At 47.7% G+C, this 134,274-nt stretch overlaps 2 protein-coding genes and 1 long non-coding RNA gene across 7 annotated transcripts; 1 reads left to right on the top strand and 2 right to left on the bottom strand.

Moving 5' to 3' along the window:
• Window positions 1–21,552: 21,552 nt before the first annotated feature.
• On the bottom strand, window positions 21,553–26,415 carry LOC136384572 (uncharacterized). 2 transcript variants are annotated; one of them, XR_010747618.1, is made up of 4 exons: window positions 24,313–26,415; window positions 23,568–24,108; window positions 22,981–23,134; window positions 21,553–22,319 (listed from the first exon to the last, which is right to left on the bottom strand). It is a non-coding gene; the product is annotated as an uncharacterized lncRNA (long non-coding RNA). The 2 variants fall into 2 exon arrangements; XR_010747617.1 differs by having other exon boundaries at window positions 22,981–24,108.
• Window positions 26,416–62,889: 36,474 nt separating this feature from the next.
• Window positions 62,890–110,588, bottom strand: ASB7 (ankyrin repeat and SOCS box containing 7). The gene is made up of 6 exons (XM_066354892.1): window positions 110,068–110,588; window positions 109,804–109,904; window positions 102,613–102,734; window positions 100,246–100,507; window positions 79,809–80,414; window positions 62,890–64,956 (listed from the first exon to the last, which is right to left on the bottom strand). Exons 4-6 carry the CDS (start codon window positions 100,454–100,456, stop codon window positions 64,817–64,819), a joined length of 957 nt encoding a protein of 318 aa, XP_066210989.1. The 5' UTR covers window positions 100,457–100,507; window positions 102,613–102,734; window positions 109,804–109,904; window positions 110,068–110,588; the 3' UTR covers window positions 62,890–64,816.
• A 265-nt stretch (window positions 110,589–110,853) lies between these two features.
• Window positions 110,854–133,024, top strand: LINS1 (lines homolog 1). Of its 4 annotated transcripts, XM_066354824.1 has the most exons (9): window positions 110,854–110,973; window positions 111,428–111,697; window positions 120,237–120,305; window positions 123,424–123,911; window positions 124,028–124,117; window positions 125,356–125,497; window positions 125,961–126,533; window positions 128,176–128,347; window positions 131,168–133,024. In XM_066354824.1, exons 4-9 carry the CDS (start codon window positions 123,528–123,530, stop codon window positions 132,051–132,053), a joined length of 2,247 nt encoding a protein of 748 aa, XP_066210921.1. In that variant the 5' UTR covers window positions 110,854–110,973; window positions 111,428–111,697; window positions 120,237–120,305; window positions 123,424–123,527; the 3' UTR covers window positions 132,054–133,024. The 4 variants fall into 4 exon arrangements, with proteins under 4 accessions (XP_066210921.1, XP_066210923.1, XP_066210924.1 ...); XM_066354826.1 differs by lacking the exons at window positions 111,428–111,697; window positions 120,237–120,305 and having other exon boundaries at window positions 110,891–110,973; XM_066354827.1 differs by lacking the exon at window positions 125,356–125,497 and having other exon boundaries at window positions 110,905–111,697; window positions 126,032–126,533.
• The last annotated feature ends 1,250 nt before the right edge of the window (window positions 133,025–134,274 follow it).

Below are 134,274 nucleotides of genomic sequence, written 5' to 3'. Positions count from 1 at the left end.
ACATCACCGACCTGGGAGTTGGCAGGAAGTGGCCATAGCACGTCTGACGGGGTGGTCCTGCCCCCAAGCACCTTATAGACTAGAAGAAGATGTAAATACGGCCAATCGTGAAATAGATTAGGAAGTGATGGGTTTGCATATCACCTTGGTTACTTCGCTGTGAGTTTGTAATTCAACTTTTCATGCGCTGTGTTTTAACGGCCAGCTTGGGAACATTTTCTGAACCTTTCACAGCATTCTCTTAGGACCGGGAACGGGCCAGCCCCAGGACACTGCCGTCTAGGGGGCAGCTCAGGGATAGACTCACACGGATGGTGAGGCCGACCAGGCCTAGGAAGGTTAGGCTGCTTTCGCCACTGTCCTCTCCTATGTGCCTCTCATGGAAACACCGAATGACTCAGGGTGCCCAGAGAATGCAGCCTCCCTCTACCCCTGCAGGCTGGGGTCTGGCCGTCAACTGAGGGACTGATGGTGGCCCAGGACACTTCCTGGTGGCCGGGTCTGCTGAGCTTGGAGCCCATCTGTGAGCCTCAGACCTGCCTGGCTCCTTCCATCCTGAAAGCCCCGGTCTTCAGATGGTGTGTGTATGCTGGTTTGTAAGGACAGAGTTCTGGTTGGGTTTGCTGTGTTGATGTTTCTCTTTCACAGGATGCCATTGGCCCTTACCAGCTCCTGCCCCGGCTCTCCTCTGGGCACACTGTATCCAGGGCCACAGTGGGGGGCTCCTCTCCTCTGGGCCCTCGCTAGGTCCCAGCACCATGCCGGGGCCTCAGGAAACCTGGCCAGGGCACAGTCTTACCTGCTCTGTGCCTCGATTCCCTGTGCTGCTAACACGGAGATGTCAGGAGATGCACCTCACAGGGCTTTGGTGGGAAGTAACCAGTAAGAGTGACACGTGAGCCTGACCAGGCGGTGGCGCAGTGGATAGAGCGTTGGACTGGGATGTTGAAGGACCCAGGTTCGAGACCCCGAGGTCGCCAGCTTGAGCATGGGCTCATCTGGCTTGAGCAAAAACTCACCAGCTTGGACCCAGTGTCGCTGGCTCCAGCAAGGGGTTACTCAGTCTGCTGAAGGCCCGCAGTCAAGGCACATATGAGAAAGCAATCAATGAACAACTAAGAAGTCGCAACACGCAACGAAAAACTAATGATTGATGCTTCTCATGTGTCTCCCTTCCTGTCTGTCTGTCCCTGTCTATCCCTCTGACTCTCTGTCTCTGTAAAAAAAAAAAAAAAAAAGAGTGACACGTGAGCGATTGTTATTGCCATCAGCTCTCAGGGCCACCAGGCTCCCCACTCAGGGGATTGCCAACCATTACCCTGTCCCATCCCGGGGTCTGGATCACCCGTGAAGGCCCGGGTCCTTGGGGGCTCGCAGCAGGGGAGGCCTCTGCACCCTGGACTGGACTCTGGAGCGCTGGGCAGGTCTTCCTGGCAGCCCCTGGGAGGGTAGGGCTTGTGCAGGCAGCCAGGGGGCTGGGGAGCTGGTGGGCATCCCGGGAGGGCAGTGCTGTAATGGACTTGGCTGGGAGGCTCTGGCTGAAATGCTGATCTAATGCCTGCATGCTGGACGTGTCCGGCCAATGTAGCCGGAACCAACCATAAAGCGGAAGAGATAAGAGAGGCGGGGGATCCCCTTTACAGACCCGTGTTCCAGGTTTCGGGGCTCCCCTTCTTCCTCAGCCCCCAGACGTCCATCAGGAAACCCAAGCCACGCCCCTGAGACCCTACCGCCATCCGTAGGGAGACTCAGGAAGGGTGCCCCCTACTTCGGCTGCCCCTCCAGGGTCACTCGTCCTCGAGATGGCTGTCATTATCCCCGTTTTATAGAAAAGCGACGAGCAGAGAAGCCCCCACTCCAGCTGGTCCTCGTGTGCCCAGGGTTCAGATGCAGGTCACGTGGTGTGTAGGCCTATATCAGAAATGGCAGGGACCCCAACACCACGGGACCAATCCCTTTATGCGCCTCAGCTTTGGATAAGAGCGGGTGACTGGGACGGGGCTTCCCGCGGCTTCAGCCGGGGGCCTGTTGGGGGGGGGGGCGGGGGGGCGGGGGGCGGGGCTGCCAGGCAAGGAGGAGTCGTGGACACCTGGCGGCCACAGCCTGCCTCTGGGGTTCCTGGTCCTGGGCGCACTTAGAGCTCTCACTGGTCCGTCTCAGGCTCCTCATCAGTAAATTGGGGCAACAGGCCTCTGGCAAATAGGAGCAGGCACCCTGTTCCCTCTGTGATCCTTAGGGCGGGGTCGGATCAGACACTCCCCAGGCAGAGGCCTCAGTGATCTCTACTGTGATTTTTTTTAATTTTACATTTTAAAATTTTATTTTGACAAATAATTTTAACGGGGTGACCTTGGTCAACTAGAGTACATAGATTTAGAGAAAACATCTCCAGATCATTTTGTCATTCGATTATGTTGTCTACCCATCACCCCAAGCCAAATCGTCCTCCATCATCTTTCATTTGGTTTTCTTTATGCCCCTCCCCTCTCCCCACCCCCTCCCTCTTCTCCCTTCCCCTCCTCCCGGTAACCACTGCACACTTATCTATCTATGTCTGTGAGTCTCAATTTTGTGTCCCACCTATGTATGGAATCATACAGTTCTTAGCTTTTTCTGATTTACTTATTTCACTCAGTATAATGAAGGCCCATCCATGTTGTCGTAAATCAGGGGTAGTGAACCTTTTTATACCTGCCGCCCACTTCTGTATCTCTGTTAGTAGTAAAATTTTCTAACCGCCCACCGGTTCCACAGTAATGGTGATTTATAAAGTAGGGAAGTAACTTTACTCTATAAAATTTATAAAGCAGACTGACAGCAAGTTAAAGCATATAATAATAATTACTTACCAAGTACTTTATGTCGGATTTTTGCTAAGTTTGGCAGAATAAATCTTTATGAAACAACTTACTATAGTTAAATCTTTTTATTTATACTTTGGTTGCTCCACTACCACCCACCATGAAAGCTGGAATGCCCACTAGTGGGCAGTAGGGACCAGGCTGACTACCACTGTCGTAAATGATTCTATGTCATCATTTCTTATATATGTACCACATCTCTGGGCTTTTTGGCTCTTTCCATGTCTTGGCCTCTATGAACAATGCTGCAGTGAACATGAAACTACATGTGTCTTCATGTATTGATTTTTTAGAGAGAGAGAGGAGAGAGAGAGACAGAGAGAGAGAGAAGGGGGAGGAGCAGGAAGCATCAACTCCCATATGTGTCTTGACCAGGCAAGCCCAAGGTTTCGAACCGGCGACCTCAGTGCATGTGTCTTTATGTACCAATGTTTTTGAGTTTTGGGGGTATATACCCAGTAGAGGGATCATATGGTAGCTCTATTCTTAATTTTTTGAGGAACCACTATACTTTCTTCCATAATGGTTGTACTACTTTACATTCCCACCGACAGTGAATGAGGGTTCCTTTTTCTCCACTCTACTGTGCTTTTAAACGGGGGGTTCTCAGGTCTCCAGAAAGGGACGGCCTGGGTCTGGAGCCTGCGCCCTGGGAGGGTGGTGGCAGAGGCCGGCCAGCCCTCCCCTCTCCCGTCTCGTGCGGCTGGTCTGCAGCGGGGGCCGTGAGGGGGCCGCATGGGGAGGCCCTGCCCGGCACCCAGGCCCGTGCACACCTCAGAGAACACGCCCACGTGGCTGTGCGGAGGGGAAGAGGGCGGCCAGCCCTTCCCTCTCCCGTCTCGTGCGGCTGGTCTGCAGCGGGGGCCGTGAGGGGGCCGCATGGGGAGGCCCTGCCCGGCACCCAGGCCCGTGCACACCTCAGAGAACACGCCCACGTGGCTGTGCGGAGGGGAAGAGGGCGGCCAGACCAGACCAGGCCTGCGGCCTCCCTGCCTGGCACACGGGGCTGCAGGCTGGTGCCAGGCCGCAGTCTGTGTCCCAGAGGACAGGAACACCCAGATGTCGCTGGGTCCCTCCTCGTGTCTGCAGCCCCTTGATGTGCTCCTATCACGTGTCCCCCTAAGTCAGCTGGAGCCTCTGGGCTTCTCTGTGGCTGTCACACCCTGTGGGTCTCTCACGACCCCTGTGTTGCTTCTCCTTTCTCTGTTTGCCTCTGTGACTCTGTCACCATTCCTCTCCTCCTCTCTCCTCCCTCCCTCCTTCTGTCTGTCTGTCTGCCTCTCTCTCTCCTTCTTTCTCCCTCCCTCCCTACCTCCCTCCATCTCTCTCTGCCTCTCTCAAACCCCCACCTTCCTGCCTCACACTCTCGTCCCCTCCCCCACCCAGTCATCTCCCAGGGCCAGCTGTGAAGAATTAGGAGCCCGCCTGCCCGCCCGCCCGTGAGTGCCCCCAGTGGCACAGGATGATTTATGTCTCTGTGGAAGATCAGGCAGGTTTTCTTAATTATTTCACCAATAGCACATGTCCTGGGGCTCTCAGGGGCTTCCTCTCCTTTCAAAGTCTTGACTCTCACTCGACGTGGACAGTTTGTTTTTATTTTTAGGACAACTCGGGTCCCCACCCCCTCCTCGCAGAGGGCATTGGCAGTGTGCACAGCCAGTGGCCCTGGGGACTGGCCTCCTCCCCGCCACCTGTGCTCCCAGAGTCCCCTTGACGCATGCTGTCCCAGGCCCCCAGATGAAGGGCCGAGCTGGGAGGCTTGGAGATGACCTTTTCCAAACGGACCAGGCCCCACTGATGACTCTGGATCACCAATAACAGCTGTTCTCTGCCCGGCCTTTGGGGGGGGCACCTTCCCATTCAGACCTGACCTGGGTGTCACTATCACACAAGCCTGAGCTGCCGCTGTCACCGGGGGCAGCCGCCCGCCCTCCGAGGACCTCCGCTTCTTCTCTGCACAAGGGGAGCGACAGAGGCACCTGCATCAGAGGTCCCCTCCAACACAGTGTCACGCACAGAGCACCGAGCCCTGTGCTAAGCGCTCCACCAGGATCGCCCCCTCCTTCATCTCAAGGGGACGTGTTTGTGCGTCCACTGCACAGGCAGAAAGACAGAGGCTTGGAGATGCCAACTTATTTTCTAAGGGCCTCAGAGTCATGGAAGAAAGTGGTGCCAGGAACTTGCCCCCCTCCCTTCCTGCAAGGCTCTGTTTCCCTTATTCTGCACACAGGAAGCCCCTGACGCCCACCACCATCCCATGTGGCTCCCCAGCACCCTGGATGTGAGCCCGCGCAGGCTCCCACCGCACACAGGAGGAGGAAGCTCGGCCTGTCCTGGCAGCTCAGCTTGTGGTTCGAGTCGGGGAAGCTCACATGTCAGTTCTTTCTGGCTTGGAAAGGCCACTGGAAAAACCAACCCTCCCCCGCCCCCCCCCCACCTCCCCACTTCCAGCAACCTGTGTTTGCAGCTTGTCAGTCCTGGCCCTCGGGAGGGGAGGGACTTGTGGAGTCCATTCTCTCTCGGGCCAAGCCCCTTGTGCTGTGGGGGTCCGGAAGATGTGGGGTCTGAGGCTGGGCGAGAACACTGGTTCCTGAGGGTTGGCGATAGGTTCTTCATGCAGTGTGGAGCTGATAAAAGTAGGCAGACGTGCAGAACAGTGGGGCCAGGTGCCATGCAAAGTAGAAGAATAAGATTCTCTCGACCAACAACCAACCCTCGGATCAAAGGTCAGAGGCGCGTGGAACGGCAGCATGCTACGGAACAGACTTGGGGAAAAGCCTTATTCTTCTCACTGGCCAAGGGGAGGATGAGAGAAAGGAGGCTGATCCAGGGACGCTGAATTAGCCAGCGTGTGTGCAGTTCAAACAGTAGAAACACAAAGAAAAACAGTGTTAAGTTGAAAAGGAAACACATTGATGAATGTAATTAAAAAGTTCATGGCACGGCTTCAGGCATGGCTGGATCCAGGGGCTCTCATGATGCTGTTGAGGGAGCTGGCACTCCCTTGCTTAGCTTTCTTTGGCTTGGTTTCACTCCCCGGCAGTTCTTCTAAGGAGTAGGCTTCCAGAAGCTCCAGGGCTACACCAGGAGCGGGGTGGGATGGGGTGGGGGGGGGGGGATGCAAACAAGTCTGGAAGCTGCTTCTTCGTGGCCCGAATTGGTCCATGTGTTCACTGCTGAACCAATCACAATAGCCAGGGAGCACAGCACTGCCGCGAACCAGCGCAGTTAGTAATTCCAGGGCCTGAGTGGGAACAGTGCGGAATTAAGAAAATAGGTTTAAAGTGAAAGGATAGGCCTGGGAGGGCTCTGCACTGCTGGTGGAAGGAACAGAAATGAAATAAGTAAATCAGAAAAAACTAAGAACTGTATGATCCCATACATAGATGGGACATAAAAATGAGACTCAGAGACATGGACAAGACTGTGATGGTAATGGAGGGGGGGGGAGGGGACGGAAGGTGTTCTCTGAGGTGTGTTCTCTGAGGGTGGGGGAGGAGAGGGGCACAAAGAAAACCAGGTAGAAGGTGACGGAAGACAATTTGACCTTGGGTGAGGGGTATGCAACATAATCAAATGTCAAAATAATCTGGAGATGTTTTCTCTGAACATATGTACTCTGGTTTATCAATGTCACCCTATTAAAATTGATAAAAATAAATAAATAATAACAACAACAAATGAACAGAGAGTGTGCGCTCCACATCGGCTTCCTGCTTTATTTATAGGGCAAAGTGAGGCCATCAGCAAATCAAAGAGATCTCTGATCACATCTCCTCCAAGGCAACCCAAGAATTCTACCAAGTGCAGAAAACCCCCATCATACATAACATCTGAACTTCACACAAAAATAAAAGATAAAAAAAACTTGCCTCCAGTCTTTCTGGGGGACATGGGGAGGGGTAGGATGAGTATAAACAATCCAGGACCACAGCTTAACAGCCTTTAGCAACTTCACAGAACAAGTGAGGTGGGGGGGTTGGACAGACTCTCAGCTTACTGCCAGTTCCCCACACCTCTGTCCCTCAAAAATCTCAACTCCAAAGACCCTGTTGGTGTCTTGGTCCCCAACACAGCACTGTCAGTGGGGGAACACACCAACCGGCCCTGCGGCTCCTCGCCTCTCAGAACTCGCTCACCCAGATGGCTCCCCCTGAGAATGGTCTGTGGCAGTTCCCCCCTCAGATGAGACAGATCGGTCTCAGGTCCCTTTGTCTTGCATCGCCCCAAAACGCTGACTTCCCTCGACCCAGTCCCCCCAGGCTTCTGGGCCAAGGGCAGGGGGTCCTGAAAGGCAGCCCAGGGTAGACAAGGCACCTGTCTTCTTCTGGTGCTGCTGCCCAGGGACTTTTTAAAAATGTGGCTACTTGCCTGACCAGGCGGTGGCACAGTGGATAGAGCGTCAGACTGGGATGCTGAGGACCCAGGTTCGAGACCCCAAGGTCGCCAGCTTGAGCGCAGGCTCATCTGGTTTGAGCAAAAAGCTCACCGGCTTGGACCCAAGGTCTTGGCTCAAGCGAGGGGTTGCTCAGTCTGCTGAAGGCCCGTGGTCAAGGCACATGTGGGAAAGCAATCAATGAACAACTAAGATGTCGCAAGGCGCAATGAAAAACTAATGATTGATGCTTCTCATCTCTCTGTTCCTGTCTGTCTGTCCCTGTCTATCCCTCACTCTGACTCTCTCTCTGTCTCTATAAAAAACAAACAAACAAACAAAAATGTGGCTACTAGAACATTGGCGAGGAGACCTGCGGCTTGCCTTTGTGGCTCACCTTGCATGGGTGTCGGAATAGCATCTCTCTGGACAGTACGGCCAGTAGGACACAGCTTGCTTTGGGGACATGGTCCTGGGATCCAGAGCTCTTCTTTCTTCCTTGATCCTCGACATCTCACCCCCCCCCCTCTACCCCAGCACACAGACTACAAGTCCCAGAGTCGTGAGGAGGATTCTGTGGCCCAGGCCTCTTGGGGTTTCTGCTACCCAGACCCCTTTCCCCAGCACCTGAGTCACACAGGTAGCATGTGGATGTAACCTGGAGAACGGTGTCCCTCATTCAAGATGCTTCACCACTGGTGTCCTCCAACAGTCTGACATAAGAAACAAGCAGATCCGTGAAAGCCACGATGGGAGTGGTGCGCTTTTCTCTGCTGCAGGTGGCAACCCGGGCCGGCACCTGCCTGCTCGATGCAGATATTAGTTGGAGGAATTGATGAAGAAGAGAGAGTAGCTCACGCGCCCCTTACCTTGATGTTTCCAGGCTGAGAATGACATTGCTTCTCCAACAATGAACACTGGTCGTGTCTCAGAACCACGGCCTCAGACTCCTTGCTCTCCATGTGGAAACCACATTGGTGTAGGGCAGTGGTTCTCAAACTTTTTAAAGTCAGGGCGCATTTAAAATCCTACAAATAATTATAGGCACACTCTATACAAATTTCTGAGAGATAGGTTATAATAATTAAGTCATATATTAAAGAAGAAAATATAAAGTCTAAGCATGCTTTTCTGATAATTAAATGAAATAAATACAACAAAATTAAATTTATTCTGACATTAAAAAACATGTTTATGTTACATTTTTGAATTATGCTTTTTAGAATTCGTAAAAAAGAGGGATTAAAAAATTAAAAAAACAACAAAAAAGTTATCTTTTTATATATATAGACACGTTCTTAGTAAGATTTAGTAAATTCGGCAGGTCTGGACACGAATGTGTTAAGTGTTTTCATTCTTGTGTTTCTGAGAAACATGAGCCTGATGTGTCCTAGTGATTTCTTCAATGTTTGGGCATATATTTGAAAGGCACACTCTCATTTCCTCATCAATACATTGAAGAATTTCTCTCTTTTTACTCTTAATTGTGTTGAGTGCAGAAAACCCCCACCATACATATCATCTTAACTTGGCACCAAACAAAGGATCGAAGAAACTTGCCTCCAGTCTTTCCAGGGAACATGGCGGGTAGTGTAAACAATCCAGCACCACAGCTTAACAGCCCTTTGCAACCTAATCAGGCAAGTGAGGTGGGGGGGGGGGGGTTGGGCAGACTGTCAGCTTACAGCCAATTCCCCACACCTCTGTCCCCCCAAAATCTAAACTCCAAAAGCCCTGTTGGATTTTTGGCCCCCAACAGGCACATATTTCTCTGGAATACCACAGGGTGCACCTGGAAATCTTCTAGGGTGCGTCAGTGCGCCCTGGCGCACACTTTGAGAACCACTGGTGTAGAGCCTCACGGCCCGGTATGCATCCAGGAGGCTCACAGAGCCATGAGTGGAAGTTAAACCACCAATGCGTCAAAGCTCAACCTAAAGGTCTCCTCTGTGAAGAAGATTCTTCTTTGGAGCTGTGGATGTCCCCTAGGTCCCCAGGGAAGGGGCATCCGGTGAGTGGAACCCATGGTTACCACCCCCTTGGCTGGAGGACTGGTGTGCGGAGGGATGGGAGCTGGTGCAGACTGGTACTGGGTTCCAGCCTGCTTTTATCAGAGTGTCGACACACATCTGCTAAAAATCATTTAAGATTATCATCTCGGCTGACTCACCGGGCAGCGTACACAGAGACACGGGCGAGCGGGTAAGCAGGGCGAGTATCCCAGCAGCCTTAGCCTTCACCCCCACACGCCTTATCTGCTTCCAACGGGTCGCAGCGGTCAGTCATACAAGCATGTCGGCCTTTGTTTACTTCGGTCACGGTTGACTCTGACCCTATACCACCTAAGCGTCTCACAATTGTTATGTATAGATTTTTATTTATAATATGTTTTATGAACGTCTAGCATTTATGAATTTCCCCCCGTTTTGCACTTCCCTGTTACCTAGAAATGAGGCCACAACCCTTAGAAAAATGCCAAAGTGTGTTTTGTTTGTATATCTTTCTTTCCTTTTACTTGGAAAATAATGTTTGCCCCCTGCCCACCCCACCCCCACCCCCAGATCTGAGTTCGACCATTGCCGGGGAGCACTAGGAAGTGAGCTAGGAGCCAAGCCAATAGGACGCCAACAATTCGCAGTCCGTATTTCCCAGACCTCCTTGCGGTTCCTTTAACTTCACAGGGATATTTTGTGGACAGGGACTTTATTTTCGTATCATAAACATTCCCCCCCCCCTCTTTCTTTTTAGCCACTTTATGTGGTATCATGAAAGAACGATCAACTTCTTAATGAAAAAAAGCTGAGATGGCAGGGTGGGGGTGGGGGTGGGGGTGGGGTGAGAGGGAGGGAGGGAGGGAGGGAGGGAACACACTGGGAGCACGTCCAGGCTTACATAAGTCACATTCCTGCTGCATAAACATCTTGGCAAATCCAGGGACCAAGTCCCCATCCCACACTGCTGGCCTGAAGCAAACACTGGGATAATATATTTTAAAAAGAAAGAAAAAAAATCCTGTTGATGGTAACATTTTTCTGTCCAGAAACAAGTCATTAGTTTGGACAAAGGGATCCAAATATATCTGCTGCATTCCCCAAAGCTGTAGTGGAAAATATTATCTAGAGAAAAAATTAGGCATGAGAGCAGAGAATTGTGATTTCTTCAGAGTGGAAACAGATCAACGATCCTGAAAATCTCAGGGCAAGGTTGCAAACCCCAAACCAAATGAAACCATCCTAAGTGGGCAGATGTCAACCCAGGGAGTCCAAAAATATATATATATCATTTTTTAAAATGAATTGTTAATTGTATTGGAGGTTTTAACCACAATGAAGCCTTTACATTTTATCTGACTTCTGAATTGATATACACTGAAATGTACAATTAGTGGTTTGAAGACCCCAAGTTCTTCTGTGGTATTGTGCACACCAAAGTAGTCATACAAATTTTCGTTTCCGAGGAAAGAAAGGTGGTAAAGAACACTTCCTGTCTCGCAACATATGATATTATCAATGACATTCTAATTCCAAGGAGGTGTCACGCAAGTTCTTAGCCTTTACAACATAAAACAAAGTCATATACCCATAAAACCAGTCGCTATCGTTTCTGAGCTACAAACAATATTTGCATTTTTTCTGCAACTCCTGCAGGTCCTAATCCACTAGAAGAAGCCTCTTTTCCTCAAAACAGTCTGAACCAACCAATCCTTAAGAGGTCCCAGAGAAAAGTAGTGAAAGCCCCCCCCACACACCTCTAAAAGAGAAACGGGTCCTAATGGTTTCCCAGGGGAATTCTAGCAAACCTTTAAAAATCAAACAATCCCAGTGTTAGCTACTTAAGCAATTCTATAACATAGAGAGGGAAGGGTTCCAATTATTTGTGAAGCCAAGACTACCATGCTTTGACAATCTGACAAAGATTTTATTAAAAAAAGTTAAAACTAGGCCCTGGCTGGTTGGCTCAGTGGTAGAGTGTTGGTCCAGTATGTGGATGTCCTGGGTTTGATTCCTCCTCCTCCCCCTTCCCCTTCTCTCTCCCCCCCCCCCCCAGCCATGGCTTGATTGGAGCAAGTTGGCCCCAGGTGCTGAGGATACCTCCATGGCCTCTGCCTCAGGCACTAAGAAGAGCTCAGTTGCTGAGAAATGGAGCAATGCCCCAGATGGGCAGAGCATTACCCCCTAGTGGGCTTGCCGGGTGGATCCCATTTGGGGCACATGTGGAAGTCTGTCTCTGCCTCCCCTCCTCTCACTGAATAAAATAAAAAAAAAAAAAAGTTAAAACTCTAGGCCAAGGTTACTCATTACTATTGATAGGCAAAAGTTAAAGAACAATCCAGACAAATAGAATCGAACAACTAATTAAAGCTGATATGTTGTGAGTACATTCTGTTCCTTCCAGGCATGCCAGTGTGGTTCAATACAGAAAGTACAGTAGTATAATTCATCATGTTACTAGAGCTAAGGGTAAAAATTGTGTGCTTGTCTTCAGAGTTGCAGAAAGGACATTTGACAAATGCAGCTCTCATTTGGGCGAGAACTACTTTCCCACTGAAATTAGAACCAAGACAAAGATGGCCATGATCACCATTACTAAATAAAAGCTGCATCAGAAGTTATCAGGCAAAGCAACCAAACAAGGAAGTAACCAGAGCAGAAGAATTTGAAAAGAATCAATAAACAAAAAAATGTCACCTCTGTGCAGACAAGATATTAAGAAAACCCAAAAGAATTGCGGGGATAACTTACACTAGCCACAGTAGAAATTCAGTAGAGTGGCAGGTTATAAAATCAGTAAGCAAGAACAATAGCCTACAGTTCTATAAACCAAAGTCTTCTAGAAGAAACCATGTTAGGGAAGATCTCATTCACCACAGGGAGAAAAGAAAATATGTAGGTGTAAACTTAATGAGAAACGTCCAAATCTACACAAGGGAAAGAAAATGAAACCTTTGTGAAAAAAATAAATAAAACGTATACTTGGAGAAATGGAGAAGTATACCATGTTCATAGACAGGAAAGCTGGACATCAAAAAGATACCAACTGACCCTAAAATAATTTATGAATTTAGCATGATCTTGAAATTTTTCTCTTTTTTTCTGGAGCTAGACACATTTTGAAAAAAAGCAGAGCAAAGCAGAAGGAATCAGTTTACCTAAATTCAAGACCTCTGTACAGTAAGTAAGACAGTATGATATTTGTAGAAGAGAAGACATAGATCCATTAGACCAGGGGTCCCCAAACTTTTTACAAAGGGGGCCAGTTCACTGTCCCTCAGACCGTTGGAGGGCTGGACTATAAAAAACAACTATGAACAAATCCCTATGCATACTGCACATATCTTATTTTAAAGTAAAAAAACAAAATGGGAACAAATACAATATTTAAAATAAACAACAAGTAAATTTAAATCAACAAACTGACCAGTATTTCAATGGGAACTACGGGCCTGCTTTTGGCTAATGAGATAGTCAATGTCCGGTTCCATATTTGTCACTGCTAGCCGTAACAAGTGATATGACACGCTTCCGAAGCCATGACGCGTACATCCCCTATCACTGGCGCCGCCACATACAGTACTCCAGGAGCACAGGATGCAGATGCTCCTCTCACTGACCACCAATGAAAGAGGTTCCCCTTCCGGAAGTGCGGCGGGGGGCCAGATAAATGGCCTCAGGGAGCCGCATGTGGCCCGCGGGCCGTAGTTTGGGGACCCCTGCATTAGACAGACTAGAGAACCTCAAAATAGACTCACACATGTGAGATTTTTTGACAAAGTAGCAGAAGTAATTAGGTGGGGTAGAGGTAGCCTTTCCCACAAACCGTCCTGGAGCAATTGGACACACGCAAAAATAAATGAATTGAATGAATGAACCTTTCCCTATGTTATATAAAGATCAACTCACAATGGACCATGGGCTTAAATGGGAACTGTAACATTATAAAACTCCTATATAGAAATGGGGGAAAGTATTTGGGTATAGGCCCAGGCTAAAGGTTCTCAGACTTGACGCCTAAAAGCATGGTGCATAAAAAGAAAAGTTGCTCTCACCAACATTAAAAATCTTCACTTGGATAAGACCCTCTTAAGAGGGTGAAACAGCAAGCTATGGTGCAGGAGGAAATATTTGCGAACCACATATATAATAAAAGGCTCGTATCTAGGGTCTATTTTTTAAAAACTCTCAAAACAGAAAAAAAAAAAAAAAAAAGGCAAGCAAGCCTTAGAAATTAGACAAAAGACAGGAACAGACTATATTCCCCTCAGAGGATATAGGAACGGCAAGAAGCCCATGAAAATATATTTCACGTAATTAGCCATTAGGGACGTGTACATTCAGACTACAGTAAAGCTACCGCTACGCACCTGTGTGTATGGTTAAACTAGAACCGGGAGACAACAGGAACGCACAGCCCTGTGGTGCTGCTTCTCTGAAGCACACTCACACAGTACGCCCGGGCAGTACCCGCTGAAATGCGTGTGTGCAGTGACTGTCCTCCAAGTGTGTGTGCAGAGCGCACGGTGGTCACCAAGCCTCAAACTCCCCACGTGTGCAGGGAGCCCCCCCACCCCCCAGACACAGACATGGGGAGGGCCTCTGGTTACCATCTCCCATGGTCAGAGACGGCTTTTCTGTGTGCAAGACCGTGTTTGCCTGCTGCCCTAAAACAATCTTTTGCAGAGTTGAGGCAAGAGAGTGGGAAGCTAGGGGAATTCCTTGGCCAGTGGAAGAAAGGGAAACTGAGACAGCATATTTAAACAAGGCCCAAGGATCTGGGCAATTGACAGCCAGCCAATCAATGGCAAGGTCTGTATCTTCCACAACCAAGGACACTCAGGAGCGGGTGGTTACACATTTGAGCCTGTCCTAGGCAGGCCAGCCTTGGTCCCAGTTCCTCTTTGATAACATTCTTTTTTTTTTTTTGTATTTTTCTGAAGCTGGAAACGGGGAGAGACAGTCAGACAGACTCCCGCATGCGCCCGACCGGGATCCACCCGGCACGCCCACCAGGGGCAACGCTCTGCCCACCAGGGGGCGATGCTCTGCCCCTCTGGGGTGTCGCTCTTCCAAGACCAGAGCCACTCTAGCGCCTGGGGCAGAGGCCAAGGAGCCATCCCCAGCGCCCGGGACATCTTTGCTCCAATGGAGCCTCGCTGCAGGAGGGGAAGAGAGAGACAGAGAGGAAGGGGGGTGGGGTGGGGAAGCAAAAGGGCGCTTCTCCTATGTGCCCTGGCCGGGAATCGAACCCTGGTCCCCCGCACGCCAGGCCGACGCTCTACCGCTGAGCCAACCAGCCAGGGCGATAACATTCTTTAAAAAGAATAAAACTAACTGGACAATAACCCTGACACCTCTTTACACAGATTTTAATAAAGCAATGTATTGAAGGACACACCTCGACAGCCAATGAATATTCTGGTAAGACCCTCCCCCTGAGACCTCCCTTTAGGATTCCTGGAGGATAAAGAAAAATAAAAATCCTCAAGACAAGGACCCAGTGATGTGCTTTCTCTAGACAGAGCACACCCATACTTTTCTCTCTTATTCTAAGGGACCCCGGGGAGCGGGGAGCAGTGGCAGCTCGTCCTAGGCTCACCCCATAAACCTGTGCCCAGGGTCCCCCTTCTCTCTGACTTTCCAGGGACCCCAAGCAGCCCCGCCCAGGCTCTTTCCTGTTGCTTCTTCTTTTTTTTTATTTATTCATTTTAGAGAGGAGAGAGAAAGGGAGAGAGAGAGAGAGAAGGTGGGGAGGAGCTGGAAGCATCGACTCCCATATGTGCCTTGACCAGGCAAGCCCAGGGTTTCAAACCGGCGACCTCAGCATTTCCAGGTCAACGCTTTATCCACTGTGCCACCACAGGTCAGGCCTCCTGTTGCTTCTTCTACCCTAAGCCCTTCTTCCATTGCATTGCCCCCAGCTGTGATGAATATACCCTCAAAATCACCTGACCCTGTGGCATGAAATCTTTCCTGCACAAAGTGAAGGAACCCACACACAACCAGTGGACTCAAGGCAGACCCGCTGTGGGCCCAGTCCCCCTGCGGTCACAGTGTCAGGTTGAGACGGTGCCTAGAATACACCTGCTGGGAATTCCCTCCACCCGGTGGGGAAAGCAACTCTTCCATCAAACAAAGGCAGTGGAGCGGGCACCCTGGACCCCCCCCCCAAACACTGACCTGTGGGAGGATGGAAGCTTGCCTCTGTATCTTCCCCGTGAACACGAACCAGTATCCAACCTTTATCTCCAGGCAGAGGGACATGTTACATTGTATCACTATGATATTCCAAGAACGGCCGGGGGCCACTTCCTTCTGAACATGGAAGGACCCACCTCTGAAAAGAACAACCCAGAACGGAGGAGGAGTTTTTAATTGGCCGATGTAATGAGTGACTTCTTCACAGCTGATCCCACCAGTGAGTTTGCAGGATGATGGAGCCCAGGCAGCAAGCTGTCCCGGCTGGGTGCGTGTGTGGTGGGGAGGGGGAGGCCGCCTAAAATTTGCATCTTTTGTGTGTTTTCTTCTCTGGAGGTAAATGTCACTCAATAGAAAATAAAACCCGAAGACCTCAACAGAGCTAGATATGCTCAGATTGCCTTGTTCTGTTGTAAAAGTTGGTAAGGGTATATGGCTCAGGCAAGAGAACTAGCCTGCACGGCTTCCCTGGGATGTGTGGTTGGAAGGCGTGCCCTACTCCGCCATCCCACATCTGGGGAGGGACAGCCGTTGATGCTGACCTGCGTTTGTATCATCTCGGGTGCTCTGAGGCGGAAGGCTGAGCTGCCTACGTCTTTATGGGGGTTCTTGTTACTGCACGGGGCCTCGCGTCTCCTGGCTTCCCGCTAAGTGTAGCCCAGGGTTCCCCGAGGTGGCACGCTCTGTCATTTAATGCCCTGTGGACGGAGGAGTCTGGGGTGATCCTCTTAGGTGGGGGGGCTGTGTTGTTCCCGCTCACAGTGGACAGACCCACCAGTCTTCACTGTTTCTGTAAGCAGCGAGGACAAAGGTAGCACAGAGGTTCCCACAGGTTCTCAAGCTCCTGGGAAACACCTGGCAGTTGCCGGCTGTCAGTGGGCACGGGTAGCGTCAGGAATTCAGGGGTCCGCAACCCAGCATGTGTGCAAACCCACGGCTCGCAAAGTGGAGGGCCCCGAGTCGATTTCAACCTGTAGCTATAATTTAGTTAATCCCCATCAGAGATTCACTTTCTTTCTTTCTTTTTTTTTCTTTTTTTTTACATTTACTGGCACATTTTAAAAACTGGGCATTTTTACATTAAAATCTGCACTCTGCCTTTTTCTGAAAAAATTGGGAGATCTGGCAGCCGAAGGCTATATTCCCCAAGGCTGGCACCAAGGAATCAGTGCCCCCAGCAGGTAGGCAGTGATCCCCCAAGTAGGGTCCCCAACTGGGAGCTTCACGGTCACCTGGGCACCTGTTAGAAGTGCACTGTTGGTGGGAATGCAGACTGGTGCAGCCCCTGTGGAAAACAGTACGGAGGGTTCTCAAAAATATGGAAATGCCTTGTGGCCCAGTGATTCCACCTCTGGGTATATATGCGAAAAAACCCAAACACTAATTCCCAAAAGAATATAGGACCCCCTATGTCCATTGCAGTGTTATTTACAATAGCTAACGTATGGGAGCAACCCAAGTGCCCATTAATAGACAAGTGGATAAAAAAAGCTCTGGATTACCCTGGCCAGTTGGCTCAGTGGTCTACCATGAGCCTGCCGTGTGGATGTCTCAGGTTCGATTCCTGGTCAGGGCACACAGGAGAGGCACCCATCTGCTTCTCCACCCCGCCCCCTCTCTCTTCTCTCTCTCCCTATTGCAGCCATGACTCAGTTGGAGCGAGTTGGCCCCAGGCACTGAGGCTTGCTCCATGGCCTTGGCCTCAGGTGCTAATAAAGGCTCAGTTGCTGAGCAACAGAGCAATACCCCAGATGGGCAGAGCATTACCTCCTAGTGGTATTGCCGGGTGGATCTCAGGTGGGTGCATGCGGGAGTCTGTCTTTCTGCTTTCCCTCCTCTCACCGAATAAAAAATTTAAAAAAAGAACAAAAAAGCTGTGATACATTTACACAATGGAATACTACTCAGCCATAAAAAAAGAATGAACTCTTACCAGTTGCAATGATATGGATGGACCTAGAGGGTAGTATGCCAAGTGAAATAAATCAGTCAGAGAATGACGCATTCCATAAGATTTGACTTACTTGTGGGATCTAAAAAAAAAACCAATATTACACAAACAAAACACATTCATAGATACGGAGCATTGACTGATGGTTGGCAGAGGGGAGGAGGTTAGGAAGCTGGGTAGAAAAGGTGAAGAGATTCAGAGGTACAGATCAGTAGTGACCCGTCACAGGGATGTAAAGTAGCACATAGAGAATATAGTTAATAATATTATAATAACTATGTACGGTGCCAGGTGGGTACTAGGAACACGTCCTAAAGCAGGCTTCCCCAAACTACGGCCCGCGGGCCACATGCGGCCCCCTGAGGCCATTTATCCGGCCCCCCACCACACTTCCAGAAGGGGCACCTCTTTCATTGGTGGTCAGTGAGAGGAGCACTGTATGTGGCGGCCCTCCAATGGTCTGAGGGACAGTGAACTGGTCCCCTGTGTAAAAAGTTTGGGGACCCCTGTAAAGGGTATACTTGTCTAACCACTATGCTGTGCACCTGACACTTATACAAAATAATGTTAATTGTAAGCTGTAATTGCAAAAAAAAAAAAATTTTTTTGATGAAACAGGCAAATAAATAAAAAAGAAATGCATAGTTTAAAACTCAAACCTGCTGCATCAACAAAAGCAGGAGTACAGCCCAGCAGGAAACAGGCCCTGCAGGGGGCACTAATGCTGCCAGAGTTTGAGGGGAACCCCAGGCTGCCCATTTTCCACAGTCCCCACTGTGCCCTAATGCCTGTTTTCAGCTCACCTCACTCCTTTGCAATACGTGCTGATTCTATGCTTGCCTGTTTGGTGTTGGGGCATTCCCATTCCCGGGCAACTCAGAACCCCTTCAACTGGCTGTAAGGCGGGGTGTCCTGCTCTCTGCAAGTGTGGGGAATGGGAGCAGAGGAAGTGAGGGCCCCTGGGCCAGGTGACAAAGCCAAGAGTCTCATATAGCAGCACCTCAGACGCCAAACACGAGGGCCCCCGTGGAGCTGACATTAGTAGAAGAGGACCCTCCATCAACGCCGCCCGGATCTGGTCATTTTCGTCACCCCGGGGCTCCTTCCCGCCCCAGTGTCCGTGGCTCGGCACAGCTGCGAGGGTTTACGGGTGTGTTCACATGTCTCTGACGTCTGTCCTGGTTTGTGCACTTTTCTGTGTGCTCACCTGTCTGTGCTTCAGAAGACACCCTCTTACCACCCCCCACCCCCACCCCCCAGCTCTAGGGCCGCTGGGTCAGAAGGCCTCACAGCATCAGCCAACCTTAACCAGAGCAGGACGCGGGGGAGTTTCCTAGTCTCACTTGGGCCCTGGTGTGTGTTTTGCGTTGCATTTTCTCGAGCCCTGGGGAAGACTTGTGGAAGCAGCTGTGTGCATACAGGCAGCTGTGGACACAGTGTGCTTCTGGGGGTAGAGGGGGCCACTCGGTGACCGTCCTCATTGGCTCGGTCCTCTATGCTGCAGCAGAGAGGAGGCCAGTCTCTCCAGCTTTCCCTCCTCAGTCAGAACCACCAGGGCCACCGGCCCTAACCACAGTCCTCTGGGTCCCCTGTGAGACAGAGTGGCCTAGAGCCTCCCGCCTTGGTCCCGAGATCTGCCTGTTTAAAAGCACGCCGGAGTCTGGCGCGCCCCGAGGCTGTAGAATTGGGCACCAGTCTGCAGACAGATGTTGAGGACCCCACATCCTCCAAGTGAGCCAAAAGGCCCCCTCGTGGGAGCTCCCCAAGTGTTTGGCTTACATTCCTTCCCTTCATTAGCAGCTTTTGGTTTCCGGTGAAGCCCCTGTCCCACTCGGCCGGGAGGACCTGGGAAAACAGATGTGGACGCTGCTGTCCTGCTGTCGTCTGGGAAGGCGGGAGGTGTCCCGCGAGCTTCTGGGAAGCTTGCTGTCCTGCCGACTGAGAGAATGAATACCCTCCAGGAACAACGGGGTGATTCCCAGGGGCTGCAGAGCGCTCCCCCCACCCCTGCCGCCCCGGGGGGCCTGGAAGCAGCCAATCCTGGCTGGCAGCTGCAGAAATCCCCTGATCAGGGTGAGGCTGGGTGGCCCTCCGGTGGGGCAGAGGAGCTGTGAGGTTGGGATGGTCCCGCACTTCATGCCAGGTTGAGAAACCCTGAGTCGTCATCTCAGACACGGCAGGCAGGTGTGCAAATGGAGACAAGGGGGCCAAGGGGGTCTGCAACACGGGCCTGGTGGTGGGAGGCCAAGCCGCCACTCAGGTCCACCCCACTGAGCCACACGGGAGGGGAGGGCAGCCCCAGGGAGGTGGGGAGGGGGCGACAAGAACCTCTGATGTTCCCACAGAAACTGGAAATGCAAGTTTTACGAGAAATCACCCAATTTTTAACCAAGTGTCCGGTGGCTGATGTGATTTACAGACTATATTCTATGCCAACCCAACAAATATATCAGCTGACCAGATGTGGCCCGCCAGATGGCTCTCTGTTTGTGGCCTCTGCTGTCACTTTGTCTAAGAGGTTAGTGGCTTTTGGGGGAGCTGAGCACAGGTGGTGGACGGAAGCGGATTAAGGTCGGTTGCGGCCCCCTGGCGCAGAAGAAAATATTAGACCCCTTAAAAAAAAGAAAGAGAAATAGGGAAAATAAAAATACACGTTAACCACATTTTTAAATAAATAAAAAATATTATGTACTATTCATGTTAAAATTGCACATTTGAAACCCAACTTGGTGTCATTAGAAAGAAGTGTCAAGTCAAGTTGGGGCTTTGCGGGACCCTGCAGAAGTCGGGGCCCAGGGCAGGCACCTGGTGCGCCCGCCGTTATATCCACCTCTGGTGGTGGAGAAAAAGATGGATTCAGTCCCTGCCCTCATAGACCTTCCTTTCCAGTGGGGGTGGGGGGGGGGGAGGCAGGAAAAAGCCCACAAGCCAATAAATATATAAACGATGTTATGCTAGGCAAGTGAAGAACAACTAAACTGAGGTGTGGCCTCCTCAAACCTCAGGGCAGGAGGGGCGCTCTGCTTCCATCGGGCCCTCTGTGACCCCCCCCCCCCCCCCCCCGCCAGGCAGGAGAGCAGAGCCAGAGTGTCCCTGAGCCCCGTGATGTGTTTCTGAGCTCACACCTGTGGCAAGCGTTTGCCGGGGGGGCCCCTGAGACCCGGTGAATGGGAACAACATCTGGTGGGGAAGGAGAGCGTAATTGGAGCAGGGACCTTTCCGGATGCAGGGACAAGGTCACCCCGGCTGCCGCCAGGGAAGGGCGGGCTCTTACAGGGCTTACCTGAAAGTTTTGACAGATGGACAAGGGCGAGCTCCCTGGAGCTCACTGCCTCCTAAAGTTGCAAGCCCTGCGGCAGAGGGGGCTGTCTTGTCACACCCCTTGGTGAACCCTCGGCAGGTGAGTCCAGTGGGCAGAGGGAAAGGGAGGTTGGAAACTCCCTAAGCTTCTGGTTGTATTCTTTTTTATTTTTATTTTTTTACCAGGCATAGCCACCTGTGTGGGCATGTATTATTAGGATGACCTACCTAGATTTAGCTAATCTGGATAAATAAAAAAAATCTTGGTTTTCATAAGTACTTTTTAATTATGTTTTTTCCATTGATTTGAGAAAGGAGGGGAGATAAAAGAAGAGAGAGAAAGAGAAAGAGAGAAGCATCAGCTCGTTGTTCCGCTTAGTTGTGCACTTGTTAGTTGCTTCTCCTATGTGCCCTGACCAGGGATAGAACCCGCGACCTCGGCACACAGGGACGACACTCTATCCACTGAGCCGCCTGGCCAGGGGTCACAAGTACTTTTGAATTTTACAGTCAGGACTTGGTACTTCATCTGCAATCAAGACTCAAACACCGAAAACCAGTCGTTGGAGTGATCATTCATTTAAACAGCTCATTCACTGATTTTGAAATAGAGCAGTGGTAGTCAACCTGGTCCCTACCGCCCACTAGTGGGCGTTCCAGCTTTCATGGTGGGCGGTAGCGGAGCAACCAAAGTATAAATAAAAAGATAGATTCAACTAAAGTAAGTTGTTTTATAAAGATTTATTCTGCCAAACAGCAAAAATCCGACATAAAGTACTTGGTAAGTAATTATTATTATATGCTTTCACTTGCTGTCACTCTGCTTTATAAATTTTATAAAGTAAAGTGACTTCCCTACTTTATAAATCATCATTACTGTGGAACCGGTGGGCAGTTAGAAAATTTTACTACTACCAGAGATACAAAAGTGGGCGGTAGGTATAAAAAGGTTGACTACCCCTGAAATAGAGCGTAGACCTCTCGGTCCACAAACAACTCATTTTATTTCCCTTTCAGGATTCCGAGTCACCAGGCAATGGAGGCCTGAAGGTCGGCTTGTTCGGTCTGTGCCCCCAGTTTTGTTTATGTTGCTTTGACAGTGGGATGTAACCCCGACATTCCTACAGCGGGCTCATTCTCTGGGGCTCGACTCTCGACTACAAATGATTCTCCACGCTGAGGAGGGCCTTTCTTCTGCAGGGCTTATTAAGGGCCAATGAGCTACTCCGAGGGGTACTGCAAAGATAAAACAAAGTAAATTCAGGAGATGCCTCCATCAAATGGCCAACGTCCTTCCAACAAGCTATAATGCACCTAGAGCCTTCTCCTCTTCCCCCCCTCCCCCCCTTCTCCTTAGCTGCCTCTGGAAACATCCTTGTCACATAGACATGGGACAGACAAGCAGATGGGCTGGAATGTCGTCAGGCACCGTGCCACATGTGAAGGGGGTAACTGGCCTGGAATCACCTCCTTCTGGTGTCTAATCTAACCCAGATAATTGCAAGGCTATTTCCATATTGAAACTGCCTCAATAACGTATAGATACTCATCTCTCCTGGAACGTGCATGAGTAATGCGTCTCGGTATCTCTATGTAACAGAAACAGAAGGCTTGGCGCTCCCGGTGAAAGGATTAGTCACCTAGATAAATAAAGGATACACACGGCTTCAGGAAATAGATTCCGTGGGTCTCAAAACGAGAGCACAAGAACAGAAACGCACATCGCGGAAGCACGTCACGCCACACGGCACACACACCGCGGAGGCGTCGTTCCCCCCGCCCCCGCCAGTCAGAACGACAATGAACAATGGTGAAGGAGGCCCGCGGCGTGGTCCCCATCGACACGTCCTCTTCCCGGCTAACCAGGACCGCGTCACTCAAGGCTTCATTCATTTGAGAGTCACCCGTTCCTTAATCGGACCTGATTCTCCATTTCCTCCCCACCCCAAAACCCTTTTCCTGTCGCTCACTCTTCCCTTAGCTCCTTCCTTTAAGCTGGAACCTGGCTTCCTGTCCCCAGAGGTCATGTTGTTGCTTGTTCTGTGGTCCACTGATGGCTGTCGTCCACCATTCCTCATTCGTAGAGGACTTGCACCTGCTCATTGGCTCATCTCCTGTCACCCGTGTGGAGGGCCGGCTTACCCAGTGGCCACTTAGGTCCAGGCCTCCCCCACCACCTGTGACCTCTTCCTCCCCTCCACCTTGCCCACCTCTCTCACTCCTCACTCCCTTCTCTTTACACCCCATCTTGGCTTCCCGCCCACCCCAGGACTGCGGGGGAACTGCTGGCTGAACCCTTGCCTGGAGTGGGCCCAATACGCTGCCTTCTCCACAGATTTGTCATCATCCGAGGAAACCTCTCAACCAAGCTGCCCGGTGTCACCTCACACCATTAGGACAAGACTCGGGGACATTCGACACTGGTTCGTGATGGTTGTACAATTCTGCAAAAATGCTTAAAAAAAAAAAAAAAAGAATCCAGTAAGTGTTAGACATTAAATGGGTGAATTCTGTGGGTATGTAAATTATATCTCAGTAAAGCTATTAAAAAGGTTTGTCTGCTTCTCCAGGAAGAGGTATAGCATTTGTCCTCTAAGTTCAAGACCCCTCTGGCTTTACAAAGTGTTTGCTGATTAATAGCGATTTATCTATCTGATGATTCCTAATCTTCTAATTATACACTCAGTAATTTACCTTAGTACATCTGTGGGTCATGTTTGCCACTTAGAGTCCCCTTCAAAACCATATTTATTCCACTTTCAGCCTTTTCTCTACATGCCCCAGGTGACCTGTCTTCACGCCCCATCTCCCAGTCATGGGGCCTCCGGGGAGTCACCCGTATGACCGGCTCACACGGCATGGACCCTTCCGCAGCAGGTCCCAGGTACCTCCTCCCACTGGGGTCCAGCCTCCCTGGTCTGGTTTCCCAAAGAGGCACAGAGAAGCACAGCCTGGGTCGCAAGCTCCTTCTGGGCCCTTGAGTGCTGGGGACAAAACAGGACATGCTCATTAGTGACAAGAACTGACACTTGTACCGTGTTTAGTATTGGCCAGGATCAGCTCTCTGCTAATTCTTCTCATTCTCACAATAGCCGGCAGGTGAGAAATGGAGGCATTTGGGAACCCACCCAGCGTCACACGGTTGATAGGTGATGAGGCCGGAGGAGGACCTAGAACCCCCTTGGACACACCCGGATTTCATGGGCAGATTGACCATCTTCAGCTGGGCAGCGGCAGATGAGACTTCCAAGGAAAACGCATTTCTGAGGTCACCTCTTCCCACTCAGCGCCTCTCCCACCATCTTGGTGAAGGGCCAGTTTGAACCAATCTGCGTCCTAGGCCACGTCCAAACAACTGATCTGTGGACTCTCCTTGAACCCCTAGGACAGCGGTTCTCAACCTGTGGGTCGCGACCCCAGCGGGGTCGCCTAAAGCCATCGGAAAATACATCATGCATATCAGGTATTTACATTCTGAATCATAACTGTAGCAAAATTACAGTTATGAAGTAGCCACCAAAATCATTTTTTGGTTTGGGGTCACCGCAACATGAGGAACTGTATTGCGGGGTCACGGCATTAGAAAGGTTGAGAACCACTGCCCTAGGACATAGATTGGTTCTAAACTCTTACTGTCCACTTCTGTACTTGGAGACTTGCCCACCAGGACCCAACAGCAGACCGGGCTTTGTGTGGCCCATCTAGCCAGCTGCTTTTCTAGGGAGCATGGTGCCTCTCTCTCCAACCTGTCTTTCTCAAGCCCAGCCTTCACCGATTCGAGCCACATTGATCCCGGAGTCCATGCGGCTGGAGAAAGGAGCTGGGGAGCAGGGAGCCAGCCAGAGGAGGCACCAGACTGACCAGCCGCTGGGCAGGAGCGCTCTTGAGAGAGCAGATGGGAAGGCAACACCCGGGGCGGCTCGGCCCTCCTGCGTCTAGAGCCGGTGGCCGCCAGCCAGGTCAGCGCCCTCCCTGACCAGTGAGAAACCGCAGAGCTGGCATCGAGGCCAGTTGGGTCTCCTCAGAAGGACTGATCAGAACACTTGAAGACAGAGGTCAGACCGATGAACCTTGAACCAGGGGTGGACGGCCTCTGTCCAGTAAAAGGCTCCAAGTTTCATTCATTCTTTTCAACAAATGTTTATTGATGGCCGGGAGGCTCCGCGCCAGGATGCGAGATAAAGCCAGGCTATGTCTTCTGCTCATTGGGAGACAGACGCCTAAACAAGAGCTCTCATGGACAGCAGAGGGGGGGGGGCAGGGAAGAAGAGGGGAGACAAGAGCCTGGTGGCCTGTCTCCCATGCTGTGTGGTGGGAAGCCGGAGGGGGGCTGCCTTGGCCCCCCCCCCCCCCCATTTCTCCCAGCTCATGTCTTGACACTAGGAAAGTGGATCTGTCTTGGTGCCTCTGAGTCAGCAAGCGGAGAAAAACCTGGTGTGTCAGCACAGTGTCCTGCCCCTAGGGAACCGGGCCAGGGGGCAGCCCGGGCACAGGAGTGTCTCTCCCCACCAGATCCTCCTCCTGCTCTTCCCCCACTTCTGCCCTTCAATTCCTTCCTCTGGCGGGAACACGATGCTTTGAGCTGGGATCTGTCATTTCCTCAGCAGATGTCTGGACGCCATTAGAAGGAGGATGCTCCCTTCTTGCTCTGAGTGGCAGCGTGGCAGGATATAGAGAAGGTGGTCTGTGACCTCAGAAAGATCTGGGTTCAAACCCCAGCCTGGCTACTCAGTCAAGATGACTCGATAAAGTGGTGAGAGCTTAGATTCTGAGCCTGATGCCTGAAGCCTGCGGCCGAGTGCTAGACATGTCCCACCTTGTATCACCTGACGTTTCTGCAGCTCTGTTTCCTCCCCTATAAAGTGGGGTTTGCTGACGCAGGAGGGTTGTCAAGAAGACGGAGCGAGTGAATTGACTCACACAAAGTGCTTGGAACAGAGAGCTAAGCTGACAGGAAGCACTTAGCGATTGTTAGTGATGCTAGTTGTCATGCGTTCGTTATTGTTTGCTATGGTTGTTAGACAGACGTGCAGATACAGAAAGAATGAAACAAGCTAATCACTGAAAAATGCAGAGTAGGTGCCTGACAAATATTAGTGTTTTCTCTTCCACATTTTTCTGATAAGATAAAAATTGCGTGGAAGGCCAAATCTGCCGTCCTCATCATCCCTACGGGCGCAGGCACTGTAGAAGAGACGGTCCCAGGGGCTGTCTCCTCGGGCGGATGCCCCCAAGTCCTCTAAAGGGGTTGTAGCATTCCCAAGAAAATAGTTAAGTTCATCTTGATGTTTACACGTCATCTTTAAAAGGTAGTTAAAAGAAAAAGCAGAGAGGCAGAGAAGAGGAAGAGGTTGATGATGTCAGCAGCCACCGACCAGGTTTAGAATTGTGTATTCCTCTTAGAATGTGAGCTCTGTTGGCCGCCTTTTCCTGGGCCCATTTTTATGGAGAAAGGAGGAACATGGTCAAGGGCCCCCCTGGGCCAAAGACTTGAAGCTGGAGAGGACTGTGAGAAAATGAGAAGGGAAGATCGGGGGTCCCGGGCTCAGGCTCACACCCACTGCAAACTGCCGCCCCGCTGTTCAGAGGGAGGGGCTGGCTGAGGAGGGCTGGCTTTGCAGCTGCTGCCCACTAGTGGGAGGGGAAGCCCCCCTGGGGGCCCTTCTCCACGTGGTTTCCTGGAATCATCCCCCATCCACGCTCCCAGGATGGCTGGCAGGGCCCTGACCTTGAACTCTCTTCTTGAACCCAAACTGGAGCCCAGTTGTGCTGACAGGACTGTCCACTTGGGTCGATGACCTGAAAAGCAAATGCGAAGTCACTTGTTTGTGCTGGTCACCCCAAGCTGCCCTGCTGTGGCTTGGACCGATGTGTCCGTCTAAATGGTGACCCGGCCCTGACCCGGGCTTCCCACTCGGACTCAGTTTCCCCTCAGCTTCTGTCTCCGAGCCCTGGCGCCCATCTGCCTCTCTAGCGGACAGGGTCCCATCATGCCTGGGCCGAGGGCAGCAATGGGCACCTCTGGACTGGGCCAGCTGCGGTGAGAGCAGGCAAGAGCAGGCCAGACGCCAGCAGGTGAGGCAGGTAGCGTGTGATGAGGTCTCCCCGGTAGAGAGCCCCGGGGCAGGTGAGTCAGGCTGCAGGAATCTTCTGGGTTATAAATAGTCTGGGCTGGAAGGGACGGGAAGGGAACAAGAAAGGCCCATTGTCTGTCTTTCCTGATAGGTTGGTTACTAAACCGTGAATAATCCCTTTGAGGGAACGCGAATCTGCAGATGGCTCCCCAAACCCCTTCTGGCCGGGCGCGGGGTGCCCGGGAGTGTGCCAGCACTGCCCTGGTATGATGGCATTGCATGAATCAGACGCCAACCTGCGAGGTAAGTCCTTCTACTCAATCCCAGGCTTAGAGATGGACCGACAGGCCAGATACCTTCCCTGCCCAGGCCCATGGCTGTCCACGCAAAATCAGTGTTGGAACCCAGACCTGTCTATAACATGGCCTCTGCTCCGTAGCAGGTGGGGGCCGGGACCCCCAAAGTGACCGAGCCATGGACCCTGATGTCCATGGCTCACTAACGTCGTCCCACCAACCACAGAATCCACCGAAACTGGTGCACAAGGTTGACTGTGGGAAATGCCACCCACAGAGACGAGTGGTTGGAAACCGATCTCAGCAGGAAAGGTTCTATTAAACGTTTTTTTTTTCATCTTTATTTCCCTTAATGATGTTGAAATAAAGGCCAGAGCCAGGGAAGTCTTCCAAGAGGAACTGAGCAAAAGCCTGTTCTCAAATACAAGGGCATTCTGCTCCCGTCTGCCAGTGAGGGTCAGGACACTGCAGGGTTCTGCAGATCATACCGGCCATTCCTGGGCCCACGCCGCCATGCCCACGCGCCCCTGGGATGGAGCAAGACTGGGCCTGGCTGGGTGGGCATCAGAGTAGCCTTGGGGGATCAGGACATGGTTTGGCAGGGACCCCACCCAGTTCTTTGGGCTTCAGGCCCAACATACAGGACGGTGCACATTCCTGAGCTGCCTGCGAAGGGGACATCTGGGACAAGTGTCCTCGTCAGAACTTCAGGAGGGGCTCCTCCCAGCTGACCACGGGCTCCTGCGTCCGGCGGGGATGGAGTCTGAGTGACTGTGTCCCGCTCCCTGGACCAGGGGTTGCTCAGTGGGTTTTCTGGGAAGCTCCTTCCTACAGTGCAGGTTTGAGATGAAGCAGGCGACAACACTTGATGCTCTTGCCTTTTCCTCAACACTGGAGGGTGACGGAAGCCCTCGGCTGCTTCCGGCCAGGGATTTTCTCAAGACGTGTGGCTTCCTTGAACCCCTGGACATCTTACACACAAGTTAGAACCAGGTGCGGCTGCTCCCGGTTATAATGGACTTTGACCTCAACATGGAAAACCCGCAACAGAATCCAGTCTTTGTTCCTGGTGGCGGCTCAGATCAAATATCACATCACTCCAGAACCTTCCTGGGTCCCTTCCATATGTACACATTCTGAGGCACCAGGTGTCTCTTCTTCCTAGAAACTCATCACCACTGTGATTCAGTTCGTAACCACATTCAGCACCTGTTTCCTTTTCTGGTCACCGAAGGGCCAGGAGCACCAGCACCTTGTTCCCGCTGTGTCCCCAGGTCCCGGGAAGCGCCAGGTACCCAGGTGTGCTCAGTTGGTCGTTTTTGGTGAACACTCGGTGAGCTTGGCTTATTCGGAGGCAGCTTCAATAACCATGCGGAAAGCAAAGGTTTTGGAGTCAGACAAACACGGCTCCACCCCTCCCTAGCTCTGGGACTCGGTTTCCTCATTGGTAGAAGAGGGATAGCTGTGCACAGGGCTGGGCACGGAGTGTGAGCTCAGGGACTGTCAGCAGCTTTTGCTTGTCGGGCAAGGCAGCAGCTGGACCCCTTCTAGCAGAGCCACGGAAATCCCGATTCCTGACTTCTGAAGACTCAGTGCCCTGGGGCCGCGTGGGAGAGCCCGGCAGGACGAGCGCTGGGGAGCAAGTGTGCTGTGAACTTGAGGTTGGGGCCCGGCCACCCAGACCCAGACACCCAGTCCTTATCCTTGGCTTCCCAAGGTGGTCTTCCCCAAGCCTGCCCCAAGGTTCAGCGAGACACTTCCTCGGAAACCACCCACTGCCCGGTGAGGAATTAGAGAGGATGACTAAGCCAAGGAATTGAGTGAGCGAGGTTTTGTTTACACACAGAAGTGAATAGTCAGAGAGAACAAAGGCCGTGAATGAGAAATCCAGGAAACAGACCACGGACCAGGTGCTTGGTCCGGGTTCACCACACTTTCCCACACCCTGTCGGCAGCTGCGGGGCCAGTCTCCTGCGGCTGAAAAGCTTGTCAGTGAAGACACCAGACCACACACGTCTGTCTGTCGACCATGCACAACTGTGCTGATATCATGAAGAGTTGATGCTTAACCTGCCCACAGCCCATGAACTCTCCTACGCTTCCCAGCACCCCCCCCCCCCTTGCTGTTAGGTCAGGTCACATGACAAACTCTGCCCAGTGGACTGTGAGAACTAATGATGGGACGAGCAATAAGAGGCAGTGTGTCCTCTGTCCCTCTCTCCCTCTGCTAAAGTGGCCTTGGGACACAATGGAGGGAGCCTGGATCCCTGAGTCACTAGGTGGATCTTCAGAAGGCAAAGAACTGCTATGAGCTCTAATTGGACTTTACAGGAGCAGGAGACACATTTTCATTTATGACAGGGTTAATTTCCTGCCATGACATGGCAGCTTAGCCTTTTCTAATGAACACAACTGGCCAAGGACTTTGGAGCAGTTTACATTATAGCAAAAAATAAGTTCTTGCTTACCATCATTGGCTATTCACTTATTCCATGAGCTAGATAGTTTCTGTTTGAGCATTTTCAAATAGATCCCTAAGGCCAACTGAAAAAAAGGAATCTTAGAGAAATTGACAGCTTTCCTTTGGAGAAAACAAAATGGAAAACAAGACTTCCTTACCACACTTCCCAAAATAAACACATGCATGAGAACAAACTTACCAGGAAAAAAAAAAAGCAGAATCTGTTGAGAAAGTTATGAACTCTACTGAGAGAAATAAGATACAATTTTAACAAATGGAGAAAGATCCCAAAGCTCTTGAGTGAGAAGATTTAAAAATAAATAAATAAACTACTTTATAGAAGGTAGATTTCTAATAAACCACTATTTATAAAAATAGAATCCAAATGGATAAAAGAATCAAGTGCAGAAAAATAAAATTATGAAAATATTTTAAAACTACATATTTTTCAAACAGCTTCATACTTCACATACGAAAAGTCTTCCTAAGCATTAGCCATAAAAGAAAACATGAACAGAATTAACTACAATTTTTTAAACTTCTATACATTAATGACATAATTTGCAAAGTTTAATAATAAGGGAGACTTGGGGAGAAAATATTTGTAATGTGTATAAAAGGTAATGTTCAATTTACCCATTATAATAAACCTCTAAAACTTGATTTTTAAAAATAAACAACCTGATAGAATAAATAGGCAAAAATATTAAACAAACAATTCACAAAAGAAATATAGATGCTCAGTAAACCATGAAGTGTTTTGCATATGACATGTTAAAATTTATCCGATTGACAAAAATTTTAAAAGATAGTATCCCTTTTGGGTTAGAGTGCAGGAGCAAGGGACCCATCACACACCGATGGTGGAACGGGGACTGTTTGGTGAACGGCATGGAGTGGTGACCATCAATGGGCCACCCTCTGACCCAGCATTCTCATAGTCAAGAATGTAACTGACCAATTCTTCGAAACATGCTCTAGGCCAGTGGTCTCCAACCCCCAGGCTGCGGACTGGTACTGGTCTGTGGGCCCTTTGGTACTGGTCCGCAGAGAAAGAATAAATAACTTACATTATTTCCATTTTATTTATATTTAAGTCTGAACGATGTTTTATTTTTAAAAAATGACCAGATTCCCTCTGTTACATCCATCTAAGACTCACTCTTGATGCTTGTCTCGGTCACATGATACATTTATCCGTCCCACCCTAAAGGCCGGTCCGTGAAAATATTTTCTGACATTAAACCAGTCCGTGGCCCAAAAAAAGGTTGGGGACCACTGCTCTAGGCTACATGTTCTGGAACATTCCTAGCAGCATTGCTGGAATTGGCTGAAACTGGAGTAATTTTAATGTGGCTCAATGTGGGCCTAGAAAAGCAAATAATGGTGTATTCCTAGTATGAAATATCATGCAGCCCTTTGCAAGAATGAGATGGTTCCAGATGCACAGATGTGGGAAGACACCAAAGTTCTTTTTTCTTCTTCTTCTTTTCTAAGTGAGAAGAGGGGAGATAGAGAGACAGAGTCTTGCATGCACCCTGACCAGGATCTACCCAGCAACCCCCATCTGGGGCCAATGTTTGCAACTGAGCTATTTTTAGTTGCTGAGGCAGAGACACCACAGGGCCATCCTCAGCACCCAGGGCTGATGTGCTTGAACCAATTAAGCCATGGCTGTGGGAGGAGAAGAGAGAGAGAGAATGAAGATGGTCTCTTCTCCTGTGTGCCCTGACCAGGAATCAAATCTGGGACTTCCACACGCTGGGCCGACACTCTTACCACTGAGCCAACCAGCCAGGGCCCAAAATTCTATTCTTATTAAATGTAACAACTGGAGCCTCAAAACTATGTATTTATTATGAACCATTTCTGCAAGTGCCCCCAAACTGTATTCTAAACCAGAGAACTAAAACCATTGTTTTTCTAAAGAGGTACTAAAAAAACACATAAATAAAACTATGTTTTCCTAAAGAGATATTAAAAATACATAAACAAAGCAGTTTCACTCGATTGTAATTTGGTTACATTTATTAGATTTTTTAAATATTATGACGTAATGCACGTCCACACTAAGTGGAACAAGCCAAAGACGATAAAGAAAAATGTTAACATTTCTGGACTTCAGTGTGTTTCATTTGTTTCTGATTTAGGTGATTATTTGTATGTCAACGGGTTAAAGCAGTTTTAAAGTAAGTCATAATAACCTGGTGAGGTAAACCACTCTCCCATACCGTTCTTTTATAAAATGTTCTGGGGTGTTCTCAGATTTTATTCTTTTATATTACCTGTAATATATACTTGCTCAGTTTCAAACTATACCATTGGAATTCTATTTAAAACAAATAACATTTCATTTTATTTTGGTTTTATGCAATTTTGTGTTCATATCCAGGAACATGTCTTTCCACCATTGCTTAATTTCTTTAATAAAGTTGTATATTTTCTTCAATAGGTGCTAGCTATATCCTTTTTCTTAAATTTACTTCTATGCATATTGTTGAATCCTAACACAAATAGGATCTTTCTATTTTCATGTCTTACTACATTTTGTTAACACAGAGAAAGGCTATTGATTTTTATCTATTAACTTTGTATCCAGCAAACTCACTAAATTTTCTCACCAAAACAAATTTTTAAATTAGTCTCTTGGGTTTTCAAGATATCCAATCAATCACGATAATTTTACCCTTATTTCTAATATTTATATTTCACGTTAATTTTTATTTTATAGTAATAAAAGCATGGTTTTAAAAAGTCAATACAAGAAGACGTCATTAAAAACAGCAGCTTTCTGCCATACTCACTTTTCTTTGGAATCCTCAGATTCAGCCCCTTTTGTGTCTCTTTCAGCTTTCTTCTGACATTTTCACAATGCCGTGTTTCTATACCAGAGGCTTATATTTCCTATAATGAAAAACAAGCATTTAGCTCTCATACACAATCCCTCATCCACATGTATATTTCTTATTCTCCTGATACAGTTTTGTCACAATAAACCAATTTTCATATTAACATAATCATGGCTACATAAATGTTCTCCATAGCTGAGCCATATGCATAATGACTATGGCCATCTTTCCCTTTACTTACGGTTTTTTCTTTTCCTTGGAGGTTACAATGGCTTCAGGGTTTGTGTGTGTGTGTGTGTGTGTGTGTGTGTGTGTTTCTTCGTTTTGCTTGCGTCTGCACGTGTGTTGTTTATTTGGTTTTGCCGAGTTCTTCACTAGCCTCGTGTCTGATACATTCTCCCCTCTCAATACATTGAAATACATCCAGTGTTCTATCAGTTTTATTTCTTTTTGAGAAATCTCTTTTCCTGGGGTCCTCTATCTTATCCCTCAAAATGGAATGGATTGCTCGCTCATTTCACATCAGCCCTTTGTTGTTCAACTGTGTTTCCTGTTCGTTCACTTCTGGTTTTCCATGGACTTTTTCTTTCCTGCCTTACTCCCCACGGTAGATAGGAGGGAGATTGTGAGAGAGAAAAAGGTCGTTCCCACTTGCTGGAAAAGTTCTCCAGTGATGAGAGAAACATGAACTGTTAACCAAAAAAGGCAGAAGAGAAGGAGTTAGCTCAAAGAGAAATTGTGGTCACCCCAGATAAGGAGGTAATATGTGGGAGAAAGGTCGTCGAGATCACACAGAGATGAGCTGGCTTCGGAGAGCAAAACGTCTTCCCACAGCCCTCAGCCGGGAGAGAAGAAAGACAGACTCCACTTCTGGGAATTTGGCAGACTAGATTATTTGGGCCAACCCTCCTGCTGAAAACAATTAAAAATGCTGAGGAAAAAAAAAAAACAAAAAAAAACAAGAAACTTTTTTTTTTTCAAACATCCAAAATCTGGCTAAATATTAGATTTATTAGACTTTGACAGACAAGAAAGGTCAGCGAATAGTAATTGCATATGTTTCAACCTAACAGTAAAGAATTAACAGGACAACCATCTAAGAGAAAGAGGGATCCCCGGAGAAGTAAGAGCAATACTGGAGTTGCGTTTGCTCTGAGGACATTTGTTGATTCAGGCAAGTCTGAACTTTGATTGGTCTCCTGATGGCGAGGGGAGCAAAAGTCAAAAGTAAGGGGTTTAATAGGAGACTCTCCCCACATTAAGTGCAGAGCCTGGAAAGCTATCCTCTTAGCATAAGGATGAGTCACGGTGCTAAGTGAGATCTTGCGGAGGCACTGGCTACAGTGGGAGAGGGTATTCTGCTGAGAATTTGTAACCATAAGTGAGCCTTTATGGAAATTTGCACCCCGGATTCACGTTTCTAGGACAATCCCAAAGATATCTCAAATGCGAGTTTAGTTTAAAGTGGTCTCTGGGGCCCTGGCCGGTTGGCTCAGTGGTAGAGCGTCGGCCTGGCGTACAGAAGTCCCGGGTTCGATTCCCGGTCAGGGCACACAGGAGAAGCGCCCATCTGCTTCTCCACCCCTCCCCCTCTCTTTCCTCTCTGTCTCTCTCTTCCCCTCCCACAGCCAAGCCTCCATTGGAGCGAAGATGGCCCAGGCGCTGGGGATGGCTCCTTGGCCTCTGCCCCAGGCGCTAGAGTGGCTCTGGTCGCTACAGAGCGACGCCCCGAGGGGCAGAGCATCGCCCCCTGGTGGGCAGAGCGTTGCCCCCTGGTGGGTGTGCCGGATGGATCCCGGTCGGGCGCATGCAGGAGTCTGACTGTCTCTCCCTGTTGCCAGCTTCAGAAAAATACAAAAAAAATAATAAAAAAATAAAAAAATAAAGTGGTCTTTGGCCCAGTAGTGACCATAGGCAACTTGTGGAAACAAATATAGATCCTGAAGGATATCACTTCATCCCATAAATACTTTTGCAAGGACAATGAGCAGCATACAACAAAAAATAACCAAGCACCTAAGGAAAAAGCCACCATGTGTAACATTCCATAGAACCGATGCATAACAGAAACAGATTTGCAACAACAACAAAAAAAAAAGTCAGATATTAGAATCATGAAACACAGAGTACAATATAACTATACTTACGATGTTAAAAAACTATTTAAAACTTTCCAAATATCTGCAGAGAATCAGGATCTATTTTTAAAAAACAACAACAGAAAATTAAAAATTAAAAAACCAAAGAGAACTTTTAGAAATCATTCTTAAAAGAATAATCAAAATGTAAAACTCAGTTTTCTACTTGGTTTTTTTTTTTTATTGTAGTAAACTATACATAACATAAAGTTCACCATTTTAACCATTTTAAAGTATATACGTTTCAGCGGCACTATGCACGTTGATATCGCTGTGTGGCCATCACCATCATCTATTGCCACAGGCATCATCTATCTTCCCAAACCAAAACTCTACATTTAAATACCAACTCCCTATTTCTTCCTCCCCTTGGCGCCTGGTAGCTACCATACTACTTTCTGTCTCTGTCAGTATAACTACTCTAAGTACCTCCTATGGATGAAATCATGCGGTGTATGTCTTTGTTGTGACCAGCTATTTCACTTAGCCTAATGTCCTCAGGATGCATCCATGTTGTCACATATTTCCGACGTTCCTTTTTTTTTTTTTTTTTCTTTCAAGGCTGGATAATATTCCATTGTGTGCACAGACCACATTTTGCTTATCCTTTTGTCTGTCTATAGACACTTGGGCTGCTTCCATATTTTGTCTATTGTGAACAATGTAGCTAAGAGTTGCACAACGATGTCTTCAAGAGCCTGCTTTCAATTCTTTTGGGTAGATGCCCAGAAGCAGACTTGTTGGATCATATGACAATTGTATTTTTAATTGTATGAGGAACTGCCATACTACTTTCTACAGCGGGGTACCATTGTACCTTTTCACCCAAGCACTCCCATTTCTCCACATCTTTGCCATCACTGTGGTTTTCTGTTTTTTTTTGATAATAGCCTTCCTAATGGGTGCGAGGTTGTCTCGTTGTAGTTTTGATACACATTTCCCTAATGTTCAATGATGAGCATCTTTTCTTGCACATATTGGCCATTTGTATACCGTCTTTGGTGAATTTGGTATTCAAGCCCAGTTTTGAATCTAGTTGTTTGATTTTTTTGGTTTGGGTTTTAGGAGTTGTATATCTGCGACATCTAGTTGGGTTAATGGGTTGTTTCAGTTCTCTCCTTCCTTGCTTATCTTCTGTCTGGTTGTTCTATCCACTGCTGTGAGGGCAGTGTTGAATTCTCCAACTGGTATTTCTATCTTGTTCATGTATTGTTTTCTAGACATCCACAGCTTCTTTTAGCTATTTGAGCATCTTGATGGATAGTTCTTTGGTCTTTGTCTAATATATCTGCACAGGTCTTTCTTAGGGAGAGATTCTGTTGAATTTTCTTCCTCTTCGAATGGGCCAGACTGTCTTGTTTCTTTGTATGCCTTGTCATACATTGTTGAACTGGGAATTTGAAATCAAATTAAGTGGTAACTCCAGATAGAAGACTGCCCATTCCCTAGAGCAGGGGTTCCCAAACTTTTTATACAGGGGGCCAGTTCACTGTCCCTCAGACTCTTAGAGGGCTGGACTATAAAAAAAAAAACTATGAACAAATCCCTATGCACACTGCACATATCTTATTTTAAGGTAAAAAACCAAAACGGGAACAAATACAATATTTAAAATAAAGAACAAGTAAATTTAAATCAACAAACTGACCAGTATTTCCATGGGAACTAGGCTCCTCTCACTGACCACCAATGAAAGAGGTGCCCCTTCCGGAAGTGCGGCGGGGGCCAGATAAATGGCCTCAGGGGGCTGCATGTGGGGACCCCTGCCCTAGAGTTTGCTGTTCTTTTTAAAATTACTCTTTTTTGTTTACGGTGTGTTTTTTTTCGATTGTTGTAGGCTGCCTCTACATGTAGGATCAGTCCAAGTTGGACACTGAAGGTCTGTCTGGGTCTTTCTGAGCCTCTTCCTGGGCCTGTGTGGTCACTTTCTAATTTTCCCCATATCGGCTGTTGGTTTTGAATGTCTTAGTCTTTAACGTCTGCCTCCTGAAAGGAAAAAAGAAGTGAAAAGTTAAATGTGTGTGTGTGGGGGGAGAATAGGGTAGCAGCCTTTGAATTCCTGGAGGCCAGTTAAGCCAGTGGTAGGGGCTTCCAGCCACGGGGGAGATGCACCAGCTGTGGCCGTCCACCTCTTTGGACTGCATCACCGTGGCCAGAAGCAGCAATCGGGGATCATGGATGGTGCATAAATCCATGATGCTCGGAGGGCAGAGGGACAGCATCTCTCCTGCCCACCTCGGGTCCTGCAAGTGTTGCGGGACCACAGGCTCATCTGCCCGCCATGTGGCTGGGGGGTGGGGGGGGGGGTGAGGAGCCGCTACTGTGCTAAGGGCTGAAATCTACCACAATTAATGGCCCATCTTCCCCCTGGAAGCTGTAGGCCTTCAAACAGACTCCAAAATAGCTCCATCCGACAGATTCCGCCAGGACGGTTGTCGTCTTGGGTAAGAAGACGGATTCCTGGTGCCTCCTACTCGGTCGTCTTCCCAGAACCCTCCTCCACCCCTCTGGTCTTTCAACAGATGGCGAGGAAGAGCTGAAGAAAGAATTTGGGAACTGGAAGTTAAGGTAGCTGGATTATCCAGAATGAAACACGAAGACAAAAAAATAAAAAAAGAGGTTGAGCAACAGGGAAGATGGAGTTATCGTTTTTTTCAGAGTTGAAGCAATGAGGGAAGGAGGGAGAAATGGACAACATCAATGTTTGCCCAAATTTTTCAGAACTGATGAAAGTCTGGAATGTGTTCCTGGGTGGTGTCCCTCAATAAACACATAACAGAAAAGGCTCTGCTGTCATAATGGTGTGGGTGTTAGGAGGACTTGGGAAGACTGAACATTTGATTCCGCCAGGATCACATCACCCCTATTCCCCGAGCTAAAAACCCAGGATCGGGGTGATAACACCATGCGAAGTCAGCCCCAGAAGGGAAATGATTTAGAGTCCCAGCTGAGACGGAGCAGAGGACACTCCTTAGAACACGGGTCTCCAGTTAGGATTCCTCTGAATCCTCCCCAAAGAGCCATGAAGTTTCTTTCTTTCTTTTCTTTTCTTTTTTTTTTTAAAGATCAGTAAGCATGGTGAAAAAATAAAGAATAAAAAAAGCCTAACTTCCTCAGAGGATGGAAATGAACCCCCCCCCCCCCCCAAGGTTCTCCATCAACGACCTAGGTCTAGGCGCCAGAAAAATCCCACATGCTCTGTCTTGTCATGAGTTACAATCATTGTTCTGGGAATTTTCTCAGGGGTTTGGCGTTCTTCCTCATAAACAAAACTACATATCATTCTTAAAGTGGTCTGATAACTGGAATGCAAGTGGTCGCAGCATCTTTTCCAGATGAAGAAAAGAGGGATGCCCGGCGGTCCTAAAGCACAACCAGGCATCGGGAATTTCACATTTAACACCCCCCCCCTCCACCAAGCCACCGATGGAGCTGCCCCCCATCGGGACACACGGGGAAACAGCCACCCTTTCAAACCACTCCTGTTTGACCCCAGCCTTCCCGCACACCACACACAGACCTCAAAGGGTTTCCTCCGTTACCTTTTAGAGCCTGTGACATACCGGCCAAGGATCCTAAGGACCCTGTTAGTGTGCACATGAGTGCCTCCAGAGCCCTGGCTCAAGTACTCGTGGCCGGTACAGCCTGTCCCTTGTTTGTCAGTTAATTCTGGGATGAAGTTTACGAGATAAAGTTGGATGACCTCTGGGACAAAGGGATGTAGGCTCAGAGGTAGTTTAAATAAACTGGGCTAAACCAAAAAGGAAATGATCATCTGCCAGACTCCCATTCACCCTCTTTCTAGTTTCACTTACTTTGTCCTTTACTCTCTGTTAATCATCTCAGGGGGCCGTGCCTGGTTGGTTCAGTGGTAGAGCATAGGCCTGATGTGTAGATGTCCTGGGGTTCAATTCCCAGTCAGGGCACACAGGAGAAGCACCCATCTTCTCCACCCCTCCCCCTCTCGCTTCTCTCTCTCATCTCTCTATCTCTTCCCCTTATTGGAGTGAGTTGGCCCCCCACGCTAAGGATGGCTCCATGGCATCCACCTCTGATGCTAAGAAGAGCTTGGTTGCTGAACAATAATAGATCAACACCCAGATGGGCACAGCCTCGCCCCCTAGTGGGCTTACCGGGTGGATCCCAGCCGGGGCACATGCAGAAGTCTGTCTCTACCGCCCCTCCTCTCATTGAATAATAAAAAAGAATCTCAGGATAGGGTATCTCTTTATTATATAGTCTTGCTCCCCACAGACTCTGGGAACAGAGACCCTATTTCCTCCTGAGATGGATTAGGGAACAGTCGACATACTTCAGTTGGTTATGGAGCTGGTGGCAGGTGACTCACAGGTATTCTCAGCTACTGTGACCATCTTCCCTCGTTTAAGTCTGGGATCACTCCTTCCTCCAGTTTCTCCTCCATCTCAGTCCCTGCCCCTGCCTGCCCCCCCCCCAACACTTCCATGCTCATAACCTTCAGCGATTTCCAATCACGGTCATGGCCAAGGCCCAAACTGCTCCTCCGGCTTTCAAGGCCTTCCTCGGTCTGGCTCCCTGCACTCCACCCTGATTTCAAATTCTTGTTTGCTTTCAATCAGGGGTGTCCTCAAGGATGTTTGGAAATGGGTGGAAGCATTATGATTGTCACAAGGATGGGGGTGGCGACAGGCATTTGGCGGCAGCGTTCAGGCATGCAAATGGCCCTCCAATGGCCAGGACAGTCCCACACACTGAACAATGATCCTCTCCCGCTGCCGGCAGTGCCCCTGTTGAGAAACACTGCCTGGTTCTGGCCCAACTTGTTCACTCTCCATCCATCAAACCAGTTATGTGTGTTTCTCCCAGCCCAGCCATCCCCCTGGAATTTCCCTCTTTACCTCTGTGTGTGTGTGTGTGTGTGTGTGTGTGTGTGTGTGTGACTTCGACCCATTTTTAAAACCTGAGTGGAATGCCCTCCTGCACCTTCAAAGCCGTCATCATCTCTCACCGAGAGGCTGACAGGGTCACACGAAGGATGTGGCCCCTGGAGTCACACAGACTAGACCCAAGTTTGAGCCCTTGACCCAGGTGGCTGGGGGCAGAGCCACCTCCCCAGTCTAGTGTCCTCATGTCTGAGTTAGTGACAACCACACCCACTTAGAAGGTTCTATGAGGATTTAAGGCTGCATGGTAGGGCCAGGTGCCCAGTAGCTTCCAGCATATGCTGAGAACTCTGTGAATGTTATATAGTTTTGCATTCCTTTCCGCACCAGGTACACAATCAGTAAACACGTGCGGGAGTTGACATTCACCCCTGAGCCCGTCTGCGGAGTGGAAACACCGAGTCCCCCCATTCCCGGCAGAGATGGCCCAGGCAGACAGCCACTGTTATTCAGTCACGTGCAGGGACTCAGAATGTGAGCCGCTGAGAAGCGGATCCCTAGGAGACTTACACCCTCTGCATCCCAACTCTTCACTGAAGCTGAGTTCAGAGCCGAAGGCACAGGCTGAGCAAAGCCCACTGCCTGCGGTCTGGGCACACCCTGCAGGAGGGCTAAGCTCGTAAACCTCACTGAGGGCAGGGCACACGCGTACGCCGTGGTCAGCACGAAATGGGAGTGAGACACCGCAGCTGAGTCAGCCCTCTGGCTCCTCTCCACAGCTCTCTCCCCGCTCTGGTCCTGCCTGACGAAAATCCTCCATCACCCTGGAGCCTTCCCAGCTTGCTCTGTGCTATGGCCCCAGAAAACGTCTCTGTGTCCTGGTCAAGTAACGGCAGCTGTGGAGCCAGAGAACAGCTTCCCTTTGTTTACCCTACGATGTGTCACAGATACCCCGGGACATGTGCAAGGGCGGAGGCTCTCTGGCCTGAGCCCGAAGCCCCAGTCCCCACAAGCTGCGCGCTGCCTCTGACCAAGCACTCGGGGGCCAGCCGAGGAGCGTTGAGGACGTGACTCACTCGGTAACCCTTCAGAAATTAAAGTTGGTCTAATTCCTGGGAAGAGATGAGCAAGAACAACACTATTCCAAGTCAGGAAGCCCTATCCAGCCCTTCTGTTTCATTTTTCATTTTTAAATTTAGCAACACCCCCAAAGTCCAAGGAGTCCCATCGAGAGTATTTCAAACCCCCTAGAGAAACAGGCCAGGTACCAGGCACTGAATTCCCTGTGACTCTGCAGATAAGAAAGTGGTCCCCGCCAGACGTGGGACAGTGGACTGATGGAGTGGACATTTTGGTCCTGTGTTGGGGAAAGAGTAAAAAGGACTGGACCTGAGCCCCAGCTCTGCCACCAAGTGGCCGGAGGGATCTAGGGACCTCACATAGCTTCTCTGGGTATCTGTCTCCTTGTCCAATCCATGAGAATGTTGGTCTAAAAGACTACGCCTCTGATGGTCACAATTCACTTTAAACACTCAATGGACTTTTACCCAAATGACTGACAAGTAGTTGAACAATCATGTTGGTTGTTTATTTGGTGGCTGGCCCTTCCCACTGAAGACTTCCCAACCACCACCCACATAGGCACTTTGTGGACACCCAGCACCCTTTGGTCACCCAGACCCATCTGACAGGCCTCCATCTGACTAGGTTCTACAATCCTGGCCTGGGCCCTGACTCAAGCTCTGTTCCAGACTCTTTCTTTATATCTCCACTGATTCCACCCTGGGGAAGAGCCAGCTCTCTCGGGGCTCTGGGCTGGAGGGGTCATATGGCACCTGTTTGTGACCCAGAATCAAGACGCTGGAATGACTTCGGCTGACTATGCTCCACTGGGAAGAGGCTGGTGTCCAGTCAGAACACCCAGGTGAAAAATGACAAGTGCCAACTTGGCTTCCTGTTCTCGGAGGGGAGGTGGTGTGACCACCCACAGGGAAGCTGGGAACAGAAGAAGATTGTGCAGCCTTGCTCGTAGACACCCCTCTCAACACAGGGTTCCCTCAGAAGCGATGGCTTAAGACCCATAATCCCTTGCTCTCCAAAAAAGAAAGATGGAGGAATGTCCCTGGCTAAAGATATGCCCAGCCTCCCTCCCCAGGAACTGGAGAAGCCCTGGCTTCAATGTGAAGGAACACGAGTCCTACTAAAAAGCCATCTCCAGTGGTGCGGACAAGCATGGTCCTACCAGAGGTCAGCTGGATGCCTCCCACAGACCCTCAGGCTCTGGAATTTTCTCTCTTTCTTTTTTTAATATTTATTTTATTGATTTCAGAGAGAGAGGAAGGAGGATGGAGAGACAGGAATATCTATCTATTCATTCCTGTAAGTGCCCTGACCAGGGATCGAACCAGCAACCTCTGGTCCTCTGGACAATGCTCTAACCAACCAAGCTATGTGGCCAGGGCTGGCTCTGGCCTTTTCAACCCAGAGGTTTTATTACAGGGGGAAAAAATGCTTTAATGAACTGGAGCATAATTAACCCATTAAGGTCATCAGGTCATTTTTGTAAGACTCTCCTGAAATCACAGTAAAACAAGGTCACATCGAGGATATCCTTAGCGCAGGGCAGCACCAACCATCACGAACTCTAGCTCTTGTCACCAGTAAAGGAAGCAATTTTAGGATGGTGGCCCGAAGGCCATAAAATCCCAAAGGAGCCACCCTAACCATCCAAAGAGTCAGTTCTGGAGACCCTGGCTGGTTTCCATAACAGAGAGCAAACATGCATTTCGGACCATCAACAAAGAAGCAAATGGAAAATCCCTGCGGTTAAACCTTGGGGAAGTAGACGATTTTATTAACGGATCCTTAAGTATCTCTGCGCCCCTCCCCCTCTTGAATATTCTGCTGAAGTGATGTTTGCAAGAGACACAATGTACCCACACCCACCCTGCATCCTGACAAAACCTGATACTTCCAATCTTTTTTGGAAATGCAACAGAGAACAAAGTATAAAAATCCACAGAAATAATGTGGAATGGAAAAAGGAGACAATTGTGATAAAAAAAAAACAAAAAAACCCTTTCATGGCCTTTTGGAGGCCTGGGAAGGTTGTGTTCCCAGAGTTGTGGCATTGGCCACCCTCCAAAATTTGAGAGGCACCTCAAGGCATTTGGAAGGAAGCACCGCTTGGCTAGGAAGAGCGGTACCAAGGGAGGCTTTAGGTCCAGGAATTACAAGGAAAGTAACAATAATGCTAATCATGTGACTGGAATTGGCTTCGCACAGGCTGTGTATGCAACAGTTGGCAAGGAATATCTTTCTGTTTATTTAAACAGCGGACCAGAAATCCTTCTTCCTTAGAATACATTAACTTCTTAGTGTACATGTTCTTAGCATTCGGGAGGTCATAGATTCCTATGAGAAGCCAAGAACCAAAATTTCCTGTTGGCACACAATTTACAACGAATTTGAAGGGTCCACAAAGCCGGTCGATAGACCCGACTTTGGGGTCCCTGTGCTAAGAGTGGGATCTGGTTGTGACCCGTGCCCTAAGATTGGGTACAGGTCTGTTTCCCGAGAGCTTGAATGTCAGGGGGCCAATCTTCTGTGGCAGTCAGTAGGAACAGTCTAATCCCAAGTGAAGGATGCTAGCAGCTCGCCAATTTTCTCTGGTGAGTTTACCATCCCCACTGACTACCGTGGGGGCACTGATCTTAACCCACCCAAAGCCATTTCTCCCAGGGGTTCTCAAACCTGTAAAAAGATACTGACTGACATGACCAGTGAGGCAGGTAGGAGCCAGGACGACTCAGCAGTACTCAAGTTAGGGACTTTCCTCATTGGGTTTCATTCTGTAACTAGTATGTATATGTGTGCAAGCGCGTGGATGGGTGTATGCACACCTGGCAATCTCGGGTAATGTCAACGGCCAGTTGAGTTCATCTAGGTTCAGGTCTGCATCTGAACCAAGTCTTCATTTTGGAGCATTTCCCCAAATTATGGAAAAATCCCAGAAGTAATTCATATCACCCTCCTCAGAGCCCTTTAGCTCCGAGGAGTCTCACGGTCCTGCCTACGGAGGCAGAAAAACAGAACCTACACATGGTCCAAGAACCAGACCAGCTCAGAACTCTTCCCCCACAACATCCAGGTAAATCGACAGGCCCCAGTCACCTGGGTACAGAGGGCTCTGTCTGGATTCTAGCCTGGCTCTGCTGGACTCAGTATGCCCCAAATCACAGTCAGAACAGAGTAGGGGTCTGAAAGCAAAAGAGGTAAACAAGACATTTCCCCACTCTACCTGAGTCTGTGGGACCCCCGGCATGGTCCACAGGCTGGGGCACCACCCACTCTGGGAGAGTCTGGGGTGCGTATCCCACTCTGGGGGCAGGCATGTTAACGACGTCCCTTTGCCCAACGTTCCCCAGGCCTGAGAATATTGGCCACAGGATGGGTGGGTTTTCATCTGTCATCCGACTCGGCAACGCCCCACGGAGACCACATGAGCCGTGGGTTCCCCCAGGGGGTTGAGATTCATGGTGCCATGTCTCAGTCAGCTGGGGCTGCTATCACAAAATGTCAGACTGGGTGGCCCAAACAACAGACATTTATTTCTGGAAGCTGGAAACCCAAGACCAAGGTGCTGGCGGATCCGGTTCCTGGTGAGAGCTCCCTTCCTGCTGGCAGAAGGCCACTATCTCCCTGTGTCCCACATGACAAAGAGAAAACAAGTGCTGTGGTTGTCTCTCCCTCACCTGCTAAGGGCACTAATACTATGTTGAGGGCCTCACCCTTATGACCTGATGTCAACCTGGTCACCTTCCTAAGTCCTCACCTCTTAATATCATCACTTTGCAGGGTAGGGCGTCAACACACAGATTTGAGAGGCACACCAAGATTTAGTCTACAACAAACATCTAGGTTTTAAGACACCAGTGTCACTGGGGCACGCAAAGCATGTCTTTCTGCTGCTTCAGAACTTCTCTGGCAATAGGCTCCCTCACTACAAGGGGTCCAGGGAAGCAAATGGTGCACCCCCCCCCCCTTTCCTGTGGTTTTTTTTTTTTTTTTTCTTTTTTTTTTGAGAGGAGTTATAAGGGCCAAGAGGCAGTGTAGGTTGGTGAAAGAGATTTCGTTTTGAGGTTTGGAGGTTTTAGACAGAGACCACGAGCTTCTGTCTCCCAACACCTTGCCCACAGCTGGGTGGTATCAGGGGGTTGGGAAGTCGGGGAGCAGGGCTGAGTGGCCGGCCCAGTTTTCATACTCTGGGCCAAAAAGCAGAACAGAAGCTGTTTCTGGGGCAGTGTCTCCGGCAGCACTTGAGGTGTAGGGCCCTGGGTTTCTGGGTGGGACCCCAGCCCCATCAGCTAAGAAGGGTTTGGAGTCCAGCCTCTGCCTCAGTGTCAGGGAGCTGGTCCCCCCCACACACACACACACCTGGTGGGGTTTTTGCTTGATTTATGCTTACCCTCCGGGACTCTCTCCCTCACTTGCCAGGTTTTCTCCGTGTTCCTGCCCTCACTGCAGCTGTGACATCTGCCCCCCTCCTCCCCCACCCCCACCCCAGGAAGCTGCCTGGCAGGGTAGAGCACCCTCACCAGCTGCGTTGGCTTGAAGAAGAAAGCCGGAAATCTCCATGGGTAACAGGGCTACCCCGTTTGCGTGCATCAGCATTAAAAGCCTGCACGACCCACTTTTCCTGTTATTGGCTCTTCCCGCTCTCATAATCCCGGGCTAAGTGACGTCACGCATGCCTCCACTTCCATCCGCTGCTTCCTGCGAGGGTTTCTTAGGCGGGGCGGGGCGGGGCGCGTCGCAGCCCGAGATGCACCCGGAGGTTTCCATCTCGTTCATTCCGCGTCCCCCTTCCTGTCAGCCCTTCCGTCGCTCCGGAGGTCTCAATAAAACCGGAGCGGTGCAGCCTTGTCTTCGGTTCCAACGGCTCTGATGGGAAACTCACCGCCTTTCCTTGCCAACCAAGAAGCTTCATGTAGAGCGAGCATCTCAGAGAAACTCTCCATCGGGCCATTACAACATTGCTGGCCTTTTGGCAAAATATGTGAATAACGATCCATTTAATGATCGTTATTCAGTGTCTCTCCCACTCACATTTTGGGCTTTACATATTATATCATTTTTGGCTGAGTGTGCGTGACTTAGGAGGGGGGGGGAGAGGCAGGCAATCATGTATGGAAGGGTAAAAAGATACAAATGACTCCTGTGGACTAGCATGTTGTGTATGCAAATGTTCATTTTTTTCTTCCAAAGGCAAACAGCAGAGAGTTATCCTCGGCCCTGAGCGAAAATATCCCTTTTTTTTTAAACCAATCTGCTCTTGTTTCCAGAAAAAGTCCTTCACTTTGTTTCTGCCTTCCCCGAGGGTTACTCATGCCGCCATCACTTCCTACTTGGGTTGTAGATGTCTTTGTGTCACGATGGGTCTGAAATGATGTCTTTTGAATATCCAGAGAGGCTGGCCAGCCAGACAGCAGAGAGATTAATTCTAAGCCTCTGGAAAATAAAATATTAGTCAGCTGCTTGAGTCACTCATGAAAAATTTGGAATTAAACTCCAAATGGCTCATCCAGATTTCCAGCGTTTTCATCGGCCCATCTCTTCCCATAATTCCAACCCAGAATCAACGTCACCTGTTACATAAGCCTCCCTTTCCTTGGTGCACAGGTGGGTGGCCATTTTCAAGCCCCTGGCCAGAGAGGACAATGGGGGAGCTATGGATGACCCCTTTGTGGGAGCCACAGATCACCCACATTCCCACTCAGGTCCAGGGCTCACTTGCCCATGAGCCTGGCTCTCTCCAGGGAGGGGCTGTGGGACTATTTCCAAGGGTCTTCTGACCCCTGGCTTCCCTGGCCCGAAAGGACCCCCATGTTTGGCTCTGCTGCAATTACTAGTCCCTAGCACACCCTAACACACACCATTCTTCACCACGGTTGCATGATCTAAGTCTGTTTCTTAGGATGTAGGCGCTAGCCCAGAAGGCTAGAGCCAGGAGATAGTTCACGATACCCAGGGGGCCATGCTTTCACTTAGCCTGGGTCCACCCAGTTGACCATCTCCCCATGAATAAAATCCTGATAGTCTCTCCCTTCTCTTTCTCTTTCAGTAAGTAGCCCTCAGAGAACAGCCTTCTTACTACCACCTGCTTCCCAGCAAGCCTCGTCCCTGCTGGGACTGAGATGTCTATGTGCACACCAAACACATGTGCTCCCCAGCCCAAGCATGGGGTGGTCCCTGGGAGAGAGCCCCATCAGGACTACATTTCCCATCCTCCTTTGTACCCAGGCAAGGCCATGTGATGACTTCCTGCCAATGGGATGTGAGGAGGCTTGCTGAGTGTCACTTCAAGGTGGGGTTCTTAAGAAGCCAATGTGATTTGCCCCTGCTGTCCAGTTGCCGGCTTCAGACAGAGCTTGTCAGGGGCCTGAAGGACACAACAATGGCAGGCTCCAGGCTCCTGATATAACATAGAGAATAAAATCTTCCACTGACCAAGGTCACCTGCCCTGGATTCTCACATGAGTGAGGCATGAGGGTCTACTGTGCTAAACCATGAGAAGTGGGGGAGAGTCACTTGTGACAGCTGCTGGGGTTACCTTCACTCCTCCAACGGCCACTTGTGGCCCCCTCCCCTCTGGAGCTGCTGACCACTCTCCCCAGGGGCTACCTTCCCCCCAACAGTTGAGACCAACACCCGAAGGCAGGGCAACATGGCGTCTCCTGTCCCTTCAGGGTTACCCACAGTGTTTCTCTCCCTGTCCCTGGCAAAGAGAGGGTGCAGCCAGGGGGCTGAAAGGAGGACTGGGGCTGGCTCCCCGGCAGGGGGGCGGGCGGTCAGGCTATGAGGAGCCAGCGCTCTGACCGCACAATCACCCAGCCAGTCACCTCCTCTGGTCCTGCACCTGCAACGTGGAATGATGACGTCCACCCCCCAGGGTCAGTAAGTGGCTTCCAAGGCGTCAGCTGTTTCAAGGACCGGGGCCACCGCGAGGGCTCAGGAAATGTTAGCTCCCCGGAAATGTTAGTTCCCCTCCGTCTCTTTCCTTTCGAGGAGGAAAGGCAGACACAGAACCTTAGCTTTCAGGAAAGCAAAGAGGGAAAACTCCCTGAAAACCCAGGACTTCCTACTGTGCCCTTCCTGGTCGGTGGTGAGCCAGGCTCACGGCATTCCAGGGAGGTGAGAGGCCGGGCAGTGGTCCAAGTGGCCTGCCCCCCCGATCAGGGAGGCTCATCACCTCCCCATTCACACCAGGAGCCCCAGAAGGGGCCCACGAGACACCTTCACACCACAGCTAGGCTCGAGCACCCCTGGGGGGCGGGGGCGGCTGCTTCTCTGCTCGGAGGCACCGTCAGCACCCATTGATTTCCTGTTGACTCGGATGCTGTCCAGGGCTTTGCTTTGGAAACCTGTCCAGCTGTCTGACAAGGAGGGGACACACTGGGTCTCTTTCTGGATGGGCGGCCATGCTCCTGGTCCCCAGGGGCCTGGACCTCTGCATCTCCGTGAGCCCCTGGGAAGGGCACCTCGCAACCCCAACTCTAGAGCTCGTGTGCCAGCAGCCAGGCGCCTGCTTCTCACCTGCCGTCTTTTCGAGGTTCCGGCCTTTGTTGACATCCCCCCGCCACCACATGGGGCCGACGCTGCTCCCCTCGAGTCCGCGGACTCCTCCAGGAGGTCAGCCCCCAGCAGAATGCAGCTGAGGAGTCGCTGCCCGCGAGGCGTTCCTTGCGACACTGCAGCGGGACACGGAACCTCTCATTTCCAGGGCAACCAGATACGGTGGCATTGGGCCTTCCCACCCACACGTCCATGAGGGTTTTTTTTTTGGGGGGGGAGGGGCGGAGGGGACGGGGTGTGTGTGCAAAGAACATAAACAAGTTCGAGTCGTGGAATTTAAAACCTAAAAAAAGGGGATTTTTCAAATGAGTCTCTTCAAGTCCAATTCTGTGGGACAAAGCAGTCAGGGACATCTGTTTACTTGGTCATTCAGTTGTCGGCCTAAAAGGATGAATATGGGATGGGAGGGGGGTGGCCACCGTGGTGTAAAGAAATGAGGGACAAAAATCCTCATTGAAACCAAAGAAACAGGCACGTTCAGGTATCCCAGCTGCCTCACGTCACGTCAGCTGAGTTAAACACACAGGTGAGGACAACGCAGCCCAGACGGACAGAGGGTTGGCGGTGGGCAGACTGGCTACTTTCTGGAAGGGACGTTTCCCAGCCTTCGCTAAGTGGCCGGATGTTTCCCTCATTACAGCCGTCCTCAGGTAAAAGGGACTCTTGCTTGTTTGGCGCTCGGGCAGCCTCTGTGCGAGGTGTGGGAACCATGGACTTGTGACCGCCTTCAGAGATGATGCTCTTCAAACATCTTCAGCACCCGGTGTCCTTGTCCTCGACGCGTCACGCTTACCGGAAGGTTTCCTCCGAGCCCGGCGCTGAGTGCCACCAGGAACAGACAGCCACACCCATCCAGAAGGTGGGACTTTCTCCACAGCAGCTCTTCGGGATCCTTTGGGCCATCTCAGGAGATGGAAAAATACATTTCAAAAGCAACAGAGAAAGAAGGTAGGGTGACTGTTCTAGACCAAGGGAGGCAGCAGAGACACAGCCAAGGGCCATGTGGAGACCCCAGGTTAGACCCTCATGAGACGTAATGTCAACACAGCTGGTAACAGGCATTCTCGCGACAAATGGGGGAATTTGAAAATGGACTGTATGTTTACTTTAGATTGTGGCATTACTGTGTTTTCCTTAGGAATGATGTTGGTGTCGCATTTATGTTGGGGAACATCTTTACTCTTGGATAGAGGGGGACATATATAAGGGTGATGTGTCATGATGTCTACAACTATTTTATTTTATTTTGAGAGAGAGAGAGAGAGAGAGAGAGAGAGAGACAGGAAGGGAGAGACAGACGTCTACAACTTTTAAATGGCACAAAAAAAGATACGTATGCTTGTGTGTACATGCAGAGGTAAAGCAACAATATTCAAGTCGTCACATCTGTGGGGTCTACACAGAGGTACTACTCCCCATAGACAGACAATGAACCAATCCACGTTCTGCAAACTTCGGCCTGAGAAAACGAAAGGTCTTGATGATTCTGTCCTTGGGAGGCAGGTTGGTACTTCAGATTCAAGAAGAAATCCGTAGGCAGCAGACAATAAAAACAACAACAACAATAAACACAGTTTCCTGCTGTATCCTCAGTCCCCACCTGGAGGAACACCTGGTACATGCAGGGTGTTTGACAGACGTTGGAAAAAATAACTGTGGAATATTATTTAGCCGCTGAGACAACTTGGCCAGCCTCCCCGCATGGTAACGTAAAATGGTCTCCGGCAGATTGAAATGAGCAGGAGAGAGATTATTCTGTCGGACTAAACGCACACCTGGAGGCACAGAAAAAGTCTGGGAAGGACCTGCCCCCCAACAGCTAACGCCAGGAGGAGAAGGAGCTTCTCTTTTTACTTAGTCATCTATCTGTCTACCTTAAAACTGTCTAATAGTACGCACATGATCGTTTTTGAAGTAACGAGGTTTCTTCAAAATGCCTGCACGGTGATTCTATGTGCGTCAGGAGGGGTGACCCGGGATGGGACATGAACAGGGGTGAATATTCGATCCACTGTGAAAGCGACACCAGGCCTGCTCACCTCACGGGTGACGATTCTTCCAGGCTTTGAGCAAAGCATGCTCGCTCACACTCAGTGCCGTGAGCCGGCCTCCCCGGTGCCCCCCACCCCGGAGGCCTCTCACGGGTCCAAGGAAATCCACGTGGCACCCACATTCCCATACCCAGAACGTGCGTGCGCGTTATCTCAGAAACAAGGGGTGCGAAGCGTAAAAACAAAATCAAGTTTTGCCCAGTTTCAAATCATGGTATCAGCCTGGTGGGAAGAAAACTTTCCCCTATGTGCTAGCATTGAAATCGCCAGAGCTTCCCCTCGGAGGGTGATTGGAGACGGGATCCGATGAGCTCTCAGTGCCGGTGGCTTCTGCCACCAGGTTACGGCAAGGAGGACAGGAAAGGAGAAGGCTGTCCCTCTGTCTCCCTCTGTCTAGAGTGGGCGTAAGAACTTGGTAGCTAAAGTATTCTTTTTGTGTGGAAGGATGCAAACATTAACAAGCATGTCCTCTCCCTAAATCCTAGGCAGCACCGGCCCAAGAGCACTGGACACTGCACACAAAAAGAATCGGTAGGTGGGGGGAGGGGAGGGGGCAGGCGAGGGTCCACGGGGTGAGGGCTCCCTGACTCCAGAGGCTGAGAGGGCGAATCACGTGTCCTAACCTCCCAAAAGGCCTTGTCATTTGCAGCTGGCTAACAGGGACTGGGAGGGGGGAGTGTGTGGAAAAAAAAAACAACACAGCTACCCAACGTGTGAATCACCTTTCAAGTATTTAATTTAATTAGACAAGGAAAATGGGGCTTGTTTCAAACCCTCCCTTGGCGCTAACGTCTGTCACAAAGCGGCCCGGTGTAAACCGGTCCAAGTGAAGAAGTGATTACTGGGACTTAAGCGCATTTATCACAGCGGCTGCACTCGGACAAAGTGCGTCTGATGGGGCTGAGCCCTCGGCCGGGGCCCTCCAGACCCCAAAGCATGGATTCCAGGCCTCTCCCAAACCCCCTTTTAATAAGCCTCGGTAACAGGGTTCGTTGGGGAGGGGGCGTTTGTTGGGATCTCGGGCTGTCGCACCCAGGTTGTAGGGGAGCAGTACTTCCGCCCTCTGTCTCCCCTGGAGCTTTAGATTCAGACAGCGTGGCAGGCCGGGGAGCCCTTCGCTCACCTCTAACCCTTGGCCAATGACCGGCTTAGAGTCACAGGGCGGCCCGTGACCGGCAGAGTCAGATTAAGTCCAGGCCAGGCGATGCCCACATCATAGGAGATCCTTTCTGTCTCACGCTAGGCAGAATGAACGGGGAGCTGATCTTGGCAGCCGAAATGAGGGGTGTTTGCTGGCACCTGCCCCGTTTTTGCGTCCCCTCGGTCACTTTTGTTCCTCTCCCGTTTCTCTCCGAGAGGTTTGTACGTGGGGAAGGCGGGTTCCCGGCGCCACTGCTCTGTGCTGACCAGGGGACCGAGGGCAGCACGTGGTAAGCACTGGACACAACTGTGAGCAAAGAGAGTAACCTCTCCACGCTCACAGCCAAGTGAACGCCTGAACTTGAAGAGTCAGTCCCCTCCCGCGCAGGAGCGGATGGATTCCTGCAATGCGCCGGCCCCTGCGCTGGAATCCAAAAACTGAGGGGAAAAAAGGAAACAAAGAAACGAGCCCCAACCCACAAGGAACTCGCAGCCCAGCAGGTGAGAACACAATTTTTCTTCTCGTGTTTGGCAAAAAAAAAATGAAATAGAGGCTCAGGGAGAGAGCATCATGGCCAAAACACCCCTGGACTCGTGACCTGGCCATCGACATGGGGTCCTGTTCACATGGTCTCTCCCAACCCCCAAAACAAAGGAAACAGGCTAGGACTTGTTTGTGATCCTGGACTGCTGGGCTGGACCTTTCCCTTTGGGAAAAAAAATACTCGATTAGGCAAGTTAGGAGAGACAGGGATCGGTGAGGGGCCTGGGCTGTTGGAATCCTTCCAAAGATTGAAAGACCCTAAATATTCTATTTAGCACTTGTCTCTGTGGAAGGACCTCTGCCCCCCCCCCACCCCTTACTTCTTGGCAGACCACACTGTGGTCAGGAGGTGGCTACCGACTGCCTGCTGCCACCATTCTGACACCCTCTGGGCCAGGCAGGCTTGGGAGCGAGGGGTGCGGCCGGACCTTCCGACAAGTCCCCTTAGGACCTTTGGGAACGCCGCGACTGTCCTCGCCGCAGGTGTCCCAACCTGCTGCCCTCCCCCCAGGGCGCTCTGCCCCTGAGAGCGTCACTCATCCGTGGTCCCCAGTCCTGGGCGATGTAGCAGCCTACGGCACCATGGGGAGCAACTGGACTTTCCCTTTTCTTCAGGTTATCTTTTCTTCCACTTTCCACTGGGAACACTCAAACCCATCACACTGTACGTTCTGAACGGGCAGCTTTTGGGGTAACAATGATACCTCCACAGACCTGTTTATATGAAGAGAGAAGCGATGCTTCCGGTTGGCAGACAGATTCCAGCCTGCGGTGACCCCCTGTTGGCTTTCAGAGGGGCTCCCAGACCAGCTGTGGCACCCGATGCCGAGCTGTGCTCAACCCTTAGCTGGCTTAGTGGTCTTCTTAAAGCAGCTCTCACAGGGTTAGTCACCAAGAAGGCCAGGCTGCATCCAGGGGTTGGGAGATTTGGGGGTGCTGTGGCTCCCCGGTAAGCCTGGGCTGCACCCAGCCTGATCCGGCAAGCCCCATGCCATCTGCCATCAGGACGTGGGGCAAAGTTTCTGGGAGTCCTTCCCACCTTCAGGACATGACATGGGGCGGCTTGTGTCTGGCCAGTGCCCAGGCACACACTGGCCAGGGCAGCAAGAATCATTCTCTACCCTCCCCCCCCCACTCACACACACATCAGCTGAGGAGGTCACCAGGAACGTGTGGCAGACATGTTATTGCCGAGCGGTTACACGAGGCTGAAGAACAAGGACAGCAGGCTGATGGGATGACAGGCTACGAGCTTTGCCCATGTCCAACTTAAATTCAGTCTGTGCAGAAGATAATTGGAGACATAGAAGCCCAGCCCTGAAGTCCACTTGTCATGGGGCAGGGAGGTTTGTATTCTTGAACACAACGCACATGGGATTCTTCTAGGCTGCCCTGAAAAACCAGGTGGCCGTTTTACACGTGGCTTCTGAGGATCGCCCTAACTACTTCCTTTATGCAGGACTTTGTGCCCAAGTGAGTGGGTGGTGTCTGTCACATATCATCGTAACTGTTGCATTCTCCCCCACCCCCTTCTTTGTCTTTTGCCATGGAAGAGCCTGCATACACCCGGACGTGATGGTAATTCAGTGTGGTCACTCCAGACCAGCGGCGTCCAGACATTGCCCGAGCACCTTGTTAGAAATGCAGGTTCCTGGGCTCCACCCCGGGCTTGCTGCATCAGAAACCCTGGGAGTGGGGCTCCACTATATATATATATTTTGTATTTTTCTGAAGCTGGAAACGGGGAGAGACAGTCATGTGACTCCCGCATGCGCCCGACCGGGATCCACCCGGCACGCCCACCAGGGTCGAAGCTCTGCCCACCAGGGGGCAACGCTCTGCCGCGACCAGAGCCACTCTAGCGCCTGGGGCAGAGGCCAAGGAGCCATCCCCAGTGCCTGGGCCATCTCTGCTTCAATGGAGCCTTGGCTGCGGGAGGGGAAGAGAGAGACAGAGAGGAAGGAGGGGGGGTGGAGAAGCAAATGGGCGCTTCTCCTATGTGCCCTGGCCGGGAATCGAACCCGGGTCCCCCGCACGCCAGGCCGACGCTCTACCACTGAGCCAACCGGCCAGGGCCTCCACAATATTTTAATAAGCCTTCTTGGGGATTCTGATGAGGTTGAGACCTGCTTGCACAAATGTATACAGTGGAGCTCTGTAATTCCACACTCTAGAAATTGCCTACATTGTGAATTCAGAACACGGAAGTTCTTGCCTGAGAGCAGCCCTACCTGATTTCCAGCCAGCTTGGCCTCTGCGCACCGGCCCTGCGTCCCTTCTGTTCCAGTTAACTTTTTTTCTGATCCATCCTCTGGGCTCCCCTCATGCTGCCTGGCTCCCGAGCACTGGCCCTGTTCTGGGCCCTCAGCACCAGGCACTCAGAGATATGGAATCAGGTTCATTTCTTCTCAACTTTCCCAGGCTTTTGTGAGCATGCTCAGTGAAGAACACAAGGGTAGAGCCCGTGAACGATATATAAAAATCCTCCCATGCAGAACAAAATTTGGGGTCTCCTGAGTTACCGAGACGAGGGTGGGGTGGGGTGGGGTGGGGTGGAGGACCCCTCTCAGATTTATTATAGTGCTAGCTTCCGGGGGTGCAGTGGGATAGGAGGACTATCTCAACTTTCATATCATGTGAGGATGAGCTTCTACCGAGCAGGCATTTAATAGTGTCCATTAAAACAGAAGGTGATTAAAGCACTTTTTAATTTAAGAAATTATTCACCGGAGCAGGAATGCTATCAGTTGATCTCAGGTCAGGTTTCTTCTTTTCTTTTCTTTTTTTTTTTTTTTTTAACTCCCTAATAACTTCCTAAACATCAAGCATTTCCATGAAGCCAGCCGGTTCCTTAATTAGAGGCTTTGTGACTAAATGCTCCTACAGATGTCTCAAAGGAATGGCCAGGATCCCCGTCTAATGTAGGGTTTGGATGGTCCGTGGAGCCTATATACATATATGAACCCTTTTATCTTAACGCTCAAAGGCGTCCAGGAGAGGTGGCAATGAGGGGTGACACACCTTGAGAGGCAGCCCGGCTCAAGGATGAGGCTGCCTACCAGAGGCTGGGAATGGAGGTGCTGGTACCGCAGGCCACTGTGGGACCCGCGCTGGTCACACAGCGACCCTTGGGGGTTCCTCACAGGTTGGTGAGCGTCCTCATGGGCAGGGCTCAACATCTGGGGCCCTCCACACTGCTATGGTTCCTCCCAGCGCTGAGGGTCTCTCTTCAAAGGGGACGTGGGAGCCCGCAGATGTTGGTGCAGAGGTCGGGCAAAGGAAAGCGGTCGCAGCCAGAGCCCCGAGCCTGGCCTGGCCTCCCCTCCTGCTGGGAGGCCAGTCCCAGCCCTCTGGCTTCCTCCAGTCTGGGTGTCCTCTCTGCTCCCTAACCTGTGACACGGGGCCTCCCTCAGGTCCCTTCCAGCTCCCAAACTCTCTCCGCTCCCTAAGACCTTCTCACGGAAGACGGATGTTCAGGACCCATGTGGAAACAGTTAAGTGAGGAGAGGAAAGGTGGGGGAGGAAGAGGGACTGAGGGAACTGACTCGGAACCCTAGCCCAGTTAAGGGCCAGACGGGGAGTGTGAGCCCAGGAGGCAGGACACAGGTGTCATCACATCCCTGTCACCTGGCTCGCTGGGGACTTAGGGCAAGGCCCCAGATCTGGGTAGGCGAGCTGCCTTCCGCGTTGGGGTGGCAGGGAGATGGATGTGGGGAAGTACCACAAGGATGAGTCAATGTGCTGCCGTCGGACATTTGTGGGTTACAGACAGTTGGACCGTGGCCCCGGGCCCTCTTCCCTGGAAACATCGCATGGGCACGCATGACATCTGTGCACCCCTTTAGGCCTCACTGTGTCCGCGAGGGGCACAAGTACCCAGCATACAGAGCAAGGCAGTGGTGACACAGAGCTGATCAAGGTGCCTGGGTTGGCCCCGGGAAGGCTGAGGGCCAGTCCGGAGGCTGGAAGCGTTCCTGGTGGGGAGGTAGGGAAGGGGTGGGGGGGCAGGCTGCGGAGGGCTCAGCCTCCGCCTCTTCCTCTGCAAAAAGAAAGCACTGACCTCGCAGGGCGGTGGCGTTGAGGATGAAAGAGGAATACGGGGGGTCTTCGGGTACGACAGCCTCAACACGAGATGTTTCGAGTTTACTACGCTCACTCCCATAAAAACTTTTTTAAAAATGGAGACGTGTTTTGGCTTACGCCATTAGCGTCGTACTTACAGAGGACGTGGGCGAACTAGTTTGGTTGCGCCCGGCGGAAGAAGACGCAGTAACACCAGTCCGAGTGCCGTAGTTGGCATCCCGCCCCACTCCCCTCCCCTACGCGCTTACCTACTCTGTTTTGGACTGTTTAAAGCGCAAGTGTTCCGTCTGTGTTACGGTGTGTTTTGACGTATACCGAGACTGGGGTTATGTCCCTCTAGTAGGAACTTAACTGTGTCATCACCCGAGGACTCCCTGCACAGATAGAGCGCGTCAGGGAGTGTGCACGTGAATGGACTGCACGTTGGCTCCCTTCCAGTTTTCTTACCCGGGACAGGGCTTTGGAGAGGCCATCGCGCCTGCTCCTTGCTCGCTGACCACCTGCCAGGCCACTGACAACACGCGCGGGTGCTGTTCTACTTGTTGGGCCAGAAAGCCTGAGGCCGGATCCCTGCCCTTCCAGAGACTTCCACCAGGGCCGGTGGAGACAAACATGTAGACCATTTTCTCACGTAGAGGGAGGGAGGGCAGGACCATCCCTCCAACGAGGGCTTCCCCAAGGACAATGGTGGGAAAGGCGTTGTCATGACGGCAACAGCCCAGCAGCCCGGGAGAAGCTGTCGGAAGAGGCAGCCCCGCGAAACCCGGGAAGGGAGGGTGGCCCGTCCCCCTCTTCGCTGCCTGTCACAACTAGAAGGGGCAGAAACGCTGAGTAGCAACACCGTTGGCATCTTTGTGCCAGCTCCGGCATCCGGTCCTCTAGCCCAGCGGTCCCCAACCCCCGGGCGGCGGACCGGCACCGGTCCGTGGGCCATTTGGTACCAGTCCACAGAGAAAGAATAACTTACATTATTTCCGTTTTATTTATATTTAAGTCTGAACTGTTTTATTTTTTAAAAATGACCAGATTCCCTCTGTTACATCCGCCTAAGACTCACTCTTGACGCTTGTCTTGGTCACGTGATACATTTATCTGTCCCACCCTAAAGGCCGGTCCATGGCCCAAAAAAGGTTGGGGACCACTGCTCTAGCCCCTTTCAGATACACCCCCCCCACACACACACACACACAGGGCGTTTATAAACAAAACCATGGCGTCACAGGAATTCCAAGTGCCTCGCTCGCAGGCCCCCCGCCCCGGGGGTACCCCCGGAATCTAAGCTGTTTCCTCTCAGTCAAGGTCCTCCAGAAAGGGGACGAGGCTCACACTCTCAGAAACGTTCTACAGGAAACTGAGGCCATCTGATGGACGTGCGCACTTGATGTCCAGGAGGCAGCCAGTCCCGAGCCTGGCCAGCTCTGGGCAGACACATCCCCATCCCATTATTGCTCTGTCCATAGTGGGTCGACCTCTGTTCAGCAAACAACCGACATGAGGCAGTGCCCCCCTAATCCTGGGACAGCTGAGGAGGTTCACAGGGGGGGCGAGTGCCCTGTCTGTGCTCACAGTCACAGCGACTGAAGCGCTTCAATGCTCCACTCCTTGGGCTTCCTCACCTGCAGACGGAAGGGCTTGGACTAGCTGCATTCATTTGACAAACACTGGCGGAGCTCCCACCACGTGAGAGGCACTGAGCAGGCGGGCACACCAAGGACAGGAGGAACGGGGAAGAAAGGAAGGACCAAGCCACGCCAGCGTGCTTAGACTAGGTGAGAAAATCATCCCACTGGTGCCGGACGTGGAAAAGTGGGGGAGACATGGGTGGTGATGGGGTGTGTGTGTGGGGGGGTCTGCTGCAGCGCCCACCTAGTGGCCCTAAGACCTCAGGAGAGCTCGGTCCAGGTGTAGCTGTGACCCACGTGGTCACACGGTCGAGGCGTGCTCTGGCGGGAGCTCTGAGCCGAACACGCCCGGGTGTCCCCAGCCTCAAGGGGCACCGCCACCCTTCAGAGCCTCCCTGTGCAGTGGGATCTCCAGGAGGGAGGCTCCTGGGAGGCAGAACTCCCTGCGACCAGCCCCAGGGGCAGATTAAGGTTGAGGCCCCTCGGGCACAGAAGAAAATGTTCGATCCCTTAAAAAAAAAAAAAAAGAGGGAAAATAAAAATACATGTTAACTGTATTTTTAAATAAATAAAAAATATTATGTACTATATTAATGTTCAAATTGCACATATGAAACCAAACTTGGTGTCATTAGAAAAAAGTGTCAAGTTGGGGTTTCATGGGCACCCCCCCCCTCTGGGCACGCACCTGGTGCACCGGCCACTAAATCCACCCCTGACCAGACTGGTAAGCTCTCTGGAAGTTGTCATTGGAGGGGACAGCAGGTGGGTGGGGCCGAGGGAAGAAGGTAGGGACTAGGAGAGCCACTCACCTGGGGTCTGGAGCTGGGAGATGCTGACTGTCACCCACATGGCCCTGGTCTCCTCAAGGGTAGGAGGGAACACAGGACTGCCACCTGTTCCTGAGGCTCTGGAGAAAGGCTTCTCTCAGCTAATACTGTTTGAGACTCAGGCAAGTAAGACCTGAGGTCTCGCTGTGCTCATAGCAGGTACTCTCTGGATGACACCGGTAACAAACCAGGAAGACGTGCCATTTGTCCCTGTCTGCCGCTGCCCAAAACGGGGTCATGTATGTAGCCCAGACTAATGCACTAAATGATGTTAGGCTACAGTCCTACCTGGCTAAGGCAGGCATTAGTAGTCCAGGAACTCAAAGCCCCACATGAAAAGCAACTTGGAAAGGCCAATGCCATGGCTATATACAAATAGTGATCGACTTACGACCTATGCAACTTACGACCACAATCGCCAGCCATGACTGCTCCGTGTCTGGCAGCTCAAGCGTTGCCCAGCTGGGTGTACGACAGTGCGAACCAGCTTCTGGCAGCACTACCATCTCCGCGTGCACCACTTCAACTGTTATCCCAGACTCGGTACAGCAACTTGTGTTTTGTGTCTTGGATAGTTTTCATCAAACCCCTCCCAAGATGTCTTTGCAAATATTAAACCAGTTGTACTGGTAATGCAGTGTTTTACTTAAGCCTGACGAATGTAAAAATAAGAAACAAAACGGTGTAGAGATGATACAAATGGCATAAAATGAACAAAGAAAATTATGATGTTACAATGAAAGAAAATTATGATAAAATAGGACTTAAAGATTTTTATAACATCATTTCACAGTACTGTACATATAGCTTACTCAACTCACGACCAAATCGTGTTATGACTGGTCTGTCGGAACCAATCGTGGTTGTTTTAAGTCGAGCACTAGCTGTACCTTGTGCATGTGTGTGTGCTTCCCTAAAGGGGTTCAGTAGCCAGGAGAGAGAGGGGGAAAAATCTAGAAACTTCTAGAAAATATCAAATAGTCATGGACAGTCTAAGCTCCACAATGTTTTGTGTTTTTTTTTTGTAAAGAAAAACTGAACAATGACCTGAACCGAAACTCTCAGAGGAAGAGAGGCAACATTAGCTCAAGATGGAACAGCAAGAAAACTGACTCTGTTTGCCAGATAAAATAGGAAGTCTCTGCAGCTGGGTCACCTCTGTGTCCGTCACGTTGCCAGGTTTCTCAATGTCCACAGAATCCAGTCGTCCAACGGAAGCCGTCTTTGAGAGAGACTTTCGCAGGGAAGTGAATCACTTCACGGCAGCTTACTGGGACGTCAGGTCAGTGCCCTTTCTACCCCATGTAAGACCATTTCCCAAACAGAAGGGACGCAGTAAGGTTACCGTGTGTGATGGTTTCAGGTACTGGGACAAACCAACATGCAACTTGAAATGTCTGTGGTAACTACAAAAGATTACGATTTTTTGTTTTTTTCCTTCAAGGGCCTATCTGCAACAGAATAGAAATAGTTTTGATGTGGGCCTTTTATTTACTCTCAATGGCTTAAAGATCTTCAGAATTGGTCGATCACTTGGCTTCTAGGTGCACTGGGAACCTTGTAGGTGCACACAGGACCCCCGGGGGCATCGCCAATGATTAACTTGGCAGAGAACATCTTCGTACTTGTGTTAAGACACTCCTTCAGGACCAGAGACCAGACAGGGTTTTATTCGTGCCCTGATGCTCCCTTACGGAACCTCTCAGGAACCAGTCCACTCTTACCAAACAGGACTCAATTCTCTCATGGTCACGCAGGAATCAGTGTTCCCTCGGAAAACCAGGAAGTAGCTATAAAAACACGCCATTGAACACGGGGGAGGTCCCGCCGGGCGCTATAATGGCGGACCGCTTGATTACCTAAGACTTAGGAGACCTTTAAACGACAGAATAACATTCAAGACAAGTCAGCTTGGTGTCTCAGGGGTCCTACATCAACTCAGGCCTCCTTATCAGTAACAGGCAGTGGCTATTTCAAATATTTATTGGTACATGTAAGCCACCATGAACTCGAACATCAAAATTTGTACAACACGTTGGTGATGGACGAGGACTTGACTTGGGGGAGGGACAGGGGTGATTGCACACTACGGTGTGCAGAGGTGCGTCGTGGAGTTGGGTGCCTGAAAGCGGTAGGATTGTGTCACACAGCGCCACCGCAATAAATTAAAAAATCTGTTAGAATGTGTTAAGAGAACATAGGGTTACTCTGTGTTATGTAAATCTGCAGGCAGAGGAGACAAATTCATTTCCACCTTTGAAGCCCAACTCCACAAGAGGTGGAAATATATAAATATATATATATATTTTTTTATCAAGTAGATCATCTGTTGTATCACTAACTTGTCGGCCATTTTTGCAAAACTGTCTCTCAGCTGAAAAAACAATACACGACTTACATCATATTGAAAAAGGAATGGCTTCAAGATTTCCAAGCAATAAGGTTATTTTTCACATCTGAACTCCCCTGCAGATCATTGGGAACCGTTTCAAATGTCCCAATTCTTGGCTCCCCCCTCAGCCGCCAAACCCTGGACAAGTCTGCAACAAGATTAAAAAGTTGCAAAACCTCGCATTTCTCCCCGCGAAGTGCTAAATCCTGTGCTCCCTTTTCCCCAGAATGCCATCCCTCACGTCAGCCAGGAGGTCTCTCCTGCAACACGCTCAACACTGATGGTCCACAGAGGACGGTGAAATCCAGAGTGATTTTGCTTTTACCTCCTGCAGCCTCGGGGAACTCCCTCAGGCTCACTGTGCCAGCGGCATGTGCCGTGTCCTGTGCTTGGAGACACTGAGGTCCACACTGTGTCCTCAGTTGAGGTGAGCCCAGCCCCAAAAGGCTCTGCATTGGGAGCACCAAGGTGGAGAATGTGACAGTCATTTGTTGGGCGGTATTTGCAGAATGCATTAAAAAAAAAGGGGAGAGGGTGGTAAGAACCACCGTCTCTGATCTAAAATAGTTCTATTTTCTGTATCAGAAGCTTAACACAATTCCCAACGATCTAAAATGCCGAGGAAGAAATCGCTCTTTGTGTCCTTTTACCAAAGAGCTCGGGAATATGGATGGGCAGACTCGAAAGAAAACACAATTCCAAGCAGTTTTAAACCAGATTTAAGTTTTTTTTTGTTTTTTGTTTTTTTTTAATTCAAACTGACCCAAAGCAAAACTTACATTACAAAGGAAGAACAAAATCCGTTAATGGTAGCAACACGCTGGGAGTTAACAGGAAAGTAAAACTGGTGGGCAGCTCGGCGGGAAGGTTAGCATCTCGATGTTCGTGTGGTCCACTCCGATCCCCAACGGCACGCGGCTGTCTCTTCGAGGTGCACGCCTAACAGAACCGCGCCAGCTCCCGCGGGGCTCCACGTGTGCGCCCCCCGCCAGGACGCTGACTTTTAAAAGATTAGTGGTATGCAGTTCCAAGCCTGGCTGCCTGATCATGACTTACAGAAACACAACGGTCAAGTCCTCCAAACCAATGAGCGCGGGCTATTCTGTAGTGAAACCGTTGAGAAGGGTGGGAATTAAATAACCTAAAGAACACTCTCTCTCGTGCTGCTGTACACGTACGAACAGAAATATTTACATGGGGCAGGGGAGGAGAAAGGGAGGGGGGAAATAATGTCGATTTCAAAAGGTGTGGTTCACAGTTCATGGGCGAGTGTCATCTTCTAGGAGCTGGTTTCTTTGGTGTACTGGCCAAATACATTTTTTATAAGGGTTTTTTAGTCAGAGGCTTAAATAATAAACTTCAAAGGAGGTGTGAAGGGGTGACAAATTTGATGCTATTCGGAACGTCAGTCAAGGTTCTGGAAAAACTGCCCATCAGTTGAGATTTTCTGAAAACACTCGTTTTTCTGTACTTGTTGCGTGACCACAGAATGCTCCTTGGACAGTCAAATTCAAACACGGACCTGCTCACCTAGCCCTACGTTCCACGGATTACCACCTCCGAGACAGTTCAGTGACAGGGAAGTATGACATGTGATTGGGATTTTATTAACCCCAAAAATAAGACAGGCTCTTTTTTAAGCTTCCAGGTAAATCAAACCTTGAACAATCAATAGTGCGATGGTGCACGTCTTCATTACATAGGAATTTCTAGGAATTTCAATGCCAGGAAATGCTCTCCTAATTTTTTTCCCCCTCATGCCGCAGCAAGAGCAAAGAAGGAAGAATTTACCTTGATATGATCTGTCCTGGGCACGCCCCCACTCAAACTTCGAATGTTTGCGGGAAGAGAATCATTTTGAATGAACTGATTACACACTTACACACCCCGGAGGAGCGCAGCCCTGTGGGAACAAGGCGCTGACCTGCTCAGGGCGCACAGCTCGGGTGTGCTCCCGGCTCCCCGGCTCCCCGGGCCCTGCGGGTTTAGGGGGAAGGGACGCTGACTTCATCTCTGAATGCTGCGTGTGTCCCGGGCGCTGCTAATGTGGTCGCCTCTGACCTGGGCTTTGGTTTCAGGAATTGGAACACAGATCAGTTCCCGATTTCAAGGTGGGGGAGGGTCTCTCTCTCTCTCTTTCAGAAGTTAACACTTTGGAGGTATTTTTATGGGGAAAAGAACAGACCACCTATTTCTAGCTACCAGGCTACAGCTCCAGTTTTGAGATGGTCACTAGCTTCTGGCAAAAGTCTATGTAGCCTATCAGTGACCCCCTCAAAGCATCCCTCCAGAAACAGGTGACCCCCTCCGACCACCCAGTCCGCTCTCCTGATGCCAACCCATGGCTACTCTGCATCCCAAGGGACACAGGTGGCGCTGGAGAGAATGTCACTGCGGGTTCTGGGGAACAGGAAAAGCCAGAGCTGGCACCTGGGGCTGCTGGCTTCTCCTTTACACCCCTCAGGGGAAACAATTCTATGCTTTTACACGGACTGACATAAAACCGGGAATTAAACATGAGAAGCCCTTCATCGTGTAAACTTCTGACGAAAAGTGTGATTACTGGAGTGGAACTACTTTGAAATTTCCCGAGGCACTGGGGACAATACTGGCAGGGGTACAGAGAAAGGTTTTTCAGAAATGAGCAGGATGACAAGTCAGGCCCAGAACCCATGGCCGAGGGCATTGTCCCAGACCCCCGCTGTTTCCGGAAGCTTCCCCAATCAATGGCAACACGACGTCACATCCCCCCTTTTTTTTTTTACACTGCGAGCGTGTGCCGCCCCGTCAGCTCGGAAGAGGACGGTCCCGAAGAGCTTCCCGCGCACCCCCTGGAAGCAGACAGGCTTTGCTTCCTTTGCACATTGGGGACGAACCGGGCTCACAGCGTGCACCCTGGAGAAATGTCACCCGTAGATATTTTTCTTCACTGGGAAGGGGAAGGGAATAAAAACAAAACGAAAAACAAAACACACCGGGAAACCACCCCGAGTTATTTAACCGATCAAGCCAAATGCTTTCAACGGTCTTTGGGACTATTTTTTTTAAGGGGATACTCGACCACCAGGGTGTGAAATGTTCTGCTCAAAGTGGAGGACAGGAAGCAGGTCAACACCAACACGGAAGGGGACATGCTATGGCTCTGCAATCTGACCTCAGGTGGCCGCTGCGGTCCTCCTGGGCGTGTTGGGGCGGGGCGGGGCATGGGGCGGGGCGTGGGGTGGGGCGTGGGGCGGGGAGGCCGGGCGGAGTCCCGGGTGGGACAGACGAGGAGGAGGACTGCACGGGCTGGGGGGCACTTTAAAGACAGAAAGCAGTGACTTTCGAGAGTTATTTTCTTTCTTGTTAATTTTTTTTTTAAAGCACTATTCAACTAGAGACAGAAGTTGAGGAGGCCCAATGTCTCTGGGTAGTGTACTACAGTTGTTAAGAAAAAAACCCAAAAGTTCAAAAAGCCAAGGGCGCACCAGCAGGGGAAAACGGAGGTAAAGGCGTTTCATCACCTGAAAGCTACAAGTGGTTAGGAAAGGAACAGTGTAAAACAGCCAACCTGTATTCGTTAAAAACGAGGGAGGTAACAGCAGTATTTAAAAGAAATCTCTGAGGGCAGTTTTCCAGTAGGATCCAGGACCTCCCCACCGCACCCCGGGCCCCGGGTGACACTATGACTCCCCAGCTAACACGTGCTCCGGGCGGTTTTATAAAAACGAGCACGGCAATGAAGCCTTCTGGAGAGGGTCAGCTCTCCGCTCCAAACCTGCTCGCCTCATGTTTGGAAAAACAACCCTTGTAAATGCAATATTGTAGAGAGAAAGCTTGGACCTCTTAAACCTGGACCAGGAAACCAAATTAAGACCTTCAAGCATGTGGTGTGTGTATTTATATATATGTGTGTATATACATATATATATATACACACACACACACACACACAAACACACACACGTATATATAGATTTTAAAAATACAAAACAAAAAAAAAAACCCTCCCCTACAATGAAAACCAACCAACCAACCAACCAAATGAAAATAACCCTATAAGTGTATACCTGCTTTCTGACTGCACCGCGAGTCAGAAGTTGCATAGGATATACTTTTGTGCAAGGCCAACAGCCTCTGAAGTAATGGAATAGAACTCATCCCGCTCAGTCCTGCGTCTGTCAGATATCATCGAACTTGTGTTTTAAGTAGTCCTTTATGACCTTGGCAATCGGCAGTTCATCAAGTAGCTTTAGGTTCTGAAGGCCTATACACTGTCGGATTTTGATTCGGCACAGGTCCTGCAAGTTTCTGGGCTGTCCTAGGAGAGAGAGAATAAAGAGAGCGTTACAAAGCTACCGAGCGGAGTGTGGCAGGCAGGCCACGAGGTTCTGGGAGCCGCTGTTCATTTTCCTGGCAAGTGTCTCTTGGGGAACGTACCGTGCAAACGATTCGAGGGGCTCCCGCTCAAGAGGAGCTACCCTGCGCCCCTTCCTGTGCTGTCTCATCGGAGCCCTTTCCTAACCCTGGGACCGTCAGTCAGTATTGTCACCTCCCCTTGACAAGCAAGGATGCCCCACATCAGGGATTTCAGTGAACTGCTCAATGTGACCAAGGTGAAAACCAGTTCCGATTCGGAACGCCAGCCCTCGTCCTGGCTGGGCCTCTCAGGTGCTGGGAGACCCTGAGTGTGCATATCACTCATTGGGCTTCAGTGGCTCCATCAGAAGAGCGAGGGACCAGAGGAGATGCTCTCAAACACAGCTCCTTCTTGGGACACGGAAGCCTGCCTGGACACGGAACACAATCTCCAGGGAGCTTTCCCAAGTGACCTCGGCCCACGGCAGGACGCTGGCTGTGGGGGTGAGGGAGCAGAAAAAGTGCTCTGAACCCATGTCTCCTCCAACCTCACGTCCTGACCAGCCACCAGTCAAGACCTCCCCTGTGACCCAACTCGAAAGAAAAAGGTTAAAATCCAACCTCTTCCACCGTCTTTTACTAAAACAGCACAGAGGACCACAGACGCGCGCCAACATTCTCAGTAGCTTCGGCAGCGCTCGGATTTACAGAAGTTCTGCTTTCAGAGTCAACGGCAACAGTAGCGAAGGCTACCGTGTGTGGAACGCCTCCTCTGTGCCTTGCAGTCTCACGACCTCTTCATGTACGCTCTCCTTTCATCCTCTTACGAGGGGGAGTGCTTTGATCATCGCCCCCACTCCACAGAGCCCTTGTGTCTCAGAGAATGAGTAACAGGCTCAAGGTCAAGTAGAAAGCCACACTTCAGTGGTTCTCAATGCTTCTCCGTCTCAAACCCTCTTGATACTGTTAAAAACGACCGGGGACCTGGACCTGCAAGAACTTCCATATTCTGTTGTTGTTTTTTTAATGTGGTTTATCTCTAGTGATAATTACAACTTGAGAAGCGAAAAGAGAGATTTAAGAAATGCTTATAGATTCACTTAGAAACAATCAAAGGAAACCCATTACATGTTAACATGGTTGTGAAAACAACAAACATTTCCAAAAACAAAGTGAGAAGAACGGCACCCCACACGTTTCTTTTCATAGCTTTTAGCAGCCTGCGTTCTCATCCGCAGCTCTGCGCCCCATCTGCTGTGATGAAACCGTGTCTGCCGGTCTCGGGAAAAGTCCACTTACATGCATGAAGGGAGGAATGCAAAAAAAGGCTGATAAAATAATGCCTTTAGTGCTGCTATGAAAATGCTGTTGACCTCAGATGTCCTGTTAGGGTCTCTGGGGCCCCCAGAGGCTCCCCAGGCCACACGCAGAGACCCATTGCTCTACTCGACACTTGAACCCTGACTTGAAGTGGACTTGTCCATAGTGATCGTCGTGATTTGAAAAAAGGTCCCTTGAAACTCAGGCCTATGGGAACAAGGGTTTCCCAAGAGCTGCTTCATCCATGGGCTCCACAAAGAGCCACACCAGAAGCAACGGGCTCCCTAGAAATGTCTGTAAACTGGGAGGAGGCGTGTCCACGAGAGTGTGCCTGGGAGGCCCACGCCCACGTGCCTCCCTCACCCTCCAGCAGGGCTGTCTTCTCCACTTCCCAGATCTCTGCTAAAAGTGCATTTTGTCAGAGATGAGGTCAAGTTCCTCAGCAGACACTCTCTGAGCTCCTTCAGAGCTTGACAAGGTTGAGATCTGACATTTGTTTGGAATGACTATACGACAGAGGGTGGGGCCACTCTGGTGGCCGAGGCAAAGTCCGACACCGCGCACAACCCTCCACAAATGCTAGCTAAGTGGAGGAGCGTTTCGTGGGCTCGTCCTCACAGCCAGCTTATTGCAAAACACGCCCGTGTCAACAGCAAATCATTTCCTCAGCTGCTTTGAATTAGTTTTCATCGCCATCCGTAGTCTACCATTAGATAGAGAATAAATTATCGCCGTCATCCTTCCATACATGCTTACAGAATTTGATCTGCACATGCAGACCAGAATGTGAATGAGATGCAGGTCTCCTTTTGTAAAAGCAAAGAATTTGGTTTTCTGAATAGATGGCCAGTTCTTTTCAAAGGACAATGTTAACAAGAGAAAGAACCACAATGTATCTGGGCAAGAAATAGATGAGGGTGAGGCTGACGTGTGGAAGTATACGCATCCTTCAGTGAAGTCTTTCCAACAAGATGGAAAGACTCAATTACTGGACCGGTAAATTATTGGTTAAAAAAAAGGGGACTAAGACAAAAGGTTCTATTATGGGGGGGGCATCTTAAGGTCGCCTCATTTTGTGGCACGCCACACTCTCCACCAATGACCACAACATCCTCCACGCCTCATACTCCTTTCACAATGTGACTCAACACTCCTGTTATTAAGAGATGGGATTAGGTCCCTCTCCTTGTGACAGGGTGGGCTTGTGACGCCATGTGACTGCTGTGGCAAAGACATAAGGGCTTTCACCTCGCCACTAAATTCTGCGGCATTCGATGACCCCACGAGACTCGGGGCCCTGAAAGTAGAGTGCTGTCATTAGACAAAGACTCAGGTATGTGGCTCTGTCATGGCTCTGATTTCCTGCCTGTGGTGGAAAGCTCAGTGACACTGTCACCTGCAGGGACATGGAAAATAGGAAATGACCTAACAAACCGGATGGGGAAGAGTCCCCCAGACAGAACACTGGACGTGTCACTGGCTCTTGTCTCGTCTCATCTGTCTCTCATCTCATCTGTCTGTGACACACGCGAAAGGACCAGGCGGAGCTGACAAGGCCAGGTCCCAGACAGCAGCAGGAACCACCGCCACCTCCAGAAGCTCTCCGCAGGGGCCTCCCAAGCGAGAAAGGGGCCTCCTGCACGTGTGTGTGGGCCCCTCTCACTCCATCCCCCACTCGTTTCTCTTCCTAAGCAGCGTGCTGTGGCCATCTCTTACGAGAGGATTGGCTTTATTTTATTGATTTTAATTTATTGTGTTTACATAGATTCTAGTGTTGCCCTGAATGCATCCCACCTCCCCCGAATTCCCCTCAACCACCCCCTTTGCCCCCCTCCCCACAATGCCCTCCCCCCTTCCCTTCAGCTTTTTTTTTTTTTGGCAGAGACAGAGAGAGTCAGAGAGAGGGACAGATAGGGACAGACAGATAGGGAGAGAGATGAGAAACATCAATTCTTCATTGCGGTTCCTTAGTTGTTCATTGCTTTCTCATATGTGCCTTGACCGTGGGCCTTCAGCAGACCGAGTGGCCCCTTGCTCAAGCCAGCGACCTTGGGCTCAAACTGGTGAGCTTTGCTCAAGCCAGACGAGCCCGTACTCAAGCTGTCGACCTCGGGGGTCTCGAACTTGGGTCTTCCACATCCCAGTCCCACACTCTATCCACTGCGCCACTGCCTGGTCAGGCACGAGGATTGGGTTTTTTAAAAGACTTCGTGACCATGTGCGACTCCTGTCTGCTGAATGACCTTTAACGACAGGAGCACTGCTTAGTGCTCCCGGGGTCAAGCCTGGAGCCAGACGAGCTGGGTGTGCCTCCTGGGCCACCTCTTACCACCTGTGTGTCCTGGGTGAGTCACCCAGCCTCCGGCCTCAGTGTCCTCCTCCGGGAAACTGAGGACAGACACCCCCTCTCCCCATCACGGGCTTTCTGGGCATGAAAAGAGTTCATGTTGGCCAAGTGCTCAGAATAGAGCTGGGCGCCCAGGACGAGCTATATACGTCGTGAGTAAATAAACGGCGCAGTCACATTTAAATGCTTGTAAAAACAACGTTGGCGTCTCCTTCCTGGAAAGGTAGAGGGCTCCTCCTTGGAAGCTGGTGTAAGGAAGAAAACTAGCTGACAGTTTCACAGGAGAGAGAAGACAGAAGTCACACTCTGGAAACCCTGGTGGGGCCTGACTGGGGGGGGGGGGGTGAGGACATTACGGACGGGCAGTGACGGAGCGAGGCGCGTCACTAACCCACCCCACCGCCCCCCCACACACACAGCGTTCATCTTGGTGGGGGGTGTGTGTGTGTGAGGACATTACGGACGGGCAGTGACGGAGCGAGGCGCGTCACTAACCCACCCCACCGCCCCACAAACACACAGCGTTCATCTTGGTGGGGGTGTGTGTGAAAAGTAGGCTAAAGAATAAAGTGTAATAAGGATGACTCATTGTAACACTGTATTTCTAAGTCCAAGGAGCAGGGGTTGTGTGTGTGTGTGTGTGTGTGTGTGTGTGTGTGTGTGTGTTTCCAGGAATATCATTTTGGGAATAGAAGATTACAACTGAAGAGTAAAACTACTTATTTTCCGGTCGACACACCCCTCAGAGGTGAGCCCTGGGCACCTGCTCTGCACTCAAGGGCGCACTGTCCCAAAGATGGGGTGGGGGGGAGGGCGAGGGAAGGAAAGCGGAGAGAGATGGAAGGAACCAAGGGAAAACCAGCACGCACGTGCACGATGTTTACGAGGTGTCTGAGAAAATTACCCCTGCCCTGTTCAGTAATGACATGGGATTGTAACTGGGATTGTTGGGGGGGGGGGTGGCGAGAGACTTCACACAAAAGCGTGTAATTTAAGGCATTGTAACACTTCAGGGGCGCAGGAGAGCTAGGAGCATTCTCGCTAACAAGCTAGGATGGAGTTACGTAACAGTTCAAAGGGCTGCTGGTCTTCCCATGTGGGGAAGAAGCCCGTCATTAGTGATAATTGGGCTGGTCCATAAAACAGGAAATGGAGCTTCTGAAGGGTCTGTGCTGGGGTAAGTGACAAAACCAGGGCAGCAGCAGCCGGATTTGGAAAATTAAATACCCTAAACCCCCCTCCTTTTGTCATTGCCGTCACAGTATTTAAGATGGACTAAACCTATTTATTTGGATAAAACATTTATAAAAGTAGAGAGAGAGGCCACACACACACACAACCCCAACGAGCATCAGAGGGTTTTCTTTGGGGAGGGGCAGGTAGGGACTGGAGGGGAGGGGAGGGTGTAAAACAGGAACAGAACGAAGATTCAGCTCCTCCGGGTGGCTCTGTCCAACCTGGCTTCCTTCAGAACCTCTCCTTCTTAGGGCAACAGCGGAACGGGCTCCCAGTATCTCTTTGTTTTTATCCCAACTTCCCGTTGTAAAATCCTTCCACAGTCACAGCCCTGGCCACTGACTTCCCCTTGCAGGGACTCAGAATGAGATTTAAGAAGCAAGTCTTACTTTAGGACACAAGGGCAGTTTCTGGCTCACCGTGAAATAAAGTCACACTATTTATAAGATAAAAGGCTGCTCGGACTGAACCCCCATGTTGCCTCCGCAGGCCCGTCAGCCTGGACGACACCTGTCCACTGGTCACATTTCGTCCCACGGGCAAATGAGCTTTGGCATCTCTCTCCCATGTGAACAAAGTCCAACAAAGGGCCTTGGCTGGTTGGCTCAGTGGTAGAGTGTCAGTCTGTGTGGAAGTCCTGGGTTCAATTCCCAGTCAGGGCACACAGGAGAAGCGACCATCTGCTTCTCTACCCCTCCCCTTCTCTCTTTCTCTCTTCCTCTCCTGCAGCCACGGCTTGTATAAGCAAGCTGGCCCTGGGCGCTGAGGATGGTTCCATGGCCTCCACTTCTGGTATTAAAATTGCTCGGTTTCTGAGCAATGGAGCTGCAGCCCCAGATAGGCAGAGCATCGGCCCCAGACAGGGCTTGCTGGGTGGATCCCAGCTGGGATGCATGTGGGAGTCTGTCTCTCGGCCTCCCTGCCTCTCACCTGATCAACAAGCAAACAATAAAACCATACACTGCTTCCTTACCGATGACAGGAAATTTCTAGAAGCCAACATTAAAAATAGAAAGTAATACAAAGACGATGATAAAAGTACAGAAAAGGTTAATACTTTCTCTGTCGGAGAAATTTAAAGTGTGGTATTAATCTGACTTAAAATGGTGGATCACTTATTTGTTCGTTTATTTCTAAAAGTGGTTTTAATCACAGAGACAGAAATGTAGATGGATGTCTGGCAAAATTCCGAATTAGAAAAAGAATTCAATAACCAAAAGTAACGTTTAGTTAAAATGTGCTATACAAATTGTTTCTTCAGAGAATTACATTACGGGACATTGTTTTGTTAAGTTGTCCTACAAAACAAGTTCAAAGGAACTGATGAAGGAATCGTCTGGAAGGAAGGTGGGGTAAGGGCGCCGGATGCAGCTGCGATGCCCCCGTGTCACCTGCTCTCACACTTGCAGCCCTACTGGGCTGAGCCGAGAAAGCCTCAGCATGAACGTCATTTTCTTAAAATTAAAAAAAAATAAAAATAAAAAGGAGTCATGATCTGTATTCTTACTTTCTTAAAGTCTGAAACTGTGTTTTTTAAATGAAGTTTAACTTCTGTGGCTAAAACATAGGACTATTACTGAAATTTAAACTGAAACACATTTCTGGTTATGGCAGTGTTTATTAAATAGCATACTCTTAAACACCTGTCGTCGATGTTCCAGAAAGCACCAAGCTTAAGTACTCGACAGGTTACATCTCTAGCAGAGCACTGTATCCAACTCCATTCCCAGCCATCTCCTCTTCTCGTCTTAGAAATATGAGCCATCTCATCCTTAAAACATTCAAATCAAAACGCAATCCAGTCCAACCTTTCACACACCACTAGGCTTCCAAACTGATCAGGATAATAAATCTGTGTTACCCTGTAGCATCTGACAGAACAACAGACACGCCTCAGAAACCATGGAGCCCTACAGGTCCAAAGCAGCCAACGTTCTACCCAGACATGTAACTGCAAACAGAGTACAGCAGAGAGCGACCAAATTCTAACTCACTCAGTTTGAACGCAGCAATTGTATATCGCTTGGTCTCAACTTCCGAGTTTCGGGACCTCTTTGCACTCTTAAAACTGGCGGACCTCAAAGGATTTTTGTTTTGGTGGGTTATAGCTATACTTACCATATATTTAGGAATTTAATTATTAGTTCATTGAAAAATAACAACAAGCTCCATAGCAGTCAAAATACATCTGTATGAAAATAAAGCTGCTTCCTAAGACATGAAAGGTTTCAGGAGAAGAGCAGCAACGTGATCCATCCATTTCTGCAAACATCTCGTAAGACGGGGGGTTCACAGACCCGCTTCTGCATCACCCCTGTTGTGTTGGCTCTCCTGACTGCAGCAGGTGAAGAAAACACAGCCTCCCATGTGTGTAGTTGGAAGAGAAAGGATTTTAAGTCTTTATAGACCACTGTGGGTCCTCTTTGACACACCACCACAACTCCACACGTAGTGCTTTCTCCAGGTTCGCTGCGCGATGGGACCAGAAACCAAGTCAGGGAACTTCCTACATTCTTTCGCGTTAAAATCCGCCGTCTGCCTTGCCTGCTGGATGAACCTTCTGCCCCTGCGTGATTCGGTGACATGCACGGGTTATCTGGAAAATGCTGGTTCAATGGGATAGCAGACCTTCCCAATGTCGAGCCATTTCTTTACAGTATCAGAAAGTTACTGGGTTCATCTCTCCACTGATCTCAAAATGGTCTTGCCGTACGGGAAAACTGTCCATGTCGCAGTGGCAAACACAAGCTGTTCAAAATTCTAATTTTCGCTTGAAAGCTCAGATTTTATGACTCATCATAAACACTGCCAGTTGTTTTTCTTACGGTGACAAGAGAATATTGCTAACTTTTTTGGGAAATGTCTGCCAAACACCCCGAAGGAAGACCGGCTTTGCCACGGGTCCGGCAGGGGGAAGCAGGGTCCGGCCAGAGGGGGCGGGGCGGGGCCCGCCGGCTGCAGAGGCCACCTCAGGCCCGGCACTGCCTTCAAATCCCATCCCTCGGAGTATGTAAAAAGGTGTCCATTCCAAGGGATGAGACTTAATAAAATGATTCTCCACTACTTCATCAAAGACACTCCCCACAGGAAATGGAGTGAAAGCGCTCGGAGACTGCTCCGGTGGAGAACAGGGCGACCACCAGTGCCCTCGGGGGCCCTGTGTCACCCACCAGTGCCCTCTGGGGCCCTGTGTCACCACCAGTGCAACGAGAAAGGCAATTCAATCTCTCTCTCTCTCTTTTTTTTTTTTTTTTAAGTGAGAGGAAGAAGATAAACAGATTCCCACATGCGCCCTGACCGGGATCCACCTGGTAACCCCAGCTGAGGCTGATGCTTGAGCACAGTGCTATCTTTAGTGCCTGAAGATGACATTCTCCAACTGAGCTATTGTCAGGGCCGTGAATCACGCTTGAAACAATCGAGCCATTGACTGCAGGAGCGGAAGAGAGAAAGAAGGGGAGAGGGATGGGAAGAGAAGCAGATGGTCGCTTCTCCTTTGTGCCCTGACTGGGAATCGAACCTGGGACAGCCAGATGCTGGGCCAAAGCTCTATCATTGAGACAGCTGGCCAGAGCCAGCAAATAATTTTGTACTGTTACGAGGTTACTTTTGACTTCACGGCCACCAAAAACCACTGTTCTACATGAATCCAAAACCATCAAATTGAATCAAATCAAATCACAAGAGCAGGAAACCATCCCCTTTACGAGTGGTTCTGGGTAGGAGGTTTGAACAGAGAGGGAGGCCAGAGACTAGGGTGTGATCGGCCCTGTCCGGAGCAGGAAGCTGAGACCCCAGGGCAGGGTGAGGGTAAGCACACGGCCCGAGTCCATCAGCCAGGTCAGACGCTGGGTCAGGGGACCCGTGGCCACGCCCCCTCCTCTGACCCAGGCGTGGCTGAGAGCCGAGCTCATCAGGACCCTACATGGGAGGTGTGCCTCTGAATCCCAGTCCCCTGAGCAAAAACGATGAAACTATAAAGAGACTTCGGTTTCAGCTCTGTTAGATTACGAGCTGGGAAGTCACCAGTCCTATCCTTACAAGAAGAAAAAGCTGAACAAACTCAAAGTCCCAGAGTGCGATTTAATAAGGTTATTACAGACCACTGGCCTCTCCCACACCAACAGGGCCCGAGGCACAACGGGGGGGGCTCACAGCGGACAGAGCTGCAGGCCCGACTCCCTCAGGAGGGAGGGGGCCCAAGGCCTCTGGCCCCCACAGCGCCAGCAACCTGACAAGCAGCCCAGGTGAACATAGAATCTGACATGGAAGGCCTATTCACCTCACTTCCTGTTACCTAATACGTCGTGTCTGGCTTCAATAAAAAGTGACAAGACATGCTTAAAAGGCCAGAAAAAAACATGGTAGACGAGATAAAGCATGAGTAAGACTTAGATATGACACAGATGGTGGGATTATCAGACCGGCAATTTAAAGTAACTAGGATTACTATGTTACAACTAAGTATGAGATGTAAACGGTAACATCTTGCCTAATCGGCCTGCACGACACAGTGGCTCCTCCACAGTGAGGACAGACGAGGGTGTCACTGGCAGAGGTGACAAGTGGACCCCTCCAACGGCCTGCCTCCCGCTCTCCTACAAGACTCCGAGTCCGCTTTGCCTTTGGGCCAGTCCCTCTTCCACACGAAGGGCAGAGCCTTACGATGAGAGGACTCCTCTCCGCAGACAACCGAGCCCGTCCGACACGGAAGCTGCCTCCTTCCGGGCATGCGGAGGGTTAAAACCCCATTTTTTTTACCCCCCATAAGATGACAAGTTCTTCGTAGTCACCGCCAGAGGTTTGGTCTTTTCTGGAATTTCTCTCTCTTTCTCAAAAGATTTCATATTCTGTATAACCCCTTCCTCCACCGTGGACCCGAAGAATTTCCATCGTGGAGCAGAAAGACGATAAAGGAAAAAGCACTAAATTATCATCGGAGTCCTCAGGGTGAGTTCTATTATTTTACCGTATCTTTGGGGTCAGCTTGACTTGTGCTGCTAGCAGTTTTCCGGGAATTGTTCGTGTTTTCTTGTGCAGAAATGTCGCTCTCTCGTTCAGACCAGGCAGACATTCCCCCAGTCTCCTGCTCTGTACCTCAGCCTGCGCCCCAGTCCTAATGCCAGGGCTCCTCGCCCTCTCAGCTCTGTGACGGGGCGTTTTCATGTGCAGCGTACAAACCCTGAGAATAGCCCTTCAATTCTGCGCCCTGGGCACTTCACCTGCCCACCAGGTCCCAGCCCGGGGAAAGGGGCTGCTCACCTCCTGACAGGGACCTTTGACCCTGAGAATAGCCCTTCAATTCTGCGCCCTGGGCACTTCACCTGCCCACCAGGTCCCAGCCCGGGGAAAGGGGCTGCTCACCTCCTGACAGGGACCTTGGCCCAGTGTGGGCCTCCATCAAGGGACCCCCATCCAAGCGTCCAGTGCTGCATCCTCACTACCACGTCCACCTGTCAGCGGTCAGGCCTTCAGTGCTCTCTCTGTTGCTGTCCCTTTATTTGTTACATCGTTTTGTTTTATTTTTCTGCCTTTCAAGTAAAAGCACTAAAAGAAAAGAAAGTGGTTTCTTATCAACGCTACCAACCAGACAGGACACATCTTCTGGCCTGCGAACAGCCCTCCTCCTCGGGCAGGACCTCCGGGCACACACAAGCCCCTCGGCTCCGCGGCAGGCTTCCGGCAGGAGCCCCAGCCGTGCCGGAGGGCGGAGGTTCCGGCAGCCTGGCTGAAGGCGGACAGACAGCAGGTCTCCGTGGCTTCTCCCTCCACGCGTGACCGGCCAGCCATCAGAAGACGCTGCTCTGTAACAAGGCTGCTCATCCTGCCCTGTTTTTATGGAACGTGCATCGGGGTGTTTGTGGCAAGTTCTCTAAAAACCTGCAGTAACCTTTAAATTCCAGGATGATGATTTCCTTGAGCTCTTCCAATTTAAACAACCTGCTTCCAGTGAGACGGTGCCAGAAACGACACTACGGCCCTGAACAAGGGCCACGTCTGCCGTGCCCCCAGCTCGGGAGGTGGGGTTCTCAGACCAGAAGCCAGCAGCGCGAGGCCTGAAGGCCCGGGCCTTGGTGTGTCAAGGCTGGAAGGGGCTCACAGGTCTGAGCGACCGGATGCTCTGACGGCCCTGCTTTCTGTGCCACTGGTTCGCAGCAGACAGCTCTCCAAAGAGAGTCAGCTGTGGCCGGTCCATCTAGCACGTAATTATTCACCAGGCAGAGAAGATCATAACAAACACGACACCGTAGGAGAATTACTTAACTTTCTTTTGGCAGGAGACACCACCGGGGAGTCAAGAAGTGACAAATTATGTTGAGGCAGCTGAAGGCGGTGAGTAACTGCAGCCTTCAAAAGACAGATGAGGTCCTGGCTGGGTAGCTCAGTCGGTTAGAATGTTGTCCCGAAACACCAAGGTTGCAGGTTTGATCCCTAGTCAGGGCCCAAATAAATGCTTTCTCTCTCCCCTCCTTCCTCTGTATGTCCCTTAAAATCAACCAATAAAAAAAATTGGGGGGGGGGGGAGACAGACGGGTCTTTCTTGTCTGAGGAGCACACCACACGCGCTCGGCCACCATCTCTCGGAGGGCCAGGCAGCAGGCCCACCCCCTCGCCCAGGACCAACTCTGTGCCGCCCTTTCTCGAGCCTTGGAGAACGCAGACACTAATGGACAGTCCCTGTTGATTTTTCCTTTTGCCTTGAATTTTAAAGGTTTATGTGACTCTTTTCTAAACTCCCACCCTTGCTCGCCAGCAGCACTGAGGGCAGAGGACAGAGAGGCAGCTCCTACTCTCCTCCTCCCCCCACCCAGCGGTCCCCATATGCAGACACACAACAGTCTACACAGCTGGAAATTGGAGGCTTGGGCTGAGGGAGGCTTGCAGGGATTCACTCTGTTGGTAGCCAGCCCTTGCTGTTCACTCGCCCTTGTTTAATTGTTTTATATAAAAAACACACATATGGCTCTGGCCGGTTGGCTCAGTGGTAGAGTGTTGGCCCAGTGTGTGGAAGTCCTGGGTTCGATTCCCGGCCAGGGCACACAGGAGATGCGCCCATCTGCTTCTCTACCATTCCCCCTCTTCTTTCTCTCCATCTCTCTCTTTCCCTCCCACAGCCAAGGCTCCACTGGAGCAAAGTTGGCCCGAGCTCTGAGGACAGCTCCATGGCCTCTGCCTCAGGTGCTAGAATGGCTCCAGCCGCAAGGGAGCGACGCCCCAGATGGGCAGAGCATCGCCCCCTCCAGTGGGCGTGCCGGGTGGATCCCGGTTGGGCGCATGAAGGAGTCTGTCTGTCTCCCAGCTTCTAACTTCAGAAAAATACAAATACAAAAACAAAACCACACACACACAGCACTTAAAATGTACCAGACACTGTTGTAAGTGCATTATAAATATTAACTCACTTAATCCTCACAGCAAGCCTACAGATAGATACAATGATCCTAATTTTAAGGTGAGGACACAGGCACAGCGCAGTGAGGTAACCTGCCCAAGGTCACAGTGAATGTGGTCAAGTTAGGGGCGTGAGCTCGCATGGTCTAGCTGGAGTCCGCGCTGTTCAGCACGGGGCATAATGTCTAACAAAAGGGGCTGAGGTATTGATGTACCTACCATGCCTTTCTGAACTAATACAGCCAAAAGTCTCCACTGTAGAGTAAAATAAAATAATTAAAAGGTGCCCAGAATTTATCAAGGAAAAGATACACTTCAGCCCTGGCTGGTTTGCTCAGTGGTAGAGCGTCAGCCTGGCGTGCGGAAGTCCCGGGTTTGATTCCTGGCCAGGGCACACAGGAGAAGTGCCCATCTGCTTCTCCACCCCTCCCCCTCTCCTTCCTCTCTGTCTCTCTCTTCCCCTCCCGCAGCCAAGGTTCCTTTGGAGCAAAGTTGGCCGGGGAGCTGAGGATGGCTCTATGCCTCTGCCTCAGGCGCTAGAATGGCTCTGGTTGCAACAGAGCGATGCCCCAGATGGGCAGAGCATCGCCCCCTGGTGGGCGTGCCGGGTGGATCCCGGTTGGGCGCATGCAGGAGTCTGTCTGACTGCCTCCCTGTTTCCAACTTCAGAAAAATACAAAAAAGAAAAGATACACTTCATAGGCTATTACTGTATGATGGAATCCTCATCTCAAGTTCAAGACCAAGCTCACCTTTCCCAACACCGACACCCCCACGGGGCTATGACGAAGAAGGGCTGGGAAATGTCCTGACCCAGCAGCACCTGGAACGTCACTACCCTCACCAGGCTCTTCTGTCCATTAAAATGGATACAATGAAAAGTCCGTCTCTCCAAAGCATTAGCCATATAACAAGTGGCTCAACTGCCTCCTGGGGCCAGCGGCTCCCATGCTGGACGGCTCAGAGACATCTCCAACAATACAAAGCTCTGCCACACATCCTGAGTGTGGCTCCTTCCGGTTCAGTCTGAATGCCCCTAGTGGAAACAGCTCATCCTTTCTTCCGTATGCATACACAACATTCAAATCACATTCCATGTCTTCAAAAAGGTTCACCCCCAAGTTCAGCTCCAAGGGAGAAAATGGATTATTTTATAAACAGGTCAAGTAAACTACCCCCAAGCACCTGATGCCCATAATGCATTTCTTCCTCCCTGATGTTAAAAATCAGGCGAGGAAATTTTAAAAGTACAGCAGGTAGCAAAATATCGCATTTTTTCAACAGATTTTAGCTCTATGTAGGATGCTATGAGACACATACTCAACTAGCTGCAAGGACGCCGGATAAAAGAGGGTGGCTGTGTCCCCACAAATGAATGCTCCAATCAGAAAAGTAACACCATCACGTGTGCCTTGACATGAGGTGGGTCAGATGCTTGTAGGCTTTTTTTTTTGAAAAACAAAAATGCACCCACACAAAAACAGGTCCGGTTCAATGGAAGCCGGCACCAAATTTTCCAGAGAGCAAATCTCTTCTTCCAACAATTTCTTTTTTTTTCCTTTTATTCAGTGAGAGGAAGGGGAGGCAGAGAGACAGACTCTCACACGTGCCCCAGGATCCACCCAGATAGCCCACTAGGGGCTCTGCCTATCTGGGGTGTTGCTCCATTGCTCAGCAACAGAGCTCTTCTTAGTGCCTGAGGTGGAGGCCATGAAGCCATCCTTAGCACCCAGGGCCAACTTGCTCCAATCAAGTCATGGCTGTGGGGGGGGAAGGGAGAGAAAAAGAGAGAGGGAGGGGGGGTAAAGAGGGGGGAGAGAGAGAGAGAGAGAGAGAGAGAAGCGAGAGGGGGAGGGGTAGAGAAGCAGATTAGCACTTCTTCTCTGTGCCCTAACTGAGAATCGAACCTGGGACATCCACATGCCAGGCCGATGCTTTACCACTGAGCCAAACGGCCAAGGTCACCACAATTTCTAACATCCGTAACCTGCTGTCCTGTGATACATAAATAAATAACCCCGCTGTTCCGTTTCACGTGGGGTTCACATCATCACGAAGCAGAATGGCCACAATCAAATGTGAACAACAGCTCAGCAATAAAAAAGAACAAACGCAGGGACCAGGAGACCTCCACAGGGACGGAGCCTAAAACGCAAACTTCTGACTCCTCAGCCCGACGTCCACGGCTGCCTGGAGAAACTGTGTGACCAGCAGGAACCGCCTTGTTCTAACTCAGCTCTTCGTTAACAAAAAAATTACTCTTTTTGTCCTGTTTCCCATTTCTCCTCTCATCCCAACTTTAGACCCCTCTTACATTTAGCGGCACGACTGAATTTTTGTGCCATCTTGGGGTACAGAGCTAACTTTTTATTTCGGGTGAATGAGGTACTACTTACCAAGCAGGGCTGATACGAATCATTAACGTCTGGTTACTTCTAGTTGTAAAAACACCTTTAAACCCCTCAGAAGATGCAAATATCTTTTTAAAAAGCAGTAATAGTAATAATTGCGTTACGTACTTGTGACTTCTTGTAAGAAATCCAAACACGGTCGACCGCTTCCAGAAATACTGAGAGAGACGGCCAGCGGGGTCTGTCCTTCATAGTTCCTCGTGTTCGTGTCTGCTCCGTAACTGTACAACATCCGTGCGCAGAGCACGTCGTCCCTGAGGGCGGACAGGTGTAAGGGCGTCTGTCCGTCCTCCAGGCGACCCAAGTTTGTGTCGGCCCCCCTCTGCAGGAACATCCGGCAGTAGGAGTGGTTGCTCTTGATCACGGCGTACCGCAGCAGGAACCCGTTCTGGATGTCGATGTTGGCGCTGTGGTCCAGCAGGATCTTCACGCAGCTCGACCGCTCCCGGATGATGGCCAGCTGCAGCGGCGTCGTGCCCTTGTCGCTGAGCGGGTCGACCTCCGCCTTGAACTCCAGCAGCAGCCGGACGAACGAGTCCCTGCCGTAGTGCGCAGCCACGTGGAGGGGCGTCCAGCCGTCATTGCTCTTGGCGTTGATGATGTCGCTCCTGTATTCGGACTCCAACATCAAGCGCGCAATCCGGGCGCGGCCGTGCATGGCCGCGTAGTGCAGAGCGGTGAACCCTCCGATTAGGTCCTTGACTGTGGGGTCGGCTGACGTTAAAAGCAAAATGAAAACGTTAGTGGACTCAGAGACAAAGCAACGAACCCCTTCCACAGCACAGCACATTGCAGCCAACTCTCACACAGAACGTGAAATGATTAGACGCTGCAACAAATACTAAGCACTTGAAGTTTTAGGCCCTGGCCAGTTGGCTCAGCGGTAGAGCATCGGTCCGGCATATGGAGGTCCCAGGTTTGATTCCAAGTTAGGGCACACAGGAGAAGCAACCATCTGCTTCTCCACCCTCCTCCTTCTCTCTCCCTCTCTCTGTCTCTCTTCCCCTCCTGCAGCCCTGGCTAGGTTGGAGCAAACTGGCCCTAGGTGCTGAAGATGGTTCCATGGCCTCCCATCAGGCACTAAAATAGCTCGGTTGCCAAGCAACAGAGCAGCGGCCCCAGATGGGCAGAACACCAACCAGCAGGGCACTTACTGGGTGGATCCCGGTTGGGGTGTATGCGGGAGTCTCTCTCTAACTCCCCGTCTCTCACTTAAAAAAAAAAAAAAAGTTTTAATGGAAAATAAAATTCAGTAGAAAGTTATCTACCCTAGTGAACAGAATGGGAGTTGAGATCACCATGTCCCTTCTTTAATAACCAAACCAATTAACCGACTGTTTTCGGCGGCTAACCCTGCCAACCCCAATCTCCATATTGCTTCTTGCTTGTCTTTTCTCCTGTGCTTCTTGGTCTTAAAGAGAAGCATGTGAGGCAGCATCTGCTGTTCTAAATTACGGATGTGCTGCGGTCTGGCAGACTGTGTTGTTTTAGGGTGTATTAGGTTAAAAAAAAAAGGTTTTCTGCGGTCTGTGAAAATTCCAAAGCATGTAAGATATATGGTAAGTGATTTGGATAAATCATGTTTTCAAGAGATAAAAGTCTACTCCGAATTCTTAGTTTTACAAGGACTTTGGAGTCTATAGGAATCAGACTGCACATTGTGTGTGAAAAACTGGAAGAAGACCGCAGCGCTGTGTAAATAATATTTTCTACAACAGTTCTAAAATCTTCACCTAACTCGGCTGATTTCTGGTAGGAGAAAAAGAGAGAAAAAAATAAATAAAAAGAAACTACGGTAACCTATCCGCCATGTGACTCCTCAGTCACAAACTTTGTCACCTGCACTGGCTCCTTCTGGATCCACAGGGTGAGGTCTATGTAGCCCTCAGCCCACAGGCATTCCCCGGGCACTGTCCCCTACTCTGTAGGTCACTTCCTGGAGGCCACCAATTCCTCGTGGAGATAAACTGGTCAGGCCTAACTACCTAGGATTAAAAGGCCTTCTTCTTAGAACTGTCACCCTTCATGTTTGGTTTGGTCACAAAAGAGAAAAATTCATGCGTTTTTCTTCAAACAGACAAACAAAAAGCCCCCAAAGTTGTGTGTTTAAACATTTGTGTACTGGTTAGTAAAATGTTATTTACTTCTGTAACGTGACAGCTGGGTCTCTTAGAAAAGCCTATGAGGTAGAAAGCTACAAGCAACATAGTAATATGCAGAAGAACAAAAATTTCAGTTAAAAAGTGGTGGCTAACAAAACCTGTAAAAAGTTAACATTTTTTTTTTTTAGGTAAGCTTTATCAGTTACATTTCTAAAAATCATTAGCTATAAACTATCAGGACACAATAGTAATACTACTTTTATCCGTTTCCACGGTATCCTATCTGCCTTGGTCTTCACTAAAAGAAAAACATACAGTAAACATTTATGATGTGACTTCGATAAACCAAGGCAAGAATATTTAACGCAGCGTTTTGCTGCCACCTGCTGGCCTGTCATGAATGTGAGCTACTGGTGCCTCCATCCTGACAGGTGATGTGAGCGCCCAATCCCTTCGACACCTTGAGTAGTACCTAAAGCAGACCGAGTGAAGACAAAATAAAAAATGTACCCCTTCAGTTCAGATGCAACAGCGGATCTTGCCAAGATGTCCGTTTCTACTCTATAACCCGAGCAATCAACTGCTTCCAGACATTCTCGCTCCGTCTGTTCAAGTGACACGTGAGAAGGCCTTCTTTCCTCTCTCCACCTTACATCCACCAGGGATGGCTTTCCTTTGCTGGCCCATAACTTGCTTTATTAAAGAGCAAAGCTATAATCACGTTAACACGGAACTGCATGCCCGTCTTTGCTTACTGGCGTTTGGGGGTTACGCGGAGCGAGGGAAAGGAGGACTGACACGTACAGCAAAGAGACGCAGGAGCTGAGCACACCCGGGAAACAGCACAGAATTACAAGCTTTGAGTAACACGCATGAAATCCACACAGTTATGGGCCTTGAGGAATTGACAAAGGCAAAATCTGAGACAAAGGAAAATGTACAAATTCATGGATTGTTGCTCCTTTGGCTCCTGCGATAAGGAAGAGATCTTACTTGTAATAGCAGCAGGAACTACAAAACACCCAGATAGATGTTCAGTAAGAAATGTGCAAGGGCCTGGGTGGCGCAGTGGATAGAGCATCCGACTGGGATATGGAGGACCCAGGTTCGAGACCCCGAGGTCGCCAGCTTGAGTGTGGGCTCATCTGGTTTGAGCAAAAGCTCACCAGCTAGGACCCAAAGTCGTTGGCTTGAGCAAGGGGTTACTTGGTCTGCTGAAGGCCCACGGTCAAGGCACATATGAGAAAGGAATCATGAACAACTAAGGTGTCGCAATGCGCAATGAAAAACTAATGATTGATGCTTTTCATCTCTCCGTTCCCGTCTGTCTGTCCCTGTCTATCTTGACTCTCTGTCTCTGTAAAAAAAAAAAAAAAACAGTGCAAGGCCCACAGGAAGAAAACTTGAAAGTGAATTCACTTCGTCAGCATCTGCTCACATGTGCCTCCACGGGAGAGGCTTTCCCTGAACACTGAGAGCAGCCCCACTGTTACGTTGTCCCCTTAGCAAGCTTTGCTTTTCCCCCAAGGGCAAACTATCATTTTGTAAGGCAAGTCTATCTTTATTTTACGTTTTTTTAAATTATTTATCTGAAAGAGAGAGACAGACATGAATTTGCTGTTCCACTTATTTATGCACTCACTGGTTGATTCTTCTATGTGCCCTGACCAGGGATCAAACCCACAACAGCCTTGGCATATTGGGGCAAAGCTCTAACCAACTGAGCTAACCTGGCAAGCTGTTTCAAACAAGGTGTAGGGTAGTCTCAATATGCCCACTGAAACCTACTGAAAGATTTGAAGATATATATAAATAAAAACAAATAAACATTCCCTAGCAATATGGGTTTCTCCTGACAGCTTTATTGAAATACAATATACCAGTTTTAAGTGCACAGGTTGATGAACTCTGATGAGTTGTATACAGTCGTGTAACCACCACAATCAAAATAGTTGTATCAACCCAAAAAAGTCCTTCCTGCCCCTTTACAGTCAGCTCTCTGCCCAGACTCAGGGCCCCAGGCAGCCACTGAAGTTTCTGTCTTTCTAGAATTTCATACAAATGAAACCACAGCGTACGTCGAGTCTGTGTCTGACTTACTGCCCTTAGCATGATGCTTCTGAAATTCACCCATGTTGACGTGTCTGTACAAGAAGTTTGTTCCTTTATATTGTGGAGTATTCCGTAATGTGGACCACCAATTATTTAGCTATTTATTCACCAGCAGACAGTGTTCGAGACTATTGTGAATAAGACTACTGTGAACATTTATGTCCAAGTTTACGTGCGGACAAGTTTCCATCTCAGTTGGGTAAATACCTGTAACTGCTGAGTCCTGTGTTAAATGTGCATTGAAGAAGTTGCCACATTTCTCTAGCGGTGATACAATATTACATCCCCACTAGCTGTACAGGGTGGGGCAAGAGTGAGTTTATGGTTGTTGAGTTCGCAAAAGCTGATTCTTGTTATTATTAATTACTGTATTCTTTTCCATACAAACGGTGTAACTTACTTTGGAGCCAACCTGTAGATGAGTTCCTGTCATCCTTCACTAATACTTGGTGTCATTAGTAATTTACATCTTACCCCTTCGCGAGAGCATAAAGTGGTAACTTATGGGAGCCCACAGTTTATGCTTCCGTGATGTCGTGGCACCGAACTTACTCCCTCAGTGTGTTTTGTGAAGTGTCTGTTGAAATCGTTAACCTCCTTTTACTGGGTTGTTTTTCTCACTGAGTTTACAACTCAGCTGTGTATATGTTCTGGACACAAGCCCTTTGTCAGATATGTTGTGTAAACACTTTCTCCTAGTTGAACACGCCTTTTCATTTTCTATACTGTGTCTTCTTGAAGAAGAAAAGATTTTAATTTTGATGCGGTCAAATGTTATTTATTTTGTTTCTTTTACGGTTCCTGCTTTTTGTGTCCTGTTTAAAGAAATCTTTGCCCCATATGACGTCACATAGATTTTTCTAGGTTTTCTTCTAGAAGTTTTATACTTTTAACTCTTTATGTTTAGGGCAACGAACTAAATGCCAGCTGATGGTTGTGTACAATGTCAGCTCAGATCAAGACCTTTCACTACTTCCCATAGAAAGAGTCAGTTGTTCCAGCAAAATTGGTTGAAAAGACTAGCCTTTTTCCCCAATGATTTATCCTGATGTCTTGGCCAAATACAAATTGACCATACATGTGTGGGTCTATTTCTGAACTTCATTCTGTTCCACTGACCTAATTCTATCCATATACCAAGATTAGATTGTTTTGAACCCAGCAACTCTCAGAGTAGGTTCTGACAGCCCTCAATCTTCTTTAAACTGGCCCACAAATCAACTTGTCAGATTTTTTTCCAACAAGCATGCTAGAATTTTGACTATAACTCCACCAACTCTAAAAATGGAAATCTCCCTAAAGTGATCTAAATAATACTGATTCTTCCAAACCATGAACATGGAATATTTGTTTAGGTCTTTAATTTCCCTCAGTTTTCAGTATACGGGTCCTACACACCTTTCATGAAATTGATTACTAATTCGTTTAAGTTTTGTTGTTATAAGGAATTGTTTTAAAATTTCCTTTTCTGATGTTAATTGCTGGTATAAAGAAATAATACTTATTTTCACATATTGATCTGTCTATTCTGTAATCTAGCTAAATTAAATTTAGTTCCGGTGTAATTTTGGAGATTTCTTACTATTTTTATGTATACAATATGCTCTCTGCCCATAAAGACAGTTTTACTTCTTCTTTTCCAATCCATGGGCTCTTATTATTTATTTACATTTTTTGACAGAGACAGAGAGAGGGCAGACAGGGCCAGACAGGAAGGGAGAGAGATGAGAAGCATCAGTTCTTTGTTGCAGCACCTTAATTGTTCATTGATTGCTTTCTCATATGTGCCTTGACCAGGGCGCTACAGCAGAGTGAGTGACCCCTTGCTCAAGCTAGCAACCTTGGGGGCTCAAGCCAGCAACCATGTCTATAATCCCATGCTCAAACTGGATGAGCCTGTGCTCAAACCGGTGACCTCGGGGTTTCGAACCTGGGTCCTCTGTGTCCTAGTCCGATGCTCTATCCACTGCGCCACCGCCTGGTCAGGCTCTTATATATTGTTCTTCCCTTATCCCAATGGCTGGAACCTACAACTGAATACTGAATAGAAGTGTTAATGGCACACATACACCCTTGCCTCATTCCTGATCTTAGAGGGAAAGTATTCAATAGCTTATCATTTACTGTTATGTAAGTTGTTTTTCTTTTTATCTTTTTTAAATTAAATGTATTGGGGTGACATGGTTAACAAAATTGCACATATCTCAGGTGCACAATTCTATAATAAATTATCTGTATGCTGTAATGTTCACCACCCCAAGTGAAGTCTCCTTTGGTCACCATTTATTCCCTCTTTATCCTCTTCTGCCTCCCCACATAGTCACCCTACTGTCATTATCAGACTGTCATTATCAGACTGTTGTATCTACAAACTTTTCTCTTTACTTAATCCCTTTACCTTTTTCACTCAGCCCCAACCCCTTTCCCCTCTGATAGCTGTCAGTCTGTTCTCTGTATCTATGTGTCTGTTTCGTTTTTGTTTGCTAGTTCACTCTGTTCATTAGATTCCACACAGAAGTGAAATCATAGGCACTTGTCTTTCTCTGGCTGGCTGGCTTCACTTAGCATAACGCTCGCCAGGTCCATCCATGCTGTCACAGAAGGAAAGGCTTCCTTCTTTTTTATGACCGCATAATATTCCACTGTGTATATGTACCACTGCTTTTTTATCCACTCGTCTACTGATGGGCACTCAGACTGCTTCCAAATCTTGCTATTGTAATATGTAATGCTGCAATGAACATGGGGGTGCGAATATTCTTTCGAAATAGTGTTTCTGGTTTCTTTGGATATATTCCCAGATGAGGAATTTCTGGGTCATAAGGCAGTTCCATTTTTAATTTTTGAGGTAACTCCACACTGCTTTCCACAGTGGCTGCAGCAATCTGCACGCCAACAGCGCATGGGGGTTCCGTTTTCTTCATATCCTAGCCAACACTTGTTTGTGGATTTACTGATGACAGCGACTCTGACAGGTGTGAGGTGATACCTCACTGTCGTTTTAATTTGCAGTTCTCTGATGATTAGTGACACTGAACATCTTTTCCTGTGTCTACTGGCCATCTGTGTGTCCCCTTTGGAGAAATGTCTATTCCGGTCCTTTATCCACTTCTTAATCTGATTTTTTGTTTTCTGTGTTGAGTTTTATAGGTTCCTTACAAATTTTGGATATTAAGCCCTAAAAAATGAAACTAAATCACCTTATTACACCATACACACAAGAATAAACTCAAAATGGATTAAGACTTAAAAATTAGACTCGAAACCATAAGTCTTAGAAGAAAACATTGGCAATAAATTCACAGGCATTTCTTGTAGCAACATTTTTTTCTGATATATCACCTTGGGTGAGGGGTACAACAAAATGATAAACAAATAGGTCTATGTCAAACTAAGGAGTTTTTGTACAGTAAAGGAAATCATCAACAAAATGAAAAGACAACCCACTGGATAGGAGAACATATTCCCGATACCATTGCAGTTATCCCTGTAACTCTTTTTAAGTTTTCAAAGTTATCTTTTGCCTCTGGTTTATGGAGGAGTCTTTTCTTTAGGATGACTGGGTATTTTATATTGTCATATGCATCTTCTGCAACAATCATTTGGTATTTACTTTTGTTCTAGTAATACGGTAAATTACTCACCATACTGATTTTCAGATGTTAAATCGTCCATTCCTGGGATAAATACTCTTTGGTTGTGGTGTAACATAAACTGATGGTTTACATTTGCTAATATTTTGTTAAGGATTTTTGTATCTGTTATCATGGAAGATACCGGTCTACAGTTTTCATTTCTGGCAATGCCTTTATTTGGTTTTCCACAAAGGCACTACAAACCTCATAAAATAAGTCAGGCAGTGTTCCCTCTTCTACCTTCTCAAGGAGTTTGGGTAGTGCTCTTATTGTTTATTCCTTTAATATTTGAAATAATTATTGAGAAGCCAGCTAGGTCTAAAGTTTCCTTGGTAGAAAGCTGTAATTATTAATTATGTCTCTTAGGTCGATATAGGGCTATTAAATTGTTCTACTTTTTCATGGATCAGTTTTAGCAATCTATGTCTGAAAAGTTTTCCATATTTGATATTGATTATGTGTCTTTTCCCTTGTTTTCCTTATCAGTCTAGCTACAGATTTATCAATTTTGTTGATCTCTTCCAAGAATCAGTTTTGTTTTTGTGGTTTCATGAATTTTCTCTGTCATCAGCCTGGTATCAATTCCACTGATTTATCTTATTTCATTTATATTTTTACTATGAGTTTAATTTTAGCAGTACACAGAAACTGTTTCAGGCTCTGGCCAGGTAGCTCAGTTGGTTAGACTAGAGCATCATCCCGATACACCCAGGTTGTGGGTTTGATCCTGGGTGAGGGCACATACAAGAAGCAACCAATGAAAGCATAAATAAATGGAACAACAAATCCATGTTTTTCTCCCTCTCTTTCCCTTCCTCTCTCTCTCTAAAGAAAATAAAAAAAATTGTTTCAATATAGCCTTCCTTCCTTTCCCTTCTGTGCTATTACTGCGTATATATTACACCTTCATATGTTATAAACCCAGCAGGTTTTATCACTATTATTTTATGTTGTTGTCTTTTAAGAGATGAAAGGCTGGGGGGGGGGGACACCTATATTTATACTGTCCATGGAGGAATGATTCTGAGGAAGTTCCTCCCATAACCCCTGTCTCTTGATGGTCAAGCCTTTGTGTAATCCTCTCCCCAAGTGTCAGCAGGACAGTGACGTCCTTACAACAGAATCAGACAAAGATGATGGAACGTCACTGTTGTGATTATGCTATGCTCTATCTGACTCCATTTTTCTCTGTGCTGCCCTGATGACATAAAGAGCCATGGTGAGAAAGCAGGACAGGAATCTACAGGTGATCTCTAGGAACCAACCTCCAACCAGCAAGAGAACGAGACTGTCAGTCCTACGAGTGCAAGCAAATTAATCTGCCAACAATCAGAGCAAGCTTGGAAACATAGTCTCCTCCAGTTAAGCCTGCGAAACAGCCTGGCCAGCACCTTAAAATGATGAGATGCTGCCTGATCAGGTGGCAGTACAGTGAATAGAGCATTGACTGGGATGTTGAGGACCCAGGTTTAAAACCCTGAGGTCACTGGCTTGAGCAAGGGTTCACTCACTCTGCTGTAGTCTCCCCACCCCTAGTCAAAGCACATATAAGAATGCAATCAATGAACAACTAAGGAGCTGCAACGAAGAATTGATGCTTCTCATCTCTCTCCCTTCCTGTCTGTCCCTCTTTCTCTCTCTCTCTCTGTCACACACACACACACACACACACACACCCACACACACAAAGATTAGGTGCTAAAGGTATGTTATATTAAGTCTTATTTTTGTGTAATTTGTTACACAGCAATAGAAAACAAATACATATTTTTATATGTACCTGCATAACTACCTTTACCAGTGATCTTTACTTGTTTTGTGAATTTGAACTGTCTTTATCTTTTAGCCAGAAGGACTCTTTACAATACTTTCTTGTAAGGCAGTTCTAAGAGCAACACATTCTCTTCATTTTCCTGGAACATCTGTGAAGGACAGTTTTGCTGGATATAAAATTTTGAGTTGACAGTCGTTTACTTTTAGCAATTAGACGACATCATCCCACTGCCATCTGGCCAATGATGTTTCTTATGAAAAAAAAAATCAGCCATTACTCTTACTGAGAGACCCTTGAATACAGTGAGTCATGTCTCTAGGGCCCTGGTCGGCAAACTGCAGCTCGCGAGCCACATGCGCCTCTTTGGCCCCCTGAGTGTGACTCTTCCACAAAATACCATGTGCAGGTGCTACCTCGATTAGTAATGTACCTACCTATAGTTTAAGTTTAAAAAATTTGGCTCTCAAAAGAAATTTCAATCGTTGTACTGTTGATATTTGACTCTGTTGACTAATGAGTTGTTCTAGGGGTTTGTAAAGATTTTTTTCCACAGTTTGACTATTATGTGTCCAGATGAGTTTAACCTACTTGGAGTTGGCTGAGCTTCTCAGACAGGCAGTTAAATGATTTTCATCAAATGTAGGAAGTTTTTGACTACTATTTCTTCAAATCTTCTTTCTGCCCCTTTCTCTCTGTCCCCTCTCTTTTCCGGCATTCCCATTATGCCTCATGCATATGTCATATGCTCAATAGTGTCCTCACTGGCCTATGGGAACTCTGTTCATTTCTTCCACACTGCTTTTTTTATATGCTCCTAAGACTAGATAATGTCTATGTATCAATTTTCAAGGTCACTGATTACACCTTCTGCCAGTTCAAATCTGATACTAACCACTCTAGTGAATTCTTCCTTGTACTTTTCAAGTCTAAATTCGTATTGGGATACATTATATGTGCGTGTGTGTGTGTGTGTGTGTGTGTGTGTATATATTACCAGATTTAGTATAGAGGTGCTATTATGTGCACTCCATTTGTGTTTAAAGCTCAAATGCTTTGGATGTTACAAATCCCGAAAGCGGACAAGTCAGATTTCACAAAATATCCATATAAGAACTTACGTAGTATAAGCACATGCACCTAGCATATAGTATATGTATGTACACATACACGCTGACAGAATACACATACAGTGAATTATACCCTAGTTCACTATTCACGTGATTATTCCTTCTGAAGTGCCATTAGCTAATTTACACAGGCACAGCTTGGAAGTCTAATACAAGTTATGTTTTGTCCTTTAAGTATTAACATAGAAGAGAGAAGCAACAGAGATATAAGAGGAAAAAGTCTAGACAAATACCTGCAGCTGATACTAATTCAGCACAGAATGAAAAGGTGGGAAGTCAGATGATAAAATGTTTCCAAACAGGATTTCCCTCAGATTTGCTTCTTTTTCATTAATGAAAAGTTGAACGCTTAGACAAGCAGCAAGGCAGAAAAGGGCGTTCCCCAGTACCTACTGTCAACATCGACAATACAGTGTGTCCGTAAAGTCATGGTGCACTTTTGACCAGTCACAGGAAAGCAACAAAAGACGACAGAAATGTGAAATCTGCACCAAATAAAAGGAAAACTCTCCCAGTTTCATACCTATTCAGTGCAGTTTGATGTGGGCTCACGCACAGATTTTATAGGGCTCCTTAGGTAGCTATCCCGTATAGCCTCTACAGACTCGTCACTGACTGATGGCCTACCAGAACGGGGTTTCTCCACCAAACTGCCGGTTTCCTTCAACTGCTTATCCCACCCAGTAATGTTATTCCTATGTGGTGGCGCTTCGTTATAAACGCGCCGATATTCACGTTGCACTTTGGTCACGGATTCGAATTTAGCGAGCCACAGAACACACCGAACTTTCCTTTGTACCGTCCACATCTCGACTGGCATGGCCGTGGGCTGCTCCACTGTATACGTGGTGTTACATCATCATCTGCGCATGCGCACATACTGCAATATCATCCTACAGAAACTGGAAGTGGACTGAGCGTGGGCACGCAGTCCCGCCCGGCCTGTGGAGCCAAGGCTTGCAGCCGTCCCACAAGTGGGCTCCTCCTGCAAGGGCAAGGCAGAAGCCCAGAAACAGGCGGAGACCCGCAGCTGAGCAAAGGTGCTCGCCACTGCCCTCAGGGCCCAGCATAACGCCACCCATGGGGGCAGGGCGAAGGCCAAGGCCACCAAAGCTTGTACACCCGAGCACGTGATCACAGCCACTCCGTGAAGGAAAAGCGGAAACCACAGCAACAGCCCCAGTGGGCAGGCACCAGCAACGCCCATACCCAAACGCCCTAGGCAGCAACAGCAGAGGGGGTGGCGGGCCTGCAGACAAACCATACTTAGGGAACAGAGGCCACACCCAGTGGACTCCAGTGGCCAAGACCTTCTTTTACACAGAGAAGATGAGAAGGCAGAGAAATGCAACACAAATGAATCAAGAGAAATCCCCAGAAAAGGACCTGAATGAGTCAGATATAACCAAATTACCAGATGCAGAGTTTAAAATAACGATTGTTAGGATGCTCAAAGATCTTAGAACAACAATAGATGGTCATTACAAACACCTAAATAAAGAGATAGCAAATATAAAAAAGGACACTGAAATAATAAAAAAGAATCAGTCAGAAATGACAAATACAATATCAGAAATGAAGAATACAATGGAAGGAATTAAAAGTAGGATGGATGAAGCTGAGAATTGAATCAGCGAGAGAGGACACGATAAATAAAAGCACGGAAGCAGAGCAGAAAAACGAAAAGAGACTCAAAAAGTCTGAGGAAACTCTAAGAGAGCTCTGTGACAACATGGAGAGAAATAACATCCGCATCATAGGGGATCCTAAAGAAGAAAGAAAGAACAAAGGATAGAGACTTTGTTCAAGCATATCCTTCCCTCAATTAAGGCAGGAAAACATCTCACATGTTCAGGAAGCACAGAGAACTCCATTAAAGAGAAACCCAAAGAAATCTACACCAAGACACATCATAATTAAAATACCAAAGCTAAGTGATAAAGAGAAAATATTAAAAGCTGCTAGAGAAAAAAAGGCTATCACCTACAAAGGAGCCCCCATAAAGATGACCTCTGACTTCTCAACAGAAACACTTGAGGCCAGAAGGGAATGGCAAGAAATATTCAAAGTAATGCAGAACAAGAGCCAACAACCAAGACTACTTTATCCAGCAAGGCTATCGTTTAAAATTGAAGGTGAAATAAAAAGCTTTCCAGACAAAAAAACCCCTCAAGGAATTCACTACAACCAAACCAATGCTGCAAGAAATGCTAAAGGGCCTGTTGTAAACAGATCAAAGGAGAAAAAGAATATAGCAAGAGAGAAATACAATTTTAAAGAATAAAATGGCAATAAACAATTACATTTCAATAATAACGTTAAATGTAAATAAATTAAATGATCCAATCAAAAGACATAAGATAGCTGCCTGGATAAGAAAACAGGACCCATACATATGCTGTCTACAAGAGACACACCTTAAAACAAAAGATGCATATAGATTGAAGATAAAAGGATGGAAAAAATATTTCATGCAAATGGAAATGAAAAAAAAGCTGGGGTAGCAATACTTATATCAGACAAAATGGACTTTAAAACAAAGACTATAGTAAGAGATAAAGAAGGTCACTACATAATGATAAAGGGAGCAATCCAACAGGAAGATATAACCATTATAAATATCTACACACCTAATATAGGAGCACCTAAATATATAAAGCAGATTTGATGAATTTAAAGGGTGAGATCAACAGCAATACTATAATAGTAGGGGATTTCAATACCCCACTAACATCACTAGATAGATCCTCAAGAAAGAAAATTAACAAAGAAACAGCAGATTTAAAGGACATACTAGATCAACTCGATTTAATAGATATCTACAGAACCTTCCACCCTAAAGCAGCAGAATATACATTCTGTTCAAGTGCTCACGGTACATTCTCTAGGATAGACCACAAAAGCGGCCTCAACAAATTTAAGAAGATTGAAATCATTTCGAGCACTTTCTCTGATCACAATGGCATGAAACTAGAAACCAACCACAACAGAAAAACTGAAAAATACTCAAACACTTGGAAACTAAATAGCATGTTATTAAATAATGAATGGGTAAACAATGAGATCAAAAAGAAATTTAAAAATTCCTAGAAACAAATGATAATGAGCATATATCAACTCAAAATTTATGGGACACAGCAAGAGCAGTCCTGAGAGGGAAGTTCACAGATCATAGGCATACCTTAAGAAGCTAGAAAAAGCTCAAATAAACAACTTGACCCTGCATCTAAAAGACTAGAAAAAGAACAGCAAGTAAAGCCCAGAGGAAGTAGAAGGAAGGAAATAATAAAGATCAGAGCAGAAATAAATGACACAGAGGCTAAAGAAACAATACAGAGGATCAATGAAACCAGGAGCTGATTCTTTGAAAAGGTAAACAAGATCAATGCACCTTTAACCAGACTCACCAAGAAAAAAAGAGAGAGGACTCAAATAAAATTAGAAATGAGAGTGGAGAAATAACAACTGACACAACAGAAATACAAAATATTGTAAGAAAATACTATGAAGAACTGTACGCCAAAAAACTAGACAACCAAATAAAATGGACAACAAATTCCTTGAAACATATAATCTTCCAAAAATTAATCTGGAAGAATCAGAAAACCTAAATAGACCAATTCAAAAATGAGATTGAAACAGTTATCCAAAAACTCCCAAAAAAGAAAAGTCCTGGGCCTGATGGCTTCACAAGTGAATTCTACCAAATATTCAAAGAAGAACTAATTCGTATCCTTCTCAAACTATTTCAAAAAATTCAAGAGGAAGGAAGACTTCCAAGCTCCTTTTATGAGGCGAGCATAATTCTGATTCCAAAACCAGGCAAAGACAACACAAAGAAAGAAAATTATAGGTCAATATCCCTGATGAATTTAGATGCTAAAATCCTCAACAAAATCTTAGCAAACCGGATCCAGCAATATATGAAAAAATTATACACCATGAACAAGTGGGATTTATTCTTGGGAGGCAAGGCTGGTACAATATTCGCAAATCAATCAATGTGATTCATCACATAAACAAAAGGAAGGAGAAAAACCACATGATAATCTCAATAGATGCAGAAAAAGCATTTGATAAAATCCAGCACCCATTCATGATCAAAACTCTCAGCAAAGTGGGAATACAGGGAACATACCTCAACATGATAAAGGCTATCTATGACAAACCCACAGCCAACATCATACTCAATGGGCAAAAATTAAAAGCAATCCCCTTAAGATCAGGAACAAGGTAAGGGTGCCCCCTTTCTCCACTCTTATTCAACATAGTTCTGGAAGTCCTAGCCACAGCAATCAGACAAGAAAAAGAAAGAAATAAAAGGCATCCAAATCGGAAAAGAAGTAAAGCTATCATTATTTGCAGATGACATGATATTATATATAGAAAACCCTAAATTCGCAGTCAAAAAACTACTAGACCTGATAAATGAATTCAGCAAGGTGGCAGGATATAAAATTAATACTCAGAAATCGGAGGAGAGGGAGGGGATTGGGGGAGGGGAGGGGCACAAAGAAAACCAGTTAGAAGGTGACGAAAGACAATTGGACTTTGGGTGATGGGAATGCAGCATAAGCAGATGTCAAAATAACCTAGAGCTGTTTTCTCTGAACATATGTACCCTGATTTATCAATGTCACCCCATTAATATATATATAAAAAAGAATTTGTCTCAGGGCTAATTCAGGCAGTTAGAAGAATAGTATAAGGATGCTAATTCTGCTTCTCAGGCCACATCCTGCAAAAAAGGGGCCCCAAGAAAATTGGCGATTTGGCTCCTCTGATTTTGCCAATTCGATTTAAAAAAATAGGTCAGGAACACCCTGAAATGGAACTAACAATACAAGGGCATAAATTTAAAGGACTTTTAGATACTGGAGCTGATGTATCTGTTATTGCTAAGCTACATTGGCCTCCTTCCTGGCCCACTCATGCAGCAGTCACAGAATTACAAGGTATAGGGCAGAGTAAATCCCCTCAACAAAGTTCTAGTTTTTTACATTGGGAAGATTAAGAAGGTCATTCTGGATTTTTTAAGCTTTATGTGCTCCCTGGATGGCCAGTTAATTTGTGGCGTAGAGATGTTTTAAAAAATACGGGAGCGTTGCTTGTCAGTCCTAATGGTTTAGTCAGAAATAAAAAATAAAAAAAAGAAAGAAAAAAAAAGAAACTGGGAGGGTTTTCCTTTTATTTGGTGGAGATTTCACATTTCTATCATCTTTTGTTGCTTTCCTGTGACCGATCCAAAGTTCACCATGACTTTACAGACACACTATACTTTCCGCTTTTCTTCTCTATGTTTTTAGGAATTATTCCCCATGTCTAAGACGCACTCTTTTTGAAAAATTTGGGGTCTGAAAATTGGGTATGTCTTATACAGTGGCTGTAGATTTTTTTACTTACATTTTGCGCTCTTTCATGCTTGTTTTTATGCTCACTGTTGAAGACAGTGATTTGTCATCAGACACAGATGAGGACAAACTAATGGATGGGAGTTTTGACAGTGATGAAAAGCTATATGAATTTTATAATGAATGGAACTTGAATTCAGTAATTTTATGTAATTTTTTTTTTTTCTTCAAATTTTGGGTCTCAAAATTAAGGTGCATCTTATACATGGGAGCGTCTTATACATGGGGAAATACGGTACATAATTGTAATCGAAGTCTACATCACTTAACCTTGTCTCTGTATCTGAGCACTGAGAATGCTTCCATTTTAAAAATTGTATGTAATAAGGGGTAAATTTTTCATGCAGAAAAACACTTTCTGCCTTCAAGACTGCCTCCTTAGAATAAATAGACACTGATTTATTGGGCCAGAAGATCTCCCGTTTCTACCTGCCTGACACCTGGTGCTAAACCGTTTTCCACCGCGCTTCCTAGATTGCTCTAATCAGTGCCGGGTTCATCCCACTGGAGCTTCGCTTTTGCAGTCTCTCACTTCTGAGAAGCCGGGAATAATTTATCGCCCTCCCCACGAGCCCAGCTCTGGGTTTCCTTCATGACTCCCTGAGCTCGCTCACTCGTTTTCACGTGTTTCAGCCACTCCTCCTCCCCCTGGTCCCAGGCCAGTGTGCACAAATACTGCATCTGGCAATAAATACTTGCACTGAGATGGGGTCTTTAATGCTACTGTTATCGTATGACCAACAGGGTCTTAGTATTTTTAGGAAGATTCAAATGGGAAGAGGATAATGATGAAAAGAATGGGTTTCTTATCATTTTGATTCATAGTACTCTTCCCTACCCATGACTCTAACAGCACCCTAGCCTGGTCAGAAGGAACACCAAGATTTGCACGAAGATAATATCACACACATCACATTTGTTTTTGGAAACTTGAATGCTTCTGACATCACTAAAGCCTAGGTCTTCATCACATTGTAGCTGATGTCTGAGAGGAAAGCATCAAGATGTCACTTATCTGCATGGGCCAACATGTTGTATCTGAGGTCTGACATGGAGCTGCTAGCCTCCTGTGGCTACTGAGCATCTGAAATGGCTGGTGCAGGCGTCCCCAAACTGTGGCCCCCTGAGGCCATTTATCCGGCCCCCTGCCGCACTTCTGGAAGGGGCACCTCTTTCATGGGCGGTCAGTGAGAGGAGCACTGTATGTGGCGGCCCTCCAATGGTCTGAGGGACAATGAACTGGCCCCCTGTGTAAAAAGTTTGGGGACCCCTGGGCTGGTGTGATGGCAACTGAATTTTTAACCTAACTTACATTAAATGTAGAGAACCGATGTGCACAGGTATAGATTAAACAGAAAAGAGAGCCTGGTTTTCCTTTGGGAACAATGAGAGTATCAGCAATGCAAGTCAAACTCGCTCACTGTTTCAATTAAACTTGATTTTTCTGTCCTGACCAGGTGGTGGCGCAGTGGACAGAGCATCAGACTGGGATGCTGAGGACCCAGGTTCGAGACCCCGAGGTCGCCAGCTTGAGCACGGGCTCATCTGGTTTGAGTAAAAAGCTCACCAGCTTGGACTCAAGGTCACTGGCTCAAGCAAGGGGTTACTCGGTCTGCTGAAGGCCCGCGGTCAAGGCACATATGAGAAAGCAATCCATGAACAACTAAGATGCCGTAACAAAAAACTGATGATTGATGCTTCTCATCTCTCCGTTCCTGTCTGTCTGTCCCTATCTATCCCTCTCTCTCTGACTCTCTGTCTCTGTAAAAAAAAAAAAAAAAAAAAAAAAAAACACTTGATTTTTCTCCAAGTAGCACCAAGTGTGGCTTCATATAGCTGCTCCCCAAATAAGTGTCTCTCTGTGGCCACGTCCCTGTCATCCTGGCACAGTCACCGGTGGCCTCTTACCTCTGAGAACACTCACTGGTGGTTTTACTGTGCAAGACGTGCAGGTTTAACAGTCCTAATACCTGACTTTTCAACATTCTTGGGATAAAGATCTTGTCAGGTGAGTGGCTTACATTAAACATTCACATCCTGTTTTTATAAATTGCATTTGGCTAACCTTCCTCTGCTCATTCAATAAATGGCAACTGTTTTCTTTATTTTCTTTTTTCTTTTGGTGGGGAGACAGGGACAGACAGGAAGGGAGAGAGATGAGAAGCATCAATTCTTTGTTGCAGCATCTTAGTTTCTCATTGATTGCTTTCTCATATATGTGCTTTGACGGGGGGGGGGGGGGGGGGGGGGCTACAGCACAGCAAGTGGCCCCTTGCTCAAGCCAGCAACCTTGGGCTCAAGCCAGCGAGCCTGGGCTTTAAGCCAGGACATTTCCGCTCCAGCCAGCCAGCGACCATGAGGTCATATCTATGATCCCACGCTCACACCGGTGACTCCACCCTCAAGCTGGGCTTGTTTAAGCCGGATGAGCCTGTGCTCAAGCCAGCGACCCTGGGGTTTCAAACCTGGGTCCTCTATGTCCCGGGTCGATGCGCTATCCACTGCACCACCATTTGGTTAGGCAATAAATGGCAGCTCTTCCCTTCCTTATCCTCAGGCCCAGAAGCTCAGTTATCCTTGTGTCCTTTCCGTTTCAACTCTTATCCAATCCACCAGCAAATCCTGTTGACTCCACCTTTTTTTTTTTGGTAAGAATATATCCAGGCCCTGGCTGGTTGGCTCAGCAGTAGAGCGTCGGCCTGGCGTGCAGGAGTCCCGGGTTCAATTCCCGGCCAGGGCACACAGGAGAAGCGCCCATCTGCTTCTCCACCCCCTCCCCCTCTCCTTCCTCTCTGTCTCTCTCTTCCCCTCCCCTCAAGGCTCCATTGGAGCAAAAGATGGCCCGGGCACTGAGGATGGCTCCTTGGCCTCTGCCTCAGGCGCTAGAGTGGCTCTGGTCGCAACAGAGCGCCGCCCCAGATGGGCAGAGCATCGCCCCCTGGTGGGCATGCCCGTTGGATCCTGGTCGGGCGCATGCGGGGAGTCTGTCTGACTGCCTCCCCGTTTCCAGCTTCGGAAGAATGGAAAAAAAAAAAAGAAAAAAGAATGTATCCAATATCTTCCTATTTCTCACATAGCCAAAGCACTGCCAGGATAGTAAGTGTTCGGGTCCCATGCCCACCTTTGAGTTTTTCTCAGATCTTTCTCCCGACACACCGATCCCCTCCATTAACTGTAGACTGAGGTTTTCGAGTTTTTGGATGAAATGAGGTCTGAGCAAGAGGCAGGGAGGGACGGAGGAAGGACAAGAGAGGTCTAGGCCGGGGAATGGCTGGGTCAACAGCAAACTATTTCAAGGATACAGTTCCTACTCCAGGACCCCTGGGACACGTGAGGACAGCGAGTGTCAGGTTTCGTGCTGCCTGGCCATCAACCCAGGCCCCCAACCTTCCTACTCCTGTCTCCACAAAGCTCATGTGACCCTCACGAGCGCTGTGAGACTTCCAACATTCGCAGTATGTCAAGTGGAGTTTGAGAATTTAACTAGTTTGGTAACAAAGTACTCCTTAGAAATGAAAAGAAATGCTGTCATTGAGCACTTCAGACCCTCGAATGGCACACGTGGGACCCGAGATCCCTCCGACCCCAGGCTATATCACAAAGATAATACGGGTGCAAATGATAAAGGACGTACGGGCTACCTTCAGGAAGATGAAGTGGGAATTCAACAGAAGAAAAAAGTGTATTAGTTTAGGACAATTGTTAGTTATTATTAATCATGGGAGTTATTAATGATAGGAATGGACAGTTTTTCGAAGCGAAGGCATACAATGTCAAATGCAGTTTCCAACCACATATACTTATACAAAACCCGTCCTCAGATAACTGACAGTCTTGTAGGATATCTAGGAACTTTGTACAATTCTGGAAAAGGTAGGTAAGTGTTCTCTAACACAGTAATAAAAGCAGTCAAACGTTTTTTTAAAGGAGGTCAATTTGAAACGTCGGGTATCATTCGGACAGGCTGTTTAAAGGGACCTGCGCTGGGTTTATCTGCCTCAGTGTCACCAGCCGGGGAAACCTGTGTGATTCTCTCTCTGCAGGGACCACGGTCACCCTCGCTTCGGAAACACGAGCAACCGGTCAGCCTGAAGGAGGGCTGTGTTTAGTTCAAATAACCTGGAGAAACCTGGCTATATATAAACTAGCTACAGTTACAGAGAAAAAAAGGAAATTAACCAGACCAACCTTTAGACACCTTGGTTTTACACAAAACTGAGCATCACTGTAACAAATCGGCACACAGGAGAGAAAATAAGAAGTTGGTACTGACAAAGAGAAGCAGTAATCATTACACACACATGCACACACATTTTAAGTGAAGCACAGTTTCCCTGTAAGCTTCTCTGCGGGGGACAAAGGGATCTGCTTCCAGTGAACTCACCTCCGTGTTCCAGAAACACCCGAACACATCTCTCCTTCCCTCTTGCCGCTGAGAAGTGGAGCAGGGTCCAGCCATTGGCGTCCCGGCCGTTCGGAGAATAGCCTTGCTCTAACATCTTCCGTACGGTGTGGACATCTCCGGCTGCCACTGCAGCCTGGATCTGCAGCTCTTCCTGAAGCTCAGGGTTCCTCCGACAGTGGTGGTGTAACATCCTAGCTGAGTGCGTTTCTCACAAAGGGTGCATCAGGTCACAGGGATCAGCCTTGGAGGGGAGGCAGAGCACAGGACCTTTAGGGTTCTCGGCTCCCGACAGCGGGTGCGAGAAACATCACACAATTTTCCTCTGCGGAATCACGTGCACGCTGGGAATGACAGTTCCTGCCACTACGACTCATTAACAAGAATCTGTTATGACCAAAAATGTTCAGCCATTTCCCTAAGATGATCAAAGATTTCAAAAAGAAAGCCAGGAATAAAGCCTTAAATGGCTGAAACAAGAAATGTCTGCCCCAGCCCTTTAAAAATTCAAAGCAAATGTCCTATGGATGTAGCAGGATGATGCTGGGAGGCTAGAAAATGGCGGACAGGGGAGTCAGGTAAATACTTGTCTCAGGAGTTCACATTAAGGGATGCACAGGGAGGTTTAAGTTATGATCCATTCAAGGATTCAACCACACATCACTGACAAGTACCACATGGACAATTCATAGACTGTGAAAGCTAACAACTTTTAATTATGAGCAGTTAAAAAAACCCCAACAAAACAAGAACAGCTAAGACCTTTAGGCTGGTTTCCTAAAATATTGTAGCAATATTTTACTTTAGTTCCAAAAGGTGGAAGGCTGGGGGAGGGGGAGAGGGAAAGGGAAGTAGGCGGGACTAAGTCAATTAGAGTGAAATGTATAGATTATATTTCCCTCCCTCTTTATTTGTGTCTCTTTCCCTTCTCCCTCCTTTGTGATATTTGATACAGAATTTACCTCTTTCATACTGCTCACAGAAATTAGGGGACTCGGGAACGTGCAGATACTCCAGGACTTTCAGCCTTTTGTCTAGTGCATTTTCACCCATGAAATACAAGTGGGTTTTGCATCTCATTTGTATAATTGAACAACTTTCTTTGACTTGTTGTTTGCTTTTCTGGCGTTCTTGTTTAATAAAAAAAAAAAAAAATGCTTTTTTTAATCTTCATATTCATTTTGAAATATCCCCTAATTTTTGTGAGCAGTATATTTTCACTATTTTGGTTTTCTAGGAGTATTACTACCCTATAAATATTGTATGGAGCAAGATCATCCAAAATATTTAAAAACTGCAAGAGTCTCAACAATCTGTTGGTTAGCCACATGAAAAATAAAAAACGTTTCAAAGGAAAAAGATTAGATTGAATTCCCACACTAATAGGTCACAGAAGTGAGGACTCAAACTCGGTATAGAGTGAGATCTTCACGCAAACAGCAAGTCCAAACTGAATGGCTGAAAAGTTGCGTCTTACGCATGTGTGCATAAAAACTCTCTAGTGTATTTTTAAGCTTTTAAAAGACATACAGAAACTTATACTAACATTCTTCTAGAAAGCCATTCTGTCTGGGCTAATTTTAAGGAATAGGTTCGACTCACCTCTCTTAATTAGTAGGCTTCCGTGTCTAAAAATAAAAATGATGTGTGATAAAGCCCTTTAAAGACATTTTGGTCTCTTATGTAGGTTAGACATCTTGGGATAATCTTGTTACCAATAATAATTCATCTTGTAAAACTTCTCGTTACAGACTGAACAAAGGTGAACTTAAGCCTAACTTGGGTCCCATCATTACAGCCTAAGAGCAGAGTCAAATATCCTGTTATTTTATCCACAGAAAGTGGTTATTACAAACTCCTAAGTATCTCTACCAAGTAATGTCATTTAAAAATACCAGGCTACTTCCACAAAAGTAAAAGGGCTATTTGTTTCCTCTGAGAAAACTGGAAAATGAGAAATTTCAAGACAATTTGTTTTCTTAGTCAACATGATGCCCACCCCTCACCTCTTTTTTCCCCTCACCTCTTCACTTAATTACTTTTCTCAACTGACACTAAAATCGAGTCTCTTATTTTAGAAATTAAAAAACCAAGAATCCTTTTCAAATAGGTTTCCGCCCGTTACTAGCGTTTTAAGGGATGCTGGAGATTATTAGAAGGAATTAATGGAAACTACTAATCCATGCTCCAAACAACCATCTTTAATAGACTTTTTTTTTTTTCCACCTGGATGTTCTTCTAGCAAGTGTGATGTTCGGTATACATGAGCTGACTTGAAGGAGAAAAGTAAAAGCCCAATGGGCTTTCCCCCAGGACAATACAGATGACCTGTACCCTTTAGTCACTTACCTTCTGGAAGAATGTCCCTTATTCTGACAGGTGGGTTGCCTAATAACCATGGTGCACATACAGCATTGTGGGGAAGGGGCTCAGAGTGTGTCCACAGGACGGCTCGGATCAGCTCTCTTAACCTAAAGACAAATGACAAGCAGGGAAAAACTCCTAAAAAAAGAAGGAAGAGTCACAGCTACCTGCACAACCTGCCCTGGATGAAATTAAACTTCAGCACTCAACAATCTTACAGAGCAGAGAAAGGACGCAGGTCGCACCCTAGAGAACGTGATCGTGAGACCTACGCTCATCTCCACAGTGGTATAGTGTAAGTTATTTTCAGGAACTTTTTTCTCTAAACAAGTGGTTTAAAAGAAAAAATGAAAAAAAATGTATCACACATTTAGAATTGGGATGTAAACAAAGATTCTTCTTTCTGCTCTATTCAGAATATATATTTTCAGACTTGCTTCATTTGAATTACATTTTAACTGACGCCGCTAGTCCTCTAAACAGGACTAAGAGGAGAAATCGTGTGCGCCAAACCAGCAGACGGTCAGAGCCAGAGTGGAATCAGTGACCACTAAAAAGAGGCCATGTCTTTAAATGCTGGTTCTCCGTAGGTCCAAAAGGCATTATGTTAAGCATTTTGAAATTGTTATTCGTTTCTGCATGAACCAATGTAGGAAAAAAGATTCACAAAAGTCTCGCCAGCTTCTTCGTATGAACTCTGAAAAACAATATTCCCTGTACAATGAAAAGGAGAGCCACCTTACTCCACATCAGGGAAATCTGAGGTCTGTGAATTTCACTGAGGTCAAGAACATGTGCAAAGAGCCTTCCGCACTTGACCCGGAACTCACTCCAGGAATTCCTGCCTGGGAGAACTGCCACTGCGTCCCTGTGTGGTGAGGATGCTAACACCCTCTGTCACTTCAACAAGAGAAGGTGGGGCCACCTGGCAGCCACCTGGCCACCTGACATGCTATGGAGAGAAACGCTAGTCACAGCTGCTGCTGGCTGCCCCCCAGAATGTTCAACCAGTCCCAACTGGTCTGGTCCACTTTGCCCTGTCCTCCTTCTACACCTCACTTTTCCCTTGTTAAACTTCTTCAAGTAAGACCAAAGACTCGGCCAGCATGTACTTGCAAATAATATTTGACTTAAAACTCTGCCCCTTATTTCCAAGAGAATGTATCAGCCGTGATCAGAACAACAGCGAGGAGTTGTAAGAGGTACAGAACCATCTTTACGTGAGTGCTGATTCTAAGGCTGGGGCAGGAAATAGACAAGTCTTGATCATCTCCTAGTGCCGAGCAAGAAGGAAGTGCACATGCTCATGCACGCGCACACGCATGCACACACGCGCACACACACACGCACGCGCACACGATGGGGTGATGTCAAAGGGACACAGGAGCCAACTACAGAGCTCTCAATAGCCAAGATGGAACAATTTCAACAAAATAAAGTACTACTGGATCCCAACCCAACGTAAAGAATAAATGATTGAATCAATATACAAGGGAACGAGGCACAAATCTCATGTGCAAAACTCCAAATAACTTCTGTAGATTCTCCCCTCTCTCAAGAAGGTGCATTGTAACCCCACACACACACTCAGGCGTGGGCCATGCAACAACAGTGACTTCGTTCCGAAAAGGATCGTTGGGGAAGCAGGGGGATAGAGCAACTGAAAACACTGCTTCAGCCAGGTGATCACGATTAATATCAACAGGTCAAGGCATGTTGTTAGTATGATATGATATATGATGATATATGACATTTAACATGTTAGAACCCCTGTCTAGTCATGACAGAAACATCCGACAAGTTGCAACTGAGAGACATTCTACAGAATAGCTGACCAGCACTCCCTGAAGTGTCATGGTCATCAAAAATAAGGAAGTTTGAGAAACTGTCACAGCCCAGAGGAGCCTAAGCAGATAAGGTGACTGCACACAATGTGGTATCCTGGTATCCTGGGTGGGATCCTGGAACAGAAAAAGGGCATCGGATAAAATCTAAGGAAATCTATATCCAGTATGGAGCTTAGTTAATAGGAATGTTCATTATCGCCTCATTAATTGTGATAAATGTATCTATTACTGTAAGATGTGCATAGGGGAAATTAGGTGTGGAGCATATGCAAATTCTGTGCTATTTTGCAAGTCTTCTGTAAATCTAAAACTATGCTAAAATTTAAAATATATATATTTTAAAAACACAAACCAGCGTCTCCAATGACAAGCCTCCGGCATTTGCAGAGACAGACACGTGGTTTTCCGGGGAAGCTGCGTGTACATTTTAGGAATGATGATCACGGATGCCTCACTGCTAAGCGTGTCCTCGGCACCTCTGGTCTCCCGAGGGCAGTGGAGGCGCCCTCCATGGTGTCCAGCCTTTGAGAACCCTTGCTACTGTTGTTACCGTCCACCTACCCTATCACCACTTCCACGGGGCCAGCGGAGTGGTGGGCGTGAGGGCCAGTGAGGTGTGGCTTGGGAATAGGAGATGGTCTTCATTTATTAACAGTATCCAGAAAAGCCTCTGCGCTCAAGACCAAGTGACTAATAAATTATTTCTCTCAAAAAGAAAGATGCACAAACAGCAACAACTTGTGATAATCCCACACGGCTGCTTCGATCAGACAAGCGAGAATCGGCTGAGGGCCTGACACAAACCTGGCACACTAATTAGGCCGTGGCCACGGGTATTAATCTCTGGGCAGAACTTGAACAGAGAGCTCTGCCTACTTAATCTGAACCAAGTAACACTAGAAATGTTCTATCATTTTTCCTCTTTCCTGACAATATCTACCACTATAAATAATGACCACAGGTTTAAACCCAAAAAGAACTTTTTTATTTATTTATTTATTCATTTTTAGAGAGGAGAGAGACAGAGAGGGAGAGAGAGGAGAGAGAGACAGAGAGAGAGAAGGGGGGAGGACCAAAAAGCACTCTTGACCCCCCCCCCCACCAGTCTTCACCATGCATGCAAGATCCCGTTAGGCAGGTCGCTCTCCTCACGAAGGACAACAACTGACCGCCGAATGTCCTAACAGTCCAAAGTAGAAGATAAGCAATTCCTTTCATCTTGGTGCTAGGTCAGTGGTCGGCAAACTGCAGCTCGGGAGCCACACGCGGCTCTTTGGCCCCTTGAGTGTGGCTCTTCCACAAAATACCACATGCGGGCGCTACCTCGATAAGGAATGTACCTACCTATATTGTTTACGTTTAAAAAATTTGGCTCTCGAAAGAAATTTCACTCGTTGTACTGTTGATATTTGGCTCTGTTGACTGACAAGTTTGCCGACCACTGCTGATGAGAGCTTGCGTTTAATAAGAGTATAGCTATCCACAGATATATAAAGTAAAAAAAAAACTACTGAACTTAAAAGGTAAAGACAAGCGCCGGTGGCAAAGGTGCATGTTAAAAACCACAGAGGAAGTCCAGAAATGAGATTATAAAAGAAGTCCATTCCCCTCCCCCCAGGAGGGCAAGTCCGAAAACCTGATACCTCATGGAAATCACCTATAAAAGAATATGGCACAGGAGACAGGTTCCTAAATCAACAAGTGTACCGTGTAAGTTGTTTTAAATTAAGAATGACTCAGAATGACTAAAAATCAGAGGGGGCAATCTTTAGAAATTCCATTTCAGGTTTCAATTAGAGAAAAAAAAAAAACATTAACAAGACAGACCTCAGAATTGTATACCAAATGATCCACTTCTCTGATATATCCTTCTTTTAATATAAGACTTTCTTGCCAATGTTAATACTATGTTTAAATTTTATGAATTTATCTTTTCTACTCTGCATGGGGTCAAAAGATAACAATATACTACTATTGACCTTATTAAATACTGTAAATTTTGGAATTAAATGTTAATATCTAATTTCCATGGAGATGCCAAGTAAACTTCATTAAGGTAAAAATCAAAACTTCTCGCTTCACATAATTATAATGTCTACAGCCATAGGATGAAGAATGACTGTAAGACAAAATATATTTAAGACCTCTCTAAAATTACATAACTGCCACCAAGTTGGCCCACATGTCCCCAATTTCCTTTAGCATAAATGATTAGTCATTAATGGCTTTCTGCATGTTATTTTCACTGAAAGTCACACATTTTCTGATTAAGTGACACAAATGAGAACTGTGCTTTCAGATTTCGCACAAGCTAAAAACAAGGTAACAGCTTGCTACTCAAAAAAAGGAATAAAGCCTTCCTTTGCAGAGTAGTAGAGATATGGCCTGGGAAGGAAGTAAAAATGAGCAACGCCAAGGATACTGGCTCTGAGATTTTAAAAAAACCACCTATGGCTCGCCTGTCCTAAAAGGGAAGATGGATGCAGAAATACTACGAGACCCAAAGTGTGCAACGTGGCTGATACACATGCTGATGGGTTCTTGCCACGTGACTGAAAGCCTGGAACCCCAAACAAAGTAAAAGTGTGATGTTAGCATCACTCACCATGACGCAGTGTTTCTGTGCCCAAACAAGGCAGGGTGCTTGCATTCCCTCCCTATGCCAGGGCCCCCATATACGTAACACAAGGATTTATTATCATGCACACAACTTCTCCGTAACTCCCCGAAGTTCCAGGAGAAGAGCCAACAATCTTCATGAGATGAGGTTTAGGCAATGGGGTAAACTTTCTAAGTCACTTCTCCCAGACCCAGAGTTTAAATCTCAAGAATTACACATGTCAAGGTCTTGTCAACATTATCTCGTGAACCCATGCCAGGCACCACCATCTCAGCTGCCTCGAGCAGGTGCCTAGAAAGTTTGCAAGGAAGGAGGCGACTGTTCTACTTGGGGAGTGACTTCGGTTGAGAACAGAAAGTAAGGAGGCAAGTTAAGATAATCGATACACTCACATAAACTTCATCTGACTTTAGACTTTTAAAGGACAGTATGTACTTCTCTGTTGCCAAAGCTAAATGGGAACAAAATAAAGAGACAGTGTATGTGTCGTAAGATTAAAGAACTGAATGGCATGGCTTTCAGAACAAAGAAAATGAGTACTGGCCACACATACACAAGATACCCCACTGAATATCTTCAATTAAAACCAGTTCCTTTTCCTATGGGATTATAAATCTGTATTTGATTATCCAATAAATCAGGAGTTTTTAAAATGTCTTTCTTTCAAAACCATCTGACTGGCAATAGAATTAACACAAAATTAACTGTCAGGTTGAGGGAAAAAAAATAAACCACATAACTGGCCATGTTGGTGAATATGTCCCCAAATTAAACCTTTTAAGTATTTGCCACAACCTAGATTGACTGCTTTTCAATCATGCTACTAGGAAGAAATGCTGACAATTCAGATACACTAATCTTAGAAAAACCATTACTATCTGGGAGAATCAATGAAGTAGCACAGTAAGCAGGGAGGACAGGAGTGGCCTATCTTTCCGCGTTTGACTCACCACAGCGCCACAGGTCCACTTCCTTATCACCTCAAGTGATAACACCTCTCAGAAATGAAAACACGTTCGAGTTACGTCCAAAGCGGAAAAAAAAACGTAACTAAGAAGATCTAAACAGGAGAAGATACCCTTAGCTTATTTTTACCCGAAAAACATACTTCAAGTATGTTAGCAATTTTTTAGAAGTTCTAATCATTAGGCATCTTGCCAGTGACTCACATACTTAAAGAATAAGAATTGCCCTTTAACTTCACAGACTTCTGCCTAGCTTTTACTGAAATGAAGTGGACCCCATATACACCTACAAAGGCAGCCCCCAAAATGTTCACCATGGGGTGATCACTGGTAGAAACTGATTCTAAATCCCTTTCTGAGAGGGATTTACACTCTGTCCCTTTGGTGTTCAGCTTCAGGTCTCTAGAATACACAAACCCTCAAAGCTCCTTAACAGTATCTTTAGCTGTCTTGACAATGAGAAGAATCAAGAAAGACATTCATTTCTTTCTGTGGAAGGCCGAAAGTCCAGCGGAACAGAGGGACACCAAAGATTTCCTAACAGCTTCCGCCATGTTAAGCATTTCTTTGTACCTAACATTCCCTACGTAGTCTGAGAAAGGAAAATAACTCTTGAGATTAACAAGTCACTTTATATTCGCATTGCTGGATGTTAGGCAGGCTGACTTCTGAACTCATTCTTATATGACTTCCCTGATCATAGCCCCTCTTTTGGGGAGTGACATGCATGTCCTAAACTCACCTTTAGTGCATTTCCAGAGGCAGTCACAAAACACAACAGCAGCCATGTCATCACATGAGTTAGATGCTTACTTTGCAATCTAATTAATAAATGATCTGTGAGGGTTTTGACATAGGAAATCTCACCCACGAGGAGGGCAGAAAGAAAGCCCTAGATTCCAAACACACTGCAACATTCCTGTTTTTCAATTCCTGTCAAATGATCAGCAAGGTCCCATGTCAAGTTTTATAAATTCTAGAAAATCCAAGGTGTAACAAGATATTATTTATTTTTTTATAACAGTTCCTGAGTCCATCCACATCTGTCACACAGAACCACACAAAAGCCTGAAGAGTTAATTACACATACGAGTTTCAGGAGCAAATACTGCTCTTTCACACGGTTCCTACCATTAAGGTATACATGCTCACTTTTCACCAGGGGGAAAAAAAAAAAGCACGTTATTTTCTCAAACTCATAAATTTCAAACCATTATTGTAACCTTCCTCTACCAAACCCTTGTCGCGGTTAGGCTAACTCAAAAGATGTCCTGACGGAGGTAGAAGAAAGGTGATGATGGAAAGGCATACAGGGGAAAAGAGAAAACTGTGTTTTAATTAAAAAGCAGAGTCATTCAGAATTAACAAGCAATTAACAAAGAATTGAAGAATTCCTATGAGAGTCAGGGGGCGGGAAAGGGGGGCGACTACAAAATGGTCTCAAAGTCTCAGAGCAGGGTAAATGGTACAGTTACCAAAAGATAATGCAAAACACCGGAACACCAGACAGAGAGATGGGAGTGGGGGTGGGGGACTACGTTGGGGTGGTAGAAAAGTTATGAAAACGTTAAGGAGCAGGGCAAGAGCGGTATCTTCGTTTTTTGTTTTTTTGTTTTTGTTTTGCAGGGAGTCTGGAGGTCAGGATAGAGTTGCACTAGCAGGTAACTACCCTGCAAATAGAGCGCGGCTTCCTGATAGAGGGGCCCGAAATAAACAATGGGGGAGGGGAGGACTGGTTTCTTACCTGGAGAGGATGCTGGCCTGAGGCTCGCCGCTACTTCCCCGGTGGGTGGGTGGGTGGGCAGGCCTCTTCCGGCTCTCGGGACTCCCCGAGTCAACTCCAACCTGGCGAAGAAACAGCCGTGAGAGGTGCGGTGGCCCCGGGGCTCGGAGGAGGGCGAGCCGAAGGAGAGAGTGGTCAGGGCAGGCAGGAAGATGCAGTGATTTTTTTTTTCCTCCCCTCCCTCCCGGCCGCCCCCTTCCCTTTCGGGAAGGTAACTGACTTTACCTGTCTGCTCAGCTGCTGTTCGTCTTCCTCCTTTCAGCCTCCTCCACACTCCCCAACTTCTCCATTGAAGAAACAGCCCGGGCAGGGCCGGACACGGGGGCTCCCGAGCCGCCTCGGTGGCTCACGGCCCCAGCCCGGCGAGCATCCACACCGCCGAGCAGACGCGGGGCGGCGGTCCCGGCCGCGGGGCAGCCTCCGGGCAGGGGTGCAGGGAGGAAGTCCCGGGTTGGGGAGGTGCGGGGGGGGGGCGGCGCAGCCCCGGTCTCAGGGCTCCGAGCAAGGGGTGCCGCGCTCCGGGCCGGAGGCTCCCAGCCCCGGTGGGGGATGCGGGAGGTCTCGGGGCAGCGAGGTCCCAGGTCGCACCGGGTCCTGAGTGCCAGCCGCGGGAGCTCGAGGCGGGGGGCTTTCTGGATGCACTTTGCACTGGGCCACCCCCGCCCCCTCCCTCCAGCACTTTGGGGTCACTGGGATGGGACCAAGGCTTCAGCAGCCAATCAGCGGCCGCACTAGAGCCCGAGGCCGGAGCCGTAAACCAGGTCCGGCGTCCGTGGGGGGGGTGGGGAGGAGGGCGCGACTTGGTTGGTTGGTTGCTTCCTTCTCTCCTCCTTATCCCTAGCGGCCCCACCCCCTTGCCTGCCGTAAAGCTGCCTGCGCATTCGCGACAGTTAGAAGAGGCGCACCGATCGAAGCTGGGACTCGTCTCCGATTGGCCGCCTTCATGTCCCCTCGGCTTCGCCCACTGAGGTTTTCAAAGCTCCGCCCCTAGCGGAGGGACTCAGAGTGGTTGCTAAGAGACACTGTACTCGAGGGGTCCTGTGCGCATGCGGGAGGAGGGACCAGCGTGTACTTTCGGTGAACTACGGTGGCCCGGAGAGGGCCGGGCTTTGCCGGAATGGCGGTGCGGAGGTAGATTGGCTTAAGCTAGAGCTGTGACGGGTAACTGGGGACGACCGCGGCCGCCAAAGGGGCTGGCCCGAGGGTTCAAGGTTGGGGTGGCAGCAGAGAGGAGCGTCCTGCCCCACCGCCCCTCGGGGCTTGTCAGTCTTGAGTACCTTGGGCGCAGTTCGCTACCTGGCTGAGCACACCTGGCCAAGCGCGGAAGGGAGCGCTGTCTTTGTAACGGCGGGGACGTTCCCAGGGCTTTTTCCCCGTAGGAATAGCGACCCTCGAGGGATCCGTGAGAATGCAAGGGGGGCAGGAAATAGAAAACGTGCGAGATGCACGTGTTTATGAAGTGCGTTCATTCATTTTGCTGGTTCGTGCCGGCCGGGCACAGTGCCAGCCGCTAGCCGAAACCACGGTGAGCTGGACAGAGTCTTCTAATTGACCCCCCGGTCCCCTGGGGCTTTCACGTTAACAGGACAGATTCGGATAGATCCGATCAAGAAAACCCCAGCTGGAGACTGGCGTCGCGTTGGACGGGGACGCGATGGCTGTTTCAGATATTTCAGGAAGTGACATTGGTGCAGAGATCTGAAAACGGACGGGGCCGGCCTTGCCTAGATCTGGGGTGTGGGCGAGGGAGGGGGCCATTTGCAGGCGGAGAGAACCAGAGCGCCAAGCTTCCGGACGCTGGAATAGCCCTTGCCGTGTGTGGCACCTGTGAGAAAAGCCACCGCAGGCAAACCGAGTGAGTTAAGGGGGAGAATGATTGGTAATGGAGTTGGAGGTGGGGCTGGGGGGACAGGCTGCAGATCTTGGCAGCATCTTATCAGCCGTGGCGGGGAAGTTCTTGGGTCTTGTTTATGTTTTTGAAAAGCTCACTTGCCTGTTCCAAGCAGAAGACTAGCTGGGAGAAGGAGCAGATTACCGCAAATTACAGGCTTTTGTCCAGGCAAGAATTGACATTACTGAGTCACCTAATAGAGCAGATGTTCAGCCGATGTCCTTCTAGAAAGGGTTACCTAATTATATAAAAGGAATAATTTCAAGATATCAACTGCTAGGGTAGTTAAAATAGACATGACTGTAACGTAACACTGTGTAGTGGAAACATGATGCCTCCAGCCAGGTTCTTGTCTCAACATTGCTTTGGCTTGTAAGGGTCTGTGTGGTTCCGCAGAAATTTTAGGGTTGTTTGCTCTCCTACTGAAAAATGCTATCGGAATTTGCACAGGGATTGCACTGAATCTGTAGATTACTTTGGTCAGTATGGATATTTTAACAATATTGTCTCTTCCAGTCCCTGAGTGTGGAATATCTTTCCATTTATTCGTGTCTTCTTTAATTGGTTTCATTAAAATCTTGATCAATAGGGGGTCTTTTATCTCTTTGGGTAAATTTATTCATGGGTTTTTGTATTTTTTTGATGCAATTGTAGGTAAATAAATAAGATTGTTTTCTTAATGTATCTTTCTGACATTTGTTATTAGTATATAGAAATGCAATAGATTTTTGTATGTTGACTTTGTATCCTGCAACATTACTGAATTTGTTTAGTAGTTCTTTTTTTTTTTTTTTTTTTCTGGTGGAGTCTTTAGGGTTTTGCGTGTACAATATATCATCTGCATATGACAGTTCTTTCTTTCCAATTTAGATTGCTTCTGTTTCTTTTTCTTTCCAAATTTCTCTGTCTGGGACTTCTATACTGTGTTGAGTAAAAGTGCCCAGAGTGGGCACCTTTGTCTTGTTTCTGATCTTAGATGAAAAGCTTTCAGTTTTTCACCATTGAGCATGATGTTAGCCGGGGACTTGTTATATATGGCCTTTAATGTGTTGAGGTATGTTCCTTCTATACCCACTTTGTTAGAGGTTTTCTATTCTGTAATCAAAAACGGACGTTGAATTTTGTCATACGAATTTTTCTGCATCTATTGAGATGATTGTGTGATTTTTATCCTTCATTTTGTTAACGTGCTGTATCCCATTGACCAATTTGCAGACTTTGGACCATTTTGCATCCCTGGAATAAGTCCCACTTGATCACGGCATATGATTCTTTTAATATATTATTGAATTTGATGTGCTAATATTTTGTTAAGGATTTTTTTAATCTGTGTTTATCAGAGGTATTGCTCTGTGATTTTCTTTTCTTGTGGCATCCTTGTCTGGTTTTGTTAATCAGGGTAATGCTGACCTCATAACTGAGTTTGGAAGTATTCCCTCCTCTTCCTTTCTGTGTGTGCAGGGGGCGAGAGAGTTTGCAAAGGGTTGGTATCAATTCTTCTTTAAATCTTTGGTAAGATTCACACTGAAGCCATCTGGTCCTGGACTTTTGAGTGTTGGGAGATGTTTGATTACTGACTCAATCTTCAAAGTAGCAATCGGTCCAGATTTTTTGTTTCTTCATGATTCCATCTTGGTAGGTTATATGTTTCTAGGAATTTATTTCTTTGAGGTTATCCAGTTTGGTGGCATAGAAAATTATAGTCAAGCTTAAAAGCAAAAGGGAAATTGGAAGAGCTTTCTAGGCAGAGGGAACAGCATTGTATCAAACTCCAGAGTCTGGAAGGACCCTTTTGAGGAGACTACTGTAGAGGAGAGTATCGTCACCCTCTTACTTGAGTTTTATAAATGTTTTCATTATGACAGCCATTTACTTCCTCAGACCTTCGAGCGGGAGCTCCTTTGCAGAGGTGTGGTAGGTCATTGTAAGGCCAGGGCAGCACTGTGCAGTTCCCACTGGATTGGAGCAGACAGTAAAGAAACAGCGGAGCCAGGAAATGGTGGGCCATTCCGTTTATTCAAGTCCCTAACGGCGGACGAGCAAGCAGGCAGGGAAGACCCCTTCCCTTTCTCCCGTCTCAGGACCCCACCGGTCTCAGCAGTCCCCAGCCAGACAGGCTGGGCAGAAATGAGGGCTCCCAAGCCCCGACTTGGTCTCGGGTTCCAAAACCCAGACTCCTTCATTCTCCTGACTCTCACCCTCCGGACTCTCTCTCTGCTCTGGATTCTCCAGCCAAAACCAACTGGGGGCGGGGGTGGGGGTGGGGGGTGGGGCATCCTTCTCCAGCAAACAATCACCCTTCCCAAGCAGGAGGCAGTCTGCAGTTTACAATCTGCTGCCCTGAGGGCTAGCACCGCCAGCCTCCCGTAGACTGTACACACCTGGTGCTGCCCCACTAGAAGCAAGCAATCTTTAAAAACATTTGTTTACCCAACAGTCACTATTTTTTCAAGGGAAAATCAATTCTTGTTTGTGTGTGTACAGTATTCAGAATTCAGGAGTTCAGCAAAATCTAGTAGTGCTGTTGTGACATTGACAGACAATCCTGAGTGGTTGGTGGTGGCTTTTTGGTGGGGGCCTGAGGAGCCGGGAAGGGGGTGCAGATTAGCAAAGGGGAGTGAGTGAAGAAATTTCATTCTGCAGTGTCACTTAACACGTAGAGCCACAGTTTAGCAGCTAAAGGTAGAAACGTTTTTTTATATTGATACTCTAGAGGTTTTCTATATATATATATATAAACTGCATAGCATTACCATGATATAATATAAACCCAATGCACTCAGGTTCCTATTCAATAAAATCCAGTAGGTTAGTCAGTGCTTATCTATGTATAGCCCCCAGCTCAATGGCTGGGCCCAGCTGTCATGTTCTGACCTGCCTTCCAGGGGCTTTGGAAGCTCTGAGTTTGAGAGCCACTGCTCTGAATCACCTCTGAGCTTTTCTCCTGTGCTCAGATGCTCCGATTCTGATGTCTGCACTATGCAAAAAAAGTTTGCCTGAGAGATAGACGGTCAGTTCAGGGCTGGTTAGTCTCTGTCAATCAAGTTTACATTAAGTGCTGCCATCCCTCTGGTCTTCCAGGCTTCTGAGAACAAAATTAGTTTTTGATGAGTCTAAAATCAGTGCCAGCTCTTCATGGATTTATCCAGCAGGTGAACCAGGATGACCCTAGAGGAGTTGTCAGGTTTTTGAGGTGAATGGGGCCTCTTGCTTTTCCGCAGCTTCCCATCTTTGAGGCTGCTGTACCCCCCACCCTCGCCTTTCTGAGACCTCATACCTGTTATCAGGAGCTCACTACTTTTTTACCTGGATCTGGCATTGGCACATTATTTACAATAGTCAAGGTACAGAAACAACAGAAGGGTCCATCCATGGATGAGTGGGTAGAGAAACAGAGAGACAAACAGAAGAACCACTGAGCTCATCAGTGCAGAAGAACAGATTAGTGTTTGTCAGAGATGAGGGTGGGAGGGAGGGGGGCAACAGGGAAGGGGAGAAAAGGTCCAACCTCTAGTTACAAAATAAATCAGTCCCAGGGCTGTGACGGACAGCATGCTGGCTATGATGAATGCTACTGTATCGCAGACTTGAAAGTTACTGAGAGAATGGGTCTCACCAGTTCTCATCATAAAAAGAAAGTTTTTGAAACTATATTGATGGACAGTATGAGACTTAGTATGTTGATCATTTGCATTATATATAAATATCCCATTATTATGCTGAACACCTAGTCCTAACAAACAAACAAAGAACACTCCAACCTGCATCTGGAGTCTCTGGATAAGAGTCTTAATCAGAGGACGATTTACAGCAGGGGTCTCAAACTCAACTCAGCATGTGGGCCGCAGAGCAAGATCACAGCCATTTGGCAGGCCGCACTAGGTCTACAAAAGGCAACTGTTACGCAACACTTTTCTCACTGCAGTTGAAAACAAAAAAAAAATCAGTACAACATTGTTCAGTGGGCCGCATGCGGCCGGGGCCGCGAGTTTGAGACCCCTGATTTACAGAGTCCGGGCAGGCACTGGGCCTGGCCCAGAACTATTGTATCTGAAGGTCCTGGAAGTCCTGAGGGGAGGCCCGCAGTCTTCCTCTTGAGCTGAAACTCTAGCACCATTGTTTTAAGGAAATGAGCCCAGTATGGTGTGCCCCTGGGGCTAGTAACTGCCATTATCTGCTGGGGCCCGAGGTGCATAGAAGGAGCAGTTCCTGAAACTTGAGAGAGCTGCCTGCCTTCCTCCTTTCACTGCCCCTCCATCTCCTGCTGGGGCATGTTGGGCCAGATGGGAGAAAGGTGAGGTGTGTCACCAGCAGGGCAGAGAGAAAGTACCCAGCACAGGGCAAACCCTTTGAGGGAGGTACTCTTAAAGTCCTAGTTGACCAGCTTCGATGGCCCTGGTGGTGGGCTGGGAAGATGGGAACCTCTGTCCTTTCGGTGTGTGGGCCTTCTCAGTGCTTGTGCACCCTCCTTAGCTGCCCTTAACCTTGGCTTTGACGCCCACGCCTCCACCCACCTCCCTAACCTTGCTGTAGAGTCTAACCAGACCCATTTTATCTCTTCTGGCGAAAGGAATGCCATCTCAATTGGGGAAGGGAATCAGAAGGACAACCTGGGGAACCCCAGCATCCTCACTAAGGGAGTAGCACTGACTAGATCGCCACAGGTTCTGAAATCCGACTTTCTGGGTTCCAGTCCCAACTCTGCTGCTTGACTAGCTCTGTAACTAATCCCTGTGTGCCTTACGTTTCCTTACCTGTAAAATGGATACGATAAGAAAGCATCCACTGTCCACCTCATGTGGTTGTTGTGAAGCGTTTGATCACTTAGAATAGCGTCTCATACGTAACAGACTTTCAGTTAAGTTTAGGAATTAACATTCCTAAGAGTCAACTTTATGTGAAGGTGGTTGGAAAGTGTATTATATCTATATTAAGACATGCAGGGTTTTTATCAGTAACAGAACGCAAAACTCAAGTAGTTTATGTATTTAAACAATACAAGAGAGACTTCACACTTGATGCCTGCGATGGGCATCCCCTTGGCCACCTGGTGCCGGCATTCCCCCTCCTGCCTAGAAGAGCTCGCTTGTCCCAGGTTGGCCTCTGCTAATGCCGGTGTCCTTCCAGCCCGGACAGCGCCCTCATCTCCCTGTTCCAGCTGTCTTCAGAGCATCTCTGTGTTCCAGGCACTCTTCCCCAGACACTGTGCCATGTCAGTGTCTGAAGCGTGGTGCTTTGGAGGGTCCCCTTCCTCCAGGTCAGCTTGGTAATGCTCCCTGCGATGACCCACCTTGTAGCAGCCACTCTGGAGAAACATGTGGTGGGTCAGGGTCCCTCGTTCATTTTCTCAGCATGTGCCCCTTAATGCTATAATGGATTGTGTGTGTGTGTGTGTGTGTTTTAAAGAAAAGAAACTGAAAAGAAACTTCAGCTCACAGTGAGTGGGTGACCCATAGACATTTGTTCCCGTGCAGATTCTCGGGCCAGCATTTATACATTAGAACAGTGGTTGGCAAACCTTGGATCTTTGGCCCCTTGAATGCGGCTCTTTGGCCAGCTTAGGAGTACCCTAATTAAATTAATAACAATGTACCTACCCATATAGTCTAAATTAAAAAAATTTGGCTCTCAAAAGAAATTTCAATCGTTGTACTGTTGATATTTGGCTCTGCTGACTAATGAGTTTGCTGAGCACTGTGTTAGAACACTTTGTGGTTAGCAGGTTTGTGCTGAGTCACCCCAGAAGCCACGGAGCTCCCTCGGTCCTCATTCGTCTGTTCCTTGCCTGGCATCATGACCCCTAGTGGACGCTTCGTTTTTCTCTGCTGTCTGTAAAGGGTCCTTCTGAATCTGCGTCTCTTTAAAAAAAGTTCCAGTTTCTGACTTTCCAGTCTGATTTCTCACAACCTGGTTCCAGCCATGAGAGGAAACAGCTTATCCACCCCCTTCCCCGAAATGATTGTTTATTTTTTTGTTTGTTTTTCACATGTTTATTTATTGGCACTCACTTTAGTTGTGTGTATGGCCCTTTTCGTAGGTCAAGCAGGGTTGAATAGCAGCATTTTTATTCTCATTTGTGGTGAAATGTAAGGACCGTGGCTGTGTAGAAATATTATTAGAAGTATTTTACTGCTGTAGCATTGAAGTGAAAATGATTTCATTTGTGGCTGAAAATTTTAATAATGGAGTTCAGAATTTTTTTTTTTTCTTTCATTTTTTCTGAAGCTGGAAACAGGGAGAGACAGTCAGATAGACTCCCGCATGCGCCTGACCGGGATCCACCCGTCACGCCCACCAGGGGCGACGCTCTGCCCACCAGGGGGCGATGCTCTGCCCATCCTGGGCGTCGCCATATTGCGACCAGAGCCATTCTAGCGCCTGAGGCAGAGGCCACAGAGCCATCCCCAGCACCCGGGCCATCTTTGCTCCAATGGAGCCTTGGCTGCGGGAGGGGAAGAGAGAGACAGAGAGGAAAGCGCGGCGGAGGGGTGGAGAAGCAAATGGGCGCTTCTCCTGTGTGCCCTGGCCGGGAATCGAACCCGGGTCCTCCGCACGCTAGGCCGACGCTCTACCACTGAGCCAACCGGCCAGGGCGAGTTCAGAATATTGATATTAGTTAAAACCTATACTGTCATACAGTATTTGACATATAAAAATATCAATATTGGGAAGAAATGTTATTGTTACAAGTAAAATAGGTACAGGTTTTGAAGTGGAATATTGAAAATTAATTTTTGACGTGCACTGACAATAAACAAGACAAGGAAGGAGATGATTTTATCTAGGCTGTTGTGAAAGCTTTTTGGGGTAAAGCCCCAAAATCCTAAATTCAGGATCTATTCCGAAGAACTGACTCTTAGCCTTATTCAAATTCTTAAGAGCTTTAATAGGAGAAGCTTAAACTTCCAGGGCACAGCAACTACTCCCAGTGATTCCGGGCTGGTGAAATCCGCACCCCTCCCGGAATGGGGTCCCTTTTTATAGGACGTCAATAGCAGAACCACAGGGTAGGTAGTCACTTGTCTTATACCACCAGCAAGAACAGTGCATTTCTAAGTTAAAAGATAACATCAAGCAGTTGTTACATTCCGTGTATTCGTTAACCTCCCTCCTGGGGTGTCATGCTGGGCGACCCCCAGCAGCCAGCCCAGCGAGAGGCTGCCCAGTCCCAGACAGGGCTCCTGAGAGTGCACACCTCCCAAAGCCTCTGCTGCTGGGGCGCTGGGGCTCCTCTACAGCGAGCTCCCCGACACCTCTCAGAGATGGAGGAGAGAACGCGGGGGTTATGGATGAGGGCATCGGCGAGGAAGGCGGGACTGGACATGGATCCTATATGGCAGGGGTCCCCAAACTACGGCCCGCGGGCCACATGCGGCCCCCTGAGGCCATTTATCCGGCCCCCGCCGCACTTCCGGAAGGGGCACCTCTTTCATTGGTGGTCAGTGAGAGGAGCACATTGACCATCTCATTAGCCAAAAGTAGGCCCATAGTTCCCATTGAAATACTGGTCAGTTTGTTGATTTAAATTTACTTGTTCTTTATTTTAAATATTTTATTTGTTCCCGTTTTGTGGTTGTTTTTTTTTAGTTTAAAATAAGATATGTGCAGTGTGCATAGGGATTTGTTCATAGTTTTTTTTATAATCCGGCCCTCCAACAGTCTGAGGGGCAGTGAACTGGCCCCCTGTGTAAAAAGTTTGGGGACCCCTGCTATATGGGAATATGTTCCTTCCTGAGTGGCCCATTCTGGGGACACCTGTTCTTCTTAACCATTTCTGATTTCTGGAAGCACAGGGCTCAGGTCAAGGTTAACACTATGGAACAGAACAGGCTTGCTGATGCTCAGATTTATGAGTTGTATGGAAGGTACGCCACAGCTTGAGAATAGGGTTCTGAGGAAACGGACTGAAAGTTTTATTCATAACTTTAAATAAAAATCTGTCGTCTCCCTTATACTTATTTCTGCACCAGTGGACTGAAACCGGGCAGCTTTGTCTCGTGGGGGGGGGGGGGGGTGAGGAACTGGAACCACTTAGAGGCTGATAAGCAAGGGGGAGAAGCCAGTAGAGAAGGGGGGTTTGAAGACGGAAGGCAGGTCTGTGGGCCTCACTGTCTAGATGAGACCGGACGTCAGTGACAGCCCCCTGAGGTCTCTTCCAGTAAGGGCAGGGCATTTGTATGTAAATTGTAAATCTGGAAGTCTGCAGATTTTGTTAAAGGGTAAATTACAGGAGGACAAAAGATTGACCTGTGCAAAATGAGTGGATATCCACCATTTTGTTTAACTCATTAATTAATGCACGAACTGGGTAGATGTCACAACCATTTCAAAGACCCGCAGCTTTGTGTGGAGTAAAGGAAGGCTGACTGTGCTCTTACTCCATGGAAGAGAAGGTGGCTCTTCTCACTCCTGGGAGGTTGTCCTCCACCAGAGGATTGTCTGCACATCTGTAGGCAAGATGCATTTGCATTGCTTTTAGTTGTTTTTTTGTTTTGTTTTTTAGCTGGAAGGCAAGGGAAGAACCCACCCTCTTGGGATCAGCTAATTCCTAGATGATTCCATTGAATGGATAGTGAGTAATCTCTTAAACCCAAATCTTCCATTTTCCCTCGCCCTGCTTGCTCTATGGTAACTGCATGCTTCCTCTGACGCTCCTGGATGGTTGATTGCTGTTTTCTCTGCTTTTGAAACTGTCACCTGGGATGTCCTTTTCCTTCTATAAGGCCGGCGGCCACGGCCACCAGATTCGCACTGAATTCAGGCAGACGGCAGAGGGACTGTGGAGCCCCAAGGATGGTGGGCCATTCCAATTTATTGGTGGCTCACAAAGGCAGGCAGGCCAAAAGAAGGAAGAAAAGGGAAAAATACGAAGAAAAAGGAAAACCTGCTTTTCGCAGTGGAGGGCAAGGGGTCAGGAAACCAGCCGCACATGGTAAGGCTGGAGGGGCGCATCTCCTCATCGCCAAGACGGGGAAGCACTTATTCTTAAGATAGTGCTGTCACGTGACCCTGCACTAATGCACAAAGAGCTTGCAGCCAGTAAACCTGTGAGCAAGCCAGACAGCCACTTCCCCCACACCTTCTCTCTTTCTGGTCTCCGTCCTGTCAGGGGATTCTGGGGTGGCCAGGTGTCAACAGTTGGCACCGGCTACCAGGAGAGTTGACTCGTGTTTGGATTACAGTCGTCCCTCGCCATCTCGCAGTTAGTTCACTTTTCATGGTCTCACTGTATCGTGGATTTTTAAATTATATATATCTAATTTTGTATCGTGGGTTTTTGCTGTATAGATATCTTTATATATTATTTTAATTACTTTTGCGGCAAAAATAAGCATTTTCTAGCTTAAAAAATTGAAAACTATAAAAATATTAATTAAAATGTATTAAAAGAATATTGAATCAAAATAAAGCCCTAAATATATATATAAATAATAAAATAAATATAAGGTCGCTACTTCACGGATTTTCACCTATCGTGGCGGCTTCTGAAACCTAACCTCTGCGATAGACGAGGGCCCACTCTGGTTCAACAGCTTGTGTCTTTCTTGGGATGGCATTTTTATCATTTTTAGTCAATGCTTTAAATGGTGGCCAAGGTCTCTTTCTATTACCAGGTAATTTTAAGTTGGAAATCAATCAGCAATAACCAGATACCGTTTGACCACACAGCTGTCTGCCTTGAGGTTTTCATCTGTAAGTTGAAAGTGGAGGCAGTTAATGAGTTTGAGTTAGCCCAGTGGTGTTCAGCCTAGAGGGTTTCACCTCCCAGGAGAGTGCCAGGGTTACCTGGCAGGTAAAAGCCAGGAATGCTGCTCGACTCCCTACAATGTACGAGGCAGCTCCCCCGCCATAGACCTCCCCAGTCCCAATGTCAAGAGCGCTAAGGTGGAAAAGCCCCGATCGCCCATTGAAAAGTATCAGAAGGAAAGCTATGATCAGAATGATTTCATGGTCTTAAATCTGTATGGAAAATGTTGTTCCAGTAGAGCCCAAGCTCTACATCGATCAGACGTCCCTGATTTGACTTCCCCGTGCAGTGGGACAGTGGGACATCCTGCTTATCAGCAGGCTGGCAGCCTCTTCGAGACTACTCTTGAGGCGGTTATGAGGATGCTACTGACCAGTGCTGACACTAACTGCCACCAGAGGGAAGACATGACTGAGTCACAGAGTTAGTTGCAATAATCACAGAGGCAATTTATTACTCACAAATCCTTTTGGCGTGCCTGGGTACAGCTTAAGGGGGCCCCGTCGGCATGCTCCTCTCGACTGTCTTTGGTCGGAGCTCTGTGGAGACACTCCCCATTCATGTTGGAGTCTGGGTGACTACTGCAGCAGGGGGCCCCTCAGCTTTAGTACCTTTTCTGGCCAACGCCTTCTACCAGGTGTCAATCTACAGGATTATCACCTGCAAACCACCTTTTTGGGAGTTCCTCGCAGGTAACCCCTTTTATATATGTTAATCTACTGAAATGTTACATCAAACCACTTTTTAAGATGTTCTTATTTACGTTAACTTATAAAGTTATGACACCAAGCCACTTCTTATCTATGTATAACTTCACACACACACTAACTGGGCCCTGCTCTAAAATCAGAGTCTGTTTATCACATCTGCACCACTATATTAATTCCTATACAGACGGCATAACTTTATTTAATTTCCTTAATTTTTCAACATTATTCTTTTTTTTTTTTTTTTTTTTTGGATTTTTCTGAAGCCGGAAACGGGGAGGCAGTCATACAGACTCCCGCATGTGCCCGACCGGGGATCCACCCGGCACGCCCACCAGGGGGCGATGCTCTGCCCATCCGGGGCATCGCTCTGTCACGACCAGAGCCACTCTAGCGCCTGGGGCAGAGGCCAAGGAGCCATCCCCAGCGCCCGGGCCATCTTTTGCTCCAATGGAGCCTTGGCTGAGGGAGGGGAAGAGAGAGACAGAGAGGAAGGAGAGGGGGAGGGGTAGAGAAGCAGATGGGCGCCTCTCCTGTGTGCCCTGGTCGGGAATCGAACCCAGGACTTCCGCACGCCAGGCCAACGCTCTACCACTGAGCCAACCGGCCAGGGCAACATTATTCTTTAATTACTTTTTTATATCTTCCATATTTTTGTTTTTTATATTTCTATATGTTTAATTACTATAACTTTATATTACTACAACAAACATGCATTTTGTTTTTGATGATCTTGAAATAATCAAGATTTTTTTTTTTTTTTAACAGAGTCAGAGAGAGGGATAGATAGGAATAGACAGACAGGAACAGAGAGATGAGAAGCATCAATCCTTAGTTTTTCGTTGCACGTTGCGACTCCTTAGTTGTTCATATTGCTTTCTCATATGTGCCTTGTCAACGGGCCTTCAGCAGACCCAGTAACTCCTTGCTCAAGCCAGCGACCTTGGGTCCAAGCTGGTGAGCTTTTGCTCAAACCAGATGAGCCTGCTCTCAAGCTGGCAACCTTGGGGTCTCGAACCTGGGTCCTCCCCATCCCAGTCCGACGCTCTATCCACTGCGCCACCGCCTGGTCAGACGAAATAATGTTCTTATTACCAACATTCCATCTTAGAAATCAAGCAACTAGTATTGCCTTTAATTCAAGAGACTAAGTGACTAAGTAGAAACAGACTCCTTCCCCTTGTAACATGAAGTATGTAACACTTATAATTTTAAAATTATTTTTCCTATTTTAGATCTTACCAAAGAAACACCATAGAAATTTGTCACAATTCTGAGATTAATATAACTGCTATTTGGGACTGTCAGACTTCTCAGAAGATATATCTTGGCAATTAAAATGAAAGACGTCTTCGAAGTTTTAGAAGAGTTATATAAGAAGGTACTCCATGGGGCCACCCTTGAAAATGACAACCAGGATTACATCTTATATCTCGACCCAGCAATTTCTGATCAAGACGGCTCTACGGCCACCTCCTCAGGATGCTTCAACACCCTCGGTGGCGGGGGCCAGCATCCGCCAGCCCCTGGCGACCTTTCCTCCGTGTCTGCAGCTCCCGTGTGCTCGCGGAGCAGAGCCTGCGAGGTGCTGCTCCTTCAGTTAACTGTGGTCAGGCTCATGGTAACCAGAGCCCTGGCTCTCGAGACTGAATCCCATGCAAAGGAGACATACCGCGAGATCATTAAAATTCTTTTAAAATCCTCTGACTTCGAATCTAAACTGGTAAGCCATTTGTTGTTGTTTTTTGTAGGTGATATATCTATATATATTTTTAAGCTATAAAGTAGAAGTTTTAATAGTATTCAGCAAAGCGGGCAAATGTCTTTGTTTCCCTGTAGACCAGTATGTTCCAGAACGGGGATAAACTGTTGGCTCACATGGCCACAAAGTGCCTGGGGTCACTTCTGTATTTCCAGTTGAAAGAAAAGGTACAGAATCAAAAACTATGTTGTTATTTTGGTATTTCTTTTCTAGTTTCTTTTTTTTTTATTTTTTATTTTTTGTATTTTTCTGAAGCTGGAAACGGGAAAAGACAGTCAGACAGACTCCCGCATGCGCCCGACCGGGATCCACCTGGCACGCCCACCAGGGGCCAGGCTCTGCCCACCAGGGGGCGATGCTCTGCCCCTCCGGGGCGTTGCTCTGCCGCGACCAGAGCCACTCTAGCGCCTGGGGCAGAGGCCAAGGAGCCATCCCCAGCACCCGGGCCATCTTTGCTCCAATGGAGCCTTGGCTGCGGGAGGGGGAGAGAGAGACAGAGAGGAAGGAGAGGGGGAGGGGTGGAGAAGCAAATGGGCGCTTCTCCTATGTGCCCTGGCCGGGAATCGAACCCGGGTCCCCCGCACGCCAGGCCGACACTCTACCACTGAGCCAACTGGCCAGGGCCCTTTTCTAGTTTCTTTAGGATTGTTCTTGGGTTATCCAGTTTCACCCTTCAAATATTTGTATCAGTAACATGTTTGTAAACATAATAACCTGTAAATCCACAAAAGTGTAACAGTGTGATGCTATAATGATAATTTTTATCAAGGGCGAGGGTCTCAAATACATTACAAATCAGATTCTTAACCTGAGGCAGGCTCATAAGTCTGAGAGTCCGTAACTTCAGATTTTCAAAGGAGTCAATAGGCTTCCTTCTCAAAAAAAAGAGGTTCAGGGGTCCTGCTTGAGACCAAGACCATTTTTGCAAATTTACTATAAATTCTAAGAATGGTCCTCAGCATAATGAGAAAAAATGAATACTAGATTGACCATCTGATATTTCTCTTATCTCTGAATTAGTTAATAAACAAATCTAAGCATCTACTGACTTTTAGCTATAAATGGCTGGTCATTTCTGAAAATAACTTTTTTACCCTAAATACACAAAGGTGGTAATTGCAGTAGAAAATTTGGAAAATAAAAAGTATAAAGAACAATAAAAATTACAAATTTCATCACGTGTAGGTATAACCACTGCTAATATTTTCATGGTTTTTTTAGCCTTTATTTCTATAGCATATTGAATTTTTTGACTTAAAGAATATCAGGATATTTGTGTTCTCATTTTAATAAATAATCATACTTTTAAGAAATGATGTTGTATAGAATTGTATTGTGTGGTTTGTAATATAAAGGAAATATTGTATTATAGCTTACTACTTTTAGAATTTTTTCTCACTTATAGATAACATTAAGTAATTTCTGGATAGCTTTTTGCCAAAAAAATCTTTCTGAATACCCTGAAAGTGACAAAGTCATATACTGCCTCTGGACTCTTACTGTTGTCATCAAAGAAATCTTTAAAGATACATGTTCACAAAAAACAGGTATGAATTATATTCCCCCATAAGCAATTGTCATTATCTTGCTCCCAATGAGAATTACATTTATAACAAAGAGTAAACATTATAACAAAAAATAAAATTTAACATCTGATCTGTCTTGAAGTATGAAAAACTAAAGAATCTCACCCCGTATTTTTTTTACTGAGGATACCTCTCCAAAGGAAAAAAATGAAAAGCTCTTCATTATTGTTAAAAACCAAAATTTAGGCTTTTCATTATTATATTTCCCTAGCATAACCTGATGGCTCTGGTTGTTTGTCAAATGGATATTAACCAGGGTTATTAGCTGTTAATCTATACATTTTCATTTGTCCACATTAGAGGTAGACAGTGAAAGTCTGTTTTTTTTCATCTTGTAAAATTATAACTTATAATAACTGAACTGTGTGTTGTAAGAAGGTTTTGTTTTTTCTGTTGTTCACAATCACTATTTTTACAATTGCAGACATCCTAACGCAGTTCCTGGCTCCTCTTGACAGTAGTTTCGAAGTCCTTTACCATTCCTTGTTTTCTCAGCATTCTGGAAACCTCCAAGACACTTCTGAAAAAATAAACAGCTTGATATGTTTTCTGGAATTGCTGGAACTTCTCATAGCGTCCCGAATCCACCTGGAGTCAGACTTCGCCTGCCAGAGGATGTTATTTTTGAAACCGTCTCATGTGCTAAACATTATCACCTGGCCCATTCCGGCTTTTGTCAAAAGGAAATTGGTCACATTTCTTAAAAGATGCCTTCTCTGGAAAGTGGGTGAAGACCTCTGTCGTGGGCCCGTCCCCGCCTTGCTGCCTCCAGGTCGTTTGGATGGGGACCTGTTGGCTTTGGCCGACGCTGTGTTGCAGGCCGTGGACTTGGGCTTCCTGAGGACGTTGTCTGTCCAGGGAAGACCTTCCTGCTTCGGCGGCGGGCCCGTTCAGCCTGGCTGTCCAGACCCTGTGACCCTCAGAGCGGGGAGCTTGCTGCTCATCAGGTCCCTAGAAGTCAGGTGTCAACACTGTGCTTCCGCAAAGGAAATGAAAGGTCAGTGTTCTCCCAACTTCTTCCATATGTGAAGTAATGGGTGATTACTCACCAAAGTGCGATTGTAATTATTCCATCTCAGAACTATAATTCTACTCCTTTAAGCCACGTATAATCCCAGTAAGAATCAGAGTTTCTACAAAAAAAAAAAATATTAGAACTACCTTAAGAAATAATAACCTTTTCTGTGGGCTAAGCTGAAATGTGCACAACATAATTAATGGCAAGTGTTTTTTTTTGTTTTGTTTTTTTGTTTTTTATTTTTTCTGAAGCTGGAAACGGGGAGAGACAGACAGACTCCCTCATGCGCCCAAACAGGATCCACCCGGCACGCCCACCAGGGACAACGCTCTGCCCACCAGGGGGCGATACTCTGCCCACCAGGGGGCGATGCTCTGCCCCTCCGGGGCGTCGCTCTGCCGCCTGGGGCAGAGGCCAAGGAGCCATCCCCAGCGCCCGGGCCATCTTTGCTCCAATGGAGCCTTGGCTGCGGGAGGGGAAGAGAGAGACAGAGAGGAAGGAGGGGGGCGGGGTGGAGAAGCAAATGGGCGCTTCTCCTATGTGCCCTGGCCGGGAATGGAACCCGGGTCCCCCGCACGCCAGGCCGACGCTCTGCCACTGAGCCAAGCGGCCAGGGCCAATGGCAAGTGTTTTTTAAAAGTTGATGCTGTTAAAGTCACTGCAGAAAAAGTGATATAAGTCAGTTCATATGTGGACATTGGTTGGATTTTCATTTATCTTTATAAAACTGATATGTCTACCAATATAGATTATTGATAATTAGGAGCTAATATGTGAAAAGGCATATTTGAAGAAATTGTCACGTGTATTTTCCAGGATATTAACTCAAGAGTTCAAAGACAGCTCTTTAAAATGTGATATTCAGTTTGGGTGTTAGGGAAGACATGTCCTCCTTTTCACCTGAGAAAAAGGAAGTGTAAACATCTCTAAACAAGCAGCCTGTAGTTTTATGAAAGGCTCGACTTGTAAGCAATGACTTCCTTGAATTGCTGTGGACGTCAGTTAGCTAGCTGGTAGTAGTAACTAGATTAGCTATAATTCTTCTGCAGTTTTAATTTACACCACTAGGTGGCATGTGTTACAGAATTTAGAGTTCGAAATGGCAGTTAAAACTTACCCAAACCTTTTTGATTTTTGTGTTTAATGATAGTACTTTCTTTTAATGCTTTAAACAAACAAAAAAAATTTTGTTGTTATTTTGAAAGCAAAATTATTTTCTTTGTCATTGCATTGCTACCTCGAGTAACAGGCAGTTGCGGCATCCGGTGATGTCTGTTGTGCACTGCTCATTCACCTGTATGCTTTTAGCAAGATATCATGCAACTTATTTCTAAAAGGTTATTAGTTGTTGAAAAGGTGTAGCAATTGCTATAGACAATCTGATGGTACATTTTAATGTCATTCTATTGAGTGAGCCACTTTTTTTCTCTGAAGCTCCCTTTCCTAATTTGTCAAGTAGAGATAACCCCTAATTCGCAGAGATTTTCAAAGTGTGAATCACAATAATAATGCATTTTAAAAGGATTTTGGGTACGGTCCTGACATACAGGCAGGCAGGCAAGATATGAATGGATTCCTAAGGCGTTGCCTGCACTCACTTTGAAATGTTTCTGTTTTGAAGTTGATTTGCAGAGGTTCATGTCTGAGTTACTGACCTTCGTAAAGCCTGACCTCCGGCCCCCTGTGCAGTCACACCACCCGTGTGCATGGCTGCCCAGGGTCTTCATAGAGCAAGACGATGACATGCTGGAGGCCGCCAAGGCGTCCCTGGGCATCTACCTGAAGCTGAGCGGGTGAGTCTGTGTTGCAGCAATTATACTAACTGCTTGCCATGAAAGCAGAAAACATGTTTAATACAGTGCTGGGCCTGTTATTGACTTTCCATCATTAGCAGTAAAAAAACCCAAACATCCCTCACAATCTTGTGGTTTCCTTATAACTTCCAGGTCCTCTAGCTCTGCCCTGCATGAAAATGAGATTGATTCTGCGTTTTCATTAGAAATCTTGGCTGGCGAGGCAGGCCTAGGGCAGCAGACCAAGACTGAGGCTAGGGAACACTGTCTCTGGTCAGTCTCCCTCTCGGCCCTCCCCGTGTGGTACGGAGTCCACATCCAAACCACCGCCAACTTTTTATATTGAGTTTCTATCAGGTGGTTTTTGCCTTTGTCAAGGTGAGCACAAACCTGCCGGTCATCAAAGGAGCTATTGTACGTTTTCATGTTGATGTACATTTGAACTGGGGCTGGTATCATCTCGAAGCAAATACCTGAAACCAGTGGTGGGATTCAAATAATTTAACAACCAGTTCTCCACCCTAATGACTATTTTAAGTGTAAAAAAACAATCTACCGAAAGATAATTTATTATTTCATGCATTTATTACTTAAAGAAGAACAATAAAAGAGGTACACAACACTAGATGATAAGAGTTTTAATATGAATGAAAAAAATATTAAGTAATACCTAACAAAAAGCAATAAAACTGTTATTTAAGGTATTTCCATAGTGCTTCTTGATTGGCGCCCTCACTTGCAGTTTCCCTCGTTTTTATCTGAGCGGCATCGGCTGTGTGATGTATCCCCAACCATCCTTTTCACTGTGGGGTAGGGTCCCCTTCCTTTACAGGGGAGCCAATTAGACTGATAGTCGCTGTGTTTGATATATTAGCAACAGGCAACTTCTCTTCTCTTCCTTGAAAAACCCCACCTTAGGGAGAACCCTGATTTACAAGTGCCATTTTAACAACTGGTTTGCCAAACTCAACAAAAAAATTAGTTACCAGTTCTGCTCAGCCAGTGGGAACCGGCTGAGTCCCACCACTGCCTGAAACTCATTATGAATTCATGTCACTGATGACATTTCACACCGATCCTGTTTCTGGTTTATTAAGATGGTTGTACTTGAGGGGCGGGGAGGTGGAGATCTGTCTTCCTGTCTTCTTGTGGGAGATAATCTGTAATTGGTTAGGAAGTTAATAACCCATGACCCCGGGCACAGTTCCTGCTTCTGCTTTATGAAAACCCCCTAAGTGTGGGCGTTGTGTCCCTTTCTTTCTTGGCCCAGAGGAGGGGCTCTCTGGCCTGTGCCCGCCACAGTGGCGTGGCAGTGGAGCGCTGCTGGCCGCGTCCGCTCGCAGACTGGAAGTGTCTGGGGCCAGAGTTTCGAAAGGTTCTAATTAGGAGCGCAGAATTCCTGCATGTGATTTGAATCAGGCTTGGAAGCGGCCCGATGCAGATGCCGTGGGAGTGCACATGCCTTTGAGAATCACCCTAGCCTGTGCTCAAAGCCGGCTGCCCAGCCCTCCTGCGAGAGCGGGGCCCCCGAACGAAATTCACCCTGTGTGTGGATTTAATTTCTGAACTTCAGGTCATCATGTTCAGGTGTCCATAGAGGCACATGTGCGTATCGTGTGTGCTTTTTAGTTATTTTTATTTTATTTTATTTTTTTACAGAGACAGAGAGAGAGAGTCAGAGTGAGGGATAGACAGGGACAGACAGACAGGAACGGAGAGATGAGCAGCATCACTCATTAGTTTTTCGTGGCGACACCTTAGTTGTTCATTGATTGCTTTCTCATATGTGCCTTGACCGTGGGCCTTCAGCAGACCGAGTAACCCCTTGCTGGAGCCAGCAACCTTGGATCTAAGCTGGTGAATTTTTGCTCAAACCAGATGAGCCTGCGCTCAAGCTGGCGACCTCGGGGTCTCGAACCCGGATCCTCCGTATCCCAGTCCGATGCTCTATCCACCGCGCCACCACCTGGTCAGGCTCGTGTATGCTTTTTAGAGGCAGTTGCGTTAGTTCAGATTGTCTGTGAATGATGGAATCCCACATAACCAGTGTAGGCAGAAAGGGATTTATCGGCTTTTCCGAGATCAGACGAGACAGGGTGCGCTCAGCATGGTGTGGCCATAGACAACTTACCGTCTCTTAATCGGGAATCCAAAAGGGTCAAGCTGGCACCAGGCATAACTTTAGAGAGTGGGATGCCAATCCTGCCATTGGTTATTGCCCAGGAGCATGGGTGACTCTGATTGGTCAGCCTGGGCCCCATGCCCACCCCGGGTCAGGAGAGTGTCGAAGGAAAGGAAGGAGGTGAGTGAGGCCCACCCCCGCCTTACCCACCGCACCCCACCGCACCCCACTGCACCCCACCGCACGGTGTGGATGGAATAGCTGCCGGCGGGAATGAAGAAGTCCCCTCTCCAGGGTCGGGAAGTCAGAGCACTCCTGTAGGCAGTAGATACGGTTTGTTTTGTGGGGTCAGATTTCTATACAGTTTGTAGAAAAAGAGATTGGATTGATTTTTTCTTCTAAAGTAATACATAGATGTAAAAAGTGATCTGGTAGGTGAGTTTATTGTATGTGCATTCCATCTGCCAAAATTTATTTTTGTAAAATGTCATTCATCTGTCCTGGCCAGACAGCTCGGTTGGCTAAGCAAGCGTTGACCCAATGCACAAAGGTTGCACGTTCAATCCCCGGTCAGTATACATACGGGAACAGATTGATGTTTCTGTCTCTCTCTCTGTTTTATCTGCCTCTTTCACTAAAATCAATGAAAATATTTTTAAAATTCACTAATCTGGGGTCTCTATTATCTTTATTTTCAGAGCCTGTAAAGCTACTGAGAGCTTGACCCAAGAAAAAGAGATGTTGAACCATCATTCACATGAAAATGGCTATAACCCACACTGTATATTTTTATTCTTTTTGAAAAATATAGGATTTGATTCCAAAGTTCTTCTTGACTTTTTGATTTCATCAGAAACCTGTTTTCTTGAATATTTTGTCAGGTATTTAAAATTATTACACAAAGACTGGGACGAGTTTTTCACCCTTTGCAGATACCTGGATGTCACTGAGTCTAACGACAGTCTAGATGTCCGTGGTTGCATCTCCCCACTTGGCCCAGACAGAAGCAGCAGCCGAGCAGACTCCGGTCCTCTGGCCGCACTCGGCCATCCCAGGAGCGCCCAGGCCGGTGTGTCCTGGGCTCCTGACGCTGTTTCTGAGCCACCGACCCAGGTCGTGATGTCCCCAAGGACCCCCGATGCTCCCCATGCTCACAGTCTGTCCCCCCCCCAGGCCCCTCAAAGCCTGGTAGATTATGACAGTTCTGAAGATTCTGACGTAGAATCCACAGACCTGTGTTTAGCAGAGAGTAAGCAGACATCTTCACAGCAAAAGGTAACGAAGAAAATTCAGGACCCAGTTGGAACAAGTGAAGGTAAAAAAGAACTTTGCCCAGAACTTCCGTTAAGGCCTGCGGTTCCAAAAGGATGTCCTGCTCCTCCTCTCTCTGCTGCTGACGACGTAACAGATACCAGTGTCTGCGACGTGGGAATGGCTTACAGAACAGTAACATGCTTTGGAGAGCTACAAGGTGCCATTGACCGTTTGCAGAAGAAAAATCTCTTCCCATATAATCCAACAGCACTTCTGAAGTTGTTGAAACAGATTGAGGCAACACGCAGCACGAGTGGGAACCCTTTGTAAAACAGCAGCATTTTATTTCCGGGAACTGTTTTGTGCCTTAATGAGATAATAGTAAAAAAAGAAGAAAAAAGAAACTTGCAAAGTGTTTCCTAAATTAAGTCTTTCTGCCTATTGGAAGAAGCCTAGTGACTTACAAAAAGATGTAGCAAATGACAAGTCACATGGTACAGTTTGACACCAGTTGAAATGGTTATTGTATCCATTTGTTGGGGTGTTCTAACAAATTTAAAACAGTAGAAATTGATTCTCTCATAGTTCCAGGGGCTGAAAGTTAAAATCAATGTATCAGTGTGGCCATGCTTAATCTCTCCAGACCCTCTGGAAGAATCCTCCCCACCCCTGCCTCCTAGCTTCTGGCGATGATGGCAGTCCGTGGTGTCCTTGACTGGCTGCTGCAGCAGGCCCGTGCCTTCCTCCACTGTGGCCTGAGGTTCGTGCTCTGCAAGCGTCTGTGTCTGGTTCCCCTTGTCTAAGGACACCCGTCATTGGGTTAGGGCCCACCTCCCCCAGCTGGCCTCCTCCTACCTTGATTATAAGCCACAAGGTACCTATTTCCAAATAAGACCACGTTTACCCAAATACGGTTCTAGGGGCTATGAATTTGGAGGGACACTAACCCAGTACAGTAATTATTTCCTCAGGCTGCGATATATACATTTTAAATCCTAGCAGGTGTTTTTTTTTAAAGAGATAATTAGCTCTATGTTTATGTATGTGTGTAGGTGGTCCTGTGAGCACGGACTGCTCTTTTTAAAAAAAAATGTTAATCCCTAGGTAATTTTTCTATTTTAAAAATCTGAACTGTTGTCCTTAAAATTCTTCTTATATGTTCCTTTAGTAGAGAAATATCAGGAAGGCAACCCACTAGACATGAGACAGGTCGTCAAAACAGGTTGGTACTCATTTGGGTAGAAACGGAGAGTTGAGACTGAATAGAAGATCACTAATTAAAGTGACAATAAGATGCTTTTGTCAGCCAAACAGGAATGCAGAGGTCCAGAGTCTGACCACAGAGTTGGGGTCTATAGTGAGTCAGTTTTTACATGAATTACAAAGAATGTGTATTCAAGCATGGTCAACACCATATTGTAGAAGCAAAAGACCAGAACTATCTGGTTAAATAAGTCATCGTGTATGTTCGGTGGAATACTGTGTACTTACATAAGGAATGAGCTGTGAGCATGTTTACAGATAGAAAATGTGTAGTAAAAAACAATAGATTCTGTAGGTTTGAAGATTTATATGCTTAAACATAAAAAGAAAGGTAAAAATAAATACTGTGTTAAGACAAACATCTGTCAAAGTCTCACTTAATAGGTAAATATACTGCTCACAAAAATTAGGGGATATTTTATAGCTTTATATTCATTTTGAAATATCCTCTAATTTTTGTGAGCAGTATATCTGTTTCAACTCATGTACAAATTCAACTTAAATCTTGGTTCAGGGCCCTGGCCGGTTGGCTCAGCAGTAGAGCATCAGCCCAGCGTGTGGAAGTCCCGGGGTCGATTCCTGGCCAGGCACACAGGAGAAGCACTCATCTGCTTCTCTACCCTTCCCCCTCTCCTTTCTCTCTGTCTCTTCCCTTTCCACAACCAAGGCTCCATTGGGGCAAAGTGGCCCCAGGTGCTGAGGATGGCTCCATGGCCTCCACCTCAGGCACTAGAATGGCTCCGGTTGCAATGGAGCATTGCCCCCTGGTAGGCATGCTGGGTGGACCCTGGTTGGGTGCATGCAGGAGTCTGTTTGTCTCCCTCCCCACTTCTCCAGAAAAATACAAAACAAAACCCTTCAGAACCTGTCTGGTTCATAACCCAGAGACTGCTTGTCCTGGGCTTCCACTTGTTTAAGAAAAGAAGGCAAGGCAAGAGTAATATACACAGGTGTATATATATACTTCTGAGTGTTTATAAAATATGGAAGAATATATAAGTTGCAATAGTGGTTGCCTTGGGAAACAGATGTGAAGTATATATAAGATTTGGCTTCTCATGTTTTTACTCTTACTTGTTTTTAACTCCATACATACTTTATTTTTAGTGAAAATAACTTTTTGAGAAAAAAAAAAGTCCCACAACCAGCCTGATTCTTTATGTTCCAGGGGTATATGAATGCTGAGTGTGTCAAAACTCAGGCTTACACAGATGTGATTTTGACACATTTCTCTGTGAGGTTAATTAGGAGCCGTCGGCCCCTTGTTACATCTAAAATGAGGAAAAAG

This window comes from Saccopteryx leptura, chromosome 13 (genome assembly GCF_036850995.1).
Source record: "Saccopteryx leptura isolate mSacLep1 chromosome 13, mSacLep1_pri_phased_curated, whole genome shotgun sequence".
Lineage (NCBI taxonomy): Eukaryota > Metazoa > Chordata > Mammalia > Chiroptera > Emballonuridae > Saccopteryx > Saccopteryx leptura.
This window is presented reverse-complemented; position numbering and strand designations above follow the sequence as displayed.

Coding starts and splice junctions, on each gene's coding strand:
- LINS1 (XM_066354824.1), top strand. CDS start 123,528: ATGAAAGACGTCTTCGAAGTTTTAGAAGAGTTATATAAGAAGGTACTC. Junction 124,118..125,355: donor ATTTCCAGTTGAAAGAAAAG/GTACAGAATCAA, acceptor TCTCACTTATAG/ATAACATTAAGTAATTTCTG. Junction 128,348..131,167: donor ATCTACCTGAAGCTGAGCGG/GTGAGTCTGTGT, acceptor CTTTATTTTCAG/AGCCTGTAAAGCTACTGAGA.
- ASB7 (XM_066354892.1), bottom strand. CDS start 100,456: ATGTTACACCACCACTGTCGGAGGAACCCTGAGCTTCAGGAAGAGCTG. Junction 80,415..100,245: donor GGTGTTTCTGGAACACGGAG/GTGAGTTCACTG, acceptor TTTTAACGTCAG/CCGACCCCACAGTCAAGGAC. Junction 64,957..79,808: donor TTTCTTACAAGAAGTCACAA/GTACGTAACGCA, acceptor TCTCTCTCCTAG/GACAGCCCAGAAACTTGCAG.